General features: G+C 38.2%; 7 protein-coding genes and 4 long non-coding RNA genes across 12 annotated transcripts; 6 read left to right on the top strand and 5 right to left on the bottom strand.

Annotated features, from left to right (window-relative positions):
* Positions 1–27012: 27012 nt before the first annotated feature.
* smad2 (SMAD family member 2) lies at positions 27013–46488 on the bottom strand. Its single transcript, XM_043250492.1, is given in 14 exon segments — positions 27013–29223; positions 30410–30421; positions 30423–30552; positions 30642–30779; positions 30971–31183; positions 31331–31384; positions 32591–32651; positions 32653–32666; positions 32938–33072; positions 33189–33382; positions 34801–34890; positions 43641–44078; positions 46007–46085; positions 46328–46488. Coding segments are annotated over 12 exon segments (1404 nt in total). The 5' UTR covers positions 43880–44078; positions 46007–46085; positions 46328–46488; the 3' UTR covers positions 27013–29099.
* A 2431-nt stretch (positions 46489–48919) lies between these two features.
* si:dkey-88l16.3 (low-density lipoprotein receptor-related protein 2) lies at positions 48920–78927 on the top strand. Its single transcript, XM_043250223.1, is given in 59 exon segments — positions 48920–48988; positions 49876–49995; positions 50127–50357; positions 50905–51018; positions 51183–51302; positions 51935–52060; positions 52143–52346; positions 52432–52600; positions 52671–52839; positions 52913–53141; positions 53223–53342; positions 53429–53647; positions 53877–54194; positions 54267–54485; positions 54568–54735; positions 55065–55316; positions 55392–55607; positions 55853–56065; positions 56150–56413; positions 56655–56870; positions 58449–58658; positions 58764–59015; positions 59091–59306; positions 59571–59783; positions 59872–60135; positions 60399–60614; positions 61702–61914; positions 62000–62263; positions 62357–62572; positions 63288–63443; positions 63692–63958; positions 64511–64726; positions 65002–65154; positions 65259–65525; positions 65686–65901; positions 65987–66139; positions 66871–67122; positions 67198–67413; positions 67746–67913; positions 67996–68199; positions 68277–68444; positions 68521–68736; positions 68872–69101; positions 69287–69416; positions 69502–69695; positions 69822–70013; positions 70327–70540; positions 70941–71124; positions 71198–71399; positions 71710–71874; positions 72305–72511; positions 73312–73829; positions 73831–73859; positions 74153–74278; positions 74682–74789; positions 75481–75714; positions 77436–77745; positions 77819–77933; positions 78833–78927. Coding segments are annotated over 59 exon segments (11655 nt in total). The 5' UTR covers positions 48920–48936; the 3' UTR covers positions 78875–78927.
* A 1553-nt stretch (positions 78928–80480) lies between these two features.
* LOC122352692 lies at positions 80481–83825 on the top strand. Its single transcript, XR_006251908.1, has 4 exons — positions 80481–80813; positions 81879–82156; positions 83139–83218; positions 83314–83825. It is a non-coding gene; the product is annotated as an uncharacterized LOC122352692 (long non-coding RNA).
* A 792-nt stretch (positions 83826–84617) lies between these two features.
* Positions 84618–86793, bottom strand: cldn23.1 (claudin 23.1). The gene has a single exon (XM_043250217.1). The coding sequence runs from the start codon at positions 86741–86743 to the stop codon at positions 85934–85936; it is 810 nt and encodes a 269-aa protein (XP_043106152.1). The 5' UTR covers positions 86744–86793; the 3' UTR covers positions 84618–85933.
* Positions 86794–87720: 927 nt separating this feature from the next.
* Positions 87721–91318, bottom strand: cldn23.2 (claudin 23.2). Its single transcript, XM_043250220.1, has one exon. The coding sequence runs from the start codon at positions 89996–89998 to the stop codon at positions 89252–89254; it is 747 nt and encodes a 248-aa protein (XP_043106155.1). The 5' UTR covers positions 89999–91318; the 3' UTR covers positions 87721–89251.
* A 548-nt stretch (positions 91319–91866) lies between these two features.
* Positions 91867–96115, top strand: parm1 (prostate androgen-regulated mucin-like protein 1). Of its 2 annotated transcripts, XM_043250218.1 has the most exons (4): positions 91867–92020; positions 92563–93132; positions 94453–94531; positions 95086–96115. In XM_043250218.1, the coding sequence occupies exons 1-4, from the start codon at positions 91990–91992 to the stop codon at positions 95165–95167; spliced, it is 762 nt and encodes a 253-aa protein (XP_043106153.1). In that variant the 5' UTR covers positions 91867–91989; the 3' UTR covers positions 95168–96115. The 2 variants fall into 2 exon arrangements, with proteins under 2 accessions (XP_043106153.1, XP_043106154.1); XM_043250219.1 differs by lacking the exon at positions 94453–94531.
* A 2667-nt stretch (positions 96116–98782) lies between these two features.
* wu:fk95d07 lies at positions 98783–100297 on the bottom strand. The gene is made up of 4 exons (XM_043250222.1): positions 100193–100297; positions 99318–99385; positions 99183–99227; positions 98783–99110 (listed from the first exon to the last, which is right to left on the bottom strand). The coding sequence occupies exons 2-4, from the start codon at positions 99369–99371 to the stop codon at positions 98895–98897; spliced, it is 315 nt and encodes a 104-aa protein (XP_043106157.1). The 5' UTR covers positions 99372–99385; positions 100193–100297; the 3' UTR covers positions 98783–98894.
* Positions 100298–107681: 7384 nt separating this feature from the next.
* LOC122352691 lies at positions 107682–108428 on the top strand. Its single transcript, XR_006251907.1, has 3 exons — positions 107682–107835; positions 107945–108031; positions 108167–108428. It is a non-coding gene; the product is annotated as an uncharacterized LOC122352691 (long non-coding RNA).
* Positions 108429–110562: 2134 nt separating this feature from the next.
* On the top strand, positions 110563–111519 carry LOC122352693. Its single transcript, XR_006251909.1, has 3 exons — positions 110563–110715; positions 110905–110965; positions 111052–111519. It is a non-coding gene; the product is annotated as an uncharacterized LOC122352693 (long non-coding RNA).
* A 3686-nt stretch (positions 111520–115205) lies between these two features.
* Positions 115206–115766, top strand: LOC122352694. The gene is made up of 3 exons (XR_006251910.1): positions 115206–115295; positions 115462–115522; positions 115602–115766. It is a non-coding gene; the product is annotated as an uncharacterized LOC122352694 (long non-coding RNA).
* Positions 115767–117704: 1938 nt separating this feature from the next.
* On the bottom strand, positions 117705–122512 carry spp1 (secreted phosphoprotein 1). The gene is made up of 8 exons (XM_043250216.1): positions 122386–122512; positions 121262–121333; positions 121098–121154; positions 120953–121009; positions 120306–120356; positions 120106–120150; positions 119303–119611; positions 117705–118364 (listed from the first exon to the last, which is right to left on the bottom strand). Exons 2-8 carry the CDS (start codon positions 121313–121315, stop codon positions 117996–117998), a joined length of 942 nt encoding a protein of 313 aa, XP_043106151.1. The 5' UTR covers positions 121316–121333; positions 122386–122512; the 3' UTR covers positions 117705–117995.
* Positions 122513–144179: the final 21667 nt, after the last annotated feature.

Genomic DNA, 144179 nt, shown 5'->3' with positions numbered 1-144179 from the left:
TTGCATTTAGCTGTAATCATATCAGCGCTGATATGTATTATTTTGTAGAAGTGTACCCAAAAATGCAAATTCGTGGATTTGATTTCCTTCGCTCCGTGTTATGAGTGCATATCAATGAAATGAAAAGGATTTCATATTCCCTTGCATCATCAAGAGTCAACAACCAAAGCTCACACTCCCTATTATCAGGACAGATATGATTATGCTGTACAATAAAATGCTTTCTCCGTTCGAAAATAAGCAATAATTTACGTTTTAAAATGCAGAAGGAGTGCAAATTATACTGGTGTAGTTAGATTCGCTGTCACTTCGCGGGGCCAAATTTGCTAACTTACTACCTTTGATTACTCATTTTGCATCGCCGAGAAGAAGCTTAACTCGAGAGACTTGCTACCTGTTTGGTCATTTACAAAATATACAACAATTCTCATGCTGCGGCTTGTTTTAAATGGAATTTTTTTGATGTGCTCGTGGCTGGCTTTATTGATTTTTACATTTCTCTGAACTGCAAGTTGGCCAGTAGGTTTATGGAGACGTGTAAAAATGTCCCCTGAACAGAGAAGCTCAGCTCCTGCTGGTTATGAATAAACTATCTTTATAAGATGTCATTTGGCCGGCAATAGACAGTAAATAAAAGCCAATGGCTAGTTGCAGTTAAATCAAACTTGGTAGGGATTTTCCAGAGATTTACAAATGACCGCAGGGATTGGACTGCAACAAATGCGAGGTGCATGAGAACATATGGATGAAGCATTACAATCTACTTTCATTCATTATATGTATGTAATGTCCTCTGCATTTCTGCAGTTTCGCATTTGGCGTAACATTTGAGGGATGTTGAATATTAACAACCAGATGCCCACTGTCAAGCGATTAAGTGTTAAATTGAAATAAAGTCATGAAAGAATCCAATATTTTTTAAATGGATTCAGAACATCACAAGGCATGGAAATATTGTTCAAGAAAAAAATTAAATCTTGTTTGCCCAAAACATGAAAGTTATTCAATCAAAACAGTACCAATTGTGTCCGCACCATTTTGCACTAAAGACAAAAAATCTGATTCAAATTAAGGAGTTTTACGATAATTTCAAAAGAAATGATAAACAAATAAAAATGCTTTATTCGTTTATTTATTTGCAATTAACTTTTAAAACGATGAAATGCATCTGTTAATTAGTACGCAAATTATATTTAACAATAATCCAGGAGCACCACTCTGTAAGATTTGTTTTAAAGGAGGCGATATTTGATCAAAAACACAACAGTAAAACAGTAATATTGCGAAATATTATTATACTTTAAAATATTGCTTTTCTATTTTAATATACTTTAAAATGAAATTTACTTTTGTGATGCAAAGCTGAATTTTTAGTATCATTTCTCTAGTCTTAATGTCATGTGATGCTTCAGAAATCATTCTAATATGCTGATTAATTATCAATGTAAAGGTATTCTTTGTCTGAATGCTTAAATTCTTACCTCAAAAACGAAACAGAACAGGCCTCGACTGACATGAATATTGAAAGTCCTGTCAATGAAGCTCATTTCCATATGCCATGCTTTGCTTAATACTCACCTTAAACCAAGATCATGCATCAACGGCAATTAGATTTATTATGCTGTATTTGACTGATATAATAAGTCTAAAATAATCAATAACTCACTGAGATTGCTTATAGATCGGCCAGCTTTGCACCTCCCTGGCTTCAGCTGCCCAAAAGCGAGGTGCTCTAGAAATCATTTCAGACTGAATCAAAAGTATTGGCAGCTTTCACATTACAGCTCTTCAAATGCATTGTTGTTGGAGCGGGTGGGGTTTGCTTTTGCGTCTACAAACCAATCAATCTAGGTGAGAATCACATTGGCCTTCTAAGCAAAAGCGCTTGGAGAGATTTCTAGGCCATGGTGTCACCAATCCGATTTCCACCAGTGACCTCTGATCTGCGATTGTCATGGGCCCAGCTGACACGCCGGAGTCAACAGGAATCAATAGCCACTGCTGGGGTCACTTCACCTTGTATAAAAAAAAAGATATTATATATTTATTTGTATTAAAGCTTGACACCATCAACTTCCACTCGGAATGCACTCTCTCCGTGCTAATGAAATGTCAGTCTAAAGGAAAATATGAAGAGGGGGCGGAAAGAGGAGGAGTTTTTGGATGAAAGAAACGAAGATGAGGGGTTAAATGTAAAAGTTTGAATTGAGCAATGAGCGATGGTCAATGTAAGTCTATAGCAATATTTATAAATGATAGAAATGTCATACAAAGTGGAAATTTGAGCAAAATAAACCAATAACACGTTTTAGTTGCAATGCAGCTTATCATTTCATTTAAAGATTTTTACAGAATTTACAAAATCATAAACTAGATCGCTTTTTTAGGGTGACACTTGCAACACTTTCAAGCCAGTGATGCTTTAGGTGGTTGCCAGGTGTTGCTATGCAGTCAGCAAGGTAGAGCCAGTGCCTGTTGTGAGTAGCTTCTAGGGCATTGCTGCGTGGTTGTTATGGTGTTTTGAATGTTTGTTTGTAAATTGCTATGGTGTCTGGGTGGTTGCCAAGATGTTGCTTATGAAGAGTGTTATGTATCATTAGGCTGTTCTGTTGCTGTCCTGTTGTTGGGTGTTCTAGGTTGTTTCTAGAGTGTTGATATGTAGTTGCTATGTGTTTGTGGTTGTTGCTTGTGCATGTTGTTAAAGGTGTTCTGGGTGGTTAAGCATCGTTGCTTGGTGTTTATAAATGTGCTTTGGGTGGTTGTCAGTTGTGTTGCTATGCAGTTTCTAAGGTCTTCACTGGGCATTGCTACTTTCTAGGTAGTTTATAGGGTGTTTCTATGAGGTTGCTAGGGTGTTGCTATGCGGTTTTGGTAAGTGTTCAGAGTTGTTAAAGGTGTTCTGGGTGGCTATGAAAGTTTTAGTAGTATTGTTACTTGGGTGTTTGTAGTGCGAGGTGTTTGGGGTTTCTAAAGGTCTTCTCTGCTTGATTGCTAGGGCATTTGCTCGTTCTGGGTAGTCTCTAGGAGTTGCTATGTGTTCAGGTTGTTGAAGGTGTTCTGAGTGTTTGCTTTGGTGTTCTAGGTTATGTCACTGATATGTAGATGCACTATGTTTGTGGTTGTTGCTTGTGCCCTGGATTGTTCAGGTGTTCTGGGTTGTTAATAGGTGATTGCTGTAGCTCTTGGTGTTGTTGCTTAGATGTTACAAGATTTTTCTGGTTGGTAGTGGTGTTTAGGGCTATTTGCTACTCTGTTGTTTGCTGTTGTTAAGCATTCTAGGTGGTTGCCAGGGCATTGTGTAGTATTCTAAATGGTGTTTTTAAAATGAGTTTTTAAAACTCATGATTACATCTTGTCCAGTTATTGATATTAGTGGATGTAGCGGCTCATATTCATGATAGCTGACTAATGTGGAACATATTGTCTCATCATTTCTGTTATTACCACAGATTTGCATCCACCTTAATTAAATCCCACACTAATGTCACACTCGCTTCAGGCCGCCATGATCTGTCCCTAAGCGCTACGTTTCTGGCGTTCTGTGTCTGCTGTATGGTATCTCAGTGGACTCTGGGGAGTTGGACCCGCAGTGTGTTGTTTATTACTATCGGGAGCGTTGTTTTGGTAAATGGGAGTTAAACAGATATATCAAGCGTAAAATCTGAAAGTGTCACGGTGGGAGCCGAAGGGCTGGTGTTTGAAATCAACTACATATCAATTGGCCCGGTGTAAGAGCAGATCGTATGATAAATTCTATTCCCCTCAGGCAGCTTATAAATTACTTTTCTCACACTACATCTCCTTCCTTTTCCCGCACAGGCTCCAAATCCTCTTTTTCCTAAGTATCTCTCTGCAAACTACGCTAATAAGCGTCCCAGGAGCTACAAGTACAATTGCGTGAGATGTTCAGATGGATATTTTCATAGCGTAGGTAGCAATAATAACAAACGTATGCGTGTGTGTGTGTGTGTCAGTGCCATCTATTCTCAATGGATATTTCCCAAATTCTTGGCCTCTCATCCCAGTTCCCAGTCGTGGTGTGTTATCTGGCAGTTCATTATCTCAGTGTTTTTCTGTAAATAAGTAAGCTTAGATTAGTTACTAGAACTCTATTGTCCTATTTAGATTCTCCTTCGTATCGCCCTGCTAATGAATGGGCAATTTGCATCTTTGTGAGGCTGCTTGTGTGTGTTTCAGTCCCTTAGAGTACTCTCAGACTGTTGGCGGAGCTTTTATTGTGATACAGGGCAGTAAAGGCTCAGGACGATCAAACAGAGGTCGGAGAACACAAAGGCTAATTCTCAGCGGACAGCGAGGCTAGTGGGCGCATACAGCAATGCTGAAGACAGCTAGTCTTCATACAAAGTTTAAGTTTGGGAAGTAGGAAATAGGAGCCTGAATTCAAAGAAACTCAATGTAAAACTCTTCTATGTAGCTTTAAAGCAGATCAATGTATCAGTTTTTAAACTATGATTGTATCAGATGAAATTCAGAGGCAATGTTTCCATTGAACTGAGTGCGTACTAGCATGGATATGAGTATTTATTTGTGTTTAAAAAGAATATTAACATAGAAATAAAAACTAATTTAATTGTAATAAATGAAAAAAACTAAGTATTTGATAAATGTTATATTAGTTCATTTGTTGTAATTAATATACATTATATATTCAAACAGAAGCCATAGAAACCTATTCATTCTAGAAAATAATTTTGCATGGTTATAATGTGATCTTTAAAAACAAATAAATATGGATAGTTTAAAGAAAAAGTACATATATTAATCCATCTTATATGCATAAACAATAGCAAAAACCATTTAGCTTACATTTATTATTATTATTTGTTTTATATATTTCCTATTTATTATTTAATTAATTATTTCTGTTGTTGTGCAATAATATTAACAATAATAAACCTCTACATCAAAATATTTTAGATTTCCAAAACATACCAAAAATTTAATTAACATAGATTAACTTAAAAGCATTTTTAATTCAAAATTGCAAATTGCAATCAAGTACAAAATTACTAAAAACACTGCATCTACTTGCTTGACTGCCAAAAGTAATGTACAATTATTCTCCTAGACGTTTTTGCTTGAGATTCGTCCTTAAGTAATTTTTAAGCCTGTAAAATCAACAATTTAATAAGAATCTCTCTCTCATTTGGTAGTACACAAGACCCCAGTGGAAATGATTGGGGGCTGTGTTCCAGGACTATCTGGATAGAGTCTTGAATCACATTTGGATCATATGGAAGTTTTTCAGTTAACCTGCCAGATTTCCAAATCCCTGGCTGCAGGAGCACAGAGGGGAGGAAGCAGGCCCGTGTCCGCTCCTCATTCAGGTTCAGCCGCTGGAGCTGGGGGCAGCTCTGAGGGGTTGGTGGCAGGTGGCCGGCTCCTCCCACCCCGTCTGGGCCGTCCCGCTGGAAGCCCATCAGATAACAGCGCTCTAGCAGGTACCTAAATGGGAACTGAGTGGCATTGTCTCTGCCGAGGAGGACAGGCTCGTGAACCAGCTGGCTTGCTTAGATTAGCATTTGTCTCATTGCTGTCTTTGCTTTGCGCACTTTCCAGTCTGGGTCGCGCTCTTTCCTGACATTGATGGCGTCATCAGAGGTGCAAAGAAAAAAGCGATCAATGAAATGAATCCAATAGCTAATTAAAACCGCATTAGGTAAATTCCACGGTAGTGCTCCGGTCCGCAATTCTTGGTTGAAGCCTCAGAAAATATCAATGGCACCTTCTTTGTTTGCTTGTTTTAAATAAAACAATAAAAATAAAATGCAAATCTTAAAACATTGTTTAATTAAAACCATAGTGTTATTATTTTATTTAATTCATTAATTTATTAATTTTTCATTGAATTGCTGTAAACAGGTTTTTAACTTCTTTCTCTTTTCTTTAGTTTTATTTTCCTTGAGTAAAGAGGGCACAGAGACAAGCAAATCTTTAAAAAAACACTGCATTTAAAATAAAATACAATAAAATACAAATAAATTAAATTAAATCAAATTTTAAAAAAATTAATAAAATTAAATTAGAATTAAATTAAACAAAATTTTATAAATACATTTTATGAAATGTGACTATTCATTTCTGTAACAAAATATCTGATGATTACATTAATTCCCTTAAATACCATAGTTGGTATATATCACTACAGTTAAATTTGGTATTAACTGCAGCAAATCCTCAATACAAGAAATTAAAATTAGAAAAATCATGAATGAAATCCCATATTATGTATTTTTGTACCGTAACTTTCCAAATACTACCAGCAACAAACTGCTACTCTGGTCATTTTAGCTAGCTTTGACCAAAACAAGTCGAACCAGTTTTAACTTTGCTTCTTAAAAGCTTCGTTTATGATGTACCTGCAATTTCCCCGGTATCTTGGTATCAGTAAACACTGAGTGAGCGTTTCGCGGGCGTAGTGATTCAGCTAAACCACCTGCTAAGTAACCGCGCAATTAGTGAGCTTTAAATGCGGTTTGGCGATCGCCGGTTCCACTGCGCGGAGATTAGCGTGACAGCTAGCTTGTACTACAGATGGTATTTGACGGCTTTAGGAACAAAGAGCAGCATAATGACATCCAGAAACAGACAAACATCCGAATACATAATGCTGTGTAGAGTTATAGGTCTAAGTAGAGGCCCTGCACTTTATATGAGAAGAAAAAGCTGATTTTGAGGCCAAGTACAAAATTTGTTCATAAGGGCATGTTCTTACATGGATTGAATTAAGACAAGGTGCTTCAAGGTTTGCGCTAAAATCGGAAAATTAACTTTTTAGCCTTTGATTATAAATAAACAGCAAAGATGCAGGAATATACAAGTCGGAATTAAAAAGCGGTCAACAGGAAGTTAGCGTCTCACACCTTTCAACCGCCACCAACTCTCAGGTATACTCGCCCCTCAGCCCGTGTCAAACAAGAAGCCAAGCCAGTTTCAAAATAAAAAAGACATGAGAGTTCCTACATCTTCCTTGAGTCATTAGGAAAATAAGGCATTATCACGCCAAATCATGAAGCATTTTTCTCATAACAATGTAAAGAAGTGTGAGAGTAAAAGGCACAAGATGCTTGAATATTGAGATAATATAATAATAATAAAAATAATAGTATGCATATTATAGTTTTATGAACAATCAAATTTCAAATAAATTCCAAATATAATTCAAATAAATGAGCTTAAGCCTAAATGTATGTACATTTTATTTATATTGTTATTGTTAGAACTACAGTCAATAGCATACTTTAACTTTGTATTTAATATTAATTGCTCATGTATAATTTATTCAAAGTGCATGGTATTATATTTATCTGATAAAGTTAATTTACGCATGCACTTAAAATTTTAATATGGGCCTGCGTGGCTGAGCATTGGAAATGAGATGCTATTATTATTAATAATAACGCAGCATATTTTTATTATCTAAAACACAATCTCAAGTGCCAGCGTTCATTGTTTAACTTATAAATAAATGGAATTACATATAATTAAAATAAAAAAAAGATCATTAAGTTCAAGCTTTATTTATAGTGTTAAGTGAATTTTAACATTCAGAATTTATTAATAAATGCTGTATTATTATTCAAAACAGGCCAGTACGGGCGCATAATTTATGTGTACAATTGCATTTTTTGGGAGTTTTGTGTGACCTTTTACAGAAAAAGAATGATTTTAGAAGGAAAAATATTATAATGTAACAATGAAAATAATATGTAGTACCAGTATTAAATGTCTGACATAAGTAATAATAACAAAATAACAGCATATAGTTTTATGATCCAACCAAAGGTAGTGAGTGTCTCACGATTCTCATATTATTATATTTTAATCAAGAAAATCAACAAATTAAATGCCATATCATTTGTGTTAGTCCACATACAGTAAGACATACACTAACAACTTTTAATAAAACCACGGCGTCTCCATTATAATTGCTACACTCTTCCGCTCTAAGCGGCTTCTATAGGAATAGCCACATTTTCACCCTAAAAAGTCATTATTGCGGCTCATAATAAATGTCTCGATCGACGTCTCTGGTAATTTCCGTCCAGGTTGGAGTCGTAGAGGTTGTCCTCGTGCCACATGTTTTAAAATGGGTGATTTGGGGGTAAATTGTAAGTTGGCAGGACTCATCATCCTGTAAAAGCATGGCTCCTCGGGACGTGTGTGGCGTTCGTGTGCCTCCTGGATTCCCTACAAAGCAGGCGTGGCCCTTAAAGCCAGCCTGAGACTCAGCAGATTGTCTAAGCCAAGCTGCCAATTAACCCGCTGTCCCTCACGCCGGGCAGGCTGCGGGTTAATTGTGCCAGCTGGGCTGCTCCGGAGGCGTGAGTCGGGGGACTCCGCCCAGACCTGCACCTCGAATGCAGGGCCTGGTGTTTGTGTGCCTTAATTGCAACAAAACATGCACCAGCGTAAATGTAATGAGCGACAAACTCGGGCGATACCGAGGCCGATAGCGACCGCGCTGCTTTCGTTTATTGTGCGTTACGAGACTAAAACCTGCATTCTTTTTAGAGCGACGTTTGGAAGCGTCACGAACTGGCTCTTTTGAGCAAGTGTTATCTAAAAATGCATAATTAAATGCACGATTAAATATTAATGATAATAAAAAAAGTTGTATAATACACAAAATAATTTATTTCATGTAAGCGTCGTGAGGGTGTAATAATGCCCATGCGTATAATTAAAATCGAGAAAAAAATAGTTCACGCTTAATGCGTGGTGTGTGAAATTAAAGTTAATGTTGTGTAATATTATAATTTATTTATATATTAGTTTTTCAAAGCTAAAATCACAGGAGCATGATACCTTGTATTCGTTGTGAGTGAAAAACATTAAGTTAATGATTTGTAACAATATTAGTTTTTACTAATTAAAGAAATATTGATGATTATAAAGGGTGAGTGTTTGTATATATATATATATATATATATATATATATATATATATATATACCATGTATATATAATGTATATATATGTATATACACACACACACACACACACACACACACACACATATATATATATATATATACATATATATATACAATGCTATATATACATATATACATCGTCATGGCCTACATTATTATTAGTATTACTATTATTATTATTATTATTATATTCATATAATATTGATTTGTATGTCAGATGTGTTTTAGGACAGAACTATCCAAGATGGTAAAAGTGTGTGTTTTATTGTTTTTGTTTGTTTTGCACGATCCCAGATTTGTTTATGGAGTGCGGGCGTCTAAAAGGGTAGCACTTACGTTAAGTGTTTGAAAGCCCAGTAGCGTCTTTATCTCTAAGCTCTTTATCTTGAGGCGTTCTTACTGTGATCAGGCGCTGTCTTCTCACTGACTCCTTCCGTGTGTTTGAGACTGATCTGCAGCTAATTCCTTGTACTTGAAAGTGATATTTAGGAAAGAGGTGTTGTAATTACCTCCCAGCTAAACTCCTTCTAGTACAGACACATGACTAAACACAATCACACAGACTCTATAGTAAAAATAATAATAATTGTGATCATCATCTTCATAAAAAGTATGAAAATATATTAAAGGAATTAATGTTGTTTTTATGTAGTCCTAACAATATACGTTTTTTTGTTTTCTAAAATATTATTCTAGAAGTTTTAGTAGAGTATAGCAAACATATATATATATATATATATATATATATATATATATATATATATATATATATATACACACACATATAAATATATACATTTTGTAACTCAATTTTATTTTTACATTTTTATTTTTTATTTTTAACTTTTATCTCAATTTTATTTTATTTTTTTTGACTATACACACAATTTAACTTCTCATTATTTTATTTACATTACTTTTACCTTGATTTACTTTTACCGTCCCATAGTAAGCGTTTCCATTCTGACTCTAATACGCAACTAAACAAATAAAAACACAAATGCTAACCTTAGCATGAATTACTGTACATTTATTTCACTATTAAACTTTGCTCAACCTTCAAGAAATGTCGCCGTTAAATTTAGAATCATGTGACCAAGGCAGCCACCCACAACCACACAAGCTGTCTGCTTGTATTCAGTGGCTTTGTAGTGAAGCACAGACTGATGCAGACTTGCCTGTAGCATAGACACCAAACCTGATGTCTGGCGTGCGTAAAGTAAAGATGGGATCTCTCAGGTTCCACATCTAACCAGACAACATTAATAACCATAGCTTGCTATATGCTAACCTGCACACACTATATAAGTACCTTTAACAAATAAGTACATTTTTTCATTTATATATATATATATATATATATATATATATATATATATATATATATATATATTTATATTTTTAATATCAATATATATCAGCCCAGCATTTAAATGCAATGCCAATTATAGTTAAGTGGCGTAAAAAGCGGTATGCAGTGCGTGTGTGTGTGTGTGTGTGTGTGTGCATCACTGTCCAGTAACTTAGCATCTACGGCAAGTCTTACTCAAGGTCACAATCATGAGTCAATTTTCCCGTTTCGAGCACAGGGTGCAAGCATCATGCATTGAAACCTCCGTCTGTTTTAGCCAACACTTTCATCGGCGCCCGTGTTTAAAAGCTGCTAAACGACCCATAAGCTGGTTTGATTTAAAAAGAAACTGATAGAGTGTAACGTGAAATAGTGTAAGTAAGATTTGTAATAATTAGATCATTTTAGACCAATGGAAAAAGCAAAGCAATATTTAACCACATATACGAGAAATTGATTTACAGCATATTAAAAAATAAAATAGCATTTTATGTACAGTGCGTCATTCACGAAAAAACCTAAGAAACATTTAGTGTAGAAACAAGTGATGACCTTTGAAGCTCCTCTCACTAGTTAATCACTCACTCACTAAATAACTGAGCCTAACTAACTAACTAACTAACTAAATGAATAAATCTGCATATAGATAGTGACATAAAATGAAGTTGTTTTAACTAAAATCAGAATATATGTTATAAAACCAAAACTATATATATATATATATATATATATATATATATATATATATATATATATATATATATATATATATATATACTATATATCTATATATGTATGTATGTGTATATATATATATATATATATATATATATATATATATATATATATGTATATATGACTAATACCTGGAGAAGAAAGACAGAAAACCCATTATTATGAATTAATTTGTCTAATGAACATAAAAGAAGATATTCTGAAGAATGTTGCTTGACTTGCACAGTATGGTAAAAGTCAATGGTTATGTCAATAATTTGGTTACAACATTCTTCAAAATATCTTCATATATTTAAAAAAGAAAACACAAAAATTACCCAAAGCGACAGAATTGCCTTAATTTTTTTAGGTGAACTATTCAAATTCAGTTTGTGATAGAAACGCATTGTTTTAAAACCCTCTGGGCCTCTCTGGTCACTTTTTGAATAAGAAAAGTTTTAAAATAGTTTATCACGAAATAAAGCATACCGCATAAAATACGAAATCAAGAGCGAATACCTTGTACAAAAATCGTATGGCTGAAAAGCGAAATAATGAAAACACCGTAGTTTAATGACTTTTTAGTCCCCTTTTGACGCTGAAGGAGTACAAGTGCGGCCGAAGCGCTGGCGGAGTTAGTGTAAAGCAATGAATCCTCCCTTCGTGAGCGGATGACGCGAACATCGCCGCGTGTGTCGGGGGTCACAAATAAATATTAGACCATGCATCCTCATTTACCAGAATTTGCTTACTGATCCAGGGGCCAGATCAGAATGTCGGCGAGTAAATTAGTCAGAGAGGCGGCCTTGGCATCAGACCTTCGGCGAACAGCCTCTCTCTGACAGTCACGAGGGCGGAGTCGGGGCGTGAAGCGGACAGGGAGTGGCCCAATAAATTTGCACCCTGTAAAGCTGTGTCTTCTTCATTAAAACCCCAGTGAATCTCCATTTGCTATTCATTAACATACCGCCGGACTAGACAAGATGTTTAATCTAGGGAGGGCGGGGTGATCGGGGCATACCAGCGCCCTCTGAAAAAGAAGATTACCCAATATTTGTCGCGAGGTGACAGGTACTGAATAAGTTGTTATTTATTCCCCATTCCGGCTGCAGCTGCTCTTCTCGACACAAATTGCAGGGTTTGCTTATGAAGGCCTCAATTTGGGAGAATTAATCAAAATCTAAAAGCGGGCGACCAGCGCTATTTAGGTCAAGTCAGCTGTCCGTAAACATTAGCGCTGCGACTTAAAAACCGCGTTTTTTTACCGCGTGAAGCGGACTGGAAATCATGCCTGGCGCCCGGCGTGTACATTCCAGCCACGATTTTCTGGTGTCGGCAAAAAGTAGGAATCACATGAAATTGTTGTAAAATACAGATTTTGGCATATGACAACAAATTATAGAGGTTTATAAAAAAAAAAAAAAAAAAAATATATATATATATATATATATATATATATATATATACATATAATATATTCATTATTTTTGATGTAGTTGTGGCCACAGTTTTCATAACTGGCAGATACCAAATAATCAAGATACCTTAAAAATTATATTTCTTATATTTCTACAACCAGAAACGCATTTTACATTTTGAGAAAAAGAAGTAAAAAAAATATATATATTTTTGAACATTTCAAAATGCTTAAAGTGACTAAAATCACATATATTGAAGCAATCATTATATTTGCAACCAAGCTATAATTATTTTTAATTAGTGTATTAATTATTATTATTTTTAATTTGTATTTTTTGCTAGTCAAACAAACACAGAGTTCACATAAAAACATTTTCAGAAATACAGATTTAGTCATGTTTTTATTAATTTAATAATAATTTATTTATCCACAGTAAGTAAAAACAGCGTATTATATACTTATACATCATAAAATATCCATACAGGTTTCACAACCAGATATTTTGCAGTAACATTTTAAGATAACTTCATATATAATTTTCTTTCTATCACATATTGTTTGATACATATTTTGATTTTTACCGTTTTCAGCATAAAGTATAAGTCCCTTTTAATGTAAAATAAATTTAATCAAATAAAATATATAGCGATTTTTATTTCCACAAAATAAATAATAATAAATAATAAATATATATATATATATATATATATATATATATATATATATATATATATATATATATATAAAAATACCTATAATAATGAATTACAAAAATCATCATCATCTTATTACATTGTATAAGCACAGTAATAGTAACGTTTTAAATTTTACCCAATAATACAGGCAACATATTCACTAGCATGGCCTTTCTCCTCAAAAAAAATCTTGTCAAATCCAGTCATGTAGAACCATTCCTGAAAGAGGACATGAAAGTAATAATATACATATAATATTTCTGTAGCGTATAGACCACAGTAGTGCACGCAGTGTCATTTATCATATAATTCCCATAATTATATATTTGTTCTCTATTAAAGAACTTAGATAAAACGCAGCAAATATTACATATCGTCTAATTAAATACAGAGCACCTCAATTTATCAAGTGATATGAATATGCCCAGAGGGGATATAACGCTGCGTAGAGCAGCGCGAAGAATCAGATCAAACACGCTCTCTGCTTAACACGCGGCAAAAAACTTGGCAAATGTCACAAGCAGAGAAAAGAGACATGATATGAAAGGGAAAAAGGGTTTGAAAGAGAAAAAAAACATATCAAGAGCAATTTGTGAAGGCATTAATCCCGTTGTGTGTGGTCTCCAGGCTGATCAGAAAATCGACTCGATTCCCTGGGCCTGGACTCCATCCATTTCTGCCTCCAATCAATGTTATATGAATCCCGAGTTGTAGAGATAAAGCACATAAACAATCAGGCGTGTGCGGCTGAAGAAGCCAACCATGCGTTCAGGCAGAAGGCCTCCATTAGGAGCAGGCGCGGCGCCACGCGCAAGGCATTAATAGGAGAGAACAAGCCTGTATGCGCGTCTGCATACGCAGATGAAATTCATCTTTTTGTAACTGAAAGAGATTAATGGCGAGAAGAGTCTCCAGAGAAGATCTTTGGGATTTGTATTACTTAAGCTCCACATGCAGCGCTTTTGTAATGCTCTTTAAAAATAATGGAACACTTAGACTATAGTGAAAATACTCATTCAAATGAAATGCTGTTTTTATTAAATTTGAAGTCTCTTATTGGTGTAATAATTGAAACCACGTGCATTATTTGATCTTTTCCAGTGCATCTGGCGCGAGATTTGTACATTTCATTTGCAGAGTTAAGAATAGAAATCGATTCAGAAAAATCTATTTAAAATAAAATCATTTTAATTTGAATTAAATATTCATTTTTTATTTAATATCAAATGAGAATAAAATTGTAGTTTTAATGATAAAAAAACTATTTTATTTTTCATTTTATATTAAATAAAGAAATATTAATTCACATTAAAAATGATTTAACTCTACACATATATTTAATCATATAAAAGTTATATTTAGGATCTTTTCTTTGAAATTCACTTGTATTGATTTCATTTGATCATTTGTTTGCTAGCTGAAATATAAAATACATAAATAAAACATTTTATTTCAATCGAATATTTATTATTAATAGAAAATAAAATATAGGAAAAAATAAGTATTTTAATAATTTTTCCAGTTTAATTGAGATTATAACTTGTACAAATTTAATATACCTATAGAGTTTTTACTTTTATTTATTTATTTGTACATTTATTTAAATTGTATTTAATTAATTCAAGTTAAACTAAATGAATGTGAAGAAAAGATGCCTTAGCATTATTCAAACGCTATTAAATTGTGGATAAATAAAATGATATATAATAATAAATTATGAAGATTATTTAAAGTTGCCATTTCTTATAAGTAACTGAACAGTTCGATGGTTGACTGATCCTCCGGTGTGACAGATCCCCCACAATTAATTGATTAATTAACAATTAATTGTTTTTATCTCAAAACTGATATTTGTCTGGCAGCGTCTCTTTTTGTTTTAGAATTGCACCTATCAGTTGTGCAGAGTGCAAACATAATATAATTAACATGTCATAATCAAAATGACTGAGTTGTACAGTGTAATCACTGCATGGAAGTGCCTGTGAGACATCATGCAGCCTGTTTAATATCATTGCATAATGAGAAGCCAGCGCCAGTAGCCAGCTTTGCTTTCTCTTATTATCATAATTTCACCTGGGCAGAGAAGACTGCCACCACGTCTCCTCATTACCTCGGACAAACTAAGAGACAAAGTCAAATGTAGCTGTCTGCTCCGTCACACAGGAACAAGTCACCTTCAGATACAGGGAACAAACCCACTTGCTTATTTAGAAATCCGACACAAAAACACTATTCGTGTATGGTCATGTACAGTACGTGCAGAGAAGTTAGCACTTTTTCATTTTCGTATTTGTTTTATCCAGCGATGAGTGTTTGACATCGAAGACACTCTAAAAATCTCTTGATGTTGTGTGCTTATTATGTCTTAAATAATTAATGCACTTTAGTATTTCATAGCTTGTTACAAAAGGAAATATTTGAAATAGAGATCTTTAAACGTAGGAACATATTTTATTATTTTATTATTTTAATTTAAATCATGTCATTTTTAAGTAAAATAAATTGTAACAAAAAATCTAATATATAAATATATATATATATATATATATATATATATATATATATATATATATATATATATATATATATATATATATATATATAAATAATATTTATTTATTTATTATTTTCTTATAAAAAGTCTCAAAATTATTTGTAATTTTCATATATTTTTTTATGCAATTCAGGTTTCTCCTGACATTTACTGTATGGACAAAGTATCTTGCAGCAAAAAAAAAATCATTCTTATTTTTATATATAAAATGATACTGCCAAAAACGTATTTTGTTTTGCAACAATTTCATATGGAAAAATAAAAAAAAAGTATGATATTTTAAAACAAATATAGATTAGGATATATAAAATATATAAAGGCACTGGGACATTCAAATGTTAGTGGATTTTTATTTTATAGTGTCGTTAATTGTATATTTTTAATTAAAATATTTGAAATATTTTGGAATTAAAAAACAACATCATTATAACTGTGCATTGAAAAGTCATTTTTTACAGTGTAATGAAATGTGAACCACTTGGGTCATTCAGCCCCAAAACACCTCGATGGTTAAATCATTTCAAAATTAATTTAAAGAAGAATGCAGAATTATACGAGAATAAAGTCACAGCTCCAGTTTTACCTTTCAGAAATTCCTCTAGTGAAAGCGGAGATAGAGGCGTTTATGATACGGAGACTCAAACGGTGATAATTGCACAGCAACACGATCATCAACTATATTAAAACAATCAACACCAGCTGTGTTATATATTGCTCTAATCTTTTGCTTCATAGCACTAAGCGAGACAAAAAAAACCATAAAGGAAAAAAAAAGTCTAAATATATTGTAAATCAAAATATATAATATTGGCTGGAAATATTTCAATGCATGAGTGAAAAATTAAATAAGAAAATTTAGTAAAGTGCAACTTAAAGATATATTAGGCTGCTTTTATATTCTATAAAGTATCCCATATATATTTATTATATCCCATATTAATATCTGGAATTAAAAACAGAATGGTCTTGTTTAAATAATTCTAAAGCAAAAGCTAGACACTTAGAATGATAGCTGGAGAAATGTGAAGCGATAAGCGGCAAATTTACTGACCGTCCTGGTGTCTGAAGCTAAACGCACAGAAAGCTGCTGGGACGCCCCACACAGGCCTGATCTGGACGCTGACGCCGTCACATCGGCAAACAGCTGATTTATGGACAGGGAAGACACTGATCTGCAATCAGTATCAGGCAACATGAAGCTTTACATAATAACCTGACAGAGCCCAGTCCATACAGCTGCAGCGGTTGCATGCTTTGGTTGCCAGATATATTTACTGAAAACCAACTGACGGTATTTTTTTGGATTTTATCATCACGATAAATGATAATACGCCGAGCCAGACCTAGAAATACATTCTGTGTATATAAAAGTTCCCGCCGAGAATGATTAGTACATGATTTTAATCAGATTAAGTAATATGGAATGTTTAATGTTAATCTAATTTTGAAATAGAAATATTGATGATGACATTTTATGGTAACAGCGTAATACATTTGACATACTTTCATAATAGAATGAAACTGGAACGATGCTGAAAAAGTCATTTAACAAAAATACAGTCAAATAAAAATAAAATAAAACACATTTTAATACACCCTAATGTTCGCGTCTGTTTACAAACATTAAGAATCGTTACATATTGTGTGTGTTTTAATATGTACAAGCTTATGCATATGCTTTGCGTATTATTTGGTATATAAAATGCATTACATATTTAATAGTTTATTTGATATTTTATTTATATACCATTCAGAGTTTCTCCGCCACGCACCTTTTCCGTTTAAATCACTAATATGTTTTTCAGAAAAACTCTTGACTCGAAGCGTCTTTGACGAATTTGCCGCTCGAAAACGGCCCCTGCTGAATATGCCATCTTTTCAAGACAGAGACCGAGTGTGTGAAGGAAAACGTGTGAAGAAAGACTTGAGCGGACATAAAGCGAGAAGATGAAAAGAAGAGAGCGGGCGATTGTTAAAACTAATCCGGTGTTAAATAGACCGCATTCACGAAGTCTGATCTAACACCTGAGGCTGCTGGGAGCGTAGCGGGCCATATCTGATTTAACAACAGAAGAAAGACGTCTGCTCATTAAAATCAACTCTACAAGACGACGCTAATCATCGCGGCAAACCTCCAGATACTGCCCCAGACAAAAACACTGAGGTCTAAAGATCTCTTTACCGTCTCGTAGATTAATTTCTCCATTGTAGACGGATCGCCAGAAATCAAATTAATGCGGCAGTCCGTCTCTGGATCGCATTGATTCCCAACTAAAATGAACTATCAGCAAACGCTGGCCTATAAAAAGCAGGATCGTGTTTTTCGCGCTGATGTAATTCATCGTAACCGGTCTGGTCCCACGTCTATGAAGTCATAAAGCCCTGATCCAGGCTTGCAGGGTGGAGGGCCGGGCAGAGCGGGGTAGGGTGGGCACCCGAAGCCAAGCGTATTGACGAAGGCATGCATTTGCTAAAATGATGATGAATATTTCATGTGGACAAGGGTTTCAGAGCTCCTCGAGCGGATGTAAATAAGTCAAGAGCATATGATATTTACCCCAGGATGAAACATTGATGAGCGCTCTGGCTATTTAAGAGGGCTAAACATGACATGGTGTTTACACTAGGGTCAGACAGCAGGGTCAGCCAAAGGCGTATGCTTCCAGCTTTAAAGAGACGGATAACGTTACAGGGCAAAAAGGCACACATTGCCCCAGAAGCAGTAGTGACAGCCGTCAGGATAATATACCTCTTTAGAGGCTCGTAAGACTTCATGTGTCACACCGTGTTACGTCGTTTCTCGTCCTTCGCTTAAAGAGATAGCTCACACAAAAAGGAGATTTCTGCGATCGTTTACTCAGCCTCGCGCAGCTCCAAAGATGTTTGTCTTCTTCGGAAGGCTCAAGGAAATATTTTAAAGAACAGTTCCAATTTGTCCAACGTTCTGTCGAGGCTGGCCCAGTCGAGAATGGAATGGCATGAGGTGACTCTTTAAAGGGAAAGTTTACCCAAAAGGAAGATATTTTGAAGAATGTCGCAAGTGACTTTGACTGCTTAAAATTTAATTTCAGTCAATACTGGCAATTGTTTGGTTACCGCCATTCTTTGAAATATCTTTGTTTGTGTTCAACGGAAGAAAGGAACATAGGATTGCACATACTGTCGTGAAGGTGTATTCAAATCTGACACGAAAAAGAAGAAAACATTAAATACGTGCTGTAGCTTCAATACATCGCGATGATTGAACCACTCATGTCACATGGACTATTTAAAAAATGTCCTTACTACCTTTCTGGGTCTTGAGCGTGGCGGTTGTGTTGCTGTGTGTGCAGGGTTTATTCGTGAGGGTGAGTAGCAGAACCGGACTTTACCAAGTGCGACATGTCCCCGGATCAACAAAATCAGATTTGAAGAAGTTTAGGCTTATAGTCAGTGTTTGGTGCTTGTACATCAGTGTCATTCATATATCATTTCCTCTGATTTTTGGGATTAATCACGTTTTTAGGTTAGGTGGAGAGATGTGGTCGAGGCTAACTGTTTAGATTAAAATGTCATTCCAGGATCAACAAAATTTGCTGACCTATATAACGCGGCAAAATCAGAACGTTCAGGGTAAATATTTAATGACAGAATTATCATTTCATTTTCAATGACAGAATCAGCATGTTTTGGTTGAACTATCCCTTTAATTAGAAATCAAAAATTATTTTTGAGATAATAACACAACTATATTTTTACATTTTTATAAGAAAGGTCACCTCAAGGAAGTTGTCAGATTTCTGAGGTTTCTGAGTGGTTGTTTACCGTGTAGCTACTGTAAGATGTTCTTGGTGATTCCTTACTGGCCCGAGTCAAAAGAGCATCTGGTCCCTAGATACGACTCATAATTACGCTTATGCAGACATAATTAGAGCTTTATGTTTATGTTTTTCATAATATTCACTAAGCTCATTCATTAATGGCAGTTTAATCACTGCCTCTTCCTCATAGACACTAATGCATTGCTATCACTAGATTTAATGATGTTACACAAGAAGTTCAGTTCATTCTGTTCTCAAGGACTGGTTCTTAGCCCTGTTCCTGGAGCCCTGCGCATTTGAAGGTTTTCTTTGTCTGAAACAACCATTTCAGGTCTTTGAGTTACTAATGAACTGATATATATATATATATATATATACACATATATATGTATATACACAAACACTGAGGCATTATGTTCTGTGTTTTATAGCATTTTACCAGATTTGACAGTAAAAAGTACTTTTATTTTTACTGTGCACACAAAAAACAATTTCCGTGGCAAAATGCACTTCCGATTTTTTTCCGAACTTCCAGAATGACAATACACACCACCACTGGGAGAGCTTCTATGACAGATAATGGCAGTTTAAGAGTGATCAACTTTCCTCAAAAAGTGACGATAATGTTCTTGCAAGATGCATTCGGCTGTTAGGCTACATCTGTCCTGTTGTTTAACTGCAATCCTCAGCCCATGTTTACTCAGGATACTTAAGTCAGAGAGAGCTTCTTAATGTAATGTGAATGGAGAAGCGTAAATACTTTGGCGTGGTCAAAACTGCTGCATTATGTATTTTGCGGAACTAAACAGAGGCGCTGCGGTCAGGCCACAGAATAGCCCGAGCACTTCGCTCTGATCCGACGTGATTATCTATTCACCACAGTGAGACTCTCTGTTCGTGTGCATTAGGTCTTCAGTAGCCACAGTTATATGATATTAGATGAAGTGGTTGCCGTAGAGTGTGTGTGTGTGTGTGTGTGTTTGTGTGCCTGACTTCACTACCGCCCCCACTACAACAACAACAACAACAACAAGTCATCAAACTAAAGACAAACAAAAGAAAGGACTCATGCGTAAAAGCGATATAGTGGCGACGTCAGACTTGATCAACAGATGACTGATCATATTGAGTGCCGCCATCCTTCACAAGCCTATTGTTTGATGACAGAACGGTGAGCTGCCCCTGTGCATCCATTTCCCACAAGCCCCTTTCAATCCCCCTTCCCACCCTCCTCCTTTCCTCCCCCAGGGCAGGAGCATCAATAACACACACGCCCGGCCGGTCGAGGGTAGAGAGCAGGGCCGCCGTGAGCCCCCGAGGCCTCTACCACGCGCCCCCAACATTACAGCCCCGCCATCCGTCATCACCCCGACCCGCCTGAGGTCAACGCCACCCTCTGACCAGCAAGAGGATGGGACCGTCCAGAAGTCTAGCTACTGGTTCATATCACTCATATATCATGAGATTTGTTGTATTCAGTATGTCTATATGATGCATGTCAGATATGGAGCAAATGACATGTTGGTGGAAAGGCTGAGCTATGAATAGCAAAATCAAATGTTAAAAAATTTGTCAGGATGACAGAGCCAGGGAGGTAACGTTGATTCACTTGCAAGCACCACCAATAAAGCCGAGCTAAATGCAAAGGAACGTTAATGTGCCCTTCGTGCCACAGTTCTTCATTATGATCTGGGTGTCGATGTCAGGCTTGACAAGCTCGCCGAGTGCCGCACTGCTAATTGAACGTAATGACCTTTGGTTGCTTGCCAAAGGCTGCCAACTCCTGTTGGGGGGGGGAAGACAGGTCCTTACCTCGGTTCAGAGGACGGATTTTAGAGGATGCATGATAAAGAAAGGCGTTTGCGTGTGAAGTTGCAGAATCTCCTGCAGTTTCAGTATCGTGTTGATACGTTGACATTGAAATCTTCCTCTACAAGCGAGTCCAGAGTAATCAATACGTTTCTAATTTGTTTGTTCGCGGTGTCCCAAAATTTCCCAACCAGGCCTCTGCCAATTTTAATCAAGATCACCATTACTGATGTTCACCTTAACAAAATGAGACCACTCACTTATTTTGCACATGCAATTGTTTATTTGCTCACTAAAGGATGCCATTTTACCCAAGGCTCACCGCATGCAAACGTAACACCTATAGAGAGTGGACCGTGTCAAGAATGTTTGCAATTAACAAGAACATATTGTTCTAAATGAAAGTGTTTTAGGCTTTAATGAACTTGAACAAAAACCCTTGATGGTGATTCTATTAGCATGCATTACTGCGGTCTTCTCGAAGAAAATTACCTTGGTACGTGTATTTGTCAAGTGTATCTTCTTTATTATGAATAAAGGACGGAGAATGCAATTGATTAGCAGAACGCAGAAGAGTCCACTCAAGACAAAAGTACAAGGGCCAGTGCTATGTCGCCCAGCGCGCGGCTGTTGTTCAAAACGGATAATAAGCCGTTCGTACAAAAGGGCCATTTCCACAGACGCGGTAGAGCGGGCGTCCGGCTGACAGCAGACCCTGCCTCTAACTGCTCCGAGTGTAATGGGAGGCTCCTTCAACACCTGAGACCGTCGCGCATTCTCAAGGCCCCCATTCCTGCCACCAAACCTCTCTCCGCACTTTTCTTTCATCTTTGACAAAGCCCTCCCTTTGCCTCCTTTTTGCTATTCGGTGAGGATACATCTCTGCAAACCGACAGAGAGAGCAGCACACAGAATTAAACAAACAAACACAAAGCTCTGTGAAGCAATGCTTAATAGAGTCGCACATGGCTCCCTTTTCATCTTCTCAATAGCTGTTCAGGAAGGATCAACACTCGAGAGCAAGTCCTCTCCCGCTTCCTCTCTCAGGGGCCTTGTATCAGTCACCACTTCACAAGGGAACTTTCTTTCTTGTTCTGACACACTTTTTAATTAGATTGTCCACTGCGCGATCATTTCCACCAGCCCTTGCGAGGTTAGGTGCCTGAGCTGAGCTCTACATGAAGGTTCTACATAGAAACGCATGCTATAAATAAGACTATTAAACAACTGGCAATTCGAAGGAGCAGCCAGTAATGAGAACTCAGGCTGGTGGATATCATTAAAAATCATATTTTATGAATTGCATATTTAATGTAACTGATGCTTTGTATAAATAAAAGGGACCAAAAAAAAAAAATCATTCACCATTGCATTTCACTGCACGTGTACGTTTTCAGGTGACACTGACCGCTGGAGAAAACTTCTCGTTGTCCATGTTGCTCACTGACTAAATGGCACTTTGACCTTGAAATATTCAAAAGGAAATCAATTTTAAGTCGATGCTAGAGCAAAAACAGGCCTAAAGATTTAGTCAAGCTGACTTTTTGCCTGAGTCACGCATGGATTTTGGAGGGAGGAGGTGCCTCTGTATATTTAAGGACTAGCAACTCCCCCTTCCCTTAACTGAGCTCCTTAGTTATTAATTTTACTGTTAAATACCCAAAGAAAAGCACTTTTAAGCAGCTCTCATTAATACGCCTCTCCTCCGTATAGCCCAGCTAGGTGAGAACCGTTGCTGTGGCTAATTATTACCTTCATATGCAAATGCCGTTAGTCATGCTTAAAGTGTACTTTTTCTTATTTAATTAATTAAAACAATCATCTATGAACTTTAAATTAGTCTGGTGTAAAATAATCTCTTTTTCGTTTAATAATTAGCAGGCAGTAAAGCGGCTGTATTAATTGCATTTAGGCTTCCGCCCCAGGAGACGCACGGAGAGGAACGGATCTCTGCTTCCTGAAATAGCGAATTCCCATGAACTGAGCTGCTAGGAAGAAAAAGAGAGTGAGAAAGAGGATGAGAGAGAAGAAAGAATGAGAATAAACTCTATTCTGCGTTCTTTCTTTAAATTACCCCTGGGAATCAGAGACAACCCTTAATTAGCCTAGCGCCGTGGTAAAATTGATTGAAATGCAGCACATCAATTATTAAGCGTAACAGTTTTTTATAACTCTCCCTGCTTCTCTTTGGGTGGGAGCGGGGTACGGTAAATCGCTTGGGTGTTACCTCCGAAAACAGACTGCAAATGAGAGGACTTTGTTCAGATCTTCACAACCTCTCAGTATCTCTTACATGCAGCACCGGGCAATCCAAGCAAAGTATCACTGATACTCCTCGTGGCTCTCGTCTCCTTTGTTCTGCTGCGATGTTTACATGGTAGGTTAGGAAACTATGACGCATACTTTTAACGCAGCCTTTCATGCGCGGAAATAACCGAGGGTTCAGCAAGGCTATATATTAGGCCCTTTTCGAAACTAGTGTTTTTTTATCAGCACTTACAAAGTGAACGGTGCAGTCGCAATCATCTGCATCAGTTTTGAAAGAGGCTTTTACGTCAAAATCATCCTCACTCAAGACTCCATTTGCTCATATGCAGTTTGACCCCTAAGGTCAAACCTTCACTGTCAGTTAAATAACCTTCCCTCCTATCTAAAGCGTCACCTCGTTCAGGTCAAAAGAAGGTCATGTAATTTGCGATCTCTTTTTTTTTTTACATTAACACAGGTTTATTTGTCTCCACTCAAAGCCACCCAAAAGCAAGTACTCTGGTAATAAGCAGCTGGCACTTCAAATGACTCCTGTGATTACCAAAACAGAGCTGTTAGTTAAAGCCATCTCACTGGCAAATAAAAGTGTTCATTACTGAAACCGTATTAATCGGTTAAAACAGCAATAATCTGTATAATTGCTTTAATTACCCTGCCAATAAAGAGCAACACAAATTCACAGCTCATTTTTTGGCTGTTGGCCCACCAAGTGATTTTCTTTATGACTGCTGCCAGCTGCTGGTAACATCGTGCATGACAGCGTTCATTGCACAAGAGGTACGGGGTAGGTGATTTCCAGCAAGTTAAAGTGATGCTAAATGTCCTTTTGGATTTATTTGTATGTTCCAACAAACATCCGCCACCAAATATTGCTTGTGAATTGAGAATGAAATGAGTTGCCAGTCATTGAAATGTTATTTTTTGGACTATCACAAGACGTGAAATGGCACTCTTAAGTAAAGTCGGTCAAGACACAACTGTCATTCCTGGGCGAACTACTCCTGCCTACGAAGGTCTCTTGGGGGTCACCGGCTGGAAGACTACATGACCCCTCTGATGTCCTGTATATCCTGGTCATTGTCAGTGCTTACCATGGTTGGAAAAACTCATTTGAGCCTAATTAATTCTTTGCAGGGCCCTTGTGCTCCAGTTACCGCTGCAGACCTTTGCCAAAGTACCAGGAAAAAGACTTCCGAAGACATCCAACACTTCACACTGGACAAGTCAGAGGGCAGTGCACAAAAGAATCCGTAGAGCCCATTGTAAAGGAGTCTAGGTCAAGTATAGGTTAGGATGATGTTTTAATTAGTTGGCCATAACTTATACATGATTGCTCTTTCCCTATGGCCAAAATTCAACAATAGAGCTACTCCTGAATGATCCAAGAAGAATAACAAGACGGAGGCATTGTGAAGGTCAGTAAAGGTATTCTATGTAAAGAAATCTCACAGTTAACCAATCATGTGAATGAGGAGACCCAAGAAAGCAAGCTCAGAATGGAAAACGGTATCATACTTACATTACGGATAGTCGGACATAACAGTTTGACCCCGAATACTTACCAGTGGACCACAACAGTACTGAGAAGAGCGTCCTCTGATTGTACGCCCATTCAAGCTGCAAACCCAATAGGCCTATTTAGAATACATTTCCAGTAAGTCAGTTTGTAAGTAAATATACATTTTTGGGAAATGTTTTCTGGCGCACATTAACGAGCCACTGGGGTTTACATTGTGAAACGCTGCCAAACCAGATGTAACTTTGAGACTAAATGCCACATAAATTATAAACTATTACTGTGTAACTTAGAGAAACCACTTAGTGCCTATCCCGACCACAGAGAAGGGTTTTAACGGGAGAGGAATGATTAACGAATGCTGCATTACGCCTCCAAGCTTTTAGCGACCGATCTGTGTGGTCTTGCCTAACATCAATACCCCAACGGACATAACCAACGGTGAGGCCTTGATTTAGAGCGATGTGGCCTAAACACTTCTTCTGATAACAGTGACATCGACGAATAAACAAACGAGGGGAATGGCACATACATTGGTTTTTGTAAAAAGTCTCTGGTGCACAGTCACCAAACGTTAGGCGACTCAAGGGCTTTGTAAAAAGAAAACGGCAAGATTTCAGCTTGCCGATTATTATAGCACAAATTAAATCTTAAACTTATCTCCAGGAATTAATTTAACCACACTATCAGACAGGCGTTTGACGGGCAGCTGAACGGATCTCAGAAATGATTGTTACTGAAGCTCTTGCTCCCCTTTGTGGTCAAAAAAGGAAGCACGGCAGTACAGTTATGCCTTCTGTTAATAAAATTGAGGTTTTACCACCTAGTTCTAAACCAGTTACAAAAGATTAGACTGTCGGGGTTCCAGTGGTCAAAAGAGCCCACTTTTATATATTGGTGGTAGTGGTGTTTTTGCAATTGTTAACATTTACGTTCAGATTCCACATTAGTTCAGAGGTTAGGTGTCCTTTTAAAGGATCGTTTAGTTTTGAGAATGTACCAATTCATTACATCGGTCCTTTATTTGTTTGATTTTGGTTCTGTTTTTGTGATGGTTTCCTTTCATTTACCTTGGACACGTCCACTTGGGTCAAACATCCAAAAGAAAGTGAGTGTAGCTGACATCCAGAGGCTACGCATTGATTGGCTCCATCTTGGTGTTGACCCAGCACTTGGGTTAAATGTGTAGCCCAACCTTCTGAAAAGTAACCGATTTGCTGGGTTTGTCCATATTTAACCCAGTAAGTGTATGCATCTATGTATATGAGCGATAGTTATCACACCCGTAAATGCAAGATATGGCTGTTATCAGCACGGCAGTGATTCGGCCAGGGGCAGTGTCCTAAGTAACCACAGTGTGCCAATACACAGCCATCTTTCTCATCTACGAGCATGATTTTTGGCTCAACCAATTCATTTAAATATCACACCGGAGGTGTTTAGCTAGCATTAGGCCTTCGCTTTCTGTAGACCAGTCCAATGCTTTCACACCAACTGAATCAATCACGTATTTTTGAACCTTGCCTTGTCCAAACCGTTGCTATAAAATCAGAAGCACACAATTCCCTAAGATTTCTTTAGATGCATAAACATGCCTCTCGTGATTGAGGGCTACCAAGTTGTTGTAGGGTACTCAATGACACTTCTGCTTATTGATCTTTAGTGGCAAATTTGAAACTAGAGGCATTAGGCATGCGTGTCCAGGACAATATTATAGACAAGAATCTCAAAAATGCACTTTTTTACTGCATAACTTACACTGCAGCCAGCAAGCTCATCTCTATTCAAATCTCTTTAAAAATGTTGGTATACTTATTTATCCAGCGCAGTCGGCAGAGAGCTCGAAATAATACACAAGTGGCATCGACTGACAATATCGATGACAGCAGCTCAACATGACCAACGGAAGAAAAAGACTCCAGACATGAGTTAACATGAGAATTAAAACTTTTTATTAGTGTATTTATGAAGTCTGCATATGCAACACGCCTGAAAAGCTTATCGCCTGAAGTTCACGTCCTACCAATACATCTCTCTAATGGTAAAACAAGCTCACCAACTGTTAAATGCTTTGCAAAACAGGAGAAAAAAAAAATTACAGGAGAAAAAAAAATAAAATAAAAAAGGTAAAATAAAATTATATATACACATTTATATGCATATATGTCTGGTCCACTTTCAGTTCTATTTGGTTTTCTTTCCACACCCAGTCAAAAATGGCAAACAGAATGTTCCCAGTGTCTCAACGGCCGCTCGTCGGCTTTAAAAACGGGCCACAACATCTTCGTCAGCTTTTTACTAGATGCACTTAAAGTACAATCGCAAGAGTAGTTAAGTTCAATGAAGGAAAATATGGAGACAGAGGTGGGAAAGAGGGGAATGGATATTTGTAACGCCTGGTCACTGCCACAACAAGTAAAGAATAACAGACAGCTATATCACAGTCATTAGTAAAAGTTGTACAACGAGCACGCACACTAAAGTTGCACAGTTCTCCCTGTAAAAGCAACCGGTTTCGTTTTTTTATTCTTTTAATTTTTTTTAATTCCCCAATTGCAAACAAATAGAACACCGCCATGATTTCGGGTAGCCGTACTTGGAGGGGCGGCGGGTTATACAGCATCGTGTGATGAACATGGGAGGAAAGCAACTGAAAAGAAAATTCGAGTCGGATGTACTTCAGGGGGTTCGAGATCAGGGCGAAACGTTAACCGGGACAACACCTTGAATTAGAAAGCGGAGAAAGAGGAGAAAAGATATTTGCGTTTATAAAAGTTCATGCTAAATAACGTTTTTGTATGATAGGACATTTCGTTATGAAGCCATGTTCCTTTAAAAAGAGGGCATGATCTAAAAAAATATTCAATTCTAATAAAAAGGAAGAGAGCTTTAAAGATCTTAAATATATTTATATATAAAAATACATGAAAATACAAAAAGTAGCTAAAAGAAAGATAAAGGGAAAAAATCTTGTAATTGTGAAGGATAACCTAGTTTATTAACACTTAAAGCTTAAATACTTGGATTTGTTTTTTATTCTTTTGTCATTTTTATTTTAAAGATCTGGACTGCACAAGGAGACGCTTTAATAACCTTCGAAAGTCCCTAAAAGAAGCCACTTTCTGAAGAAACCAGACTCCAAAACCACTCCACAGCTAACTAGTGAATATTTCACCCAGTGAATAAAAAGTTAATTCTGAGGGGCAGCGTAAGTTTCCAATTGAACGTGGGGTCTTTTTTTGTTTTTTTTTTTGCGTTAAACATTCTATAAGTTTAAAGAAAAGAAGCATGACTTACAGCAGCATACCTCAAATCAAAGGCAACATTCTTATATAGTGGTTTGGGGAAGAAATGGTAAAAAAAATAATAATAATATAATAATAATAATAATAAAAACAAAATAAAAGTCTTTTGGCATTACTGAAGAAAATCAAACACAATGATTAAGTCTTACCGTGTCAATCTACACAATAATAACGTGTATAAAAACAAAGAATGTGACTTTTTGCCAGAAAAAGTAACCTCCTTGAACAACCGGATTGGGATCGGCATCCAGGAAAATTAATCGCTAAAAGAGTATCAGAGTATTTACTTCATCAGGGGGGAAAAGCCTTGCTGCTACAAGTGTGTGAAGTTATTTACTGCCTTCTTGAACTTCCACACAACATACGCACCTTCCCTCCTTCTCGAAAACCATAAAAATAAAATAAAAAAACCCAATATACATTTCAAATTCTACTACTAATACATTTAATATTGAGGGTTTATGAAAGAAAACAAGAGAGAATTAAAGGTGCATGAAGCTGATGAGACAGCAAGTGCTGCGTTCAGGTCCGAACGGAGAGAACATCAGTGTCGGGAGGAGAGAAGAAGATAGAGAAAGGCTCACGATTACTATGAAAGAGAAAGAGGGGCGGGGGTTCGAGTAAGTCTGTTGTTCTTCGAGTTGTCGCTTGATGTGATTGTAGAATCAGTCGTTTGGGGGAGGGGGGGGACAGAGAGCTTGGTCGTGGCGATTAGGACATACTGGAACAGCGTACGGAGGGCGAGCCCATCTGGGTCAGGACCTTGTCCAGCCACTGCAGGGGGCCGTTCAGGTGAAGCTCGATCCAGCAGGGGGTGCTCGTCACCGTCTGCCGTCTACACAACAAATCAACGGATTTCAATACAACCGATTTCGACGGCAACAACACAGTCATGTTCAAGTTACTGCGGCGACGGCTTGAATACTGCTTTTGGAACGTGAGAAACAGCGCGTGATTTAATTCGTACTACGGCGAAGGTTTGACTCATGAATATTAATCAGCCTCCGAAAGTTGCATAGCAACAACTTCATTGGTGTTCATGAGCTATGTCTTTGCCTGACAGGACCAGTAGTATTTTGTACTATCAATACTGTATATATAAATAAAAAAAAAAAAGCTGCTGCTACTACTACATAATTAGCACATGCCAAGTACGGAGTAAGTATCTAGTTTTAGATTTTTGACTAGCTCTGTCACAGCATGAAAATTTATGACGGAGTTAATTAAAAGTGGATATCAATAGCAGAACAAAAAAAAAAAATATATAAATCTCATTTCTGCAATAAAAAAATAAATTAAAAAAAACTCAAAAGGGATACAAGAGACGTTTAATTTGTGGCAAAACGGTCACAGCAAAGAAAATGGTAAATAAAGTGAAGTAAAGTGTCTACACTTATACTACAAATATATATTTGGAATATTTGAGTAACGTACATTGTTCGGATTCTTGCACGCATTAAATAATTGAGAAATAATGAATCATATATTACACTTTCAGTGACATAAGTGTGTAAAGGTTTACACAGTTTCACTGAAACTTTACCATAAACTTTAAAGGAACTGAAGGTTTATTAAAAATAAATAAAAAATAATTATATTTATATATATATATATATATATATATATATATATATATATATATATATATATATATATATATATATATATATATATATATATATATATATATATATAAAACATCTGAATAATTAAAACTCTTTTGGGAGCCAACCACAAGGTCTTAATTTTAGTAAATCAGAAGGTGCATTCACTTTTTTTTTTTTTATAGTTGTAAAGACAACTCAAATACTTATTTACTTCAATAAATTTAATTTTAAATATGTTTTTCTTGGACCCAATCTTTGGTTTAAAAAAAAAAAAAAAAAAATTAAAAATAAAGAAAGAAAAATAACAAAAAGTTTTACAAAATGTACTTTTACAACCTCCTGTAGTTTACAGATGCACATTTTAAGACTGTGCTATTGGCATAATTGTCAGTGTGGTGGTTTGATTGTCCATACCTGTACTCGCTCCCAGCCTTTGACAAAACTCATACGAATGGTGCACATCCTGGTCAACTGATATACAGCCTCAAAGCCCTGGTTCACCGACTGAGCCAGCAGTGCCGCAAACTCCTGGTTATTGAAAATCTTCAGGTTACAGCCTAAGGAAGAGAGTATCGTTACATCATAATGGTTGAGAGATTTCTGGACAGTGCAGAAGACAATAAAAAAAAGTGAGTGATTCTCTTACCTGGAGGGATTTTACAGACTGTTGCAGGGTGCCAGCCATACCTCTGATTACAGTTAGGGCTTTGAACAAAGATGGCGCTATCGCTAAGACATTCGGCAAACACTTCCCCACCAATATAATACAGCCTGACCCCTCGTCCTAATCAAAAAACACAAAAATGTCGTTTTTGGAACACATTGATTTTCACTGTACAAAGACATTCTGCAAAATACTTTCTGTAGAGGAAAGCAAGTCATACAGGTTTAGAAATGCCAGTTGTAATTGGTGAACCATTTCGTGAAGATGAACTAAAACATTCGACAGTAGCACATCTGAAGATGTCCCGATACCTATGTGTCTTCGGGTCATCTCCACGGTGGCGTTGCGGTTGACGTTGGACAGCAGGCCCAGGCAGAAGCGCTCTGAGTTGGAGGGGTCTGTAAAGCCGTCCACGGTGAGGGAAGGCTGAGAGGCGTGGAATGTTTCTCCGACCCGCTGGTTTAGTTCATAGTACGCTATGGAGCACCAAAACGCGGGCTCTGAGTAAGTCACTGGCTGAAGGTCTGAAAGAAAGATGAGAACCACCAAAAGTAAGAACAACTTGACAAGCTCAAATGTACTGTGGGTATGACTATCATTTTTTAAGATCGTAAGGAGCTAAAAAGGATTTAGATATTCAGAATGAGTATAAGCAGTTAGCAAGGTCTTACCCATGCCATGATTGACAGGCGAGAGTGTGCTTGGGGACAGTTCTGCAGGAGAACCTGGGGGAGAGAGGAACAACACACAACAAAAACAATTCTTTAATTCTAAGTATAAATGACAGAAAAAGTAGTACAATGGAAATTCTTGATAGAAACAATTGTTTCTCAAATTATTTATATATTAAGCAAATTTAGTAAATTTCGCCAGTTATTACAAAGTCTACATTTAAAGTGTAATAAAAAGGTTCAGGTTGTACGACTATCATAACGTAGCCTCACAATCACAGCCTGAAGCATAAATTAAATATAAAGAATGGTAATAATAAAACAGTTTCTAAAAGCTTATCACATTTTCACAAGTTCTTTCCAGAGAGATTGGAGAAGTTCATTATCTTTTTCACTCTAAAATGAAAATCCTAGCATTAATTACTGTCTATGTCATTCCAAACCTGTAAGACCACCATTCATCCTTGGACCACGACTTTTTTTTTAAATCCTCAGACAGCGACACGACAGACAATTACAGTAAGTACATCGTTAAAATAGTCTGTGTGGCATCAGTGGTTCAACGGTAATGTTATGAAGCAACAAAACAGAAACAAAGACTTTAACGGTTCTTCGATGAGCGTTCACATGAATACCACGATGCACGCGTGTGTTGCTGCTGATGTAGGAGCCGGCGTTGAATGATGGCGTTACAGGTTTGTAACAACAAAAGGGCGAAAAAAAAAAAAAAAAAATCAAATTTTTGGGTGAACTAACCCTTTAAAGTATTTAAATCACAGAAGACAGTTTAGGGCAGTGGTTCCCAACCACGTTCCTGGAGGCCCCCCAACACTACACATTTTCATCTCTCCTTTGTCTAACACACCCATTTCAGGTCTTAACTGATTATCTGAACCAGGTGTGTTTAAATACGGAGACACAGAAAACATGCAGTGTTGGGAACGCGGCTGGGAACCACTGGTTTAGGGAAAGCCTGAAAACAAACTACTGCAGTAAAAGCAGGGGCCAGTTGCATAAACTTAATAGAAATGGGTCTTAACAATTAATTAGGCCAACTAGCAGTAGCAAAGGAGTAAACAGTCATACTTTTTTTAAAATACACAAGACAAGTTTGAACTTAAACTGTGACCAGCCTTGAATATATATATAACTTTAAGACAAAACTGTTTATGCAACCGTCCCCAGATCATGCTTTACTGTCTAGGGTGCAAACACACGTGGCCATCATTCCCATGTTGTGTTGTCACTGTGGGAATGTACCTGTGTCCATACTTTGATTCATCTGCTGGTCGCTGGCCTCCCCATCCTCACTAATGTATCCAAGGCGGAGGAGTTTCTGAACACACAGAAATCAAACAGCTTGTTATAACTCATGAACTACACAATAATCAGTGTTGCCAACTTATCTAGTCTCAAAAGGGGTGGGGAAAATATAGCGGACAAACCTTATCCGAGTCATCTTACCCACTGATCTAGATTAATCTTCATATAAATCAGTGAATATGATGTCAACTAGTGACATTTAAGCTCCCAATTTTTAATTTGAAAGCATTGGCAACGCTGACAATAACTAATACTTACATTTCTAGACAAATGTGTGGTTCTACCTGGTATATAATTGTTAGGAGGTTCGATCCCTGTTGGGAAGTTGGTGTTTTCAGGTATAGAGTTGGTGTAGTCGTCCAGAGGAGGCAGCTCAGTCAGGATCTCTGTGTGTCTTGGCACGAGGACAGGAGGAAGAACTACAGAAGCGAATGTTTAGACGATTGAATGAACACTCAATAGGAAGAGCAAAGCTGCGTTCGTCCACATGACATGCTGCAGAAACTTTTTTTTTTTGGCAATTCGGTTTGCTTACCTGGCGTCTCCACCCGCTGGTAGTGGTAGGGGTTGACGCAGACTTCATCCTTCTTGAGGTTGAAGGCGTACTCGCAGGTCTCGATGGCGCGCAGCTCGTGATGGCTGTGCAGGTCGGGCCATCGCCACAGGCGGCAGTAGATGACATGAGGCAGACCTTTGCGGTGAGACACTTGCAGACGCCCGTCCAGAGATCTGGCCCGAGCGTCCACAGAGAGAGGGCAAGAGAAATGGAAGAGAGGGAGCGTGCCAAATGACCAGAGAAAGACATGCATGGATGGAGGGAAGAGGGAAGATGGTGAGATTAGACGGCAAGTCATCACCAACAACAGAGATGCAAAATTCATCTATTACGATTAAAACGTCTGAAAGGTATGATAACAGAATACTGATATAATTTAAAATCACTGGTTCTCAACTAATAGTTGGTGACCCAAAAAAATGGAAAATAATCAATCATTCTAAATGCAACTGAACACTTAATGATAAGCTCTAAAATGTGGAAAATGTGTCATGTTTATTTTAATATGCATACAAACCAAAAGCTTTAACTATATAAAAGATGTCAGCCAAACGTTTTGAGTAATTTTTTTTAAATTAAAGTTTATGCTTACCAATTCTGCATTTATTTTATCAAAATATGCTAAATTAAATTATTAAATTTTTATAAATTATACTTTTAGTTGATTCTCCTTTCTTATTTATTTTTTAGACTTTTAACACTTGCATATACTAGCTTTCTTGTTTGCTTCCATTGTCCTTATTTGTAAGCATCTTTAGATAAAAGAGTCCACTAAATGACTAAAATGTAAAAAAATTATTTGTGCTAGGCAACGATTAATTGCACTTTAAATCACATCCCAAAATAAGTTTGTCTATATAATGTGTGTACAGTGCATATTTATTATGTATACACAAACATGCATGTAAATATTTAAGAAAAATGTTTATACTAACATATAAAATGAATATACACATGCATGTAAATTAATAAAATCTAAATATATACTGTATGTCTCTATTGTGTTTGCACGTGTGTGTGTTTTTGTTGGATACAATAAGTTAATCGTTGCTCTACACTACTTTTAATAATATACATATTAATTTTAAAAAACAATTAAGAATTAATTCAAAAGAACAGCATTTATCAGAAACAGGCATCCTTTTTTAGCACTTAAATGTCTTTACTATAACTTACGATCAATTTTTGCTAAACATTAAATAGCTCACAAAATTTGGCTCAGCACACACACACTAATATACATATACATACACACACACAAAGTGCAAATCGTCATAAATTGGGTCACCAAATATAAAATAAATTCAATAAAACCAGTTGAGAACCACCGTTTTAAACGTCTCGCTTTAGTGAAGTGAATGTATGGAATTATGAAAACGTGTCCATCTGCTTTAAATCTATTGTAACATTTAGAATTAAAACTCTACAACAAAACAAGTGCTTCCATCTTCAAGATGTTAATTCTACATCAACTATAATGAAAGGCGTTTATGAAGTGTTTATTCACGGCCCCTGGAGCCCCCTGTGCTCGTTCAGCCCCACCTGTGTCTCGTGGGGTGAGTGTGGCACAATGTCAGGAGAGGATATTCACCTGGTTTGGTCAGGGTAGCTGTAAAGGCCTGAGGTATCCCACTGTTCTATCGTATTTGGTGTACTCAGTCCCCAAATTTCAGAGCAATTGCTGTGCACAGAAAGTAAAAAAAAAAAAAAAAAAAAACAAAAAAAAAAACAAAAACACAAAGAAACAAAAAATGATAAACATGGGGCATGATTCATTCAAAAATACCAAGATGAAGTACCATGGCGGGATAATCGAAGGGCATCGTTTCTTTTATTTGAGATGTTTTGCGGAGGTCGTCTGAAGCTGCCGAACAACGCAGCCCACCTCGAATAAAAGAAGCCACTCTAATGGAAAATTCACATATAACAGTGAGATGAGAAAACCGAAGAGGAACTGACAAATGTATTTAAAGTTACAAATAGGGCTGGGCGATATATTGAACATTCACAATATATTCGCAATGGAAAAATGTCAGTTTGATTCGTTTCCATGAATCGGCTCAGATCATGCGTGTAAATAAACTGATTCCAAACACAAATAGCTAGTCAAACATTTGCATAATTTACTGAAACGCTGTACTAAAAATTAAGAAATTGTCTTTTTTGTTTTGTTTTTGCAACTATACACAATTTTTTCTTGCTCATTTAGTAAAAAAAAAAGCGATGCCTTGTTTAACTAATATTAAAGTCGCCACACTAAAAAGTTAAATTTCTTATCATTTGTACTCGTTTACGCTAAAAAGAAAAAAAACGCACTGCGGTATCTAATTTTTTCTGCTACATCGCCCAGCTCTAGTTAACAGTGCATAATCTCTTCCCCGGTCATCATGCGGTGTGTTATGAGACGAACAGGGCAATTAACGTTATAAGAGACGTTTCATTCACGGGTTGGATTTCACATCAGATATCAACATTTAAACATGCAGCACAGGACAGGAGCCTATGACCTACTGTCGTTTGACTACATCACACTCAAGATAAAGAACGCTATCAGTCAATCAGACAAGCACACAGACCTTCGGTAGTTCTGAAAAAGAAACACGGGATGAGAAACAGACAAGGTGACGTGACAGGAACAGGACTCGCACAGACTTGATATGTGATGAATGAAGTTTTGGCCCCCTGTGGTTTAACCGTCTCTGAAAAGGGACTCACGAACACGTGCCAGACTGCTGTTCTCATCACAAGTGCACTTGAAATGGATGATTTGGCTTGTTAAATTGTTCATTTACTTTTTTCCTGCAGCGGCGGAACCAGGGCTACAGGTATTTTTCCTGTATACTCAGGCAGTTACTAAATTAATGAGCTCGGCGTTGCTGTACAGTAGCATTGGAGGAAGTCAGCCAGCCTCAGGAATCCGAGGCAAGTCTAAGGGTATTGCCTCAAAAAAAATAATGCATTCATATAAAACTTACTACAACACCAACAAAAATCAAATCCTATAACAATCGAAATTAGGCCCCAAATAATTTAATTTTATTCTTTTAAACACGTTTCAATCATATTGTTGTGTCCATCTCATCTGTTTTAGGTGTAATCACTAATATAATCCATCTTGTAGATGTCCTGGTTCAATAAAAGTGGGGACTGAACTCGAGAATTACACAGTAGCGTAATATCAGTATTTCGATAAATATTGATACTGAAATATCTGAATGGTACCAATGCTAATTTCCCAAAGTATTGATATACCGATACTTCCCGAGCGGTCACTTTCACTTCTCTCCAAAGGCACGTTGACAAACACCACACGTGACCGCAGTGCCCGTCTCATTTGCTCTGGATAAATGGCATAATTAAGGGGCTGTTCACAAGCGGCGTGTTTTGCGCGCTCAGGTTCGATATTTCAAATGTGAACACAATGCACACTAGTCACAATATAAACCTAATTTTGTATTAACTCTCATAATGGAAACGGTGCGATGCGCACGGAAATCCACTGATCCTTTTCTGAAATTTCTGCGTTTCATTAACGGAAACCGCAGACCGTGGTTGCTTGGCGACGGCAGAATGCTTTGGAAAAGGAGGGAAAAAGCGTTTCATGTGACCAAGTCATGTGACATCAACCAATCAGCTTCGTCCTCTCTCGTATCAACTTTAAAAAGCTAAGCCAAAATTCAGCAATAACTGGTCAAAGCTGTACGATTTTAATCCATGTGGCTGAAGATCATGGTTTCTTAGCGTGGATTGGTGATATACGAATCCAAATAAAGTTAATGTATTAACTCGACATTTATATTATGTTATATTAAAAGTAAAATTAAAAAAGACCGCCTTAACGGCAGCAGTTTTCTCAGTGGTATTGAATACCGATACCTTTCAAAAGTATCATAATCGACTTAGAAACGCTGTAATCTAAGCCAATGTCATGGACCATAATGTCACCATCAACTGTCAACTAAGTGTAGTTTGGGTTCCTCAATGTATCCATAAATGTTATGTGTCTTTTACACAACCAGTCTGTTTTTCTTTAGAAACATGCCATTATATAGGTGGTGTTGAATTTTATTTTTAGAGCCTTGCGTTCTCTTATAAAGCGGACGACAGATGAAGTAAAAACATGAACGTCACAAAATTAGCAAAAAACTCCCCTTTATAGCTTACGGAGACAGGATCGTTATTTTGACAATTGTATTCGTTTACAAGCTTTACACGTATTCTGCAGTCTGAAACATTGAGTGAATGATTATTACATAAGATGTTTGTTTCAGTAAGCTGTGCTGTAGCCTCTCCGAAATACCTTTTGATGTTCAATCATGTTTTACACTATAGTAGTAAAGAGAAACAAGTTCACATGCCACTTAAAGGCACTAAAGAGACGTTGATCGTGCTTTATAAAAGGAGCACTAAAACCATATTGTTGTTTGAATTTAGCAATGAATTTTAGTAATCGTTTTTTTTTATTAAAGGGTTAGTTGAACCAAAATTGTGTTGTTTGTGTGTGTGTGTGTGTGTGTGTGTGTGTGTGTGCGTCTTGAAACTTAAAGCAGCAATCCCAACGCTGAGAACAAGCATTTATACAACAAACTAACCAACATTAAAACACTTAAGGAGACAAAAGGAGTAAGAAAGACAACCCTTGAAGATCACATTAACTTTGGAGCAGGTTATGTGAGCGTTGTGTGTATCGCTAACCCTCGACCTGTACACTCGCTGCTACCTGATGTCAAAAGTTAATGAGACCGACCCTGATGTAACGAAGTCACCCGAGATATTTTGCGATGCTTGCTCAGAGTATAACGTGTCCTTTAAGATTTCATGATGCCCAGAGAACTTGATCAATAGACATTTTAGTCAGCGACAAAAGGCAAGGAGTTGAATTTGTAGAGCACTTAAAGCAAATTCAAGAAAAAAGGGAATTTCTTATGAAATGCCACATGTGGACATTAAATCTGAATAGAAAAGTAAACTCATAATAATTTATAGAATGAGTTTTCATTTTCATTACGGCTTTATTAAATGCAGTGCTTTAAAGATACTTCAAGTAGTATGAACAAATTAAATCTACAATATCAAAAGAAAAAGCCACTAATGGATATATTTTCTTTTAAGTCTCAGTTTGAGCTTTACTAAAAGGAAAATGTCAGGCGCTGTTAAGAGGAAATAAAGAAAAAAAGTGAATGTATATGAGAAACCATTAAAAGAAGTGAAACCACAGTGAGTTTACATAAACTCACATGACCCATTTTAGGGGGATGGGAACTTCAGTTTCAACACTAGTAGATGAACAGTTGCCCAATACTCTTAAAACACACACACACACACACACACACACACACACACACGAAACCCAATTCAGTATTAACCCTCAAATTAACAATAGAGCAGATGGCAGATCACTGTGTGATATTAACAGACATGCAATCAAGCATGATAACGATAATTCAAAAACCAATTATGAACCATAAGCAGGAATCCAATCAATGCAAGACAGCTTTAGTCAAAACATGCATTTTTGGTGCAAATGTTGTATTTTGTTATATTATTCGATTAATTTATTGATGGTGGCATTACAACTACTTCCATCGGTTTATCATATGCACCAGACGGAGGCTCATATCATCAATTTAAGATACCCAAAATCTAGTTGAAAGACCTGGATCTCACAACAGCATGACTGGGCACCCACATCCCAGACAGATGACACACATTTGGAGGGTATTAACCCTTGTATCCTGGTGTGCGAAGACCCCATCCCCACTAAACCACAGAGTCCATCTGCTGGCCACCGTCCTCCCTCACTACGGCTTATACTACACTCGGCTGGAGATGAAAGCAAAAAAGCAGCGCCGTCTTTGTGCACCAGGTGACTAGCTAATGAAGACAATGATTTGGCCTTAAAATAAAATGAAAAGGTTTAGCAGCCGCACGGTTCTAAGTTTCAAAACTGACCAGAGGCCAGATTTAAAGAAGAAGAAGAAAAACAAAAGGCCTCACAAAGGAAACCATATGTCTCTGTCAAATCTCAGGATGATTCCTGCAAACGAACAGTCAATGAGTGTCCCCTTTCAGACTGCCATTTGAACACGAGCCAAATGACCAACATCTTAATTCAATCAAAGATGTCTGAACAAGCAATTTAAGAGGATCTTTTAAAGATGCTTCATAAATTCACGTTCTAAAATGATTCGCCTACTCATAACACTGGTATGTTTTTATTTAAATGGCTAACCTGATAGCGTCTTCCTCTTAATTTCAGTAGTATTGATTTGCAGTTTTGTTATTTCCCATAATACGGTGACTAATGCGTAGCACTTTACGGAAAAAAGCATTTCAAATAAACTCTGGTCTGAGCGCTTTAATCAAGAAAACACCGGTAGGAGGACATTTTTACCTCGACTCTAACATTTATGAACCCAAAATGAAAGCTGGGTCTTAATTATAGTATGAAAAGCCAGACAGACAATAGAGTCCTCGGGTTACAATCAATAGACCTGAAAAAACCCACAGCGCCGGTCGACTCTGTCCTCACGAGAAACCCTCTTCACATTCTTGCACTCACTAAAGGCATCTTGCAGATACACTATCAGCACTTCTACACAAAAGACCCGAGTTGATAATACGGCCTGCTGAGATCTTCAACAGGAAGTCAGGTCGAGACAGATACGGGTTTGTTTTCCCTTTAAACAAGACAAATGTAACAAGTAATGAAAAGGTCTAGACATCAGCTAAAATTTAATGCTTGCTCGTGTTGTTTGGTTCTGGACGTGCATGTATGCGGGAATCTTCTGCTCGTTTTGAGCAAATGAGACGCACGGCATACAGATGGATAGGTTTGGAGACCGATTTCCCAAACCCGTGAACAATGCACCTCCTGATTTTCATTCAAGATTATACACAACTGATTGAGCCGGCAATGTACTATTACTGGATAAATATCCCTCAGGGAGGGCAACGGGGCGGTTTAATCATGACTCTGGCATAAAAACTGGCCTAAAAGTCTGGCATTGCAAAAGGACATGATGAATTGTTCAATTCTGTTTGCGCAATTGTCAAAACTCTAGTCGCTAGTTATACAGAGACATGCTGCTTATCGTAAAAAAAAAAATTAATTTTAGTTGAGGTTCTGGGCAAGTTCATATTTATTTCTGATTCACTTCCTGACAGGAATCCATTTATCTCTAGTACAACAAAATGAAAAATTGCTAGCCAAGTAATTGCAGCAAGCTTTGGGCAAACAGACTAAACTGCAGGGATGTACAAAAACAATTCAGAATGCACTTGACCAAAAACCTACATTGAAGCTGCTTTAATAATAATAATAAACAACAACAACATTGTGAATAAATATAAATGTAACTGATTATAAATTGAGGTAAATTAAATCATTATATTAATTAAAATAACATTAGCATGTAATTTTTGCCAATTTCTTTCGGACAAAAACAAAGACGCCATTTTTGGCCAATCATTTCTGGTGGCTAAGATATTAATGCTTACCAACGAAATGTATAAAAAAAAAAAAAAAAAAAAAAAAAAAAAAAGTGTCAATGTTAAAAGATTCTATGCCCAAATACGAACATTTATATTACATAGGTTTTGACAAATATTGGTAACCAAGTAACACCGGAGCCCATCCTTCTACTGTATGTAAAAAAATGAAATAAAAAAAAAAAAAATATATATATATATATATATATATATATATATATATATATATAAAACGTTAATTAATTTCTACAAGACTTCCATGGTGCTCAATGCACTCAAGACTGAGAAGAAAAAAAAAAAAAAAAAGCTGTACAAACATGATTTACAGCTGTGATGTTTTAAAAAACATCTGAAATCATTCTTAAGTTATTATGCCCTTTCATAAACAACTACCAGTCGAACTGAAAAAACGCCCAAGTCTAGCTGAGCTGTTTAGTTCACAGGTATTTGAGGGAGGCTGGAGAGGACAGTCAGGGAGGCTTTTGACGTTGTCATGACCAAACATGACAAGCGACGAACACAATGAAGGATCCAGCCGTTCCCACAAGCCTCCAAGGTTAAAGAATAGATTAGCAGCAGAAAACACATGGTGGAAGCAAAGTTTCCCACCCTTTGAATCCACTCTCAAGGGAAGACAAAGCACTCTGGATGACTTGGAAACATTTCTGAAGGTCTGACCGGAGCTCTGCATCTAAGTCTGTAGTTGGCAGAGTAAAGTCATCATTTTAATGTTCGCTTGTACACGTTTCAACTGGAGGGAGGAATTTTAACCTGTATTTATTGTAGGCTTTTACAGTCTAAGAAGTTTTGGTAAGTGAACCTGATCGAGCATTAAGGCACGGTGCCAAGTCGCACTGCATTTTCACAATAACGATTGCTCAATTTTTTTTAAATAGCGGAGAGAGATGCAGATTCAGACAGAGGTTTGTTAAATTACATGCTTATAATGATTCAGAAGATCCGAGATGTTAAAACCAATTCAAAAATAACTCAATAGGAGGAAAAAAATTGTCTAGGACAAAGTATAACGGCCGTTTGCCAATACAACAAGCTTGCATTATGCATTTAAACAACACATTTTAAATGAATTATCCCAAAAAAAGGCGCTTATACAAATCACACCCCTTTTTAAATTTGATTAGAAACTCACATCAAAATAAAGCTGCATTTTAGATGGCAAATAATAACCTGCTTGACTTCTATGTTACTGCTAGATGATTATCTATAATAGGAAAAAATAATTTACAAGGAACCAAAATGCTCAAATGAGAGTTACATATTTATACATACTTTGCTTATTTTTAATGGACTTTCATTGTTTTTCATTGTCATTTAATATTGTATGTGCATTTAATGTCTATTCGGGCCAAACTTTAAAAAAAAAAAAAAAAAAAAAAAAATATATAAATGTTTGATCAAAAAAAAAAAAAAAAAAAAAAATATATATATATATATATATATATATATATATATATATATATATATATATATATATATATATATATATATATATATATATATATATATATATATATATATATATATTTAAAAAAAAAAAAAAAAATATATATATATATATATATATATATATATATATAATTTTTTTTTTTTTTTTTTTAAATATATCGTTTCTTAAAAGTACTTTAAAACTATTTCACAGCAAATGAATATATTTCTCTCAAGTATCATCAAACGGCCGAAAAACAGATTGAACGTATTAGACATATCACCCAACCCTTGTGTATCTGTACCCTATTGGTTTCAAACTATTGATATGTTGTGGCTCGGGCACACGACCCTTCCTCCATCATCCTCTCCTCTTAGCATTTCCCTAAAATAGCAGCACTGATATTCCACCATTTGTCATGAGGAATGGAACAAAAGCAGCCTGATGGTTGATATCGCAGACATTCATACAGCATGAGAAGCCTACGTGAGCTCAGAATGGAGGTGATGTGGAGCTGTACAGAATGACCTTAACTCAAGTCGAGACAGATGAAGCAGAAATCACTTAAAGAAACAAAGGGGAGTAATGCTGATATTTCGCACCGTTAGACGCAACTTAGCGTCATGCCTTTACCTTCACTCACGCAATGATACGGCTAAGGTCACTTCCAAAATTAAATAAAAGCTTTCCTGATTCATTAGAGAACTTGCTTCATAATCAGATGAAGATTTCAATTGACAAAAAGTCCATTGGATTGCATTTTCGCCTCTCTTAACGGGAGTCGATACTTACTCATCCTCATGTGGTTCCAAAAGTAAAAACCAAGTAATAAACAAAAAATAGTACGTATTCTTGTGGAAATTTAATTTACTTACGTTACATACTACTTACCCGTGTTGAAGGTAACGCAATGCAAGTAATGCAAATTACATAATTAGATTACATTTTTCAAGTAACTAGTAAGGTAACAGTACTTTTATATTTCCAAGTTACTTTTTTTAAATAAGTTACTTTGTTTTGTCAATTTATTCACCAGTGCAAAGGCACTTCCTTTGGCCTAAAGCTTATTCATTTCACAAAAAATTGCCAAAAATATCACTTTTTTTTTTTTTTTACACGTCCAGCCCACTTGATTAAAAAGTAAAAGGTAACAATGCATTACTTTGCGATATTGCATTAAAAAGTAACTAGATGTTACTTTACGTAATGCATTACTTTTAAGAGTAACTTTTCGCCAATAATGTTACTAATTGTATAAAGTAAAAATGAAAATATTGGCCTATGCCGTTTTTTTAAATAAATTGGTTAATCACTAAATCTTATGCAAACTAACTATTTATTTCTTTGCTCATTTCTTGAACAACGAGAGGATGAGTAAACAGCGATTTTCATTCTTTCCCTTAAGTTTCCGAATTCGATGTGTTAGAGTGACAAGCTGAAGACAACACGGATCTAAAAGCAGGAAAGCGGTGAACTTTTTCGCGTCGGCGTACCTGGGGATGGTGACACACTTGGTGTTGCAGTTCTGTGTGGTGATGGCTTTCTCCAGCTCGTCCAGCTGGCCCGTCTTCTTCAACTTCTTCACCAGGCTCTTGACGGCCTTCTCGCACCATTTCTCCTCCTGGCCGTTCTGCTCTCCGCCCCCTCCCGCTCCGCTCGAACCGCTGGCCGACTTCTTCCAGCCCAGCAGACGCTTCACCACGGGCGGAGTGAAAGGCAAGATGGAGGACATGTTTTTGGGGTGTCCAATAAGCGGTCAGCCCCCTACTGGGCAGGTGGAGTTAGAGAGACAGATGGAGGCTGGGAGAATGGGGAGGAACAGACCCAACGTTCCTAACTGGCCTTTAGGAAGAGGGTCTCTGGGCTGATTTTGAGGGGCAGGGGACAGAGAAGCTTAGGAAACAGGAGAGGAAAGGGGGGCGAGGAGTTACCTGAGTGGAGAGAAGAGCCGACAAGAGACTAAGTACAATACAACCTTCAAACCTCCATCCTGTTGACTTGTTTTAATTCATCTTTGTATTATTTTTTAATGAACTCTACAGCCAGGCTCGCAAGTTCTTTTCATTATTATTAGAAGCAGTAATATCTTATTTGTTTTTGTATATTTGGATGCTTTATTAAATAATAATTGAGTGAACATTCTGAACAATTGTTTTATTTTTTTTTATTAAATTTTTTATTTGTTTTTTTAATATATACAGTTTGGGATTGGAATAAAATATATATATATATATATATATATATATATATATATATATATATATATATATATATATATATATATATATATATATATATATAAATATATATATAATTTAATTTTTTTAGTAATTATTTATTCCTGTGATAAAAGCTGATTATTTATTCCTGTGATAAAAGCAGCATCAGTACTCCAGTCTTCAGTGTCCCATGATCCTTCAGAAATAATTATCAAAAAACTCAGCATGAATTGCTTTTCTTATTTTACCAAGAACTGCTTCTCTGGCGTCGTCTCAGTCGCTCAGCTTTTGAAAGTGACTCAAGCCCATTTACCAAACGAGGGATTTCTTTGAAACTACAATTTGATACAGAATAATAAAAAAAAAGGTAATTCCACAGAAGGCCACCTTTCATTTAAAAGGATTTATCGTTTAATTTAGAAAGAGGTTCCACGTAACAACAAAATCTATGCAGAGAAACCAGGCGAATACTGCCATGTTGTGAACACAGAAAAGTGGAAGTAAAACATCGTGATCACTTTGGTTAGGCTTACAACATACAGTGCCATTTCTTACAAATGAATCGATAGTCAACAAAATTTTTTTAATTTTTTTTAATTTAAATTTGTTTTAAAGGACTGTTGTAAAAACCCTAGAAATATTACTAAGTAATTCACTAAAATTAGGATAAAATTAAGATGTCTGACGGCATGATCATGGCAATAACTTTATCTCAAAGCAGGCCAAAAGATGCTTTGCTGATGGATGACAAAAGGGAAGAGTTATTAGTCTCAGTTTTCTGAAGCTTTAAGCTGTGAGAGTTTCTTGCAAGCCTAATAATGAAAAAAAAAAAGTATTTTATATGCTGAACTTTCTGAAGTTGTTTTTGTGTAGCTATGATATAAAAAAATTGCAGATCTGCAAAAACAAACAAAAAAAAAAACTCAGTGAACTGTCAAACTTGACAGCAATTTGGACATCAAGCGCAAGTTTGAACCATTTTAACAACGTATGAATATTTATTTTTGCATATTAAAAATATTTCTGCTTTAATATTAGCAGATTTAAAGAGCATTGCACGCGCTTCAAAACTGCTTTTCAAAGCATTACAGCAAAAGGAACACCTGAATCGTTCAGGGCAAAAATATGCGTGCCCCGAGCGGTTTACTTCAAATCAATTTGGGTGGATGCACGGGGGGTGTATTGGAACGTTTAAAGTTTCGCGGCATCGTAAACCCTAATAAAACGTTCGAATCAAGACACGGGCGGATCCATTAAAGCGTTCGCGCAATTCGCGTGCGTTTTTGAAATGTTTAAAGTGAACCATAATTGCCGTGTTGGAATGTTCGATCGTGGAAGCGTTTATTAACGCGACTTTGATGTCCAAGAATGCTGTCTAGGTGGGCAGCTCGAAGTTTTTACACACAGCCAAAGACCGAGATGAGAAATACACGGATGCCGATGAGGCAGGTGCCCAGTATTCTCGTATTCGGTATTCTCTCACCAAAACAATTTGATATTTAGCAAAACAAACATCGCCATGTTTAACTGCTGGTATCCTTCTAATCGTGCGTATAAAATCAACCGTGCTTACCCTAGCCATCATTATCTCATCTGTAAGCTTAAAGCGACTGGTAGATGATTAATAAACGCTTTTTTACCTTCTCCAGCGGTCTGATGGTGTATCACGGGCTCGTTATGGCTGCATGGGCCGCTAATCGACTCACCGTCCCGGTCTGCCTACAATACAACAAACCCCAGGTTCAATATACACACTTAATCGCCGCGTTACAAACTATTTCATCTCTGCACGAGCGAAAAGCCGATATCCGGCCGCTTATGCTCGACGTGCGAGTTTGCGTGACCATTGATTTTGTGTAAACCGCTACGTTAGCAGCCTGCGCTACTTTCTTTGACAGAAAAATAAACAGCTTTCAAACGGGTTTGCGAGCCGTTATCTTTTCGTTCGCCCGTCAACTCACCCTTTCGGCGAGCCGCTTTCTCTGTAAGGAAGGAGCAGCGTAAAATCCGAGCGAAACGGATTATTCGCGAGTGGGTAAAAGTCGATTTTAAACAATATTTTCCTTCCCACTGTAGCCGAATTACAGCAGCAGACGACGGCCTCCAGCGCGCGCAACCTAACCTTAATGCAAGCAACGCGATACGCGCTCCGGATAAGCCCCGCCTTCTAGCGTTCTATTAGACGAACGAGAAGCTCGTCATGGATGCTCTTCGCGTCGATTGGCTTACATAACCGTCGATCTTGATCAAAATTGAATATGCATTCTATCGTCGATTTTTATTGGCTAATCAGACCGCGTCTTCTAATCAGTGATGTTTAGGTTCTGGAAGGAGGCAGTGGTTTGTCAATGTTGCTGTCCATCTATTGACTTCATAATAGACTGGAACTGAACGGGGTGGGAAATAGCGAGCGAGTTACTGCCTCTAAATAACATTACTATGAGATTGTGATGTTTGTGTGTGTTCATCCGCCATTCAGCGCGAAAAAATAAGACTATTCCATGAGCCTTTATTGTTAACCAGATGTGCTTATCTGCAGTGATAAAACGGCTATAAAAATAGTAAGCGTGCACACAGAAATATGTTACAAATAAGTGTTTTTATGCTTGCGTCGACGGTAAAATGATGTTCGCTTTTGCGACAAGAACTAGGCAAAAGAGTAAGAAGTGTGCATGGTTATGGAAATCAGCATAGCTGTAAATTACGACAAGGTCTGTGCTAAATAAACCTTTCCGCGATGGTGAATTAATGTGATATGTTATGTATTTGAGGATGAAACAAAGCCCTAGTCATATTATTCCAGCGAAGCAGTACCAACTCTTATCACCAGATGGCGCTATTTAATCGACTCAGAAACGCTTAACCAATGCATGGAATTTCTGTTTTGCTATTTATTTAATAAAAGGTGTTATGCACGATGTTGTTATGACATGTATACGCTACTCATATAAAAATGTATAGGAGAACGAGGGAAAAATCAGGTAATATTCTTCACAACGTTAAAAAAATAGCCTTTACTACTATAATTAGCAATTTTATATTAGGAATGCGTTTAAAAACGTGAACTATTCGTGCAACAGTTACAGCAGTTAATCTTTGTGTCAGTGAAATCTGGTTTGCATCTGATTTATAATAATGCTCAGATATGTTGGTGTGTCAGCAAAAATTGCATGAACATGTACTTATTTTTATTAGGAAAAAAATAAAAAAAAAAAAAAAAAAAAAATATATATATATATATATATATATATATATATATATATATATATATATATATATACACACACACACAAATTTTTATTCATCGAAGTTTATCAGTAGAATTAAGCACACTGTAAATTCTAACCAGCTTACTTAAAAGAGTTTGGAAAGCGATTGCCTTATTTAGTAAAGTCAAGATAAAACTAAAACTAAGTTAATTTAGCAATCAGTTTAAAGTAAAGAAAGCAAACTCTTCCGAAACTTTATTGTGATTTCTAGTTAATCTATTTATTGCATAATAAAAGTCAAGCATGAAAGAACAGGACTAAAGCAATGTTTTAACATATTAAACAGAAAAGAGCTGTAATTGAGAATAAACCCTGCCTTTTTATTTCCGTGCATGTTTTGTATCCTCAAATCCATCTAAATGAACAAATAATGGCGTTAATGTGATTAAAAGATGTCAGCGACATGTTTAGCTTTGAAATGGTTTTCTTATACACTTATTTCCAGGCTTTACGCATTAACATGACCCTTTGTAGATATGAACAAAGAAGCCTGTGAAAATAAATAAATCTGCACTGCTAATCATTTGAATCTTTTATTAAAAAACAAATAACTTAAGCAGACATTAAACTTTCTCTGAAGTAAAAAGGAAGGGAAATCCCATTATAAAACAACTGGCCACAATAACAGCACCCTTTTATTAAATGTTTGCAATGGATGAAATGTAAATGTGAATATGAATACATGAATTCTAAACAGTACAGTACAATAAACAATGTAGACATAATTCTGACCATGACCCTCTCTAAAACAGCTAGTTTATGTGTAATATAATAAATAATAATAATAATAATAATGTTACAAAACCACAGCTGATTGCAATATTTTATGCAAGAATTCATTACTAAATTACCTGACGTGTGTGGCTTTTTCTCTGCTCGCTTTAAAAAAGCTTTTTCTTATTCAGTAAGAATCCATGTCCATGATATCAGTGATCTCCTCAGCATTGTAATAACCTTGAAAGCTCCTATATTCTATAAAGCAGCATGATTATATCTGTTGTTTTCTACTGAAAAACTACAGGTTGTGAATCGTCGTTTATAGGTGACCCGGATTCTCATAACAGTATATATTTGATCGCGCTCATTTTCCAAAATTATTTAAAAGTGACGAAAGCCAACAGCTGCGTGACCAATGGCAGAATTACATCGAGTGTAGTTGGATGGTTTTAAATAAATATACATATATATATATATAAATGATTGCATGACGTCACGATTGAGCAGGTCTCGCGCAGCGGGATCTTATAAAGGACTGTGATTGGTCCGCCGTCGCGCGTGGCTCGAACAGGTGTGTGAGTGTGATGGACCTGCGGCATTTAGTCTGCTGCGCGGCGGTGTTTGCCTTACTTTCAGGTAATTATTTTTCTAACATTTTGTCGGACAGTAATAGTGTTTATGCTCCTTATATATCCCTCCGGTTCTTAAAAAATATATATATAATAAGATAATCGTAATAGTACTTATAAATAAATGAGAAAGCGGGGCTAGCCGTCGTAAAGGTACGTCTCCGTTTCGCAAATATGTGTGTTTATGTTGATTGGTGACGTTGGTTTGAAAAACCCTCTTAAACTAGAGCACTCTTATGAGTTCTTCACTTTTGGCTGAAATTGCGATGTCACATTTTTGGTTAGGCTTATTAATATCAAGCCATAAAACCATGTGGGCTGTACGCTATCGTTCAGAAATGTGTTAGGATATGTGTTATGTTTCTGTAGCAATGATACTTTGCTTCATTCTTGAAAAGTAGTGTGGATTAGGCCTGTTATGAATCCTATATCCGTCTTATTCAGCGTTAGTCAAAAGTGATGTATAGGCATTTAGGATAACGCGTTGATCAGCATTAATCACAGGAGTAAATAATTATTTACAAATATTAGTTTTTACTGTGTATTAAAACTGTTAGGCCTACATGTTTACATCTTTATTATTAACCTGATGTATTTGTGCTTGTTGAAACTATAATTTTTTATTAATTTATTTTTGATGAAAGGTTTGTCATTTGTTTTACTGCTTAGGACAGCAAGTGTTCGGTTTTCATACTTTCATAGAGACGTTAAATTTCAATGCTTTGGAAACGGCTCTTCTATCTTCACTTTTAGAATTCAGCAATGAATCATTAAATATTATAAAGCATGTATGTCTTTCAAAACAGCTTATATAGAAAACTATATAAGCTGCCACAAATAATTGAAATCTGAGATGCGGATGATTTTATTTGGTCATTTAATTTTGTGTTTCAGGTGTTCACGGAGGCTGCGGCAGAAATCAGTGGCAGTGTGATGATGGAGTGTGTGTGTCACACAGATGGCGCTGTGACGGTGTCAGTGACTGCCAGGATGGATCTGATGAGATGGACTGCGGTGTGTATAAGGCACCGCCTGCCCTTGACAAGTTGTCTGCCTTCATGCTTGCTTGATGCCTTGACCAGACTGCATCTGGTTGTTTCTGTGAAAGCAGAACGTGAATAAACGGACGTGTTTTATGTCATTAGTGTGTCAGCTTGGAGATTCGGAGTGTGCGGATGGCTCCAGGTGCGTGATGGGGTCAAGGGTTTGTGACGGCCAGCCCCAGTGTCCCGACGCTTCAGATGAGTGGGACTGTGGAAGGCGTTTAGGGTGTCTGTCAGGTGACTGGAAGTGCAAAAACGGCATTTGCATCCCACGAGAACTTCTCTGCAATGACGTCAACGACTGCGGTGACAACTCCGATGAAGAAACCTGTGGTGAGACTACATAGGAAATGGGGCAACCTGTTAAAAAGATGCAGATAAATGAGTTAAATGTAGTACAATTGCATCATGATTGTGCACGTAAATGCTTTTATTGTCCTGGTTTCATGTATGGCAAACTCTAGGAAGTCTCTTAGTTGATTTGTAGAATCTTTAAATTGTGTAAATGACTTGGTGTTTAAAAAAGAGAATTTGTGGTTGAAACATGTATCCTGTTGCGCTGTTGATTTACACAAAACATCCATCATATATATATATATATATATATATATATATATATATATATATATATATATATATATATATATATATATATATATATATATGTATATATATATATATATATATATATATATATATATATATATATATATATATATATATATATATATATATATATATATATATATATATATATATATATGTGTGTATATATACACACACACACACACAGTGTTTGTTGATATTTAGAATATCATATATAGCCTTTATCGATGATGTCTGAGTCATGTTATATATGTGCCTGATCGTGTTTTATTAGATTCTTGTGGGAAGATGGGCATCCGCTGTCCTGATGGCACATGTTTAACCCCGAGACAGAGGTGTGATGGAGTTGCTCAGTGCTCAGATAAGAGAGATGAACCTCTTACATGTGGTACATAGACCCTCATTTTCCTTTTCTTTCTTTGCTGTAATTAGGTTTGAAGTACATTTCACTGGTCATGTAGCATATCTCAGTCAACATGTTAGATTTTATATATTTATTATGCTTATTTAAGTTTTTGTTCATTCTCTCTCTCCATGCCTTGTGTGGCTTAGGTAAAAGTTGTCATAATGGGAATGGTGGCTGTAGTCATACTTGCGTTGACCAGTTTTGGGGAGCTTTGTGCTCTTGTCCCGCTGGGATGACCCTTTCTGCAAATGGACTTGATTGTGAAGGTACAATAGCTGCACTATTGCCTTCAAGCAGACTATATTTGGAACTGTGCTCTACCATACTAGTTATTAGTTATTAATTTCTGCAATATGCAGCATATACAGCTATCTAGATGTGCACAATACTGGGTAATACTGCTTAGAATACTGTATCCCACAATGTGTTTGAATCTTTCTTGACATGTGTTTGAGCCAGAGCCTGAGACACTCAGTTTATATATATATATATATATATATATATATATATATATATATATATATATATATATATATATATATATATATATATATATATATATATATATATATATATATATATATATATATATATATATATATATATATATCTTTAAAGGAATAGTTCACCCAAACATGAAACGCATGTTTAGCATGACTAACACATGTAATGTTTTGTTTTAAAAATGTAAAAAATGGTTGGCATATTGCTACATAATAATAAAAAAATAAGTGTATTTTAATGTTAAGGAAGAATACACTGTATATAATGTGTAGTGTACTATTAGTTCCAAATATACCCTTAATATTAACACTTGGTATCAGTAGTAATATAAATATTAAAGTTCAGTTCAGGTTTCTGCTTGATTTAAGTATTGTTGCTCCTCTTATCATTCTAGATTTCAATGAATGTTCCCAGTCTTTGGGTCCTTGCATGCACTTGTGCACAAATACACCCGGGTCTTTTCGTTGTCGGTGCCAGAGTGGTTTTAAACCTCTCGGCAACGGCTCCTGTGAGGCTCAAGGTAACTCATGGCATGTATGTTCAGATTTTACTAATAATATCAAGTATGCACAAAAAAAGTAACACACAACTGTTTTTACCAGGAGCCGTGACAAAGATATTGACCCTCAGGAAGGGACAGATTGGGTTCGTAAATGTGAAGACGAGAGTCTATGAGCCGCTTTTTGTAAGTGAGAGCGACCCTATATCCATGACCTACGATATCCAAAGAAACCTAATTTACTGGGCTGATAAAGATGGGAATATCTACAAGGCTCTGAACCGGAAGAGCATGATTCTTTATTCAGGTCAGTTGAGTGCCACATCCATGCAAAACCTAAATATCTTGCCCTGCATTAAAATAATATGCGTTTTTATTTCTCCACTTATTAGGGCAGTCTGGTTTGCACAGTCTAGCCATTGACTGGCTTACAGGGCAACTGTACTGGACAAGTTTTACCCAGAAAGCCATCTACACTGGTGCAGCTGACGGCAGTGCTGTAGGCAAGGTCATGTCCAAAGAAATCGACCCGAGAGATATGGTCCTCAACCCAATTGAGAGGTACCAACTTATTTTTACTGTATTATCACAAATTGAGGTGCAGAGTTACATCTGTTTTTGTTCCCTGTAGTTTCATATTTTGGATTAATAAAGGAACGAATGACGAGCTAACCATTGAGAGGATGGAAATGGACGGTTTGAATCGGACTACACTGGTTTTCATAAGTGCACAGCTGCCGAGGAGTCTTACATTTGATGTGGCAGCTCGTCGGCTGTATTGGATCAGTGTTTACAAAGCGGTGTGTTACGGTAGTTAAGAAGCTGAATTGTATTGTCAAGTTTATTGATTGTGTGTTTAAACTGATGTTCCAGTCAATTGAGAGCATCAGGACAGACGGCACTGGACGGCATACCTTCTGGGATTTCTTTCAAGGTCGTCCTGCTCAGACCCTGGCCGTGTTTAATGGCTGGTTTTATTTGGCGGATGAGAAAAAACTCTGGCAGGCACCTCAAAATATGCCTTCCGCCACACTAAATGGCTTCATCTTAAAAGCCTCGCTTCCATTCTTGAACATCTACCATGTGCTCCAGCAACCCCAAGGTGAATACATTTTTGGAGGTTTTATCATAGTGGTTACACCACCTCATTGGCTCAGAGTTTTATTGTGTTTTTGTGATGTAGGTTTTGCACCATGTAAGGACTCGGGCTGCCAGCTGTGTTTGCCCTCCAAGAAAAGCTCTGTTGGGTTCACCTGTCTGTGTCCTGAGGGAGCGTTGGCCATGTCTTGGGGATCCTGTGAAAGTGTGTTGTTTAGCATACAGTATTAGCAATTTAGTGGAAGAGGAGTTGGATTGTGATTTTATATTTTCATCTGTTCTCATTGTCAGTTTTTAAGGTCGCCTATGCAACAGCCACAGCCATATACAGTTTGGAGTTTGCAGGAAAGACTCCTGTGAAAACTGAACTCTTTACTTCAGATGAAGACATCCAGTCCTTTGACATGTACTGGCGGAGAGGATGTGTGGTTTGGTCTAACGGCACGGGCCATGTGAAGACTACCGTACAGGCTCGGGATTTGTCTGAGTACATCCTGACTTTAAAACCTGGTATGTTATTACTGTTTAAACTAAAACCTTGACACATATACTTAACAGAAATGACTCTGGGATTGGCTAATCTTTGGTGTTTGTGTATACATTTTGATTCGGTGCATTGTGAATAGATTTTTCGAATACTAAAAGAACGACTTGTCTGTGCTAATATTTAGACATCTCTGCTATATTTATTCCAGCTCAGAGTAAATAATTCTGACTCTTCTTGTGTCCCATCCTTCAGCCTGCATTGTCAGAGTTGACCAGAGGACTGGGAATCTGTATTGGCTGGCCTGTGATGAGCTTTCCATTGGCGTTTCTACCATTGGCCGCCTTGACCAGAGTATCTCCAGACAGCTGTATCAAGCCAGAACTGCAATCCAAGACCTTTTTGTGGACTGGCAGAGAGGAAAGCTCTACTGGCTGGAGGGAGGTCAGGTCATGAGAATGAAGCTGGGTCTGATTGGTGGTAATGCCGAAGCTATCTACAGCTTTGAGGATGGAGTCGACCATATTGTGTTTGATCATAAAGCAAATGGCTTTCTTTGGAATGTGGAGTTTTGTGAGTGGCTTTTCCTTCTGAATTAACTTAGTCTGCATGTTACAGGTTTTGAATGTGATTTAATTTCTTCAGACTTGCAAGTTATGAGTCTACTGAAGATGAGGAAGTATTCTGCTGGTAAAGACTGGGTGGTTCCTGGTTCCATCATGGCTGCTTATGAACCCTACATGGTGACCTTGTTCAATAACATCTTGACAGTGTGGAATCGTAAAGATGGAGCTCGCGTCTCTGGCGTGGCGGTAGAGAATGGAGTTGTTAGCTTATCTGTTGCCCTCAGGGAAGTCCAACAAGGTTTGTAATGTTCTTCAGGGTTTAATTTATTTATTTTTTTGTCATTTTATGATGCATTAATTTTAGTTTGTATGCTTTTTAGATAAAGCAGCCGAAGAGGTACGTCCCACTGGGGTGACTTGCAAAAGTCCTCTAGTCATTTGTCAAGGATCAACCGTGTGTATCAGTCGATCTCAGCGGTGTGATGGGAAGAGAGACTGTCCGGATGGATCTGATGAAACATCATGTTTGCACATGTGTGCAAAGCCAGGTATTCTTTATAACAAGCATAGTTCACTCAAAAGTCCTTTAATAACATTACATGGTTGAATCCTGTATGACTTTACTTTTTACATTGTTAAATGCTTGAGTTTTGCACTGTAAAAAGCAAGGAAAAATTATATTAAAATGCAAAACAAAAAGCTATGATGCTCACTTAAATTTTTACCTTTTAACTTTTACTTACCATGCAAGTATGGCAAGTAAACTTGACTTGAAGTATAGACTTGTTTTAATTTTGGTTGGATATTTTTAGTTTGTGTTTAGCTTGGTTTGTTGTTACAAAAATGTAGACTGAAATGCAACGCTCTATTCCTTCAGATGACTTCCTGTGTAGGGATGGAAGCAAGTGTGTGGAGAGGGATCTGGTGTGTGACGGCCGCTCTCACTGCATTGATGGGTCAGATGAGATGGGATGTCCCACCGAGGCTCCAGCACCATTCAGGTGTCGTATTGGCTCTAAACCCTGTAAGGACGGACTCGAGTGTGTGCTGCACAGTCATGTGTGTGATGGAGAGATGGACTGTAAAGATGGATCTGATGAACACGACTGTGAATATCAGTGTAAAGCAGGTAGAGCTCATGTAACTGATCCCTGACTGTCTTATGTAGCTCAATACGTGGGTCACTGACAGTGTTTCCTCATAGATCAGTTCCAGTGCGCTCACGGCAGGATGTGTATCGACAGAAAGCAGGTGTGTGACGGCACACCTCAGTGTCAGGATCGCTCTGATGAACTGGACTGTTTCGGTCACTCACACGAATGCAGGCATCAGTGTGATAATAAAACTCGCTGCATCCCGGAGAGCTTCCTTTGTGACGGAGAGAAAGACTGTGTGGACGCCACTGATGAAGCCAACTGCTGTGAGCTGATATTTAATTTTTTAAAGTGTCATTACTTTATAAAATTATCCCAGAAATGCCTTACATTTTTGTTTTCTATGGTATTGTTGAAAGTAAAATGTTACTATATGCACAAGAGGCAATTTCTAATTTAATGACTGTTACAGGTCTCAAAATACTTGAGATGGGGCATGTTTAACATGGTGCAGCATCTTTTTTTTTTTCCAGAATTCGGGTTGTAAAATATTACTGATCTTTGTTCACAGCTGAGATCAAAAGAGGCGATTTAAATTTGGTGACGCTGACCAAAGGTAACAAGAAAGAAGACTTGCAACCTCCGCCTCCAGTCTGTAGAAGTCCATCCATGATGTGTCCAGGAACATCTTTGTGCGTTTCCCAGAATCGATTGTGTGACGGCAAGATAGATTGTCCAGATGGTTCTGATGAAGTTTCGTGTGTACATGCTTGTTCAAAACCTAGTATGTCTTTGCTTCACCTTCAATGCAAATGATTTTATTCCAAAAAAAAAAAGCAATGCACTGACGTCTGTAATGTTATGCCAGGTGACTTCCTGTGTAAGGACAGAAGGAAGTGTATTGATGGGAATCTGGTGTGTGACGGCCGCTCTCACTGCCTTGACAACTCTGATGAGATGGCTTGTTACATGACGGCTAGAAATTCAAAACCAGGACCATTAAAGTGTCGTATTGGCTCTAAACCCTGTAAAGATGGACGTGAGTGTGTGCTGCAGAGTCATGTGTGTGATGGAGAGAAGGATTGTAAAGATGGATCTGATGAACGCAACTGTCAATATAAGTGTAAAGCAGGTAAAACTCTTGAAATGTATACATGTTACACTTTTTCAATAGTCAACTTTACACATTCTAAGTAACTCTGCAACTGCATGTCATCTAGCAGTCATTAGAGTATTAGTAGACGCGTGTAACACTTTATTTTGATGTGTATGCAACATTTACAGTTACAAAGTTACTAATAGTTATAGTAATAGTTACACACAACTGTTTTATGTAGCTCAATTCATGTGTAACAGACCGTGTTTCCTCGTAGATCAGTTCCAGTGCGCTCACGGCAGGATGTGTATAGACAGAAAGCAGGTGTGTGACGGCACACCTCAGTGTCAGGATCGCTCTGATGAACTGGACTGTTTCAGTCGCTCACATGAATGCAGGCATCAGTGTGATAATAAAACTCGCTGCATCCCAGAGAGCTTCCTTTGTGACGGAGAGAAAGACTGTGTGGACGCCACTGATGAAGCTAACTGCTGTGAGTTTTGAACATATGAAGTATTTTATATATATATATATATATATATATATATATATATATATATATATATATATATATATATATATATATATATATATATATATATATATATATATATATATATATATATATATATATATATATATATAGGGTTGGAGATCAACTCTGCAGGACAAATGTTGCTAATTGGTCACTAATTTATATAGGGCTTTTGGCAACACAGATTGTATTAAATCACTGGACAGTATAAAATAGGATAATACAATGATAGGGATGTGCCATTCTTTTTAGAACATAAATGTGTACATTGTGTTATGGGAAGTGTTCTCTGTTCCGGCTGGTCAAATTAATGCAATCCTTTAACAGATTTGAATAATAGAAGGGTATTAGTGTGTTGGGAATGCTAGGTTAAAAATGTCTTTAATCTAGATTTAAACTGACAGTGTGTCTGCTGCTTCCCGAACAGTGTTAGGGAGATTGTTCCAGAGTTTGGGTACTATCAAATTTTGAGAATGCAGTGGACGTACAGGTCTATAATGTAATAAGTGCTTGCTCAAGTATTGAGGAGCTAAACCATTCAGGGCTTTAGAAGTAATTAACAAGACTTTAAATTCTCTGATGTTTGATGGGGAGTCAGTGCAGTGTTGACAGAACCGGGCTAATATGGTCATTCTCCCTAGTTCTACTAAGGACTCTAGCTACTGTGTTTTGGACCAGTTGAAGTTCGTTTATCAAGTGTACAGAACAAGCACCCAATGAAGTATTACAATAATCTAACTTCAAAGTCATAAACGCTTGCGTTAACATTTCAGCATTTGAAACTGAGAGCATAGGTCATCATTTGGCTATATTTTTGAGATATAAAAAGTTTTACAGATGCTAGAAACAAGTAAAGATTGCTGTCAAACGGCACACCTAGATTCGTAACTGATGAAGAAGAATTAAGAGCAGCCATCAAGTGTTAGACAGTGTTCTAGATTATTACATAGGTCCAATATTAAGCACCTTTTTTTGCAAATGTAATATTGTTACTCATCTAGTTTTTCATCGACACTGCATTCTGTTAGTTTCTCAATTTGGCGCGCATCACTGGGCTGTGACAAAATATAGAGCCGAGTATCATCAGTATAGCATTGAAAAGTAACATCATGTCTCCTGATAATATCTCCCAGAGGTAACATGTAAAGTAATGGCCCTAGTACTGAGCCTTGTGGTACTCCGTATTTCTTATCTACAGATCTGTAGACCATATAACCCTAACCCTACAGTTTAATCACATTTGAATGTTCATGGTTCTAATGTGTGAGACATGACATCCAGGTAAAGGAAATGCAGTTTGTGCGTTTTGCTTTATTGCATTTTTAAATTTTGCATTTATTAAACTATTTTTATAGACCAGTTTCCAGGTTTTCCTTAAGCAGTGAATGCTGGTTCTCTGCTGAATTCTCTGACTCTTGTGCTTAAACATAACTAGGAATTTTATGCACAGTATTTTGGACTGTCTGATAGACGCTGTATTTATTTCTCATTACGTCATTTAATGACCACTGCTCTATTTGTACTTTCTCTGCACAGTGAATATTAACAAAGGGGAAGTGAACATGGTGCCGGTGAAAAAACCAAGCTCTGGTTTTGCACCGTCTCAGCCTCCGGTCTGTAGAAGTCCATCCACGATGTGTCCAGGAGCATCATTGTGCATTTCTCAGACTCAGCTTTGTGACGGCAGGAGAGATTGTCCTGATGGTTCTGATGAGGCCTCATGCATTGACGCTTGTGCAAAACCTGGTAAAGTACTTTAACATAAATTACCTTGATTTGTTTTTGCTGTTGTGAACACAAAATACAGGTAAATGGCTGACATCTTGAACATCTAAACCTGTGCTTTGCTAGGTGACTTCCTGTGTAAGGACAGGAGGAAGTGTGTGGAGAGGGATCTGGTGTGTGACGGCCGCTCTCACTGCATTGATGGGTCGGATGAGATGGGATGTCCCACCGAGGCTCCAGCACCATTCAGGTGTCGTATTGGCTCTAAACCCTGTAAGGACGGACTCGAGTGTGTGCTGCACAGTCATGTGTGTGATGGAGAGATGGACTGTAAAGACGGATCTGATGAACACGACTGTGAATATCAGTGTAAAGCAGGTAGAGCTCATGTAACTGATCCCTGACTGTCTTATGTAGCTCAATACGTGGGTCACTGACAGTGTTTCCTCATAGATCAGTTCCAGTGCGCTCACGGCAGGATGTGTATAGACAGAAAGCAGGTGTGTGACGGCACACCTCAGTGTCAGGATCGCTCTGATGAACTGGACTGTTTCGGTCACTCACACGAATGCAGGCATCAGTGTGATAATAAAACTCGCTGCATCCCGGAGAGCTTCCTTTGTGACGGAGAGAGAGACTGTGTGGACGCCACTGATGAAGCCAACTGCTGTGAGCTGTTATTTATTTTTTTAAAGTGTCATTACTTTATAAAATTATCCCAGAAATGCCTTACATTTTTGTTTTCTATGGTATAGTTGAAAGTGAAATGTTACTATATGCACGAAGCAATTTCTAATTTAATGACTGTTACAGGTCTCAAAATACTTGAGATGGGGCATGTTTAACATGGTGCAGCATCTTTTTTTTTTTTTTTTTTTTTTTTTTTTTTTTCCAGAATTCGGGTTGTAAAATATTACTGATATATGTTCACAGCTGAGATCAAAAGAGGCGATTTAAATTTGGTGACGCTGACCAAAGGTAACAAGAAAGAAGACTTGCAACCTCCGCCTCCAGTCTGTAGAAGTCCATCCATGATGTGTCCAGGAACATCTTTGTGCGTTTCCCAGAATCGATTGTGTGACGGCAAGATAGATTGTCCAGATGGTTCTGATGAAGTTTCGTGTGTACATGCTTGTTCAAAACCTAGTATGTCTTTGCTTCACCTTCAATGCAAATGATTTTATTCCAAAACAAAATAAAAAGCAATACACTGACGTCTGTAATGTTATGCCAGGTGACTTCCTGTGTAAGGACAGAAGGAAGTGTATTGATGGGAATCTGGTGTGTGACGGCCGCTCTCACTGCCTTGACAACTCTGATGAGATGGCTTGTTACATGACGGCTAGAAATTCAAAACCAGGACCATTAAAGTGTCGTATTGGCTCTAAACCCTGTAAAGATGGAACTGAGTGTGTGCTGCAGAGTCATGTGTGTGATGGAGAGAAGGATTGTAAAGATGGATCTGATGAACGCAACTGTCAATATAAGTGTAAAGCAGGTAAAACTCTTGAAATTCATACGTTACACTTTTTCAATAGTCAACTTTACACATTCTAAGTAACTCTGCAACTGCATGTCATCTAGCAGTCATTAGAGTATTAGTAGACGCGTGTAACACTTTATTTTGATGTGTATGCAACATTTACAGTTACAAAGTTACTAATAGTTATGAGAATTTTGATAGTCCACTTTAGACAAATTGTAACACACAACTGTTTTATGTAGCTCAATTCATGTGTAACAGACAGTGTTTCCTCGTAGATCAGTTCCAGTGCGCTCACGGCAGGATGTGTATCGACAGAAAGCAGGTGTGTGACGGCACACCTCAGTGTCAGGATCGCTCTGATGAACTGGACTGTTTCAGTCGCTCACATGAATGCAGGCATCAGTGTGATAATAAAACTCGCTGCATCCCAGAGAGCTTCCTTTGTGACGGAGAGAAAGACTGTGTGGACGCCACTGATGAAGCTAACTGCTGTGAGCTGATATTTAATTTATTTATTTTTTAACCGTTCACAAAAAGTGCATTTTTAAAATTTTTCTCAGTCGGTGAATGTTTTAAAGGTAAAATCACTAGCATCACAAAGTGGAACTGCAAACGTGTTACCCAAGACTACATCCCAATAGGTTTTCCAAAAATTCCACATTTCACGGGTTTGACTCCAACCCAAACTCATATCGCTGGCTCTAAGGCTCATTACTTTTGTCACTATTGGATTTAATCCCAACATGGAATTTGGGTACATGCCCTGCGAGCTAAAGTCTCTTAACAAGCACTTGCATCTTGACTCTGCGACATGCAATCAGTGCTGTTCACTTGTAATTAACGAGGGAAGCGATTGATGCCATCACTCGTCTAGAAGGACTTGTCCGTGTAACTAGATTCGAACACTAAGAACTAAACTGCCTTGAATGTAGCCTGCTCATCCTATATCTCCAGCATCATTAACAAAGTTTAAAAACAAGCTTAAAAGGCTATTTAGCATTCTAAAACTAACTAACCCAGGCACCAAGTCATATCAGCCAACGTGAATCTGATGTCTGAATCTGTTTGTGCTGTACTTTCCTTCAAAACTTTCGGTGAATGTTGGATGTTCTATGTGGACCTTTTGAGGAACCAACTATTTTTAACTGAGCAAACTCAGTCTATCCAATCATTGACATTTTGTTAACGTTACCTTATTTAATCCATCTCAACTTACTGATTTATTACAGAAATCAAATTCCCTCAAGTCATCTTGACCCTGCATATAGTTTTCTCCTAAATCACTGTACCCGTTATTTTGGTTGCAATTTCACACTTCATTAACATTTAATCATATCCATGGATCCTGTCTTATTTAAAACTGCTCCTTGTTACCCATATTCTCAAAAAAAAAAAAAAAAAGTGAAAAGACTGCTTTTTATGCTTTAAACCATTTTATTATATAGAGGTACTGAAATGAACACATTTGTTTGTTTGGCACTGTACATAACGAGAGAACAGTTGCCCATGGATTGAGTTATAGTTTCATTTGTTGTTCTGAGTTTAACCTTTAAGCATGTCTGAACTATTTGTTCACAGCTGAGATTAAAAAAGGGGATATAAATTTTGTGACGCTGAACAAAGGCAACAAGAAAGAAGACTTGCAACCTCCGCCTCCAGTCTGTAGAAGTCCATCCATGATGTGTCCAGGAACATCTTTGTGCATTTCCCAGAATCGATTGTGTGACGGCAAGATAGATTGTCCAGATGGTTCTGATGAAGTTTCATGTGTAGATACTTGTTCAAAACCTGGTAAATTTTTAATCTTAATCTTTTAATGTAAATCATTTTTCCCTAAAGAAAATGCTAAGCACTGACATCTGTAATGTTATGCCAGGTGACTTCCTGTGTAAGGACAGAAGGAAGTGTATTGATGGGAATCTGGTGTGTGACGGCCGCTCTCACTGCCTTGACAACTCTGATGAGATGGCTTGTTACATGACGGCTAGAAATTCAAAACCAGGACCATTAAAGTGTCGTATTGGCTCTAAACCCTGTAAAGATGGAACTGAGTGTGTGCTGCAGAGTCATGTGTGTGATGGAGAGATGGATTGTAAAGATGGATCTGATGAACACGACTGTGATAGTCAGTGCCAAACTGGTTAGACAAATCCCAGTACTCTAAACTTCATATCAACATTTTGGCTATTATATCCAAGCATTGACCTCGCCATGTTCTTTTTCTCCACCACAGGGCAGTTCCAGTGTACTTCTGGTGGGAGATGTATTGACATGAATCAGGTATGCGATGGCACTCCACAGTGCCTGGATAAGTCTGATGAAGCAGAATGCTGGAAACCCTCAAGGAGCTGCAGCATGCGCTGTGACTTTGGCGCTCACTGTATTCCTGAAGTCTTCATCTGCAATGGGATTAGGGACTGTCTAGATGGCACTGATGAAGCTAGCTGTGGTGAGCCAACAGTTCTCCTTGTATGCATTTAACTGATTTTTCTCATATGTCCAGTGATGTTCCTGAAATCTCTAGGTGTTTCAGGTCAACGTCATACACCTTACTCAAGTTGACCCCAGTTTGTGTCTAGATCATTGGTCTCCAACTCATTTGCTGGAGGGCCACAGCTCTGCACAGTTTTGATCCAACCCTTTTGGTCTTCAGGATTATTAGAGACTTCCATTCAGGTGATTTGGAGCAGGCTGGAAATAAGCTCTCCAGAGCTGTGGACCTCCAGGAATTGAGTTTGAGGCCACTGGTCTAGATGTAGAGCAACATAGCCATCCTAATGCTCTCAATGCTATTTCATTAGTATTACAGATGGCTTTCCTCCGCCCCTCTCTTGTGAAACCCAAATTTCCGAAGGCTTCGGCTAACAAATGAGCTGCAAATCCTCTGTCCCACTTCCACTAGGAGACTCTTAGTTCTCCATTCAGCCTGCTGACAATCGCTGTCCAGCCCTATGTGTTTGGAGAAGTTTCTCCAAACAATCTTCCCTCAGAACTGTCTTTAGCAACACAACCTGCTTGGTGGATTTAGACATGCATCAAAAAATGTGGCTTTACTAGTGAATCACTTGCTTGTTCCTTTCCAACATGAACCCAAATATTTAATTCTTCCACCAGACACTGTAAATAACCTGTTAAGATTCCATCTGCTCTGGGTTTTTTGACAGCTCTTTCCAAACCAGCTCAGACGAGCTGCAAGAGTCCCTCTGTACGGTGTCCGGGAACCTCAGTATGTGTGTCTCAGGCTCAGATGTGTGATGGCAGAAGAGACTGTCCAGATGGATCTGATGAAGCTTCTTGTATAGATGCATGTGCTGCACCAGGTAAAATAACTGAACGTCTCTCAGCTCTAACGCTCCTCCATCTCCTCTTTTTCTTCCTTGTTGTTTTTGTTGCTCCTTTTACCATTCTTTGTCCTTCTGCTTGTTCTCCTGTTCTTCCTTTACCTATTTCCCTTGTCTCCTCATGGTCCTTGTTGTTGTTGCTTTTGTTGTTTTAATGAACTGACGGAGAAGAACAAGAACTAAATGTCGTCATGACATATGGCCAATATGCCGTTTTGTTCATACAGGTGACTTTCTGTGTGAGGACAGGAGGAAGTGTATTGAGAAAGCTCTAGTCTGTGATGGGCGCTCCCACTGCCTTGATGGTTCTGATGAGGTGGGATGTTCAACCGTAGCAGCTAGAACCACAACCACTGCACCCTTCAAATGTCGTGTGGGCACTAAACCCTGTAAGGATGGACGTGAGTGTGTGCTGTACAGTCATATTTGTGATGGAGAGATGGACTGTAAGGACGGATCTGATGAAGAACAATGTGAACTTCAATGCAATCCAGGTAAGATGCTATCACAACTTCACAACACAAGCCCTGACCCATTTTGAAAAATAAGGTCAAGGCTGGAATACAGTAACTTAAAACCTTTGCCCAGATTTTTGCACGTGTGTGTGTGTGTGTGTGTGTGTGTGTGTGTGTGTGTGTGTCACACACCAAAAATGAGGGGAGGAGCAGGAGCCGTTCCTGCCTAGAATATGTATATCAGACATTGAAAGACAAATAAAACTTGTCCCATCAACACGTACTGGTATTCTTTTAGTAATTTATAATGTTAGGGGTGAGATCACTCTCGGTGGCTCCATTGCATCATCAAACCACCCTTTTAACCCCCGTAATGAGCTTATAAACAATTCTATGAATTATTTTATTCAGACTTTAAACGTAAAAGATTTCATTCAGTTACAAAAAAATTTAGATCAGATTTCAGGATGCCCTTTAGAATGTCACAGCATTTCAGGAATATCGCTGTTAATATACATGTATAAAATGCACAGTATGATGTTTAAAGATTCATCTGTTCCCTGTATGTGGACTTGTTTATTTTTGTTACAGGGATGTTTCAGTGTATTCAGGGGAAGAAGTGTATTGACTTCCGGCAGGTGTGTGATGGGACTCCTCAGTGTCCAGATCACTCAGATGAAGCAGGCTGCTGGAAGCCCACCAAGAGCTGCAGCATCCGCTGCGACGGGAACAGCCGCTGTATCCCAGAGGTGTTCGTCTGTAATGGTATGAGGGACTGCTGGGATGGCTCGGATGAGGCAGACTGTGGTGAGTTTGCTGTGGAAACGATACGTTTGAGATTATACAATTGGGATCTAAAAAGTTTTGCACCACTTTTTACACAAAGATTTAAAAATGATTTTTTTTTTTTTGTGATGAGCACTCCAGATAATTATTTTAAATCCTTTTTTACTTGACTGCATAATAACTGAGTTTCTGAGTACGTGCAACTCATTAAGCACATCACAAATCACTTCAATAAATGATAGTGAATAGAATTTATCATTTAAAGTGATAATTATTATTTTTTTTTTTTTTTAAAGCTATGCCCACTCCACCATCTCCTTGTAAAAGCCCTTACGTGGCTTGTCAAGGGACGTCGCTATGCATCCTGCAGCAATACCTCTGCGACGGGAGAAGAGACTGTCCTGATGGCTCTGATGAGAGACCGTGTCTTCGTAACTGCCCATATCGCAGTAATGAACATACTATTTGTTTTTGTTTTACTGGTGACATGCCTTGCCTTGCTTGGGATAAAGTTCCTTCTGTCTTACAGTTTCACAATTACCTTTTCTGCCAGGTGATTTCATGTGTAAAGACAGGACAAAGTGTATTAAGAGGGATCTGGTGTGTGATGGTCGTTCTCAATGTCTTGACCGCTCGGATGAGATGGGATGTCCCACTGCAGCACCCAAAACCTCAACCACACTGCTGCTAAAGTGCCGCGTGGGCTCTAAACCCTGCAAGGACGGCTTCGAGTGCGTGCTGTATAGTCATGTTTGTGACGGAGAGATGGACTGTAAAGATGGATCTGACGAAGCTGACTGCGCTTTTAACTGTAAAGCAGGTAGTTCAGCAAAAACAGATCACTATACAGACAAAACATAATCAAAAGTGTCATTTTTATAATAGCGATGTTTGTTTGTCTTTTTCTTTATTTACAATTGATTCTTATGAGTGGAACAGAATTTTTGGAACAAATAATTGACTTAATTTTTGTTCGTCAGGGGAATTTCAGTGTGCCCATGGGAGAAAATGCATAGACTTGAAACTAGTGTGCGATGGCAAACCACAATGTCAGGATTTTTCTGATGAGCGAGACTGCTTCGTTCGCAGCAAGAGCTGCAGCCATCGCTGTGACAACAAAACCCGCTGCATACCTGAGAACTTCCTGTGCGATGGAGAGAAAGACTGCGTGGACGGCACCGATGAGTCTGACTGCGGTGGGAAGACTTCCTTCTGGGCTATGTATGATTTTTGACTTAATGAAAATTATCTTCTTGTTAAATTTTTAGTTTTTGCCTTCAGGTTACCCCACAAAGGTGGTGAAGTGCGAGAGCCCTGCTGTGTTGTGTCGTGACGGCTCTCTGTGCATCCCTCACACCAAGCTCTGTGATGGCAAGAGAGACTGTCCTGATGGATATGATGAAACGTTTTGCTTTGACAGATGTCCAAATATAGGTACATACTAAAAAAAAATAAATGTAGTAGGATTTACTACAAAAAAGCAATTTCCAAGTAAAAGCCTATCCATAAGTAAAGTTTACTTGGGAATTCAAAATTTTGACTCTTTGTGAATTTTATTTAATTTTGGTGAATCGGTTTTAATTTTCATGGTAAGCATGAAGTATACTTAAGTACCTTTTACTCAGTTTCTAAATGTAGCACTGGAGAAAAGCATGCTATTAAAGCTTTGTTCTTAAGATAACATGTCTATGCAATGTAATTTATTATCCGGTTGAACACAGAAACCTCAATACTTTTGTACATCATACACAGACTTTAGGAATCAGTGGATAGTGTTTGAGTATTATGGGTCATTTTGAGTAATGTCACTAAATCTAACAAAAGTAACCATAAAACAATGTAAATACAACTCAAAAACGGTGTCAAATTAGACCTTTTTAATTATCCATGCTACAGTGCATGATGGGGAAATATGGTATTATAACTTTGATATTTACGTAATTTCAAGTAAATTATACTTCTGTTCAAACTTTAGTTTATACAAGCTTAAATTGAGTGCTACTATAGTTTAATTCTTGCCTGAACTAAACCATTTAATGTAGAACTTGCGCTATGTAGTATTTACCTCACCATAAAATCACGTTGTACAGTGCCATTTGCTACTTTTTGTACAAAATATTGCTATAAAGCATGTGCAATTTATTTATTTTTTTCTCTTCTTATAGGTGACTTCCTGTGTAAGGACAGGAGGAAGTGTGTGGAGAGGGATCTGGTGTGTGACGGCCGCTCTCACTGCATTGATGGGTCGGATGAGATGGGATGTCCCACCGAGGCTCCAGCACCATTCAGGTGTCGTATTGGCTCTAAACCCTGTAAGGATGGACTCGAGTGTGTGCTGCACAGTCATGTGTGTGATGGAGAGATGGACTGTAAAGATGGATCTGATGAACACGACTGTGAATATCAGTGTAAAGCAGGTAGAGCTCATGTAACTGATCCCTGACTGTCTTATGTAGCTCAATACGTGGGTCACTGACAGTGTTTCCTCATAGATCAGTTCCAGTGCGCTCACGGCAGGATGTGTATCGACAGAAAGCAGGTGTGTGACGGCACACCTCAGTGTCAGGATCGCTCTGATGAACTGGACTGTTTCGGTCACTCACACGAATGCAGGCATCAGTGTGATAATAAAACTCGCTGCATCCCAGAGAGCTTCCTTTGTGACGGAGAGAGAGACTGTGTGGACGCCACTGATGAAGCCAACTGCTGTAAGTGTTTTAACTTTAAAGGTTTTTTTTTTTTTTTTTGTAAAATACAGAGATCACCACTATTTACTTTTTCTAAATTATCACATTATTTTTTGTCACCATTTATTTTTTTATCACTGTTTTCTCTTTGCATGAAGAGGTGAAACTTGTCCTTTTATTTATAAAAATAAAAATTCCTCATGTATGTGTATTCTTTATTTTGTGTGTATGTGCATGTACACAATAGTCAACAACTGAAGTGAATCAAAACCTTACAAAGTTGTCCTGAAAACAAAAATGATTTTTAAAAAATAGGCTAAGATGTTAACTGTACTCACTGATTTGTTTTGTAGCTCCTATTGCTATCCCGTCCACCACAGACCAGCCCGTCTGCTTTACCCCTTCTGTATATTGTCATGAAACCTCGAAATGCATCTCACAGTCCCAGGTGTGTGATGGAAAGACGGACTGTCCCAGTGGAGCCGATGAGCAGTTTTGCATAGATTCATGTCCAGATCCAGGTAACGGGTCGATTTTTTTGTCCTTTTCTTAAATGTCATAATGCAATCCAGGACTGATGAAATGACTCTGTACTTCAATCAGGCCAGTTTCTGTGCAAGGACAGACGGATGTGCATTAGGAGATCCCTGGTGTGTGATGGTCAGCCACACTGTGCTGACGGCTCTGATGAGAAACAGTGCCCCACCTGTGCTTTATTTTGTGACCAGAAGAGGGTGTGCCTGACTAGCCAGCAGCTCTGTGATGGGAAACCAGACTGCAGAGACGCTTCGGATGAGAAAAACTGCTGTAAGTCTGTCAGCATATTTTATTAGTGAGCAAAGGTTGCGTATTTATCTAATTTCAACTTTTCCTGATGACTTCAGACACCGGTCGAGTGGTTTCAAGTACTTCATTGCCTTTGAAATGTCCCTTGGCATCCAAACCTTGTAGAGATGGGAAAGAGTGTGTCCTGTACAGCCATGTGTGCGATGGGGAGAAAGATTGCAAAGATGGGTCTGATGAGAGGAACTGTGAACGTAAATGTAGAAAAGGTATAGTGAAAATACAATTTCTTTTATTTTGGAGTTAAACTGGACAAACCTTTTATACTTTAATTCAACCTTCTAGACCAGTTCCAGTGCGCTCACGGCAGGAAGTGTATAGACATGAAGCTTGTGTGTGACGGCACACCTCAGTGTCAGGACCGATCAGATGAAATCAACTGCATGAAGCTCTCAGCGGAGTGCAGGCACCAGTGTGACAACAAAACCCGCTGCATTCCCGAGACTTTCCTCTGTGACGGAGAGAGAGACTGCGCGGATGGCACTGATGAAGCCAACTGTGGTAGGTCAACGGCACCTGTGTTTTAAGGTCGCAAGTTGAGGGATAAGGATCTTCATTACTTTTTCTAAACTAACCAAAGTAGTACGTCTAAGTTTGCATCATATTTCTTGCACGTGGACTTTGTTCATTCTGCAGTTGCAGAGGCCTGTTCCAGCGAGCGCTTCCGGTGCAGTAACGGTCAGTGTGTGGCGCTGGCCCTCCGCTGTGATGGGTTCGCTGACTGCCGTGATCACTCGGATGAGAAGGGCTGTCCTCAGCCTCCACACTGTCCCGTGGAGCAGCGCTGCCCTCACACCCACGAGTGTCTGCTGAAAGAGTGGCTCTGTGACGGAGACCAGGACTGCAAGGATGGGTCTGATGAGAGGGTGAGGAACCACACCGATTCACTGAGAGCCTTCTGCTTTTTTGGTTGGCATTTTGTGTTTGTGTGTGCCATTTTGTCTTTGTAGTATTTTGTTTAGTTTGGTTTTGAAGAGCGCAGACAAAGTAGACATGCAAGACATGTATCCAGGAGATTCGACAAACAACCTCTGCTTCTGTTCCCGTGTAGAACTGCAAGTTGATCCCGCTGAGGTGTGGGAAGTTTCAATGGCCGTGTGCATCTAAAACTCAGTGCATCGCAGTGACGTGGAGGTGTGACGGCGTAAAGGACTGCAAAGATGAGAGCGACGAATCTGGATGCGAGTGGACATTTTAAACCATTTCTATACTCCAAAGCAGAATCTTTTCGGCGCTACTAAAGTTTAAACATTGCTTGTTTTGTAGGTGGTCAAGTGAAATGCCCGACACACTTGTTCCAGTGTGGAAGCGGGGAGTGCGTGGACCCAGGTCTGGTGTGTAACAGGGCGTCTGAGTGTGCCGACGGTTCTGACGAGGGTCAGGGGTGTCTGAAGAACAACTGCTCCAGTCGCAGTCGCCCTTCATGCCAGCACTACTGCATCAACACTCCACACGGACCGGTTAAACATTCATTTATTGCCAAGTTTATTATGCATCAATTATGAATCAAACTATTATATTTTCGATTTTAGCGAGATTTAGTGTAACACGAACGGCTGTTTTCAAACGCTCTCTCGTGTTTCCAGAGATGCGGCTGTCAGATTGGATTCAGGCTTCAGTCTGACGGTTTAACCTGTAACGACATAGATGAATGTAAAGAGATTCAGCCCGCTGCATGCAGTCATAAATGCCTCAACACGCTGGGCTCTTACCTGTGTCAGTGCCACCCTGAATTTATACTGGAACCAGACGGCGCAGCTGCAAGACAGCAGGTATCGGTCTATATTGGCTGCAGGAGGCTTTGTAAAGTGGTTCACTTATTGCTAATGTTTCTAGTGAAGTACTACCAGGAAGCAACCAACCACAATTTACACTTTTACATGCTTTTATGGGATGGTCTCTTCTGAAATGGTTTGTTTTAAATAATTGCATGGGAAATGCTAAAAGTAGTGGAAATGTACGTGGACGTACTGTATGTACATGCAGTCCAATAGTATTTTTAATTTTTTTTACTGTCTATTCTTCTCTAATTGTATTGTATTGTATTGTATTGTATTGTTCTTTTATTTTTGTTTGTTTGTGTGCACAGAGGAACCTAGTCTTTTGATCTCCGAACAGTATGAGCTGTTTAATTTGGGTCTGCGAAGCTCCAGTATTCAAGCTCTCATCACACCAGGACGGAAGGCCATCTTCTCTCTGGACTATGACCGAAGAGAGCAGAGGGTGTACTGGGTCAGTCTGGAGGAGGAGAGTATCAAATATGCCTTCCACGGAATAAAGGACAACATTGAAACTATCGTCAAAGGTAAAAATTATTTTATGCATGTACTGTTTGCATTTTTTCGTTTGTTTGTTTGTTTGGTGGTGTTGATGCTTGCGAGTCTTGTTCATGTTGGGTTTTTTTGTGCCGTTTTGTTTTTGATGTGTTTTGTGGCGGTTTTTTTGGAGGGTGTGGGTTTTAAAAAAAAAAAAAAATTAGTGTTTTACTTTTTAATTTAAAAAAATAAATAAATAAATAAATTGATTGAATTTAAATGATAAATGAATTAAAGTTGATACTGGTGTACTAGAAAATTATTTTTATTTAAAACTCAAGCTAACTTTATTAAATATAGTTTGTAAGTTGTTTTGGAATATAACATTTGTTTTGGAATGGTTTCTTGAGAATCCCTGCTCCTCTAACCGAATTATTTTTGCACATTCAGGTGTGAAGTCTGACTCCATTGCTGTTGACTGGATGGGAAGGAACCTTTACTGGGTGGATGGTGTTGCCGGGCAGATTCTAGCTGTGAGATTGACCAGCAGTATTGTTAAGGCTCAAAACTACATAATAGTCGTGGATAAGGATTTACATCAGCCTCGTTCGCTTGTGCTGCTGCCTCAGAAGGGGTGAGAAGCTCCTCCACGAGTTTTCAGTCTCCGTGTATGGATGCTGATGAATGTTTCCTGATACTGTCTGCAGGATAATGTTCTGGTCTGAGATCGGAGGTCAGGCACAGATCAAGCGCTCTGGCATGGACGGCTCAGACAGGAAGGTGGTGGTCAGCCGCGGTCTCGAGCAGCCTGTCAGTGTGACTGTGGACATTCTGACCGACAGACTATACTGGACTGACCAGAAGCTCAGGTGTATAGGCTCAGCCACGCTGGATGGAGAGAACATAAGGGTACTGTGAAATGCTTCAAGAGAATCCAAATGATAAATGGCTCATACTTTATTTTGATAGTTCACTTTAGACTTTGTACTAGGAAATTTTGTAACTGCATGTCAACTACACATTTGCTTATTCTCATTAATTTGTAACTACATGTCTACTAGCTCCGAGTAGACTGTTAGGATAGTTTTAGGGTGTTTCATGTGAACCCATCAAAAGTGTTAGGTTAAGCAGACTGCTAGTTAATTTAGTTGCAAAGTTACTTACTGATAGTGTCAAAGTTGCCAAAAAATGTCAATGTTTGCTTTTTGTTGTTTGACAGTTCCTACAGCTGTCCGAGATGCCCAGTGTCTTCTCTGTGGCTGTGTTTAATGACGTGGTCTACTGGTCCGACACTCACAGAAGAGCCGTTCAAGGTGCCAATAAACTGACTGGAAAGAACCGCAAAGTACTTCTGAAGAGACCCGGACAACCATTCGACCTCAAAGTGAGAACCATATATACCGTACACATCACTAAGGGCCAGTTTTGCTACCAGCTCGCACCAGCTCAAATCGTCTTTTGGTGTTGATTTTGGGCCTGTCAGAATAGCTCTGAAAAGGCATGGGCAGTTATTTATTGAATGTGCGTTTGTAGTAGTTTCCCTATCAAATGCAAAATTTATGAGTGGAGAGTATTCAAATAAATCACGCAACTCGTCACACTCGAATTAATTGCAGCTTTAGTTACACTATTTCTTCCATGTTGTAATTTTAATGGTAAACCCCCTTGTATTTACCAAAAGATAAAACGTGAGTTAGTTAGATTTCGGTGAAGCTTGTTAACTTTCTATGCCCATCGGTGCTGGCTTTTAGTAAAACTGGCCCTAATTGTCATTTCAGTAGTCTTATACGTCAATATATCTTGTTTTGTTTTAGGTTGCCCACCCTCTCTTGCAGCCCAACATGTCTGGTCCATGCGAGGATCTCAGGTGCTCTCACGTGTGTTTGCTGGCTCCGGGGCCCAAAGCGGTCTGTCGCTGCCCGGCAGGTCTTCTCTTAGCTGTGGACGGGTTCACCTGCACCGGGTCCATGGATGATTCATCCTCTTTCCTCATGCTGCTGTCTCCTACCAGGATTACACAGGTGCTCTGCTCCAGAAGAGTGTTTGTGGAGTAAAATCTTTGGAATTACACTGTAGTTTTTACATCAGAATTGACCTTAAAAAGAATTGACCTTGCTTGCTTTCTGACATTGCCTAGTTAACAGCCAAATTATTTTATTAGTTACCAATTTATAAATAAACCTTATTTTATAGATTTTACATAATTACAATTTACAATGTAATTACGTTTATAAGTGCATTTAATTGCACAATAATAATAAAAATAATAATAAAATAATAAAATAATAATAAAAAAATACTATATATATATATATATATATATATATATATATATATATATATATATAATTTTTTTTTTTTTTTTTTTTTTTTTATTCATGGTTTAAATTTAATTTGTAAAAAAATCTGTATAAATAGTATTTATTGTATTCCTAATTTTAAAGTTATAGTTCTGTTATATACTTGAACATTACATTTTGAAGTAATAATTGTATATGCATAATATATTTTGTTGTTGTTATTTATTATTATTATTATTATTATAATAGTCATTAAACAAAATACCCACAAAAAAATCATGTTTGCTCCAAAGAGGATTTGTCATTTTAATTTATCATCATCATTATAAATTAAGGAAACCCTTTTTCCTAAAATGTCATGGATTTGGATGTTTATATGTATGTCTGTGGTTTTATTAAATAAAAGAAAATTATTACAAAAGTAATTGCCCAAACAAAACCAGGAATTTTAAATTACTTTTATTTTTAAATCAATTATTTAAAAAGTTTTAATCTTCGCTCTTCCTGATCGCCCTGCTCAGATCTTAGTGAAGACTCTTCAGGCAGAGGTCGGTCTGAAGAGGTGGCCTGAGCACCATGCTTTGGCTCTGCCTGCCGTGAACGAAGCTTCAGACTTCGATCTGCTCCTGAAGGACCGCACCATCTCCGTAGCTGACGCCGGACGCGGGTCTGTAGCTCAGCTCAAACTGGGCAGTTCTGGTTTCACGCCCCTCGGTCACGTGCTTCAGCTCAAAGGGGACCTGGTGACCGCTCTGGCTCTGGACTGGGTCACACACAACCTGTACTGGAGCAGCGCTAAGAGCCCCCAGCTGTACGTCACGTCCCCCGGAGGGAAGTACACCAGTCTGGTGCTGCAGGCCGAGCTGGAGGGAACCATCTCCATCGCCCTGCACCCTCCCTCGGGCCGGCTGTGCTTCACCGCGGTGGGACGGAGAGCGGCCCAGTCTCTTCCTCAGGTGGACTGTGCTCACATGGACGGAAACAACCGCACGCTGCTGTGGAGCAAAACAAAGATGCCTGCTTCTCTTGCCTTCTCTAAAAGGAACAGCACTGTATTGGGCAGATATTGGTGTGTTAAAAACTGAAATTAAATTACACCGTACACATCAGGGTACAGATTGACTACATAAACATTCTCAAACAGATAGTTCAGTACATAGTTTTTTAATTGTAAATTATTACATAATTACATGAACAAAATAATTTTAAATTAGTTTGTCTGCAACCCTGTTACACACTTACTTGTAAACTATTCGTATGCTTTTTGTTCAAGTTTGTGACTGAAATCGAATGTCTTCATTCTGTGGAAATTGTCTTCCGAATCAATCAATAATGCTGATTTGTTTTTGTTCTTTATCCAAGGGAATGGTGTGATTAGCTCCATTAATATCGATGGCTCTAATTATAAGGAGTACAGCACCGGAGCTGCCTTCATTGTGTCTTTTGCTCGTGTTGAGAACATCTACTTCTGGATCACTCTGGACAACGGTAATAATCCAAGACCTCTAGAAATCTAGTATCCACTGAATTCAGTTCTGTGTAGAACCACTAGATGGCCAAATGACGATCAAATTCAATCTGGACAGTAGTTTACCCATTTAGTAACCAGGGCCTGTATTCACAAACCATCTTAAGGCTAAAAGTAGCTCCTAACTTGCTGTTTCAGGACAGAATCTTAAAAATAGTGGATGTCAGTCCTAAATGATCCTCTTCGCTATTTCTAATGTTTCACAGATTTAGCTTCAAGTTACTGAGACCAACTCACAACTGTCCTAAAATCACAGCTGTTCTAGATTGCATGTCATATTAGCCACTATTATTCTACTTTTTAATTAAAATGGTTTTTATATGCATTTTGTTTTTATTATATAATTTTTTTTGTTTTAAATAGGTACAACTAATTTATGGTATTCGGATGGTTTCCAGCCCAAACTGAAGTGGTTTGAGGTAAAGGCAAACGTCATAGAGCTGAAGGCTTACAGCAGCTCCAGCCAGAAAGGTGTGTGTGTGTGTGTGTGTGGAGGACCTTGGCCACACAAAAGACACATTTGGAGTTCTCCTTTTACGTTCCCACACTCACTATAGCTTTCACAGAAGAACCGTGCAGCACAGACTCACTAAGCTTGACTCTACAAAACATTCTACATACTGTGGAGAAAAAAAAAAAAAAAAACAGTAGTAGTGAAATGCATGAAAGTCCTGTAAACTTGAAGTGTCTATATCACCTAATACACTTGCCTAAATGCTTCCTTTTCAACAAAGTATGCTGTGCTTGGTACTATATCCCACAATGTGTTCCATTTGGTCTTATATTTTCAAGTCTGATGAATAAATCATATGGTGAAAATAGAAATAATAATAATAGTTGCATTTATTTTTTTATTTTCATTTTTGTAGCCATTTTCTGTATATTTAACTTTTTACTTATAAAAATATATATATATATATACAAAATAGAATGTTATAAATGCACTTTTAAAAGATAAAGCCATCTTTTATATACTTTCTAAATATTAAAATAATGTAAACTAAATGGATGCTTATTTATCTGTCTATTGTTTTAGGTTTGTGTGTAATCCAGTATGTTAGTCTGAACACGGGTTGCATCTCTGAGCCAGAGTGAACTGAAAAAGGTAGAATAACACGTGCGTGTAAAATCTGGGTTTGTATGCTTGTCTGTTCCTGTCTAGGCACCAACGTCTGTTCAGAAAACAATGGGGGCTGCAGTCACCTGTGTCTGCCGTATCCAGGTGGACGCTCGTGTCGCTGTGCGCAGGACTACCTCTCTGTGAACAAAACCAAATGCGTTTCCAACGTCGATTGTCCCCGGGGCAGTAAAGCGTGCAGAGATGGCCTCAAGTGCATCCCTGCAGCCAAGTTCTGCGACCAGATCCCAGACTGCCCGGACGGCTCGGATGAGGAATGTGAGTGATTTTCTTCATTACGTGATTTCTAGGGCTTTGCTAGGAGGCTTTTTTTTTTTTTTTTTTTTTTTTTTTTTTTATCCCAGTTTAACTGATACAAAACATTAAAATCTACTGAAAATTTATTTCGGGTCATCCAAAAGGTAGATGAGTTTCTTTATCAAATTCTGAGAAATGTAGCATTCCATCACTTTCTCAGCGATGTTCTGCCGTGAATGGGTGCCGTCAGAAAGAGTCCAAACAACATTTACAAACAATGTTTCAAGAGAGTTGTGCTGTTACAGCAAAATTAACTAAAAGCCAAGCAAAAATGTTTCTGCTGTAAAGTTGGGTCTATGGGACCCTTTTGGAGCCAGCCAATGAATTGCATCTTTTCAGTCACTTCCGTGTTGGCTTCATGAGAAAAGAGTGTGAAGTTGCTGCTTGGTGGTGATTTGTAACTTCCACTGAAACAGGAAGACCAGGCGGGACATGAGCAGCCCCTCCTCCTTTTTTGAAATGGGACAATAGCGTGTTTTTATATCTGCTTGGGACAGAGCTCTGTTAAACTGCATTTAACAGCCACAGTCTAATAGATTACCCCTAGGTTACTAAAATAGATTAGTGATCATAATCAAGTGTTTAATATCTGCTCATTGATCGTGCATCTGAACTGTGCAAACTGCTGCAGTTTGTGACATAACACAAAACCAGACTTCAAAAGCACGTCTACACTGCCTGAATCATAATTACACTAAATGAACATTAACATCACAGCAAACATGAGCACTGTGGAGTGATCCCCCGTTTCAGCATCTATTTATAGTCTAAGGGCAAGCACTTCGGAATATAGAGAGCATTTGATTGGTCCGACTGAAGAAGAGACGATGTCAAAAACAATGGAGGAAATTAAGAACTTGAATTTGAGCGCACTGCCTTTTTTAGATAACCTGAAGACTGATATATTGATGCTAACACCCCAAAAAACATTTTAATTTCGTTGGGACTATATTAGTTCTTTTTAAATTATTTCATGTCTTTTGTACTGTCAAAAAACGAAAGTTGCAAAAAAACGCAGTTGGCTTTGCCTGGGAAGGTAAACGGTTGGCGAAGAAATCAGTTTTACATTTAGATCGGTGTATAGACCTGTTCAGTCTACGCTGTTAATATGAACCAGACAATGAATTAAAAGCAGAAACTCGCCCACGTCTCTGGACTGATAAACCTCTATAGGTTTGAGACCTTTCTCTCTTGAACTCTTTTAAGTACCGTAGTGTGAAGATCATCATGGTGAGTTGTGTAACTCGGGCAGGTCTCTGCTAATATAACAGTCGGGCGGGCCTCGTTTTATTTATTAATTCTTTTTACGGTTTGTGTGATTGGCTTAAGCAGTGTCTCAGAATATGATTTATCAGGAGGTTTTTTATTATAGGGTGGTTGTGTACACGCTGCCAACACGCATGTAAAACTGAATTTTGCTTCAAACTATAGCTTCGAGTCCATAATCAATAACATTTCCTTCAATGGAAAACTGCACATTTCTCACCAGATGACCAACACTTCCACTGGAGAAATATAGAATTGAAGTCTGTCTTGTATTTGTTTCTTACAAACACTCACCTTTTCACCTCACAAGATGTTTATTGACGTAGTGGGGTGGATTGTGATGGGTTTTTCTTTTTTTTTCTTTTTTTTTTCTATCAGCTATTTGAACTCCTAAATAACGTTGTGCTTGTCGACAGGTGGAAGTGTGAAGATCAAACCAGGTGTCAAATCCCAATCCGCCCAGTCGTCGTCAGACCGCCTGCCTGCTCTGGGCTCCGCCGTCGACAGCGAGTCGTGTGAGACGAAGCGCTGCGGCGTTCACGGGACGTGTGTGAGCGTGGAGGCTGAGCCGGTGTGTGTGTGCGAGGAAGGATACAGCGGGGATCTCTGTGAGAACTCCTCCTCCAGCAGCACCGCGCTCGCCCTCACGCTCACCTTTCTCTTCGGAGGTGCTCTGATGGCCGCCGTCATCCTCAAGAGAAGGTTCATCATTTCTGAAATACACAAGTATGTGTCCTCAATGAAATCAGCATCTATTGTGTCATACTAATACTAATATAAATCCAATTTGTATTTGCAGAAGGGCACAAGCAGCGAGGGAAGAGGCCACCGAAAAAGAAATACTCGTGACTGATGTGGAAGAACACACAACCTTCTCTCAAAACTTTGCTAATGAGTTGTACGATCCTGAAGAGGTATTATGAGCTTTCTCTAATTCTTATATACTAGTTATTCATCTATGTGTGTGTGTGTGGTATGGGTATGTGTGTGGGTATGGGTATGTGTGTGGGTATGGGTATGTGTGTGTGTGGGTATGGGTGTGTGTGTGGGTATGGGTATGTGTGTGGGTATGGGTGTGTGTGTGGGTATGGGTGTGTGTGTGGGTATGGGTGTGTGTGTGGGTATGGGTGTGTGTGTGGGTATGGGTGTGTGTGTGGGTATGGGTGTGTGGGTGGGTGTATGTGTGTGGGTGGGTGGGTGTGTGTGTGTGGGGTATGTGTGTGTGTGTGGGGTATGTGTGTGTGTGTGTGGGTGTGTGTGTGTGTGTGTGTGTGTGTGTGTGTGTGTGTGTGGGTGTGTGTGTGTGTGTGTGGGTGTGTGTGTGTGTGTGTGTGTGTGGGTGTGTGTGTGTGTGTGTGTGTGTGTGTGTGTGTGTGTGTGTGTGTGTGTGTGTGTGTGTGTGTGTGTGTGTGTGTGTGTGTGGGTGGGTGGGTGTGTGTGTGTGTGTGTGTATTAGACTTTGTATATTTTAATGACGAACATTTCTTTTAGACCGAAAGAACGTTTACGCTGATGTTTTGCATACAGTACAGCAACAGTAAATTAATTTCAATTGGATAAGTACATTATGATCCACAAATAAATTATGAATTTCCAAAATGTAAACATTCACAAATAAATAGGTTAGGATTTGCAAGTCAAATGTGCAGATATTGTAAATATTGTTAATCTAATTAGACCTTAAGTTTCTATACAAATATTTTTTTTTCATTATGCAAAAGAGCATCCTGTACATTGTTAAATATCCTCTGTGTTCCACATATTGTGTTCTCTTAGATTTTAATTCAGAATTTAAACTTTCTCTTTCCTGTAGGTTCAGATCACGCCAGCCGTTACCACCCCTGTTGACAGCTAATGTTTTTTTTTGTTTGTGTTTTTATCTAATAATAAATATATATTTGCAAGAAATGTTGTTCACTTCTCATTTCAATAAAAAATAAATAACATTGGGTCGTTTGAACATAGCAAGTCCGGTGTCAGGAAAAGGTCTTGCATAAAAAGTTGCCACCAATGTCGAAACGGCAGGTACCTGGAACTCTCAATCAATATTTACGCAGTATTTCACAAAGGAAACCGCAGGGGTTATGCCAGAACAGAAACCTAATGAGGTTGTGAAACCAAAGAGCATCTAGATTTTCATGGGAAGTCTTAATTAAAAGTAATTATAATGAAATGGTACCTGAAACATGTTCTTTTATACGCAAGACGCAGATTCGCAGTCCTGTTGGATTTTATTTTTAATTGTTGTGCAAGGCTCTACATAATTACAAATAATTCCAGTCTTTCTCATTTTATAGTCATTTCCTCTAACTCGAGTTCAAAGCTTCAAGGTCTTTATTGCTTGGTGATTTGAGTTGCTTCTTTAAATAACCTGCTGTTCCTCCTTTAGGCTTTTATTCATTTATGCACAGTCTTGTTTGGTTATGCAAACCCAGGCTTACTTTCAATACTTTCTCTTTTTCCCTGCCCATCCCCCATGTGAAACGTGAACCAGTGCTTAAACAAGAGGAAGAGGTTCGCTTGTGTGAATCGGTCTCTGTGCCATCACTGTTTGTGTAACGATTCAAATGAGTTCAATTTAAATATTCATATAGGGTAAAATCAGGTTCCTCTCATAATGACTTCATGATCTGCCTTCCCCTTTTGCCTTCTCCAACAGTGAATTAAAGAGATCACGACACGAGAAATCAAAATTTGTCTTGATCTTTTGCCATCAAGAGGTATTTGTACCATTAATTGCCAAGTTTTATTACAATCCCTGCTGCAATACAGTTTCAGTACATAGACATGCATTTACTAGTGCATAAAGCAGAAAATAATCAATATAAAGTAAAATAAATGTTAAAATGCCAAAAGAACCTCTCCACTCAAAAGTGAGGACTTTTCTTAATGAGCAAAAAGATTCTTTTTACATAAAATGAATCAGTGAATCGGTTCAACGGACTGAATCGTTCACGAATCGGACGTTACTTGGCAATAAGAACCGTTAGCCTACTTGTATAGCCACATTTTACATTACTCCTTTAAAAGATGTACTATATTATTTTAAACACGTTTTGAGATGGTTATAGTATAGCAGTAGATTCAGCGAACGAAGCTCCGAGTAGTCGAGTACGGATTCCGTTGAACCATTGTCGATCTGTCACGTGTTTACCCTTCTATTCTACCTCATTTTATCAGTAAATATAACCACGTCTGTACTTTGAGACGATTAATGCAGCAGTATAATAGATTCGGCTTAAAAACTGAGTTTACGTTCTTTTAAAGATGTGAGCTGTCGCTGACGAACGTTGACTGAATGACTCACGAGCGAACGAGTCAGTCAGTCGCATTTATTGCAACATTTATCTTTTTCAAATCATGTTTTAATTTTATTCAACTGTCTTTTTTATGTCGTTCAAATACAAACGTTTTAAGGAGCGTACACGTCATTTTCGCCAGCCGTGCTCGTGACGCGCCAGGCGTCGCGCGAGGGCGGAGGACGCGAACGCTCGCGGAACCGTGTGATCGTTCTGAGGGTGTAACGACACCCGTATGTCAAATCCTACACTGATTTAAATGCCGCCAAACTGTTACTCCGGCGCTATCTTCACCTGGCCCTTATTTGTCCCGTGAGCTGAAAGTTCGCTCCTCCTTGACCACGCGTTACCTGACAGGAGTTGAGTTTCACCGAGTATTGTGGTGAAGGGAGTGTCTCTTTTCAGCTTGGGAACACCGCTTAATTCTTTCAGCCTCAATACGTTCATCTGTTCTAAAGCCATCTCTGTCAGTATCTTTTCCTCATTCGTACACAGGTAAACCCTACGTTTTTGCATTCCAGTCGTAGTTTTGAGTGTTTGTCAGTTGTTGTTTTTTTTCTTGGAAAATGGTGAGTTCGTCGAAACGCGTTGTTTCGCCTCAGGGAGACATTTTCTCTGAATGTTTTAAGGGTGCACCTTGAGGCCGTAACCTGGCATCAAACTCACAGGCTGTCTGAACGCTTTTATTGCCAGTTAACTGTTTAATTAGGGCTTGTGTGTTTCAGATGTGGCTTTGTTTTGTTTATTGCTTTATTATTTTCTCAGAACTTGCTTAAAAGTAACTGTACCTTTGCTTGTTAGGCTACGTGATGACGTTTTATGTTTGTTTAGTATGTCTAAAGAATTGGTTTGTATTTCAGAGTTTGTTTTTCTAAAGAATTTGTTCGCATTTCATTCAATCAGAAATTAATTTACATTTGGTAAACTGTGCTGTCCATTGAAAACATATTATATTTAGGGTCCCTGACATGTAACCGTGTGAATGTGACATACCTGTGACAAAAGCAACACGTTTTAATGCTAAAAACGTTTTGTAGAATTTATTATATTTATTGTTTGTATATTTGTCTGAAATTGTGTGAACTAGAGAAATAATTTATGCATGTACTTTTAGGGTCAGAAAGTTTTTTTTGTTTTTTTTTTTTTTTTTTTTTAAGGAAATATGTTTATAAAAATAAATATTTAAAATTGAAATATAAAAATGTTTGTCAAATAAACGCTTGAATATTTTCATCCAGCAAGGATGCATTAAATTCATCAAGAAAAAAAATTCCAAATATTTTATTTCAGTCGTTTTACATGGCTTTCCTTTCCTTTCCTTTCCTGGCTTTTTTTTTTTTTTTTTTTTTTTTAGATATATTTTTAGATTCGATTTTTGTAGACAGATTTGCAATATTTCTGTTTTCTTCTAATTACATTAAAACGCCTATATCCAGAAAAACAGCCATATTTAACCTCCCAGAGCCCAGCGCGTGTAAACGCGGCTCATCTTACCCCACTCTCCACAACCTTGTTTTCTCAGAGTCTGCTGTTTGTGTGTGTTTTCTTGTTGTCCTCCAGAGCTCCAGCATGTCCGTTCCTGCCGGTGACGATGGCGGTGCATCTCGCCATCTGATTGCGTGCGTCGAAAAGATATGCAGATATGGAAGATGTGTGCTGATGGACGGGAAGCCCACCTGCGAGTGTCAGCTGGGCTACGTTGGAGAGTCCTGTAGCGAAACGGTAAATGACGCTCTGTCTGTACCTCTCACCCTCGGCGTCATTGCGTTCATCGTTGGCGTTATCATCATGTTCTTTGGCGTGGCTTTTATCCGGCAAAGGCTAAAGGCGAAGAAGAGGTGAGACTGAGGGATTTAAAAAAAATAATAATAATTTATTGTTTAGTTCAGGATGCAATTCATGCATACAGTGATGTTTTTTAATTTGGTCAGTGTGAATAAATGAAAGAAAAACATAAAAGTAAAGTACGGTGATGAGGAGTGTGTCATCTAGATGGATATCATATAGATCCTCGTGACACTTACTTCACTTTAGTTTCGGTTTAAAGTGTCATGTGGTCCCCAAAATGCATTATATTTATGAATGAATAATTCATATTTAAATAATGATGCTTGTAAATACTACTTTTTACCTTAATAACTTAATAGTTAAAGAAATAGTACTCGCCCTCAGGCCATCTGAGATGTAGATGAGTTTTTCTTCAGCGGATTTGGAGAAATTTCGTGACTTGCTGTAAGCAGCGGATGCTCTGCAGTGAATGGGTGCCGTCAGAACGAGAGTCTGATTAGAAACATCACAAGTGAAAAGTTTTTCTAAAAAAACCAAATCCACCGTTAAAGCATTTTTAAATTCAAACCATTGCTTCTGGCTTCCTCCAGGGGAAAAAAAAAGCACTTTTTTTCCGAATCGGGTGAGAAATATGCCCAAGATGAACAAAAACAGTCCAAAACAGCTCTAAGCAAATATGACAGGAGATGGGCTTTTCTACTGGAGGGATTGTTATTATGGATCATGAACTCATATTTTGGCCGGAAGCAGTGGTTTAAATGTGAAAATGTTGAAACGGTGGATTTGTGGCCTGAGGATGAGTACATTTTCAACGGCTTTTCGCTTTTGACTGAACTAATCCTTTAAAGGGTGTGCGCTCACATACTTTCTCGTCATTTTTACAGGGTTTACATTTACTGTATAATTACATTAAAATGTTATAACGTTTATTCCCAGCTATAACTAGAAATGTACAACAAGTACACTTGTGTCATTGCATATCAGACTTTTGCATTTGAACTTGATTTCAGCATCACATCATTTTGTTAACAGACAAAAGGCAGCCGAGGAAGCCCTGTTGAGAAATGGAGCGCACCCTTAGCATGCTTTTAATGCAGCGTGCCATAAAATAGGTTTGTTGTTCTACATCACAATGACTCTCTGTTATCTCTATTATGACCACGATATACAAGTCACTCACTCTCTCTTTGTTTCCCTCTTCAAACAGTACCGTCAACACTTTCCACCGTGACACTTAACTCACACTTCGCGTGATGTTAGGCTTCTTTATATATGTAGGACTGAACGCATTCGACGTTAACCGAAAGCTGTTGTTTATGAAATCCGTGAAGTCTGCAGCACGTCTGAATGATTGTAGAACATGGAGAGGAGATACGTGTAAATCACGTTAGACGAGCATGGACTGGTTCCTCAAACATGCCAGGTATTTCAGTGCTGCTTCTTCTGCTGTTATTTTTAGCTCGGTCCTGACTGGCGAGTTTCAATAACTGAAAGCCGAATAGTTTCACGGACTGATAAGACACAGACTGGTATCTTTTTCAAGCATTTATGGAAAACATGCGTGCCATTTTTTTTATGGGTTGGGTTGAGTTTATTTTTGCTTTTGTAGTTTCACGACAGCTTTGAATTCAACCTTTTTAGCTTTTTAGCCTTATTCAGCTGTTAACATGACTGTCTGTACAGTATTTTTCAATAAAGATATTTTTTCATTTGCTTCTATTAGTCGTATTTCAGACTGAAAATATGTTTTCACTTTTCCTAATAAAGGCATCTTTATCCATGTTAATCGATTTCACATTTAGTTTGCTATATGCTTTTGTTTTAATGCCCCTAGTTTCTGTCATCAATATCTATATAATTTAATAATGTCAATTAACATCAAATTTATGTTGAAATATTCCATTAGAAATGACATAGTTATTATATAGGTTGTACACTACCAGTCAAAAGTTTGATCAGTAATGCTCAATATTTTTATTCTATTTTAATGTACTTTTAAAATGTAATTTCCATGCAATGCTGCATTTGGGACATGAGTGGGAACTAATTATGACAAACGAGGACAGGAACAACCAAATAAGGACAAACAGGAACTAAACTGGAAACTGGAGAAGGAAACTATGACAAAAAGTTTGTATTTTTAGTAAATGCTGTTCTTTTTTTAACTGTTTAATCATCAAAGAATCCTGAAAGTTTTGTGGTTTCCAAATAAATTATTTGCCATCGCAACCTTGCCAACATTGATCATTTCTAATAATAAATCAGATTTCTGAAGGATCATGTGACCCTTTAGACTGGAGTAATGACTGATGAAAATTCAGCTTTGCATTACAGAAATACTTTTTATTTTAATATATATTAAAATGGAAACCCATTATATTTGTTTTATATTTAATTTCTGCCATAGTCATTCCTCTCAAAAGATAAGTGTTTCATTGTATTTCTTTATTCAGGTCTGAATAGGGACTGTTTTTTTTAAACCGTAGTTATCAATGCACATGTACAACAGTGTTTGCTTTTAATAAATAGTACTTTAATACAAAAAAACATTTAAAAACACCATTACAGATGATGTATTGCTTTTTAGAAACCACACAAACCTTGACCCCAATGGGAAATGACAGTAAAATCAAGTTATTATAATCTTATTTACCCCCTTCTTCCTTGATCTGGATGGTGTAAGAATATTTAAGCTCATTTGCACTGTTTTAAAGTTAATAATTAACTTTATTAATTTATTGTTGTAATACATTTGTTGTGAAACAGGCAACTTTGTTTTGTACTTCCAGACTGAAGATATGCTCACTGTCCTACAAGAAGCAGCTGAACATTTATTACACAACGGCGGAAAGTATATGCGATATCAATATATAAATGCAAAAACAAAAATCTAGGTATTTACCACAGCAAACTTGATTTGATTTGATTTTTTTGGAGGAATATACTTCGTGTCTATCGCTTCATTGTTCACATGACTCATGAATCAGCTGACAATTCAAACATGCTGCCCAGCGTGCAATGAAGATAAAACTGAAACAACCAGTATTACTAGTTACACAGCATTGCAGACCTCTTTTGACTGACTTCAGATTGTTTTTCCACAGCAAAAGAAAATATTGCACCATTCGTTGTTCAGATGAGCTCATTTTTATCTTGCTTTATTATAGTGATATATCAACAGCTTATATCTTCCATTAAGATGCATGAGTTGATTTTAACCTGCATCTGCTACTGGAAGTTACAGTTTTTGTATTTACAACTCTAAAAACCTTCATTTCGCTTAGCTTAAAAGTGCAACAGGCTAGCACAATCAGTAACTGCTGTAAACACGTAAAATACTTGTTAAAGTAAGAAAAAGACTGGTGCATCGAGTCATCTGCACTCTTAGAAATAAAGTTTTTGTTGTGCAGTGATTCCATAGAACAGTGTTTCCCAACCACGTACACTAAATGTTTTCCATGTCTCTTTAATCAAACACACACACACACGGTGTGAGACTCTGAGACTTGAAAAAGTGTTTCAGACGAAGAACAGATTCAAAATGTGCAGTGTAGGTTGGCCTCCAGGAACATGGTTGGGAACCACTGCCATAGAAGAACCTTCTTGGGAACCTATCATTGAAAACAAAACAAAATCTTCTATTGTACCCTATAAATCTACATATAGAGAACTTTGCGATCTCTGCAATCCAAAGGATGTTCTAAATGGAACCACAGGTGACAAGAAAGAACCTTAATTTAGTGCAGTTGTTCAAACGTCCCTCAGGTCTTTAGCAGTTGTTACATCTCACAAAATGTTCACAGCATGTATCGACTAAGTTAGCAGTTTCACAGATCGGCATCGTAAGGTCTTCCGGTGTAGGACGTGTTGACGGATCCTCTGTCTCGGGGCTTGGCTCTTGGGAAGTCCAGGTCGTCGTCCAGGGACTTCTGCGAGTACGGCACGCTGCTTTCGGTGCTCTTGCTGTAGGTTCTGTGCATGTTAACCCTGGGCAGAGGAGTGGGTCTTTCCGTTGCCGGCCGCCATGTTGTGGTGCTTCGAGGCTTTTCTCCGCGATTGCGTCCACCGCAGCAAGAGCAAATCCCGAGGAACATCACGAAACCCCCGAGGACCTCCATGATGCCTCCGATGTAGCCCAAAATGATGCAGTATCCCACTCGAATGTCATCCGGTCTGTTTGGATCTCTTTTGACGGAGGTGGAATTGATGCTGTTGAGGATATTAGTGTACCACGCAATGGGAATGATGGTCAGGACTCCGGAGCAGAAGATAAGGAGTCCACCCAAAGAAGCCAGTATCCATCTGGGTCTTTCCCTCCAGCATCTAACTCCGGGTGTTGCCACCGCAAGGCCAAGCGCCGTCACAATCAACGACGCGACCATCATTCCTTTAGCGATCGGAATGATCTGGCTGTTAAAATAAATCTGGTCGTTGCCTTGATTGTTGCACTGTTGGGTTCTGGACGTTGTGTAGGTCCTGCAGATGTCCCAGATTCCCTGTTCCACCACCAGATCCGAAGCTTCGTTCGCCAGGTTGTTGATGGTGCGCCAGTTGGGCGCGACTGTGCTGGTTAGGTCAAGGATCCATCCACAGGGGGCCAGGACCATGCCGAAAATCAGGATCCCCGGAGTCCGCATGGCTGAGGGTTGAGCTGCTGTCTCTTTCTGAAGCGAGTCGAGAGTGTCTGCTGCTTAAGAAGAAACATACTGAAACTTGGAGGAGGTGGTTCTGTGTGATTAGCATCTGAAGGGCGTGGTGTTGAACGTCTGGTTCAAACACAGACAAAACTTGTTTTCGATGTATGCCTTGTTTCAGCTGAACCTGGAACACCAGTATGCAGAGCTAGGAGATAAATGAACGAGACTAGGGAAAGCTGTCTCAAAGAAAAGTTGTTTATACTGGAGAAGGTTTCAGGTCAAAAGTTTGATTAATAGCAAGTTTTCTCAGCAACCTAGTCCAAAATTATCTTAAAATCAAATTGCACACACTTATGCCTTTTAATTTCATTCATACAGTTCATTCATTTAGTTGATGCTGTCAAATGATTGATTGCGATTAACAAATATTACAACTGTAGATACTCAGTTGTAACATTTCTGTAACTACACGCATGTACAAATGTGTAACAGGACATTGGTAACACTTCACCGAGTACTCGTGTAACAGGAATTATTAACTACATTTTGTAACGGCAGTACGTATAAGAGTAATTGAAACAGTTTGATCCAGGGGGTGGAAACAGGTAGGTTTAGGGTTTGTAAAGTGGGAGGAGTTTGATCTGGAGTTGGTGTACTTACATGGTAACTCCTCAGGAACTGTCCAGTTGATAGAAAGTCAAACATTCTGAAACCAACCACAATTTATATGTAAAGCCTAACTTACCGGCCTCTGCTGTGTAACAACACAGTAATTACTTGGTAAACCATAGGAATTGTCTACTTAATGTAAAGCGTAACACTTTCTTTACAAAAAAGTGGCGTTACCAATGTCCTGTTACGCATTTGTACTTACACATACCATTCAGTGTGTTGTTACATATGTGTACTTACACAAACATAAGAGCTATACGGTTACATATTCTTACATATAATAAATATACACAGTACACAGACAGTACTAAGCAAAAATTTTTATTTTGGATGCTATTTATGGCACTAATACATTTTATCATGCTGGTGAGTTAGTATATCACATATTGTACATTCAAATATTATAAAAAAAAGGTTCATAAATGGCTAAATATATATACAAGGTAAAATCACATTTTCAAAACGACAAAAACAGGTTAACTTTTATTACCGAAATACATACGTTTGTAATTTTAATTTTAAAATGAACAGTTTGTAAACATTTTTTATTATATTAATGCAGGTACACATTGGTCGTCCATCACAAAACGTAGAAAAATAAACGGGCCTTCAACCATTTGCCCTCAAGTTGATGAGCAGACGGCATAACCGTGCGCAAAAAAACGTCCACAGAAATATTTTGCATATCGTAAACTCCAGTGAAAGACATTTCTTCAAAGTCGTCCGAAGCCTGCGAGCAGTGGTTATGCAAAGGTTAGCTTCCTTCAGAAGAATGTATTTGCTTTTTGTACTTGGCATAACTGTACAAACTCAAGAGGTTCCTGATGAAGTTACATATTTACATATCAGTAGGCTACTACAAAAACAGTCGACTACAATCACCAGGGCCTCAAATCTTAAAGTGCGATGTTACAAAACCAAACTAATGGGGTTAGTGCTCTTCAGTAGAACTTCAAAACCTTACAAGGTGCTATATTTATGATGATATCCACAGTTTCAGCTAAAATATTGTATCCACGATAACACAGGTGGTACAACAAAAGGGTCACGTGATGAATTAGAGTTAAATAACCTTTCCATGAACCAATAAAAACATATACAAACAGTCGGCCTACTACATGCACACATTAAAATAATGTTCAACATGAACTAAACATCCGAAGTGTAACTTAAAACACATGACTTGGAATAGAAATGTGTAAACAGATTTGGGCTACTTCCTTATGGTTTTCACTGTAAATTTTACAGCGACTCTATTTGCTTAGAAAAACTTCATTGTAAAATATAAGGCACTTGCGTCGTAAATTTCATTTTAACGTCTTCCTGAATAGATTTTTTCTTTTGCGAAAGAAACGTTACTCAAAAACACAACTCATGAATACGCTTAGCAACTTATTTTGCGTTAACAAATGAAGTTTTACAGTGTACAACGTATACTCCTAAATATTTTACATTATTGTCGCCCCCATCTGTGAAAGTCTATCCAAACCTAAACCGTTACAGTTCATGAACGAATGCATTTTAAAATGATTTTCCTTGATACATCAATGTCAGATTTTCACATTACGACTTTTGATGATTTTTAAGCTTTCACTTGATATTAAGTCAGATGTGTTTTGTGTAGTTTTTCCTTGTCGTTACATTTGCTGCATATTTTGTAACAAAACAAAACCCATAAATATGTATTTAGGAGACTTTTAGGACTGAAATGTAAATCGCCTGTAGTGAAGTCAACTCCGGCTTCCTCTTTGGGGACAGGTGACGGTTAAGTGTCATATAATATGCATTTAAGGGATAGACGCTTTTTCGTAAAGCTTCTCGCGTGCGTTCGTTTTCTCACAAATCGGTGTCGTAAGGTCGCGCTTTGTACGCAGCGCTAGTCTCCAGACTGCTGTCCCGTTGTCTCTTGGCCCGAGCGAAGTCCACCTCGCTTTGTTTGGAGTAGTACGGGACGCTGCTGCTGCCGCTGCTGACGCTGGGCACCGTGTCTCTGCGCGGGGGAGAGACGCCGCGCCTCGGCCGTTCCGCGCGCTTCTGACCGCTGCAGCGCCGGCACAGACCGATGGACATCACCAGCCCGCCGAGGACCTCCAGGATCCCGCCGATGAAGCCCAGCACCAGGCAGTACCCCACACGAACATCGGCGGAGGCGGAGGAGATGGAGCTCATGATGTGCGTGTACCACGCCACCGGGATGATGGTGAGGACCCCGGAGACGAACATGAGGAGACCTCCGACCCCGGCGACCGTCCAGTGAGGTTTCTCGGTCCAGCATCGCACTCCGGCTGACGCCACGCCGATGGCGATGACATTGAGAATGAGCGAAGACAGCATCAGACCCCTGGCGATCGGGATGATCTGGGCGCTGAAGTACTGCGCGTCCTGCTGGTTGCACTGAATATCCCGGGACGACGTGAAAGTCCTGCAGATGTCCCATAATCCCTGCTGGATGACCAGGTCGCTGGATTCTCCCGGGATGGTGTTGATCGTGCGCCAGGCGGGTGCCACGGTGCTGGTCAGCTCCAGGATCCAGCCGCAAGGCGCGAGGACCATCCCAAAAATAAAAATCCCCGGAGTTCGCATGGCGACGGATTCAGATCGCAAAATAAAAATAGCCTTCCCGGGAATGGATGGGTTTGTTTCCGGTTGGGTAAAAAGTAGTTGGGCAGCAGAAACTTCTCGTGGGAGGATCCCGTAAAACCTATTGTTGAACGTCACGTGACTGTCTGCTCGTCAACGTTAAAGCCTCTCCAGGTTTCGATGACCTGTCCTAGGCTCACCTGCGGAGCCCCGCCCACCGAGTCTTACATCACGCGCCGCACGAAAGACCGAGGAGAGACTCCGGTGCTGATTTGTTCAGAAACTAACACAGCTGATCGTTTCATGGAAATATGCTGTCAATTTATATGTTCGTTTTCATTCAACATTTTTTAACTAAACAAGACCCGATGTGTTTTGGAACGCATCTAAAACTGAAACGTGGAGGAAATGATTAATTGATGATTATGCATTTATTTATGTATTTAAGTATGCATTCGGTGACTCAATTATGTATTTAACGATTTATATAGTATTTATAAATTATGTAAATTCCTTTGTTTATTATTATTATATTTTACTGTCTTGAACGTTTTGTGCATTTTTACGAAAAAATGGGAAATAAATGAAAAGCAAAAGGGAACAAATAAAAAGACTTATATAGTATATTAGTTAGGTTTGACCAAGTTGAAAGTTTTTTCTTTTGGAAAAAAATGGAATCAAACAAATAGAATAAGTGAACTTATTTTTAACTTATTGAACCTTACATTTAATTCGATCGTGTTAATGAACAATTAATAAGAACTATATGGACATACCTAAAGCGGGAAACACAGCAGACTAAAACTAATTCAAAACATGAATAATGAGTTACGAATGATGCTAAAACAAAAGGTCCCTCTGAACGTGTCGGCACGTTGTTGCGTCATTTCTGGAGACGGAAACGCGCGCTCGAAACTATGAAAGCGCGTTTTTGACTTCCTGACATACAGTGGGCCTTAACGATCAAACACTGAGCACTCCTCCGAGTCATGAACGAAGCCGTTTCTGTTTCCCTCCGCAGCTTATCTGCAAACGCGATATGTTTCTTTCCCAGAAACCGGTTTAAACCAGTCCAAGTCGGTTTGTTGTTCCTGTCTCGTCTGAGATAGTTTAGCTATCTGTTCACCCAGCGGCCGACCGATTAAGCTGAAGGCCGAGAGCAGCTCATGCTGCTGGTTTCAGCGGGTTACCGTGTTGTTTTCTCGGTCTGACTGACTGGGAGTCTATCGCCATGATGCCTGTGTGAGTTGCAAAACACGGCCTTTGTTCCTACTGTACTCCACCTATATGACTCTCTGCACATATTGTGACATATCTGCACAGATCGTCAAGGAATGCGGTTTGAAATGAAGACAAACCCGACTAAAGTAGTCTCAGCATATGACAAGACCGCCTGTGCCTGATCCTGACAATAAGCAACGATCGAAATGTTACAGTTATACCCAATCACATTAATATCAGACACCTTGCCATGATATATCGCAATGTTAGGCTTTACTAAGAAATAACTTTATTTAAGAACTATAATGATGTCCTGTGAAATTAACTTACTACAAAAATAGGCTGTAGCTAATTTTTCGGCCTCGGTCGCGTTCACTCATTTGATTTGATGTCGCGTTAATAAAATCCGTAGCGTTTAACAGAACGTTTCTCTTAGATGTGGATTTGACCTTAGATTTGCTTCCACCTAGCGGTCACCTTCAGTCACAGCAGCACACTTTACGCGCGGTCTTTTACGTTCACACGTTACGTACTTCATTAATGTTAATATTTAATATTTTAAAAAAATCTGCTTATTTAGATAACACCATCTTCCTAGGAAGCGCGTTCGCCGTGTTTTTATTAGCTCGTCTCGCAGGTCACGGTGGAGCGGGGGCGCGCTCTCGACCCGCGCGCGTGAGACTCTCCTCCTCGTCACTCGCGCGTGTTTCGGCGCGATAGAGAAACTGTTCAACAGTCGCGCGCTACACGCAGAAAGAGGAAGACGGACGAAGATGCACTTTCCAACGCTGGCGGTATTAGCAGGTGTGTCTAAAAATGGTTTTTAATCGCAAATTCAACCGTTCGTTTTTATATTATGGGCTATATATGTTCCGTCACAGCTGCTTATTATATAGAAGTTACAAACGTAGGCTGCTCGTGTTCACGTTCATTATTTAATAAGCCTTTCAATTTAATGTAAGCCGCTTCTGCTGTTGTAGTTGTATTTATATGTGACATGTAATGCACTACACTAATTCATTCAAAAGCGACTAAAATCATTTGACGACACGTGCCAACACGTTTTACTTAATTTTTTTATAAAGCGTAATAAACGTGGTCTGTTTATAATGTGTAACTACTAAATATTAAGGTGGACAACTTTACAAAAGCGTTTCCTGTTCTGAGAAATGGTTTCAGTTTTATGCCGCAGGTGCGTTTTGTTGACACTAGTTGAAAAAAATGCATTCACTATAGCCTGTCAACATATTTTGAGTTGTGTGTGTGTGTGTGTGTGTGTGTGTGTGTGTGTGTGTGTGTGTGTGTGTGTGTGTGTGTGTGTGTGTGTGTGTGCGCGCGCGCGACAGGTTTGGTGATATTTGGAGGAAGCACACAGAGAATTGCATCAACAGCAGCTACTACAGTTGCAGCTACTTTTACTTCATCAGCGCACACAGCATCAGCGGACACCACCGAGACGCATCCAGCGCCTGAATCCGCCTCCACCGTCCACAATAACACCGAACCAACAACCGAGACCCCTCGAAACGTGAGCACGAGCACTGCGCCCGGCTCCGCGTCCAACCAGACAACGAGCTCCGGGTCTAACTCTACCTCAGCGGCCACCGAGCTCACGAGCGCCGCCCCGTCGGCCACGGTGACCGAAGCTCTCCCAACATCCTCCTCAGAGAACCGTAGCTCAGAGAACACGACTCTGGGGAGCACAAAACCGGCTGTTACTACTGCCAGAAGCACAACTACAGCGACCATTTCTACGACTAAAATAGTGCCAACTACTACTAAAGTGTTAGCAACAACAACAACAACAACAACTACAACTACAGCAGCAAAAACAACAACACCCGCAAAACCGGTAACAACCAAACACTCAGTTTCTGCTGATCAAGAAAAGAAGGAGCCAGAGGCCCTAAGCTCAGGTATGAATGCTTTTTTATGATTTATTTATTTATTTTTATTTTTTGGAATTTGTGTAAATATTATATATATATATATATATATATATATATATATATATATATATATATATATATATATTATTATTATTTATTTTTATTTTTTTATTTATTTTTAATAGTGCTGTCAAACATTAATGGCATCTTTACATGTTTATTTACATGAAATTTTATATATAATAAATTATGTGAATATAAATATATACATACAATACATGCACATATATTATGTAAACAAAAACGATTATTTTGGATGCAATTAATCACGGATAATCGTTTGACATGACACATATTTTATTACGGGGTGTTTCACTGATTGTTGTTTGACCTTCTGCTCCATATTTTAAGTGGTTTGATCCTCATGAGGCTTTATCTTTTGTCGCCTACATGGTTATATGAACAGGGTCAGGTAAATTCGGCCACTTTATACAACCTGTTTTATTGAGGTTAACCATTTCAATATTTTAAAGCAAAGCTTTAAGCTGAATGTAACCAAGCGTCGCTAAAATAGGTTTAAAAAATGGCAAGCCTGTTATTTGTAAAGCCTGTGATGAAGCTATATTGTCAAATGCGTAGTCTTTTGGTATCAATCAAGGTCAGAGATGGGTTATGACAGGTTATTGTACAAAATATTTAAAGCACGGATTCCCGAACACCTTAGGAGTGTCTGAAGTTAATGTTTAATACAGTAACCGAGTGATTGAACCATTAACAGCTCGCTAGCCTTTTCCTGTAAAGGTTAAATAGTTCCTCACCCTTTTTCATAAGCGTCTATGATGTTTGCACTTTGTACGCCGTTGATGACAGCTAAGTGTCGCTGTCTGGGATGTGTTGGAAATGGAACGAGAAGCTACTGGAAAAGCTGTGGCCGTCATTGCTCAAAACCGACTGAATGTCTAGCAAACCATGTGCTAGAGCTCTTCTCAGAAGTCGCTTTCGCTCAGTGAAAAACCACGAAGCGGATTACTAATTTAGTCTCAATTTTGAACACATTTATTATTTCGAATCCGACAGATTTCTTTTTACGAATCAAAATCACAATTTGTGTTCGCTTTTCTACTAAATTAATTACGCTTAGTTTGATATTCTGTTAATGCGGTGATATTAAGCATGTCTTATATACATTTCTGGGTCGCTGTAAGTGAAAAGAAAAGCTTTGATGTGCCTCTTTGGCATGCTGTATATATGATATTTTATATATGATCATTTTATTAGACGTATACTGTGCTGACTGACTGTAATGCATGATTCATCGAACTAAATCTTTTCCTTCTTCTTTTCCAGGAAGTGTTGCTGCCATCGTAATTAGCTTTATCGCCATTGTACTAATTTTACTGGTTAGTGCGTACTACTTTAAAATGCGGTGAGTCACAACAAAGTTATTAGTAGTTTTCTTCCTTTTTTTTCTTACGGTGCTGTTGATGAATCTCGCAAAGTTGATCGGATTAATAAGTCTGTTTTTGGGACTGTGGCATTTTTTTAAACATTTCTAAAAATGTATGACTTTAATGTTGTTTAATTGCATCCAAAATAAAAGTTATAAAAGATATATATATATATATATATATATATATATATATATATATATATATATATATATATATATATATATATCTTCTAATTAATATCATATATAAATATATTTAATAAATTAATTTTTTTTTTTATACCTATACATGCATATGTGTGAATTTATATATTTATATATAGCTACATAATAACCACACGCTTTTATTTTGGATGTGATTAATCATTTCACAGCACTATTTAAAATAGATATTTGTCTTTAACTTTTAGGTGCAAGTTCTAATGAGTTTGTGACCCTTTAACATTAAAATAAATACTAGGGAGAGTGTTGGTTTTTGTAATTATTACTGAATGTCAGTGGCCTGACGGGGTTTTTTTTGTTTGCTGCAGACGCTCTTCTTACGGACGTCTTTTGGACGATAGCGATCACAGCTCTATGGGGAATTTTCTGAACCCGATGTTTGATGGCTGAACGGGAAAGCGTTGATGAAGGAATATCTGTTTCTAAAGAAAACAAGCTGCACGTCTTTAGAAATGAACATCAGATTCAGTATTTCGGACCCAAAATAAGATGCACTGAGCAGAATCATCAAGAGGTTTTAGTGTGTAGGCAGGGTTTCCTGTGAGTATTAGTATATGAAGGCAGGCTGTGGGGCATTTTGGTTCCTTTCAAAGGAAATCTGAAGAAAATTTTAAGCCATGTCCTAGAAATTTCTTGTTTGTTTGTGCAACGTATTGTCTCGGGTATATTTTTCATGTTGCTTGCTTTGTTTCTTTGTTTACTGAAATGAACTGTGATTCTTCCAGATCGAAGACTCACGTCTCAAACAGGCCACATGCAATCATCACTGGTCTCTGAGAGTGACCTTATCGTATATCATAATTACAGCTCTTGCCTCCCGCTATTCATCCAAAGACGGTCTCTTTTTTTAAACGCGAGGACCGTTTAACATTTCTGTAGCCTCAACAATAACAGATTTTTTCGCCTTGTCATTGTAATGGCAGGGATCCACCAGCAGCGTGCAATTAAGCATTTAAACAGTCAAGACTGTTATTAGAGACTTAAAAATAAGCCACAGAGCAAACGGAGGCGCATTAACAAAACATCTGGTGTTCTGCCCTGCTTGAGATCGGGTTTAGTTAGTTGTGCAACGGCAGTTTAATACATTCAGAAATGCATTTTTGAATGTTTAAAAAAAAAAAAAAAGTAGTTTCCTCTTCTAGTTCTTTTGTTACCTGTTTAACAGCAACCGCTGTTTCCTGTTTTTGCAAGTGCTCTAGTTTCAAGAATGGCGTAAACCACAGGAGCACTATTTAAAACATCGGTCTAATGCAGCAGTAAAATGTCTATGTAATAAAAATTGTCAGTGTAAATTGTCTATGTCTATATAATATTGTATTAAAAATCACTAATATATTATATCACATATTTTCCTTATTTCTTGAGTAGTTTATTGGACAGAACATTTGTTTAAGAGTTCCTCTGCTTTATGCTTTTTCCCGTGTGATTAATATTTTATGCCACTTCCTTGAAGATGCTGTAAACGAACTATATTTAGACAGTGTCCCAAATTTTAGTTTCAAAAATGGCGAAACTCAAATGAATAAATAAATGGAGAATAAAACGGCTCGCATAAAATGTGCTTTGACCTTCTGAGGTTGGCAGTTATTTTTTTTAACGATTTTCAGTTTGTCACCAAAAATGAAAATGTACTTTCTCAGGCCGTTTACGATGTAGATTAAGGTCTTCATCGGATCTGGAAAAATGTAACATTACATCAGTTGCTTACTGATGGATCCTGAGCAGCGAATGGGTGCCGTCAGAATGAGAGTCCAAACAACTGATAAAAACATCCCAATAATCCACAAGTGACCCACACCGCTCCGGTCCATCAGTCAGCATCTTGTCAAACACAAAGCTGTGTGAGTTTATATGAAACAAAATTAATCTGGAAATAAATTTGTACAGTATTTTGTCCTCAAACACCTTAACGCTGAATTTATTTCTTGCAAACATGCGGTTTTTCGATGCAGAATGAATGAGTTGTGTGGATTACTTGTGAATTATTATATTTTTTATCAGCTGTTTGTGCTCCCATTCTGACGGCACCCATTCGCTGCAGATGATCTATTGGTGAGCAAGCGATCGAATGCTTAAAAAAATATAATAAAGAATAAAGAAACAAACTCATCTACATCGTGGAGGGCCTGAGACTAAGTATATTTTCAGCAAACGTATTTTTTGTTGTTGTTGTTTGTGAACTTTTCCTCCAAATTGAACATTTTATGCAAAGACTGCAATTTGTACCCTCTTAAATATAGCTGTGACCTTGATTTTCAAAAACCTGACCTGAAGGACAAACAATCATTGTCTACTGAATTCAAATGAACATAATAAACGTTCTACATTCACATAACAATCTAAATACAAAGAAACTAAGTTAAAATATGACAGACCTATAAGCTGTTTGTTCTTACATATGCTGCGTAAAATAGTGATCCCAGCAGATTAATAGAAGTGTAATTGAATACCTCCCATCAATGCTCTAGCATTTGCAAGCTATATTATAAACTAAGTCTAATTTATACCTCATTTCAGCTCCATTTCAGTAGGTTTATTATGTGGTTATCTTTTGCAGGTTGTGCCCATGCTGTTCTCTTTCAGCTGAGATGGTGTTGTCGCGAGCGCTGAGTGTTTTTAGTGTGCTCTTGTAATAGGCTGATAATGAGAGGGCCTGTCATTAACACACAGCTGAGAGCTAATTGCTGTCATGATCCAGCATCAAACTGTGCTAGCAAAGCCCCGGCATTCACTCCACTTCAACGCCTCAGTTCATTTTAGCCTTTATAATGACTCTAATTTATTAATTTAATAATCAGTTATAAATAAGGGTTAAATGTTTTTACCATCCATGTTCACAATTAGAGGCATTCGAAATATAGTAGTTATATCTCTATGGTATGAACTGTATGCACTTTTGTGTATTTTTTACTTGGGAGCCCTCTGCAGTTGAGTGTAATTCACTGTCGTAAATATGCCAGTCTCGGAATTATATCCGATAGCTGGACATAAACTTGCAATTCTGAGAAGAAAAGTCAGAATTGTGAAATTATATATATATATATATATATATATATATATATATATATATATATATATATATATATATATATATATATATATATATATATATATATATATATATATATAAAAGTCGCAATTCCTTCCATCGATAAATGCGCGTGCTCGTTTGCATTTGTTGCTGCCGTAAAGCAATCCTATGTTTTCGGGAAATTTCGTACCCGCTCACCAAACTCCCAGAGCAACGTCGGTGTATTATCAAAATTTACATTTTTAAGATATATAGATAAAAATCTATAGCATTCCAAGTAGGAGAGAACCGGGCCGTAAGCTACAAACCAATTTTCTCAGAGCCCTGACTATATTTACGACCATTAACGGAGCTGCCGGATGTCACGTGATTTCGTCCGTTTCCCGCAATTACGTCAGAAAACGTGTTTTCCAGCGCTGTAAGTAAATCACTGAAGCGGTCATTTTGTTGTAATTACTTTGTGTTTCTCGGTTCATGTGTCATAGTAATGAGCAATAGACGTGCTATTTATGCTCTAACAATTCCTGAGGTTTTTAAACAAGTAAATAGACAGACATTGGCAATATAAATATATATTTGTACTGTGATAACATTTTAAATGTTATTTTAAAATGACATTTCAAATGAAAATTGTATTTTTTTTGCAACGATAAAGAACAAAAATGTTTGCCGTTACATATTAACATGGTCATATATGCATTTAATTAATCAGGAGTAACTAAAAACGTCTAGCTTGTATGGTTGTGCTGAAAGTAACAATGTACAACTCACGTTCAAAGTGAAATTATACCGTTCCACATTTGTCCAGAATACCACCTGGTGCCGATTGACCACACTTGTGAGTTACTGACAACAGCAAAAAATGACCCCTGTCCAAAACATTATCTTTTAAAATGAAGTTTTTCTAAAAAATGTTACCATCTATCGCTTCACACACTATACGGATACATTAGATTAAAAATAGGCCACAATAATAGACACCAAAGTGTTTTTTTATTTCTTAATGGAAAGCGGGACACTAATTGTCGAGAGTCAGTCTGAGATATGCATAATGTAAAACTTTCAGGCTGTTGAAGTTATGATGAATCAGGGATTTCTCTGAGGCAGGCTGATAATAACGGGGGGCAGCGAGTAGACAGGGTAGTATGGGTACTGGGGGTAGTACGGGTAGGATGAGTAGTATGGGTATTGGTAGTTAAAGTAAGGGTTTGGGAGGAAGTTTTCAGGTTTGGGAACAGGGATGAAGATATTCCTGGTGATGGAGTCTGTCTGAGCCAGTGGAAAACCAACAAGCCGCTGTTCCTAGATCAGTAAAAGAAAGAGAGATGTACACAGAGTTGTTTTGGGATGTTACTGTACAAGTATTTCTTTTACCTCATTTATCACTGGCTCATTATCACTGCCTGTGTCTTGCTCCACCTGAACGAAGACAGAGAACATGTTCAGAATTATGAAAGTTTCATATATTTTTAATACATTTACCATATGGTTGTTATTACTGAAACTTACTGGAGCACTGAGACAAAGACCAAGGATCGAAAACACTACAATGACTGGCTTCATCTTCAGGTTTTACCCTGAAATGCACAGAGGAATTGATATTTGTAAAAAATTAAAAATAAATAAAAGTAATGGTCCCAGTACCGAGCCCTGAGGAATGCCAAATGATTAACGAAGCTTAAGAAACTTGATATTGTCCATATCTGTCGATAATAAATGAGTAATAAATTGTGTCAAAAAACATAATCAGTGACCAGTAGCCACATCATAAACTTTGTAATATTACTATAATTAACATGAATAAAATATGATACATTTGAAAAATACCTTGCTGATCATACATAAAATAACTTTGAAAACCACGGTAACCGTAAGCCCTGGACTTACTTCTACTTCTAGACCTAATAATAATGACATGTTTAGATTTCAGAGTGGGCAAACACTCTCATTAGGATTTTCTCAAGCTTCTGTAAGAAGTGGAAAAACTTTGTCAAGTGACAAACTTAAACCAAAAAGAGTCCACATTAGTTCAACAGTCTTTAATTCTTTAGATCTTTATAGAACCACCTATATAACTGGTATACTCATACTACGATATAAAACAAAGAGCGTATTTCAATTTTTTTAAAGCTAATGAAAATCATTCTTCATAACTTCTCATGTTTCTTTGCTCAACCAAAGATAATACAACAAACCATTCCATAAGCTGTAGCTATGTATATATGCCCTTTGCCGCTCAAATTGAGGTTAACTGTACAATATATCATGCATGCCTGATAACGCAGTCAGATTTAAAATCGTAGATAACGTGCAGTTCTTATCTGAATGTCAGTCATAATAATTCATGCTGTTGAAGAGGAATAATTGCAATGTTGTAAACCTACCATCAAGTGAGAACCATCCAGCTCTGTTTTAGTGTTGCACTTGGTACATTTAAACGCCTCACGAGCAGCACGTCCACAAGCTATCCAATCAGATCACACCACACATCTGACCACAATGAAGCAATCACAGAGCTAATTCAGTTTCAACATCAGTTTATTGGGTCTTGAATGTTGTACAATCAAAACCGACGTCGTTCAGATGATATCGTTTATAGTCAGATGAGTAAAGAAACGTTGCATCAATTCTATTCGAAGGTTTAAAGTAAAGCAAATGGACATTTTAAGATTACTTAGAATGTAAAATTTGTCGAGTCTAGACATCATTACTGTCTTGTTTATGTCTCTAAGAAACTGCAGGTGTATTTGTCAAGACTTTCCCTGCTAATTTTAGAAAACACTGTCGTCCTGTACCTACAGCATCTTTGTATTCCACAGCTCTTATGTAACATGTTTAATTCACTTGATGAATTAACATTGACATTCTATACTTCAGTCTATGCTTACAATATTACATATGCTTATACACACACACACACACACACACACACTGTGTTTCCATGTTTTAAGGGGACATTCCATAGGCGTAATGGGTTTTATACTGTACAGACTGTATGTCTTATTGTCCTACACCTAAACCTACCCTTTACAGGAAACTATTGTCAATTTCTGATTTTCAAAAAATGTATTCCTGTATGTTTTATAAGCTTGTTTCCTCGTAGGGACCTAAAAAATGTCCCCACAAGGTCAAAATTTACTGCTATTCTTATCCTTCTGGGGGACATTTGGTCACCATAGCACACACACACACACTCGCTCACACACACACACACACAGTGTTTTTAAGTCATTTATATATTTTATGTATACATTGTAATTCATGTTGCAACATTAGATAGAAATAGTTTTTTTATTTCTGGTGAATACAGCAATTTTTGAAAGAAAAAAACAGTGACAGATTTGAACCAGAAGAGGTCAGCATCTCTCTGAGAGTTTTTACATCTAACACCATTAATCACACATAGATCTATCTATCTATCTATCTATCTATCTATCTATCTATCTATCTATCTATCTATCTATCTATCTATCTATCTATCTATCTATCTATCTATCTATCTATCTATCTATCTCTATCTATCTATCTATCTATCTATCTATCTATCTATCTATCTATCTATCTATCTATCTATCTATCTATCTATCTATCTATCTATCTATCTATCTATCTATCTATCTATCTATCTATCTATCTATCTATCTATCTATCTATCTATCTATCTATCTATCTATCTATCTATCTATCTATCTATCTATCTATCTATCTATCTATCTATCTGTCTGTCTGTCTATCTATCTATCTATCTATCTATCTATCTATCTGTCTGTCTATCTATCTATCTATCTATCTATCTATCTATCTATCTATCTATCTATCTATCTATCTATCTATCTATCTATCTATCTATCTATCTATCTATCTATCTATCTATCGGCCTGTTTGTCTGTTCATTCTAAAACAAGAAAGACACTTTAGGCTGACAAGACTTCTTGCATGTGGAAACCTCATCAAAGACTGGGTATTTTATATGAAGAAACAGATCTTTAGTCAGAATTATTGCCGAAGTGAACCTACTGTAATAATTTTGGTGGCTCTTACAGGTGCAGTAATTGCAGAAAATGTTGTGAATTTACCTTCAAGCAATAAATAATGAGTTCTTGTGTAATAAAGCAATATGCACATGTCTTTACACGGAGAAGCATACGGTTCATTAACCAGACTGTCATACATGCGACCACGTTTTGCGTAATAATCGTACAACTATTTAGATTGCAACATCAGCTCATTAGGACTTCCCAGTAAAAACTGAGGAATAAACCTCAGAATAAATGTTTTGGTGAACCCAGATATGCCTGGTACAACCAACAAAATATGACAGAGAGGTTTACCTACGTCTTCAAGCTCTGTTTGCTTTATAATGTGGTACAAGCATCGACAGAAGTAACTGCTATTTTGTCCTTAATAATGTTATTGAAGAACGGTGAAGATCGAATGCAACCACGTGTGATCTGGTTTAGACACATCGTCTCATTTACAGCTCCATAAACTGCAGGTGTATATTTCATAACTTTCCCAACAGTGACACGAAACCACTCCTATAACCAGAACTAAAAGTAATCATTGCATTCCTGAGGCACTTTTAATTAAAGCATAATGATTGTGTTTTGTTCAAAACATCATAACGCAGGCCTGTTCTGATTGGCTGGACAAACGAGTTACATGCATTCAAAAAGATGGTCGCTTGTCATTTAGCAGATGCTTTTATCCAAAGAAACTAGCACATGGTTTTTCAGTTTCGTTAAAAGGTGAGTTCTTTTATTCAAGTTAACTGATACGCGTATGTTTTGCATGCAACGTTTATAGATAGAATAGAAATGATTGTATATTTGCTCCTTCTGATCCTCTTTGTGTTTTAAAGCAGGTTTGTGATCATGAGGTCTGTGATTCTGGTGGTGTGGCTTATATTCTGCGGACTCTGTTTGTCTGTAGGTCATAATAATGCTTGTTTTGAGTAGTGGAATATGATGTTTGAGCCGTTTTTTGGTTACTGATCTTTTTTTTTTATTATTATTTGATATTTAGCATGGACTGCGTATGCGACCAGGCGACGTCCCTGTTAATGTTGGTGTGAGTATAGCAAGGCAAATTTGTATTTATGTTTAAAAAGTTGTATTTTTTCACTAGTGCTGCGGTTAATGACAGCTCAAAATGATGCTCGATGAAGTGAAAATGTGCTTTTTGTAGCTAAATACCTCAAGACGAATCTAACGTGAAGGTGATTTCTGTACATGACAGAGTCTGAGATTCATCCGGCGTCCTTTGGCTCAGCGGTCCATCAACACCATGACCAGTACGTACTTCTATCCCTCTCCGAGACTGGAGTACTTCAGTCCCTTCAGCCAGACTCCTCTGGGCAGCTCCTGGTACGCTTCAAACCTCCCTATGTACTATAACCCATCTCTCTATAACCCCCGGGTGTACACACACTACCCTCACATGAGCGGAGGTTACATGAACCCTCTGATCATCAGCGTGAGAGCCTCCTAAAGTGTGTCATGTTTTTATAAAATGTAATAAATGTATTCCAAAATCGGCTATTCCTCCTGTTTAGCCGTGATTTGGATAATTTGAAATTATTAGTCTATGATTTTTTATTATTATTATAGTAATGAAAAAAATAAATTATATATATATATATATATATATATATATATATATATATATATATATATATATATATAATTATATAAATAAATTATATATAATATATAAATATATATATTTAACCTCTTAAGACCCAATAAAAATATTAGGAAAATTTTTTGAATGTCTTTACATTGTTTAGAGCATTAATATAATGTGAAAAAAAAGACATGTATAAACATGCATAAGCAAAACTTTGTCTAAAGATGATTCTCAACTACGTTATAACTGAATTATTCGATATACCATTTTTCTCTCATCAAAATGCGTGTAAATGGTCATAAATGGGTTTTCTCTTTATATACAATGTATCTATAAGCTAAAAATAATTTGCATATTAATGTGCTTTTGGGGCAAGTGTGAAAATGTGAGTAATAATTGACCAGATTTTCATAATATATAATATTTCATACAATACTGAAACATCATTTCTTTCCTTGTTCGTTTGTTGTGTCTCCTAAAATGTAAAATAAACATGCTTATAGTCCTGCTTCTGAGGACATGCATGAAATCAACATGCTGTTTAGTAACAGAAAGTCATATTTTGATTTGAAACCCCCGTAACATTTACCTGAGATGTTGATTTATGACACACAGTTTAAATGATTATTACAAAACATTATCAATAAATACATTCTTGAAGATAGATGAGGGAGTGGTCATGATGAAGCATCATTTGGTATCTCAGAATTTTTATTTTTTAAGCATAAATATCTTTACTGCCTCCCACTGTTCATTCTAGTAACTGCACACTTAGACTTGTGGGTAATAATGGGTGCTGGTGCTGTAACTAAGCAGGCGTTTCCTCACGAAACGTGCTCATTTTTAGCATCTAGATTTCACTTTGCCCAGAAACTTGAATGTACATGTTACTCAATCAATAAATTGAGATAATCTCCACCTATAATCAAATCTCACGTAAAACTCGGTATGCGCGCATAAAAATACTTACGTAACGTGCTACAGATTTCACTCATCGTGACTTCCCAAGATCATCTGAAATAAATGGCGCTAAGCACTCGCATTTTTTTAATGCGGCCTGAAGTTAAACCGCAGGCATTTCAGCTTTTTTATGATACCTTTTATGTAACGATATATGCTTGTTAAAATGCCTGGGTGATCTAGATATGAACTGCTGCAGGCCACATACTGCCAACCAAAGAATTACTGAACGCTTTAAACGTCGTTAAAGCTAGGATCTGAAACCTTTAGACAAACGAACAGAACAAATGGTGTTCACGGCTATTTTGCATAAAATATTCACAAAGCCTAGTAATTAAATATACGCGCGCTTATATGTGTATAGCAGATTTGTTTCCGTTCTTTGATTCGTTTAACCGCTTAATTGTATAAAGTGTGCACGTCTTACTAGAGGATGTCTGTGTGGTTGCTGAATATTTTACGTTAGGTAACAAAAACCTAAGTTCCTAAGCTTAGATGCTGCTAGGTTAGCTTTTCTCAACCAAGCAGTTACGTCTAACCGGCAGGTGTCTAGGTGATTTTATTCTAGTGGATGTTTAAAGTTCTCACAATACATTTGTCTAGCATTTCTATCGTTTCATGACCTAACAAACTAGTTACGGTGAAATATGTAGCTATTTTTTGTCTTTCGAACAAATGGCGATTGGTCGTTATATAATACAACGACATTCACAGTTTTAGGTGTGTCTTTAGTTTCCAAATACTTTCTGGTCACGCTGTATAAAAATAAAATAATGAGATGGTACCTTGTGCAATCTGATCTTCTTTAAAGTATTGTGTAACATCGAGTTCATTAACTGTTTGTAAAGAAGTTTAGTTTTTAAAACAGACGAGGAAATATATCACTTTTTTAAAGGAACGCATCGGAAAATGACCGCATTACTGTGTGATTTTACATTAAGTAATATAATAGCATTGCAAAGACTGAAATAATAATAATTATTATTATTTTTCTATTGTGAAATAAACATTGAGGCTGTTTTGTGAAGTTAATCAAATGATTAAAATAAATAGATTTTTATTTTTATTAATATTTGCTCACCACTTTCAAGAATTTGTCTTTTAAGGAGACGGCAAGTTTAAGGTTAAGGTGAGGGATTACTAGCATATTGGCTGTTTATTACATATAAAGCACATATGAGTGGCTTATTCTGCATGAAAAAATTAGGAATTTACTGAGGCAAAAGTTTATAGTTAATAGTTGTCCTTAAAATAAAGTGTGACCAATTACTTTTAATATAGGCTACCTTTTGGTCCTTTAAAATAAAAAAAAATTAAAGCATCAATCCTTAGAGAAGAGAGACTTTGCCATTTTTGAAAACCAAAAAAAAAATCCTTTTGTGTTGCATGGAGATTTAAGGTCAAACTGTATTTATTATTATTATTTTGGGTTAACTTTTTTTCTCTAAGACAAGGCTGAAAATGAGAGTAGTTTGAAGAAACTCTGCTTAAAGGAACACTGCACTTTTCTGACAATAGGCTCATTCTCCAAGCTGAGTTTTTGTGGAGTGTTCCTTTAAACTTTACATTGTTTATGTGTGTTTCACATGAGTGACAAACAGAGCTGGTGAAACAGTCCACTGTAATCACATGAATGAAGTTACACAACACTGATTTATTCACTTCAGGTGTATCTGGGTCGCGTCGTTTTTATCCTCTTGAAGTGATTCTTCTTGACTTGATCCTCGGCTTTTTGTAGATGGTTTGTCATGATGTAAGAAAGCTCAGAGCTGGAAACCAGAGAGTTGCTGCTTTCTATCTTCACGGTCAATATTCAATATACTCCTACAGATGCAAACGTTAATACATTTTTTACGAATAGTCATCTGAATGACGTACAGTTCACCGGATAAAGATGTTCTGCTCACGTGAAAGTGTCATAGAGCCACTGTGTGTTTTTTCACAAGCCATTTGTGTGTTTATGTAACCAAATCTGCCATGATCAAACTTTCACAGAGTTTTAATGAAGCAATTTAATAGCGATACTGAAAACGTGGCATGGCACTAGTATTTAGTTTGTATTAAATGTAATCTGAGCGGATTGTCTCTCTTGCCAACAGATCATTTTGTACTATCGTAAATGGTTAAATGAAGTCAGTGGAGGTTGGTTAAAGGTGAAGTGAAATTGAAAACTGAGGATGCAGTGAATCTTCAATGCATCGTAATCGTGATCGAACCGAACCAGGAGACCAGTGTAGGTTCACTCTCCTAATGCTGAACTGCTAGAGTATGCTCGAGTACAGAATAGTGGAGATTTCAGAGGGCATGTGGCATCCTCAGCCACGCTTATGCAGAGAATCCGCTCTTTGACTATTGTGGTTCCCTAACCGAAGCCCCCTCGGCGTAGATACACTGCACACAGCTGGCCCAAAAATTTTTGGAACAACTCTCGTTTTGGCCGCATTTGGCCACAAGTGGAAGTGCAAGTCTTCACCAAGTACAAAATGTTCCTAAATCGAGATTCTTGTTGCTCCTGGAACAACGTTTCAATCAACCAATCAAATTACGAGAGAAAATTTTTCAGTAAAATCTGAAAATGTTCTCATGATCAGGGTTAGTGGCTTCTAGACCCTTGTAAATCTTTTCCCACTGTTTTAGGAATACATTTTTTGGACAGTAATGTTGATACAGGATCAGCAAAATCTGTAATATTTACTTTGGGGTTGGTGAAGTGTCTGCCCTGAGCAGTTAAACTTGTTTGTCCTGGGCATTTGAGGAAAATCTCACAGAAAAATCGACATATCCATCATCAAGCAGCCAGAATGTAAAACAATGAACAATGAAATTCTGTTCACAGTTGTTTCCATTTAAGAGAATGTTACAGGAAATACGTCATGTAGGTTTAAGTTGGTTTTGCTGCGAAACCAGAAATGTCTTTCATTTTGGTAAATTATGTAATAGACCCTTGTGGCTTCGCGACGTGTCACACGTATGTTCTATGTTTTTCCAATGTATTTAAGTCGTAAGATGTTTAGGTATTAGAATTAGGGATGTAGAATATAGTCATGCATGTTAATAAGCAGCTTGTTAGTAGTGAGAACTGGTCCTCATACCAAAGTGTTTCCAAACCCAGTCATTTTGTTCTGTTTCCACTTTCCTTGTGTCAATAAAACAATACTGCCACATTTAGATCCGATCTCTCATCTTAAGTGCAAACAGACTGTGCCCAACATTACATTTTGGAGCCATTAAATAAAATATTTTCTGGTAAATATTTTCTATTTCGCAAGGTCTGGTAGAGACCCGGACGTTGCATGAATGTTTTCTCGTCACAGCATCGTCATGGAAATTGCACCAAGCCCTGGTTTACTCACATCCATCCAGTATTTAAGACACAGTACCACAGATACCAAAGGAAATACAGACTGGGACAATAACTGAGCAGGAACATCTGTGCAAGGTAAGCTATTTATCTATTGCATATGTCTTTATTATTGCAACTGACTATTACATGAATTTAATCTGTGCTAAACACCGTTTTATTTAACTAGAGAATATTTTCACATTAGGTTCTTTTGAAGCTTTTGATTTGCAGGATGAAGACTTTACATGCAATGCTACTGATGCTGTTCGTCGCATCAGTTTTTTCAATGCCAGTAAGTATTCAGTGATGTTTACTTTTTCATTTTTTATTTTTACTATGATTTTTTTAAAATAAAGTGTTACTGTTATACTTCATCAACTTTCAAGAGCATATATACAGTACTATATACGACTGTTTCAATCCTCAGGGTTATCGGCGCAGAAGATCTGATTCATCAGAAGAATCGGAGGGTTCGGATGAAAATGATTCAATGGGAGCGTTCAGTGAGGAGTCAGAGTCAGTTGAGAATTCAGATGAGTCTAATGAATCTTCTGAGGAAATCATCAGAGTTGTTACAGCTCCTCCAACCATCACGACATGAGGCTCATAAGACATCACAAGCTGTGTCACTGGGGATCTGACAACTAAAATAATGGGCAAGAATAATAAAATCGTTAAAATATCTTGTATTTCTACTGTTTAATCATCTTTTAATGCAAAAAAAACACATTAAATGAGTAATGGTTCATAATAACATATATATATATTACTTTTAAATTGCATTTTCCTATTATGATTTTAAGTGCTCATTCAAAATAAAAAAAAAATCCTTCGTGCAACCAATTGTCATAATCATCATTTCAAGGTTTTTGTTAAATCAATATAAGCATCATCCTATGGAATTTTAAGCTCAAAACATCACTTTTAGGACTTTCCCCTCATTATTGTGCTAATTTGCTGCTTATTAATAGTTAATAGAATAGTTAGTTGTTAAGTTTAGGTGTTGAGTTATGTTAGGGATTAGGGATGTGGAATATGGTCATGCAGAATATGTGCAGTATGTTTAATTTGACCTGTATTAATTTAATGACACATCTACGACAATACTTTTTAATATAACAATTAATATTTTACAAGAAAAGAACATGTTCTTAATTATGTCTTCGTGCTCCATTTTTATAGTTGTATGGAAAACAACTGTACAGTTGTAATGTGATACAGTTACAGTATATATGCTTGTTAAAATGCCTTAAGAAAACTATATATATATGCTTCCAACCCAAAAGTCATTAGAATATGTCCCAGAAACCTTCCAACTGGCTGTTAAACTCTCATTAAAAAACAACATCATGACCCCAAATAATTAATTCATTACGGACCAATCTTGAATCTCCCTTTTCTGTCACAGATACTAGAAAGGTAGAGAAAAATGGTATCTGTGAGGATCTCCAGTCAGGATTTAGACCGTATCAGAGTATCGAGACTGCTTTAATTAGTTAGGAATGACCTGATTGTATCTCTCTATTAGTGCTGCTAGATCTTAGTGCAGCATTTTACACTAATATTTTGAAAAGACTAGATAATTACGGTAAGGTATCATGCCAGTCACAAGTGCAGTATGGAATACCCCAAGGCTCAGTACTAGGACTTTTCATGCTTTACATGCTACCCTTTGGAGATATCATGTGGAGACACGTCGTTAGCTTATACTGTTTGTTGATGATGCTCAGCTCTATATTTCTTCACGGACTTAAGCTTCTCCCTTAGAATGGTGCTAATCCTGCCATGTAGCGCTGGTATATTGGATGATGTCAGATTATATCATTCATTTGGAAAATTACAATTCTGACATCCCCGGTCATCGCTGACGTCTTCGGGGGTTGTTGAAATATCTGTCTGAGCAGCTAGACGTCTTTGTTCTAGGCATATGAGCTGTTACATGACATCAAAAACAGGAAATCTCACAGAAAAGCATATACATCATCATAATAAACAATGAGATTCTGTTTACAGCTGTTTCAATTTAAATATGCGATGCATGTCAGTGGTCATGTAGGCCGGTGGTTTAGGCTTAAAGGGGAAAATGTTTTTTTTTTGTGTAAAATCCATGAGCTTGTCTTTAAATTTGGTAAATTATGTCAATTGGTAAATTGTTACGTTATGGCCCTTGTGACTTTGCATACAAATATGTAAAAATAAATAAAATAAAACTCTGATAATTGCATCCATTTTGCAAGATTCGGGTTGTAAAATGCTGCGGTGCGACTTCTCAAAAATGCAATGAATATTGCAATTCTTTGTATCTGGGGGCATTCCATAGACATATTTTTACACTATACAATCTGTTCTTTCTGTCCCCTTACTCTTTCCCTAAACCTGGAAATTGTAATCTTTGTGGGGACATTTTGTTCCTAAAATGCAGAACCACACACGCATTCATGATACTTATTACCCCTGATTATTAAATAATTTGACACGTATGCATTTTAATTGTGAGTATGCAGCATACTATTCAGTTTAAAACCAGTGGTCCATCGAGTTTCCTCAATCTGTGTTTAGAGCGCTGGAACAAAATATAAAAATATAGCCCCAAATCTATCATGTACATTGCAGTAAATCCTGTACATAAGTATACATGGATTATGTTGAAGTTCTGAGCCTTTTCACCAAACTAAACAAACAGGAGTGTGTGGTTTGTCTAAACAATGCCGTGAGACAGTGGCGTTGCGTGATTTAAACTCTTGTTTGGATAACTACACACTGAATGTAGAAAGGATTTTGCAAGGCGTTGTGCAAGGTTTGGTAGAGACCTGGAAGTTGCATAAATATTTGCTTGTGACATTCTTGTCATGGTAATTCAGTGAACCAGTTCCTGGTTTACTCACATCCATCCAGTATTTAAGACACAGTACCACAGATACCAGAGGAAATACAACCTGTGACATTACAATAACTGGACAAGAACATCTGTGCAAGGTAAATTATTCATATCTCTATGTTATGGTTTGTTGTGTTACATTTATGGCTTTAAATAATCATCAAGCAAGCGGAACTTTATATATATATATATATATATATATATATATATATATATATATATATATATATATAAAACCAGAGAATAATTTTTTCACATTAGGTTCTTTTTATGCTTTTATACTGCAGGATGAAGACATTACACGCAATGCTACTCATGCTGTTTGTCGCATCAGTCTTTTCAAAACCAGTAAGTATTTTTTTATACTGTCACTGTTAATAACAAACAGCGCACAGATTATTGTTAATGAAATGATCGACTTTTTAAATCCTTAGTTTCATTCACGCAGAAGATTTGGTTCGTCACACTCTGAGCGGTCTAGATTCAGTTCAGAGGAAAGTGATTCACGCAGAGAAGACAGGGAGGATTCTGAATCCAACGAGTCTAAATCAAGTGAATCTGAATCTTCGGAGGAAGATATCAGAGTTGTCTCGAGCGCATTCCCTCCAGCTAGCACAAGAAGTCCATCGACAGCAGCATCGACTATCACGACACCAGACTTCACAAACTGCGTTGCTGGAACAAGGGGTGATGGTGTTGTGATATCTTGCACTTAATCATCAGTTAAATGTTAAAAGGCGTACAGTTCAAGTCATTTTTATGTGCTGATAACGAAGGTCTCGAAACTGAATGATTTGAACTTTTAAAATGATTTACTTTTAAACTGCATGTCACTATATTAATAAGTGCTTATTTAGAATAAATACATGATAATAATAATAATAAAAACATGTTTAAATACACTTTATGTTTTGGGATTAAACACCCTTTAACAAGATTTTCTAACAAGATTTATTATTGGTAGTACTTTGTTTGCAGCATTAAAATATCTACAAAATGAAATAAGAGTTCAGTATATTTTTGCAACTTTTTCATTGTACATTACCCCATTATATTGGTCAGATATTATCTCATGACATCTTTATGTGAGAAGGGGTCTGGTTATCATATTAGTGTCTAATTATCATTGTTACATAGGAAGGTCATGTTTAGCGCATTGCATTTTGGGGCACAGTAATTTGGCAGTCAGCGCATTCCTGTTTTGTTTGACTTATGTATTAGTCGGACATGAATTTTACCTTAAACGTTTTTTAACTTTCTTAAGAATTGTTTTGGACGTGACCAACTTCGCAAGATCTTACGACACCACATCTGTGTTTGTCAGAAAGGTCGACCTAAAGCAGGCCTGTATCAGTCGACTCCTTCCGGTGGGAGACTGCAGCAAGCTCTCTCCGCACATCCTGACTTTGCTGTTCATTTCTGATCGCAACATCAGGATTGTGCCGACTGACGTCCTTTAGAACAGTAGTTCAGAATAGAACTAATTTAGAATGGTATCCATGTCAAAGCATGCTAGTCTAATATTCGTATAGCACACTACATTTCAGTAGTAGGTGACATCGAGTCAACCTAAGTGTAGTGCATTGCATTTCGTGGATTGCACGTTTTAGAGTATCATTACGACACCCCGTACTGGTTTCTTGTATTATAAGACATGCACAAAAAGCTCTGAATGTCATCTGTACACAAGTGAATGAGCAAAAATGTGTTCGTTTTTAAAACAGCGCGCAGTCATCTCATGAAGATATGGTATAAGAGTCAAACTGGCAACAAGACTAATTCTCTAACCTCTGTGAGAGTCGTCATAGAAGCAGTATTCAGCTGAGAGGGCTGCACACCATTACACAAGTTCATCAGAAGCTAACAGGCGAAACACACGTGCGGAGCTCGTCACGCTTTGAGAATAGCACAAACAGAGAAAAAAAACAAAACCATTGACCAAACCATTTTCCAGACTTACCGTTCCAGAAGTTTGAATAAATCTTGACATACTTTCTTTGGACTGTATATAAACTAGTGGACTTTTAGACTTTAACACGCAAAGATTTTTTAGGACTGTTTTAGGGTGCGAAGTTAATCTAGTTATTCTAGTTTTATTGTGTTGTTCTATGCTCCTTGTGCAATATGCAAACACATATTCTACTTTTGTCATTTTAAAAATAACACTTGGGCGGATGATACACTGAAAAGCAACGCTTTGAGCAATGTTGCCCTCAACTGGCAACCAGGCGAGACACAGGGCCCACAACTGATCCAAAATATTTAAATAGATATTTGTTACCCATTGTCAACTGGAAAGTGCCCAAGCTAAATTCCTCAAAAAAAGTTGACCCGTGCATCAAGAGTTTTATTTTACCGCACACAATATAATCCGATCCCTTTTAATCATTGTAACGTCTTCCTTACAACTTGAAGGCAACACTGCAGCTACTAAAAGAGTATGGTCTTTGGGTAAAGAAAGACAAATGTGAATTCTTTCAAACCAGTCTTGACAGCGCTGGTCTCCACAAAGCGCCATCAAAGGTCAAAGCTGTTGTGGATGCACCATTTCCAAAGAATGTAAGCCATTCCTAAGAATAATAACACACTTTTAAAAGTTTATGCCGAACCTGGCCAGCGGGCTTCGTCCCCTACATGAACTGCTAAACAATTTCAGGCAGCGGAAATGGTCAGACAGATGTGAGAAGCTCTCACTTAGACATCTTGTAAAGTGCACCTGTCCCTGTGGCCCAAGTGAAATGATTCACAAGAACTCACCAAGTTTTGTTGCAGGCTTTGGCCTGGATCTCGAATGGCGGGTAGACAAACTCGGACCTTATTTGGTTTGACTAAATGAGTTAGTCAGTATAGTCTGACTGCTTACTACGGGGCTATGCATTTTTTGTTATACCCTCATCACTGAGAAACCTTCTTACATACATGCAGAGATCAAAGAAGAAGCAATGGGTGGTTCAAATCTCCCAGAATGCAATAAACATGCTGTGGTAAGGAATACATATCGACCAGGACCAGTGGAGAGCGACGCGTTTCTGGTGAATGTTGACCTTTACGGTAGGAAAAGTTTGCCGCCTGCTAAGCCTATAGCGTGACAGTTCCTGATTGCTATACCTGCTTGCATGAAGGACATGTCCCGCTATTGGTCTAGTCCCTACCAAGGCCAAGGGGTTTTGGAGATTCAAAGGATGGGAGAGTTGGCGTTCAATAGAGTGAGCCAAAATTAGTATTTTGCAGGGGTTGTCAACTACCTAATGGTTTGCCACATACTTGTGGTTTTGTAGACCGGATGTGTCTAAGCCACCTTTAGTGCAGTCTGGCAGGTCTGAACCCATTTAATAGCAGCAATACTGGTGCAATCTAGGAGCGGTTAACATCGCCCAAAATGAAACACAAAACAAAGCATGAATCAAAGAAAATCATTCAATAGTCCTAGAGTTGTGAATTTGAATAATTTTTTGCCTTAAAGGTGCATTCAGGAGAAACGTTTTAGAGATTAGGAAATAAATTGTGTTTTTATCAATGGCCATTCAAATTCATCTGATGAATACTGTACTCCTAACAGCCACGATGCAACACACACAAGGTGGGAAGATTTTGTGATGGAGAAAATGCTAAGCAGTGATGCCTTATTTGCTCTTCTGTTGGAGAATTAATTATTGTGTACTAATCTCTAAAACTCATTGATATCAGAGTAATTTACATAAAACTCAGAGACGACAGTGAATTTAACCACCACTATATTGTTATTAAAGTAATGACAAAAATGCTAAAGCTAGCTCAACAACTAGCATTTAATCTGCTGTAGTTAGCATCCGTAACACATTGCATACATGATTTTATAGTTCGTCGTTTTGCATTTATAACTTTTGCCATTCATGTAGAGGCTGGTATCGGATGATGTCAGATTATATCATCCGTTTGCAAAATTACAATTTCACATCCTCAGTCATCATTGACGTCTTCAGTAGGGTGAAGTAGGGTAATACCTGAACTACACACACACACACACACACACACAGGTTTGTGACGGTTACAACCCATGACATTTTTAAATATCGTCGTTACATATTTATTAAAAGTATTTGGCACCAATGTTTTGAACTTACTTATGTGTCATTGACTGACATGTTAATTATTAATTGCCTTATTTACATCAGATTGTATATTTCTATTCGACAAGTATGCATTTCAGTTGTGAGTATGCAGCATTCTGAATAAAACCAGTGGGCCATCGAGCTCCCTCAAACTGTGTTTAAAGTACTGAAGTGTGTCCAAAATATAAAAATACAGTCACAGGTCATAATTTCAAATGTGTGCATCTGACAGTTCTGTACAGTAAATCTTGTACATAAGTATACATAGATTATGTTTTTGTTCGGAGCCTTTCACTTTTAACAAACTAAACAAGTGGCGGACGGTGTGGTTTGTCTAAACAATGAAGTAAAGCAGTGGCGATGCATGATTTAAACTCTTGTTTGGATAACTTCACGATGAATGTAGAATGGATTTTGCAAGGCATTGTGCAAGGTTTGGTAGAGACCTGGAAGTTGTACTTACTTGTCATGGCGTTATTATGGTATTCAGTGGACCAAGCCCTGGTTTACTCACATCCATCCAGTATTTAAGACACAGTACCACAGATACCAGTAATTACAGACTGGGACAAGAACATCTGTGCAAGGTAAATTATTAATCTCTAATGATATGTTTATGTTTTATTAGTAGTAACTAAGTAATCAAGGAATACAAGCAAGCAGAACTCATTTGTAACACGTGGTAAACACTATTTGAATGTACAAGAGAATAATAGTTTCATTTGTAATTTTTTTTATGCTTTTATATTGCAGGATGAAGACATTACACGCAATGCTACTCATGCTGTTTGTCGCATCAGTCTTTTCAAAACCAGTAAGTATTTTTTTTTAGGATTTTTTTATACTGTCACTTTAAATAACAAACCGAAATGATCGACTTTTTAAATCCTTAGTTTCATTCACGCAGAAGATTTGGTTCGTCACACTCTGAGCGGTCTAGATTCAGTTCAGAGGAAAGTGATTCACGCAGAGAAGACAGGGAGGATTCTGAATCCAACGAGTCTAAATCAAGTGAATCTGAATCTTCGGAGGAAGACATCAGAGTGGTCTCGAGCGCATTCCCTCCAGCTAGCACAAGAAGTCCATCGACTACCGCGAAACAAGACTTCACAAACTGTGTTACTATGGATCTGTCACCTTCAAGAAGAGGTGATAATGATGATGATAATGTCAATATAATACCTTGTAGTAATACTGTTTAATCATATTTTCACGCAAAACAATGGTGTGCAGTATGTGCTGTTAACGAAGGTGTTATTACTGAATGATTACTTTTAAATTGCATGTCTCTATTAGGTTTTTAAGTGTTTAAAATACAACTGTCATAACAACTGATGAATGATTTCACACCTTACAAAATTAGGTTTTGTCTCAAGTTTATTATTATTATATTTTCTAATTCAATGGTGCAAATCACATTTGTTTAGCATGATTCGCATGTACGGTATGTGCTGAATATTTAACCCTTTTTATATACTTTTGTTTGTTTTTAAAATGGGAAATTTTTGTAGACTTCTTTATTTCACATTTCTGCCGCACGCTCAGATCAAAATATGTGTTTTTGTAATTATATACGAAAAGCGTCTGCAAAACACACCAGACGGTGGAGAAACACAGTAGTTTGGTTTGATAGCTCTGTGATTACCAGACATAATTAAACCTACTGTAAGCTGAGATGGGCATAACATTAGTAAAGAAGAAGAAATGTGTACCGTGCTTTTACTTTGTCAGCAGCAATGTCATTGTGGTAAAGAATCGGACGTTTTATTTAGTGTAGTATTTGTTTTTGTAAGAAATGGCCCAGACTATCTGCACACCCAGACCAGGCTAATTACAGAGCGCTAGACTCCTCTAAACTTCAAAGTTTGGCAAATATTTGTCTGGAGCCCGCACATCAAGACACTGGCAAAAGAAAAGCATTACTGTGCAGCTGTGTGATACACAGGAATGTTCACTTTTAGACATCAAAAGTGTTTTTGACACATATCTAAAGGTAATTTAGAAACTCGTATTGCTCCAACTAGTGGAAAAATTCTGTGTGAGATATAAAATATATCAAAGTAAATTTTACAGTGGTAAGTGGTTATAGTTTATATATATATATATATATATATATATATATATATATATATATATATATATATATATATATATATATGCACACACACACACACACACACACACTCCTCTGTTTAGTTTCACTGGTGCCCTTATTTGGTTCTTCCTGCCCCTGTCCTCATTGTGTTAATTTGATTCCAGATGTTTTGTCATCTCGTTTGCATTCCTAAATTAAATTCTATTGCACTTAATTGAACTAAGGGAATGCAGTGCCCAATCAGAAGCGGTCATATTAAACATCGCTGAATTTTGATCAGACTAAAACTTGCAAATTCCCATAACCATAAGCAACAAAAGTGCGTATGTACATAAAAATAAGATTTGTTTATCAAATGAGTGCTTAAACGGCTAGACTTTGATTCAGTATAATAAAAGTCTGAATGCTCTCAAGGCAGAAAATATGTATATTTTTATAATTTCATATATCATATATCATATATTCATAACAAACGTGATATTGTTTTTATACAACAGTTCAGTAAACAAGAAATTAAAATCGACTAATCAACATGTGTAATGTTCCTAAATGAATCAACTTTTTAAATGATTCAGTTCAATCGCAACGACTCACTTAAAAACAGCGACTACCGGCAGTTTTAATTTCACATTTAAATTGAAATAATATATATTCGACGTATTCAAAGCTTTAGGATTCAAATATGAAAACATCTATGCGTGTGTAACTGCACTCATGTCTTGTGACTAAATCTAAATATCCCTTCAGATGCAAAAAGCTTTATAAAGGTAAAAATGAGCATGAAGGGTATAAATCACTTTGCACTTAGGAGTCAGGACCTCCAAAGAGCTTTGAGACAATTCAAACACTGCCGACTAACTATTTTATATTTTCTGTGCATGAAGAAACACTGCATACCCGATAAAGGTCAAATTTTATTCATAAGTGATCAGTCATTACATACATAAAGCAGTATAAAATTACATTTACATTAAGATTGTAAATAATTGTGCAATGAACAGGAAGACATCGTTGAGATGAAACTGCACCTCACGGCAACGGTTCAAGAACTTGCGTGAACCGTATCTTTGTGCTCTGCCGTTTGTCGAACCCACACTAACATCAGGTGGAGTGAGTCACCAAGCACCATACAATTAATACGTTTGCATTCGTTTCTGTCGACAGCCCGATGAGGGTTTGTGCTCGGATGCGTTTATTTTGCTATGATAACGGTAGCGTCGGTGGTCTGGATGGTCTCCTCTGAAGAATCGCTTTCCTGGCTCTGTGAGGAGTCGTCCTCGCTGTCTGCTGCTCCAGGTGTGGCCGTGGTCTCCTCGCTGCTCAGGCTGCTGTCTGACTCCTCTTCGTTTTGCTCCTGGCTGGCGCTGGCGCTGGCGCTGCCGTTGGTGGTGTCTCCAGCACTTGCTCCCTCGCTGTCTGACTCTGCTGTGGCGTCCTGGTTCCCGGTGGGAACGATCTCTTGGCTTCCCAGAGGAGCCTGGCGGTCGTTTGGCTCAATGTTCTCCACCTCTGGAGTGCTGGTGTCGTCCTCCTCCAGAGGAATATCATGCACCTGCAGAGCCTGAGGAAGAAAAGGACATCTTAGCTACAGAAGCTATATGTTACCATCCATAGTTACGAATTAAATGCAAAATTTAAAAAACCTTTAGCAAATATATATATATTTTAGAGCCATATTTTTGCTTACTCTACAATAGCCATTTTTAAATAAGCAAATTTAACAAAGCTAGCCTAATAAATTCAACAACAAAACAATTATTTACATCACAGAGTCAGAAACTGTATACAGTACTTTAGAACTCAAACTGGTGGTTGTGAACGTGTTCGTTTAAGTGAATCTTTCGATAGAATCGAATTCACTGGAATGAATCAGATTTTTCCCAATACTACATAGCAGAGGGGACCGTTTAGGCTTAATCGAATTCCTTGAACAAATCAGACTTCCCGATACTAAATACAGCAACAAAAAACTAATACATACTGCAGAAAAGGGAGTCGAATCAGTGAATCATTTTGTGAGCATGTTCAATCGATTCATTGGAATGAATCAAATTTCCCAGTACTACATGGCAGAGAGGACCGTTTGGGATGAATCGAATCCCTAAGACAAATCGGACTTCCAAATTATATACAGTACGAGAGCGACCCATCTAAGATGAATCGATTCAATAAATAATTCACACATACCTACGCTATATGACAGAGAAGGAGTTTGATCGAAAGAGGACCGTTCAAGTGAGTGCGTTTGATTGTATCCTCAAGTACAGCGTCACGACACGGTCGCAACACACGATAGTCGCTAAATAAAGTTTGTTACTATAAAATACGATAATATTATTAGTTGAACTGTACCCAAATAAAGTTACTTGGTCACACAACCGACCACTCAACCCCATTATATAATACTATTTGACAACATGTCCTTCCACAGTACTAGTTTTCCTATGCATTTCTATTGCTAGTCAAACTTTACAAACATAAAGTAGCCTATGCATGTACCTTGTACAGTTTAATCTCCTTCTCCACATCGTTGATGCTCTGGTCATCATAGGCAGAGGACTTCTTGCTCACGAACGTCAAGCCGCCCAACTTGTCACTGCTGTAGGACTTGTATGGGGAAGGTATTTTTTCTAAGTCGTTTGAGTCCACGTAGACAATGGCTTTTTTGTAGTCGCTAGGGTAGCCCATGCTGTCTCCCCGGCCTGTGTTGATGATGGGGTCCAGTGAAGGTTCCACTGTAGGTTCCACTGTGGATGGGAAAACGGTGCTCATGGCTTCCCCAGACTCACTCTCACTGGAGTCAGTCTCCTAAGTGGACAATATACGGTCAATGCGGTCAGTAACATTCAGAAGCTTTACTGCTAGCATGGTGGATACGATGTAGCGATGTACGGGTAGCACAATTGCGAAACTTCACTGTTTTAAAATAATGTTGTAATTGTATGTTAGACATCAAATATGTTTTCATTCACTGTGACTGCTTCCCGTCCTGCAGCAGATGTGCAGTGTGCAAGTGTTTGGTAATGGAAACTTTTTTTGTGCTAAATACAGCGTCAACAGATGAGTTAATACATTTTTACTGTTATTTTTAGTACATTTTTGTTTACCGATGAGCAATTTTGGTGCTGTTTTTGCTTTTGCATGTATGCATCTGGCAGATGCTTAGATACGAAGCAAATTTAAGTGATGTTTTATTTATGGAAATTTTTTTTGTCACCCATTATCAATTTTAGGTTTTGAAACAAAACAACCGGTTTAGTCTGTTTTGGTTCAAACTGGTTGTACAAGACAAAGTGACTCACATTCTCCTGTTCGTTTTCATCTGTTTCAGATTCCTCATCTGCATCCTGCAAAAGAAAGAAACAGTACTGAGACTCACAGCGGGGTCACTTACAGTGCGTCTAGACCGGCGGAAGGGTATTTTTAGAACCCGTTGTCTTTTACTGGCTATAGTGGGAGTGCATTGACGTGTGATGTGGTTATAGGATGAGTTTTCATTTACCTCACTGTCATCTGCACTGTCTGTGCTTTCATTGGATTCTGCTGCCGTGGTCTGAAACACAACCAAATGCTTCAACATAAATATAACAATGCTCACTGTATTTCTCGTGAACGTGCCAATTAGCACGTCCTTGAATTTAAAAAGATCATAGCTGCAAGATTGTATGGATTTTTTAAGATTAAAGTAAAGGTTAGCACAATTTACAATTTCAAAAATTAATTTTTTCAGTGGAATACAGAATGTTTAAATATGTACTGGTCAATCTTTTCCATGCAATGATATTAGAAAGCCAAAACTAAAATAATAACCAGATTTATGAACGAAATCATTTAGACAGTTTGTTACTTCTATCCTAAAATCCCATTCATATGAAAGTGAATTTGGGAATATCTCAAGATTTATTATTAAATAATGACTAACACTTCTGTTTGTTCTTCACACAAATCTATTGCATGGTTTCAAATACGCAGACTTTTTTCTAGCGTTTGGTAAAATTTTGCAGCTTAACATCACCAGTCCTTATTTTAAAAAATAGTAAGCACTGTTCCACTAAAGAAAAAAAAGGTGAATAAATCCTGGCAGAATTGTCTTGTCTGGGGTGAACTATTCATTCATGGATAAAATATAGTCTAGTGGACATGTTTTACCTGTGTAGGCTCTTCCTTGAACATAACAGCAGCAGCTTTTCGTAGAATAGGAGGTGGCTGTACGAGACACATGTTTAGTTAAAATCGCAATATTCTTTTCTGCACTGTATTCATTTCAAAGCGTTGTCCATGTCAAGATACTTGCCCGTTGAGCAACCACAAGTTCTTCTGAGCTCTCTGAACTGCTAGCTGAGCGCTTCACCTGAGAAATAAAGAAAAATATATGTGTGAGTGTACAAAAAGATTAAAAAATGGGAGCGTACAACTTTAAAGCCCAGGTTCTAACAGTTAAAATTACAGTGAACTCACAGGTAGACAGAAAACAGTTGCAACGAGGAGCGTTAAAACGATAACCGTCTTCATTTTTTTGTGCAAAATACCCTGAAAAAGAAGAAAAACAAAAAGTTATAGAGAGCATCAGTTTTGACCTTATAAATATAAGTGATGCAGCCTACGCCAGCTACAAGAAATGTTTTACAGAGAGGATTGCCTGTGCTGTTTTACTTTTATGTTCTATCTATAAAATGCCTCAAGTGGGTATTTTTGGTATTTACGCAGTTACCGACTCGGAAGGAAACGTGCCTTTTAAGGGCGCTCTGAAACATGTTGGCAAATGTCAAAAGACGTCCCGCCAGTCCTCGCCATGAAACATCTCGTTTGTTTTCAGCTACAACTACATTGCATAAAGTATAAGTTGAGGTAGTGCGTGTTTAGCTATACCTATAATGATCTCCTCTGGTGTATAATTCCAGAAGTTATATGTAGACTATGTAGCAGCCACAATCCCAAGAAATAGCACGCCTCTGGCTCCAGACTTAGTTTCTCATTAGAATCTTGGATGTTGCGAGCCAAGGCCTGAAATTTGTGGCGTCAAAGGAAACGTGAAGTGCAGCGCAAAACACTAAGGCTGCAGGCAGAAGTAACGGCGGCATCTGTCAGTCAGCCAGTATTATTATTCTTTTGTATGGAACTTTAATTTAGTGGTTGTGTCGCTGGAATAAATGAGTCAGTTGACAAATTAGTAAGGCCTTTATGTGCCATAGCCGCAACTTCCTCTTTCTTCTGTCAAGTTCTTGTTAATCATCTCTGCCTATAATAAACTGTGGTCGGAATCATTAAGAGCCTTCATAACATCAGTCTTGTACTTACGTTGACTGCATTTTCTTATTCTGCAAGAACTGCATTTGATGTATGAATTATTTGTCATGATTAAAGGTTGAAAATAGGCTGTAGCTGCATGGTTTCAAGCCACTAATACTCCTACATGCGCCGATGAACGCCTGCCGAACCTAAAAAAGCTACAGACTACAATCGAGTAAATACATTCCATGAGTTACTCAAAGCTTCTCCCAACATCTACGTACTTAACACAAATAATGTTTTTACCGTCAATCTGAAAAATACAAACAAATGAATTGAGAGTTGTGGCTCACCTCTTTCCCTTTGAGAAATCTGAAGTTCTTCGACTAAGTCGGAGGATAGACTGAGGTCTGTTTATCAGATGAGATCTTGCTATGTTTTGATGCTAGTGAGAAATGGCTGCTGGTTGGCTTTTTAAACCCTGTTCCCTCTGGGAATGTCCAATGACAGCGGAGCTTGTGATGTCATGAGGTTTACCGCTGCTGTCCCACCTTTTTGCTCCCACTCTTCCTGTGGTTTATATGGCCCGGGCAATGCAAACATTCACCACCAGGCATGACAAGAAGAAAAAATAAAACATATCCTGTGTTGAGCTTAGGGTCCTAGATATAATGTTGTCATGCTTATTATTATTAAAATATTATGCATTTACAATGGAAAGACTCGATGTACTCTTTAATTGTTATTATATCGTAAAATGCGCCAAATAAATATTTAATGGTTTTAATACAGGGGTTTAATGCCTCTGGCTGTAAAATAGAATGAAGTGTTAAGTGTGTAATCAGCTCAGACTGTGTCACAAAATCACAAAAAGGCCAGTTTATGTTACAAATATTAAAATATAGTCCATGGTAGTGTTTGCTGGACATTTTCACTTTTAGTTTTGTGCACACTTATGGTTAGGGATTCACATTCCCTTCGTGCTAAAAACATGATTTATCAATCTCAAATTCGATCCTATGTCTTGTTAAAGAAATAAGTGGAATTTTGAAATGAATAAAAAAAGATAGGCTTATGAATCAATAACCAAATTGATCATATATCTGCATTGAGTGACAGCATGTAAATAAACATGTTCTCATAGAATGCACTGTACTGAATCGTTTTTCAATGTGTGTTATCAATAGCATGTTACATGTGTGTGTGTGTGTGTGTGTGTGAGAGAGTTTGTGGCTTGGTAATTGAGAGGCAGATCAAATAAATACAAATAAAATCTGTGCAAAGCACCACTCAGATTTTCAACTAGGGTCTTATTTTTGTATTTCCAATTTCAGTATAATAAACCCTAGGTGTAATCACACTGCTATTTCAGTAGGATTTATATATGTTCCATATGCGTTTTTTCACAGGAAAAAGTAGAAGAATCTATTTAAGTACGATGATGGTTCGTCATACCAAAATCACATGAACTTCCCCTCAGTCTGTATCATTCCAATGATTCACAGTCTGTTTGTAGCAATGCAGTCAGATGCTCAGAATTGGCAATCAAGAGTATTTTAAAAGCGTGTGCCTCTCGGGTGGCCTTTCGTGTTTTTCTGTGCATTTACAGTGTTCGACTACATTGTATATTGTACGGGGGGAAACTAGACAATTTTACATTCCCAAAGTTCTACTATACAATTATTCGCCATTAACTAGCAGCACATGAACATAAATAAACCTCTGAAAATGATAGTTAATGTTCATGATTCATGATTTGCCGTACTATTGTGAGATGTGCCTCAGGCCAGCAATTAAAAAGACTGAATATCAGTGCTATTGATTGACTTGAAACACTATACATCACTTACAGTAGTTGGTAGATTGATTCTTATATAGAGAGTGAAGACAAAAAACATCATAAACATAAAACTACATCAGACGGGCTAATCTTAGGTTGTCATCTAGAAAGCTTGAGAACACATGTTAAGACGCGCAGCAACGAACCACCATTCATATAAGAAGTGAGATGTTTTTCATTTCTTCACTCAGGCTAATGTCGTAAGGGGGGAACGTCTATAGTTTGTGTCTGGAATTTTCTTTAATGTAAAAATAAGTGCCTTGCTGTCATGTATGGCGGCCAAACCGCCTGTGGCTCATGGATGGATTGACAAAAAAATTCAGAGACACCACCACAACACCACAAGTTTACAGATACTTTCTCATTTTCTGTAAGAAATAATCACGCTGACTGTGTTTTCACACTAAAAACGTAATAATTCACTGACAGGGTTGCGTTTTGATTTTGTGATAAATGTTCTTTGTTAACTAGGTATTTTTTTCTGTTGTAAAGTGACAACTGGGTTTGATACATTTTATAGCAAGACTTTAATGCTGCAGGTGTAAAATTAAATACTGAACAGAAAAATACATAACACATTTGTACATTCTGCATAACACATAAAACAGCCAATCAGAGTTCTCCTCCTCATACCTTATGCTGTGACACAGTATGGAGACAGTATCAAGATGCACGTTCTCACAATCTCTCCATAGTGATGAGGAGGAGTAGAATTATTGAATAAAGTTATTATTGAATCGTTATTTTTGTTCTCGTAGCTTTGTCAAAGACATGGATTATTTTACTGAAGTCCTTGCTATTTTTTTGCACTTTGATCATGGTAGTAACCTTGTAGTCTGTGGGGAGGATCAGAGAGCTCTCACAGATATCTTAATTTGTGCTTTAAAGATGAACAAAGACCATTCAGGTTTGGAATGACATGAGGGTGAGTAATTAATTAATCATTTTTCATTCCTTTAAAGGTTCATGGAACAACCAATGCCCATAAAGAACCCCTATGTGTGAGGGTTCACTGCAGTATTTAAGAGATGACAAATCTAGTTGTGAAGTTAAAAGTATCGTCAAGCACTTCTGGTTTCTGGGCTTTCCTGGATGCTCTTATCGTTGACAAACCTAGCTAAGCCTAGCTAGCATAGTTTTCAGAGAACACAGACTAAAATGGAAAAGGTGAGTATATTTGATGAAAATGTTTATTTACTACAAGGTGAATGTATTGTGGAAAATGTAGCAAAGGTGATAGGCAGTGACCGCCGCTCACTGTTGGGTGGAAATGCAAGGAGATCTGTCTTAGCTTGGTTTAGGGAGTGGGTGTGTTCTGGCAATCTTCTGCCTGAAATAAGATTTTGGGCCTCTTATATGCTTATATAACAGCGGTGAGGAGTTCATGTCCCAGGATAATGGGTTGTGTTGTGTACATTGAATGAATGAAGGTACAAGGACAGAACCCTGAGGTACTTTTTCAAGACTTTGTGACCTGTTGGGTGTGGTCGATATCCCTCCACGTATGGCGGCCATGAATGCTTTCTACAGTGTCTGGGGGCTCAGCAAGCTGAATACACGTTCGGGAAGGGAACATCTCCTCATTGCAAGACCATGCCCCTGACAGTACTGCAATCTTGCATTTCTATTCTTCGGGACGGATTGGCACCTTCTGTCTTCACCCAACCTGGTCTCTCTGCGGCTAGCAGAGGATCAATGCCTGACACATTGGGGGTTCCAACCCCCGTGGACCACTCATTCCTCTCACAGTTTGTGTCCCATCCGGTGGCTGAGCTGATGCAGGTGGGCCATCTCTCGGCTGTCCTCTCATTTAGTTTGGCGCACCGAGGGAGGCCCAGATGTCGACTGTAGCATCGGGGGATGGAGGAGCTACGGCTTCCTCCGAGTCAGATCCGGAGCTGCAAGCCATGCTTGTCCAGGCTGCCGTGAATATCGAGCTGGAGGTCTCCACACTGCCCAGCCCTGAGCTCTCATAGTTGAATGATTGGTTCCTGGGTACTGCCCGTGATAGTAAATCACGGCCTGTTCCGTTGCCTTTCTTCCCAAGAGTGCATGAGGAGTTGACGAAGTCGTGGATGGCTCCTTTTTCAGCCAGAAGCCACTCACTCGTCTTCCTCCTCCATCCTCACCACCCTCGATGGCGGTTATGTGGATATTCCCCAGGTGGAGAGAGCCGTTGTGGTGCAGTTTTGTGCCTGCAAAACATCACCACCTGGCAGAATTATCCCATCCAAAGCCTGTAGGACCACGGCAGCTCTCGCTGCTGAGGCCAACAGCGCTGCGGGCCAAGCCACCTCTGTCCTGCATGCCATGGGGATCCTGCAAGTCCACCAGTCCAAGGCACTAAAAGAGCTGCACGAGGCCAGGTGGAGATCCTTAGGAGATCTGCAGGGTCACTCTCTCCCACAGCTCCCACAGAGATGACGGTTAGGGGATGTTGCACTTCCCCATGCATCTAACCAGCACAGTAAGGCATTCAGACAGTCTGTGGCAAACGTGCTGTCTCTTCCCACTGCTCCCCACTGCACAACCCTTTGTACCCACTCACGAGGAGTTTGGATGTGTAGATGGCACTATCCAATCCTTCACGCTGCCTTATCTGAACGGGTCCTTCTGCTTGCGCCATACTTGCCCACCTGGACTTGGTTTTCACAACTCACTTTCCGAACCAAGAAACTATGCCATTTTATTTTGTTATTGTTTTGTATACATTTTGAATTTGCATGACTCTTAAATGTACATCAATTTTTACATTAATTCTACTAAACTTGAATCCCAGTAAGTCACTGGTATGGCTAACGTTAGAAATGTCTACATAGTGTACCAATCTTACTGCTGCTTTAACTGATGAATCCATTCCTGATACAAGACAGAAATTGTGACTGTCCAGTGACATTTCCATGTTACCACAAAATCTGTGTGTGGTGATCTTCTTTCCACAAAGTCTGTGTTTTATGCAGGTTGGACTTTATGAACTCAGTGAAGCATGCTTCAGGACTGCATTCTAATCAGCCCAGTCTTTGCCTCTGTACTGTGGTTTGGTGGCTTTGGAAATTAAGTAAAAAAAGGGCACATGGCTTCAATTCAGCCCTGATCCACAACATTAGTTTATGAAGTTGATGTCACCCTTTACAAGACTTAAACCAATGGAGTTCCAAGTTGTGTGCCATTAAATAGGCCTCAAACCATTAATCTTTGAGGTCAGTTTGTTTGGAAATATTCTGCAGGAACACATTACCTATATGGATTATACATACCCAGGCATGCTTTTAAAGGACCGTTGAATTAAACTATCAGCTTCTGAACTGTTAAAACTATATTAGGCCATTAATATCAGATGTGGTCTAGATTACACTGTTTTACAGCTGAGGAATAACATGATCAAGACCTACAAACTATTGAGACTTTTTTTTATGGTTATGGCAATGGAATATCCATATGAGCCAGTCAATATCGGAAAATCTGGCCTGCACTTCATAGTCATAAGCTATACGCAATGTATCCATATGTGAAAAAATTGCCAGGGTATGTTAACCAGCAAGCGTGTGGGTTTAAGTGGTAGGTTCTTAACCCCAGAGATTCAGCAGACAAGTCAAATGCATGCGACTTCTGTTAAATTCCGGATCAATTTAGGCATGAAGCATTTTGGGAATTCTTGGAATTGTTGGGAGAAGGTGATGTCAAAACACAAACAGGAAGTTATACAACATCTTTCTGAAACCAAGTAGCATACTGTGGAGCAGCCTTCTGTCTCAAAATATAATTATGAGGCTAATTTGTCGGACATTGAACCACATATAACTGGTATAAAACAACAGTGTTGTCACATATTCTGCAAAAAGATATAGATGGACTCTAATATATACAAAGTTTTGAAAAGAGCCTTTCAATTGGTTCTGTATATTATGTAATGTTATTTGGGGCCTGGGAAAGGAAAATAATTTATATCCTTGCTTTTCCCACTTTGGATGCAGTTTGAAAAAACACCCAAAAGTTTTTACTGTCTAGATCCAACAGTAACACAATAAGAATAATAAAATTAATCTTGTGGAAACCTCTTAAAACAAGGAACTTCTTCCATCAACAAAACAGTTTTGCTCTGTTTGATGACAAAAACTGGGGCAAGGAAAACAACAATGCATTATATATATATATATAATTTTTTTTTAACATTAAACAAGAATAAACTGCAGTAGAGTAATATTCTTAGATCTAATGATTATTGTGTTTTTTGGTTTACCTTAACTACTTACAGTATTAGGACTAATATGTTGACCAGGACTCCCTGGTAGATGAGATATTGTTTCAGAATGGGACCTTCCTGGTGAAATAAATAGATAAAAATGTCCACATTAAATGCATTGTTTCTCTATATTTGATTCCACAAATTGTGCCAGGAGAATAGCATGGGAACTTCATTATGACGTATCTCTCAGGATCATCTCAGTGAACGTTTATGCCGCAAGCTGACTTAAGATGTGTTCAGATGTGTCAGTGTGGATAAGCAACTTTTAAAATGCTAATGTGGAAGGAGATTGTTTTAAAAATGAAATGTTTGAACATTTTCAAATATATCAGAATTAGATGGAATGTAGCCTTAATTCTTGTTTTGTATATCTTAATTTACATTGGAAATTGATGCAAATAAGTCATGGCAACGTAACACTTTTAGTATATTAATATATTTACGTCATTAAAACACCATTATGGGAAAAATTTTGCAGCTCTGATTCAAATTAAAACACATTTAAACCAAGATAATTAAGGTCCAAAGGATAGAAATGTCCAGGACAAGTTGGAGTAAAACTCTGCGGCAGGATATTGACCCTCCAGAAGCAGTAATGGAGGTCTGAGCCAGTACATTAAAAAAACATACCTGTTTAAACTGATATACTTGCCTTAACCTGATTTTCTATGTGGTGCTATATTTATTATTTGGAGCTGTCAGGTCAGATTTCATGGGAAAATCCTGTACCAGGCTTACGTGATTTGTTCTTGAATGTTTACGTCATGTCTGGAAATAAAGAAAACAAGGTCTGGCTCATGTGTGGAGTTTGAACTACTAAGCTAGCTAGAATTTATTGTAGCATTGACAGTAAATGGCGACTCTGGTTGACCTTTGAGAGCAGCAGTGACTCAAAATGGATAAGAGTCTGAAATACGGTGTCATGCATCTAAGCTTCTAAAATCATTAATTAGTAGTTTATGCTTTTGTTGAAGCCATCAGCATGCATTTTTATAACTTATTAAAAAAAATGTTCAACTGCAGAATTGAACAAACATCATTTAGCAAAATCTCCAGTGATCTAAAAATCTCACCAAACAAAATCATTGCACCTGGTTACTTCTTCCTTTTTTGGTAATGTTCAAATCAAAGCTTTTATCGCTCATCATAACTGGTTGGTTTGGTTTTTGACGCATAACTTTTTAACCAAAGATGCTTTAAAAGTCCCTATGGGAAATACTGCGCTGCTGTGTTCTATGATGATTACAGGTGAGCAGTGATCTCTGAAGAATCGCAAAACACAACTGAAGCACATCTCACATAAAAGCGAGTAGCGTTAATTTCATCGGTTTTATAGTGCACTTTTTAGTTGACCAAAAAAAACCCTTGCTATTATTTTTGCTTTCTTTTTCTTTTCTATTTATTTGTCAACATTTGAAAAACTTCATATTAAATATATATATTAAAATAAAATATGCAGTAGCAAATATGGAAATATTCTGTAAGTTTATTTTACAGATGTGTCGGCAGTTACTGCAATTCGAGCCACAGCTTTTCAAAACCAAACGATTTACAGTAAATCGTTGTGTTTTGGTCAAAGCGACGTGACACGGCACATGTCTTTCGTGAAGCCTTTGTTTTTTCTCATCCCACACGTCTCTACTCAGGTCGTGTATGCACGGATGTTATACCATCTGCTGTATTTTGATTTCCACCCCCATTTTCCACCATGACTAGAGAAGCATACTTCCTGTTTGAACGAACTGCTCTGACTTCAGGCTGAAGATCCCCATGTCACCGCTCTGTTTATCTACAACGAATCGGAACAAGAGCGGAAACAGAACTCGAGAACTGTTCCAATAATACATAATCAACAATTAGAAACACTGGGCATGTAGAGCACCTTTAAACTTATTATGTGTCTGGCAGTTAGTAATAGTGACATAAGCATCGCCTACACAGTCTGTACCATTTCATACCCAGGATGGAAATAAGCTATAATAGAAGGTACATTTCCTGTCTGGTAAGATGGTTTTGGATAGTGTCTTGCTCAAGTGTTTACTTTATAATTAGACACCATGAGTAACCACGAATAAGATGTTGTAAGGGAGTAGTTTTTGCACATCCCAAATGCTTTTTAGTGAAAACAATTCATGCATCATTCTTAAAAGTACCTAATCCTAAAAAACTGGAAAACGTAATATTACATAATGGATGTGTAATAAGAAGCACATGTTCTAAATGATGAAAAACAGAGATCATAATCATGTGGTTAACTGTGGTTAAATGGTTATCATACAGTAAAAGACAAAACGCTGTACTAGTTTGCACAAGAGCCAATCTGCAATGTCACCTGCAACTGAACCTTTCGCTAAAAACAAGCCAGAGCTCAGCAAATAGTACTGCAAGCATAATTGGATTCAGTTGTGTTTAATGTTGCAGCTCAAAATGCATAAACTGTTTCCTGCAGACTTGTCCCTGTTGTTATTAGTTTGTGTTTTCCGTAAAGGAGCGAACAAGGGTGTGACTAGACCCTGGTTTTCGGGATACAGCTCCACGTGTTTCTCCTACAGCCCCTGATCTTATTTTCTGCTTTTTTTAAAGCTTCAGACAAAATTTTAACTTTATTATGTTTATATGCACACTGCAGCGATTTAATTGAAGGAAACTAAATAAATGAAAAAGACAAAGCAAATAAAAACTAAACAAAACAATCCCCCTTCGCTTGAGATTCAAGTCCAGATTCGAGGCGCCTCCACACAGTAGAGACCAGACATGTTGGAACAATTTACACATCCTGTCAGTACAAAAGAATGTGTGTTAATGAGTCCATTGAAGAAGATTTCTTACAAACCTTGCTCCTCGGGCACCTCAAAATTGAAGTATATTACTGTACTATACTAGCATAATAAGATATCTAAATATAAGTAACGGCATAATATCTGCTGGATATTTGTCTGGTATATAAGGAAGACCCACAGCTATGGAGAAATGAAAATGATAAGTATTATTTTTTCATATAAGTATGTGTTTTCCATAAGTAAAGTGGTTTTAAGATTTTTTTTTCTTTAATTAATGTGACCCACTACATACAGCGCAAAGAAAGTGCTCAAAGAGCTCTTCCATCACTGAAAAGGTATCACTCATTTTATATCACTTCTGAAGAAAAAACACATCTATACATCCGAATTTCAGTTGAAATGAACACTAGAGGCAGTAAAACTGACAACTTTTATTCCTTTTCCCACAAAAGTATGACTTTCAGGTACGTTTTTTTCACACAACTACTTGCAGAACATTCTTTTATTACTTTAAAACAAGATTAGCAATCTATTTAACATCTTCATATGTATGAGGTTTTTAATTCAGTAGGTTTACTAAGTAGCACGGTGTTGTAGAGGCACGTATTTCCAACGAGCCTGGGTTGTTAGGTCCAGGATCTTGAGAAGATTCGAAAGAACAGAAAGATTTAACAAAAACTGTGGTTTCTGGCTATCTACAATTCCTCTGATTGGCCATTGCGTTACAGAAATCATAGGTTATATCTGTGATTGGTTACAATGTAAAATTACAGCTCATTTTGTTGATTTTATCTATCTAATTACTAAAGTTACATTTGCAGGTTTCCCACTTCTTGTGCCTCTGCAACATATGTGCTCCTCATCACTCTTATACTAATTAGTTTAGAATAAGGCTCCCGTTTTTAGTTGAATGCTGATCACCACAACGACGACTTCATGTGTAACACAATTTTATTACATTATATTCTGTTGGTGGAGCTCGGTCAACAATTGAGAAATAACATGTTATGGCTTAACTCCACCTTTATGAGACGTTTTATTGGTATGTAGATTTGTTGCCCAGTATAAAAACATAATCATCAATGCAAACATCTAAAGAGCTTAAGTGTTGATGAAGAAGGGAATGAGGTAAATGGGTGGGATATAGAGAGGCTCTACAAAACATTTAATTGTATTTTTGAAAGCCTTTAGGTTTTCCTGATCACTTTACATTTGCAGGACTTGTCTTGTACTTTGTTTCGTACTGTATTTAGATGCAACCCCAATTGAACACACCTGATCCAGTTAATCAAGTCATTAAGGCTTATAAAGCTTCATTTTCTGACACAGTCTATACACATTTAAGTCTGTCATTAGGAAAACTGGAGTGCAAGAACATTCTCTTTGACACGTTTGGTTAAAAAACTCACTTTTTTGTACAGATATCAGAAGGACCCCAATGTAAAGTGGTTATTCTATTTTTAAAGGCAGTGTTAAAAGATTGATCGCACCATTTTGTTCTGCGCCACAAGCCATTAAGTAAAATGATTCCCTAATGCTTTGTCTGAAAATGACCATTTTATTTTGCTCACGTTGTCAGAACAATCACATGCAGGAGTGAGGGGGTGCTGACGCTGTTCCAGTCACAACTGGCTGATTTCTGAGAAGTCTTAAAGGAAAGTAATCTTGAAGCAAGTAGTTTTAGAGAGAAGGTTGACAATTATTCACTTATCTGTTGGACATTATAAGCAAGCTTCGAGGAACATATTAAAATAGTGTCATGGCCCCTTTAACTTCAGGAGGTGTTCATGAATCTATATTTGGTGAAATAACCATGATTTTCTGTTACGCATCTTGGCATGTTCTCCACTTGACGTTCACGTTGCTACTGGAGGATTGGGTAATTTTATGCCACTCCTGGCACAAAGATTCAAGCAGGTCAGCTTTGTTTGATGGCTTGTCCATCCATCTTACTCTTGGTCACATTTTTAATGGGGTTCAGGTCTGGAGATTGAGCTGGTCATGAGAGGGTCTTGATCTGGTGATCCTCCACAGCTTGATTGACCTGGCTCTGAGGCATGGAGTATTATCCTGCTGAACCAATCCACGGAGTTGGGAAACAATGTCAGCACAAAAGGAAGTAAGCTTTCTTCCGGGGCAGCCTTATTTTGAACCGTCATCGTCATGCATTTCACTCCAGCTGACATTTGCAATTCTTTTTGTAGGTCATCCTACAGTTGTTGAGTGGCTATGCGTTGGCGGTGTCTGTAGATTGAGCTTGTTCTTGTGAAATTTTAAGGATGGAAGCCAGAATTTAACCCTTCTTTTCCTTGTCTTTTCAACTCTTTTGGCTTGGTCTGTTTTGCCATCCAACTGATCCTACTGAAAGAGAATTTTGAAAAGTATTTATACTTTTCCTCATTAAATAAGATTTGGTTGAGGTTATGACCTAATCTTTACTTCATTATGTAGATTGAGGTGTGCCTTTGTTGGAATTCAACAGGCATTGGAATGGAATGGCTGCCATACATGTAGAGATGCTGATTTAAGAAAAAATTGGGGTGGTTTCTTAATTTCTTTGCATACTGCTCAATCAATCCCATCATTCCTCCATATAGCATTGTCATAAGGACACTTTTGTGTTTTATTTACCAATCATATGAAGCTGTTTTTCTTTAAGTGGCACTAATGGAATAAGGTTAGTAGTATCCTTTTAAACATTGCTTTTTGTTTGTTACAATCATTTTCACGGGTGTTACTACCACAAAATATAAACAGATGTGTTAACAAATGGAACTGAACCTTGTAAACTAACATTTTTAAATTGAACTTGAAGCAACATTTTACAAGATGTTTAAAGTTCATTATTTAAGACCTTGGGCATCGGTTTCCAAGTGCCCTCTAAAAAGATTAGTGTCAGTATTTAGACAGTGTTTTGAGCTAGAGGCATTTAGACATAGGATATCAGGCATCTTTGCTTAAAACGTTCGGACTATTTTGATTGAAGTGTTGGACTCATCTTTGAGGTGCCATTGCTGTGGTCATCTGAAAGTAATGGTTCAGTTTAATGACTTGTGAAATGTGAGTTTGTCCAGCCAGGCCGACGTTTAATTCCATTCATGCCAACATTAAGTCAACACTATCATTAAAAACAAGCTCATTAGCTTCACCGCAAAAGGACCTTAAATGTACTTGTTAAAAAAGCTATTTAATGCTGCATTGATTAATAGGTGTAATACGAAGAATTTTTATACTGTTATAGAAAATATCGAAGAACACTGTAATTAGCTTACATAATAACAGACATTATATTATAATTGATTTAATTTATGACAAACAATGGCCACAAAAAATAAAGCAGTGAATGATTGTTATTGATATTGTATGATGCATTTCAAAAGCATACAAATTTTATTTATTTATTTTGTAGTTCCATATTCTTGATTTGTTGACAAGGAAATATTATCCAGCCTGCACAGGGCCAGGTTAATTCTATACCGTAAAAATATTGTAAATTCTACATTGTAGAAGTCTATTTTTTCGCTTGCTTGTATTGCTGTTGCTGTTTTTGCCACTTTAAGTTGCTTCTTATTTTTTATCTAAAATTTTTGACTGCAAAATACACAAACTAACTTCATTTATCACAATAATATTGCAAACACATTTCCGTAAATTATTTATAAAAAGATTATATTCTTTATAGAGCAAATAAACATTTAGTGTACTATATTGCAACTAAAATTAAGTCTTATTTTTGTATGTGCTTCTGCAACATATGTGCTCCGTATCACTAATGCAGAGTAAATTCGTTTAAAATTTGTTTAAGTTGAACGCTGATCACCATAACGACGACTTCATGTGAAACACAATTTTATTGCATTGTTGGTGGAGCTCGGCCAACAGTTAAGAAATAACATGTTATGGCTTACTTCCAGTTTTATGAGACACTTTATTGGTATGTAGATCTGTTGCCCAGTATAAAGATATAAACATCAATACAAACATCTAAAGGAAAAACAGTTCTGTAAATGGGTGGGATATGGAGGGGCTCTACAAAACACTTAAACGTATATTTAAAAGCCTCTAAAGATTTCCTGATCATTTTCACTTATGTAAGAACAGAGTTTATTGGTGGTATTAAAACCATTTTTGCTTGACTCACAAACAAAAACATCTTTGCTCGTTACGTAACACTGTCTGTCCCTGTCCCCGTCCATGTCTGGGTTTTCAAAACCAGTTGCACTAAACGTTATTCATTCAAAGACAGCTTTAATTTTGCATTGCTCCCTAAAGGTCATTTAGACCACATATGTAGAACCAGAATCAGGATCCAGCTTGCCAGGCTAAGTATGTATGCAATTTAATCATATACATGTCAACACATACATCAAACACACATACGTATGCCATTAAAACTCTGCCAAAGGCAACACATCGTGTGACATAATGCTAAATGCACCGAAGGCATCCAGTGGCTGTCTAGTTTAGTTTAGTTTTTGGTAAATTTCAGGATTCGTATATAATAATACATTTCTTTTAAAAAACATTTCGCGCAACATTCAAACTTAAGACTTGTGGTAGACTTATCCAGAGTGCAGAAACGATCAATCTTGAATCAATCTTGAATTTGTTGATTTTAAGATCAGTGGCAAGAATATTATACAAAGTGACATGCATGCTCTATGAATACCTAACATCTTCATGAGCGTTTACGTTGCGCAAACATAAAATGCAAATGTTTTTCAGGTTAAAATTGAATTGTATGTTTAACATAACTATGTTAGGATGAGTCATTCTTTTTCCACTAAATATATAACTCCCTTCATTTTTCTTAGCATTTCAAGTGTTTTTTTTCAGGCACAAGAAGTCTCAATATTTAATGGCGCTATAACAAAGTGTAATAACAAAGTGTGCTGCCATATTTTAGCCACAACTTGACAAATCCATTCATATATTTAAAACCGTGAGTATTCTTAGTAGTATAAAAATGTCTCATAGACATTGCTTGGAATGAATGAGAGGGTGACTGGTAGTGACAGCAAAGTATATATTCCTATATTTTTCCAGGTAGGGAAATGTGAAGCTTGTCATAAGACGTGTTTTTGAGTTTCTGTTTTGAACATGTCAAGTTCTCAGCTTGTCTATTTTTAATGTAGCAGTCAATTGTTCTATAGCAGAATGGACAAATGTTTTAATAGATGCGGTCATACCAGTACACGCAATAAAAGTCCAATTAAACGAAATTGTAAACTTTCATTTTTTCATAGGAGGAAAATGATTATCAGTAAAAGCCATAGTTAATGCATGCGCCACCAGATAGACAACATATTCAGAATAGAAGTCATAAATTTCATATCGGAATGCCAATGGAACAACTGAGATAAATGGAAATTCTCAGTAGAACGAGACCTCAGAGATCTTTAAAAAGTTATGATCTCTTGTTAAACACATACACAAATGTCCACTGTTACTTCATAGCTTCATAATTTTATGACTTATTATATAGCACGCTGACCTCCAGTTCAGATGGTTTATAGACTATGATTATGTATTAAAGCTCAAATAGCTCTTGCAGAACTGCATGCTTGTTTTGAACAAGAAAGTATCGTGCAGAGTGCTATTTTACTGCAGGAAAACTCTGCATGTTGTCCTTTATCATTTTTTTAAATGAATGAATAAATCGCGTTTCAAGCAATTCATTTCGCATCGTTTCTTGTAAATCCTGCATGAAACAAATACCGCCACACGTGCCGGCCTCTGGCAAATCTAAAAAATGTTTGTCATTTATTATTCGCGGAGCCCATGCATATTTTACGTAACACCCTGCCTGCGCACAATTACCAAGGAATAGGATTTAAATGATCTCTGGATGTACCGGGGAAACGTTCAAATAAGCAAATACCAGCAAAGGGAACATTAAAAAAATCTGGCCTTATAAAATATGTTTTTCAAACCGTGTTTGTCACTGCGAGAGCCTCGTGGCCTTGACAAAACAAATGAGCAAATATATAAAAACGTCTTCATGACCATTGTGTGGAAATATTTCCCCGTTATTTGGAGGAATTCAGAAGAAGATGTAAACAAACTTAAAGTCCTCCCACATCAAGCATGTTTTACGGTGACTAACAGGGAAGGTCAGACATGCACAAACTAATTGTGACCATTCATTAGTGGGATTTACCAAATCAAGCATCACTGTTACAGTTGCTCACATTTACGGTTAGGGAACGGATCAAACGGCTAAAAATAAGCATTGAACTGTTGGCTTGTAGCTTGTCCCTAGTTTGTATTAAAGACACGTGATTCTTAAAATCATGCAGATTGTTGAGAAATAGAGGGTATTGCTTATTTAAACTTACTGCTGTATGGTAAAATCATTCTGACATGCATTGAAAGGCCTCGAAACCACTTTGTGTACGAGCGTGTTGTGTCTGTATTCAGGAATAAAATGGGGAAAAGGCCAGCAAAAAAGCTTTTTTGCCTGGGCAGTGTGTGGGAGAAGGGTGTTCATCGAGAGAAGTCTGTTGCGGTCGACAGTAAACCCTCCACAACTAGCTGCTGGAGCCCCACACCACACAAATCAGCTCCCTAAACCTCTGGCACAGCTGTCTGTTTACTTTGGGAGCCCTTTTCTGTCTGAGAGAGTACTTGTTTCACAACGCTGCAACTTTAAAGACGACTGGCACGCTGCAGGGAATTTGTGCATGCGCGACATATATTTTAGCTTGCGTAACTGTAGATGTGTAGCTGTTTTGTGCTGCTTAAATTGCGTTGCCTACTGTCAGGACAGACGAGCAGACCCAATTGCAGAAAGAAATTAACTTTATTTGAACAAAAAGGTCTTTGTGTAATAATCCCACAAAGGGGTGAAACAGATGGCAGTCTACTCCAGCCACGATCCCAGCTGCAGAGGAGGTGAAGGATGGATCATCTAACTGACACAGTTCGATGGGGCAAAAGGTGAACCAGGCCCAACCGGTGGAGCAGGACAAGGGTGGCCGGCCAAAGCGGTCGCCGCGAAGCTTCCCACTGTAGCCACGTCCAGCATCCGCCCACTAGAAGACCGAGACAGGCACTGGCACCCAAAGGTCGTCGGTGAGGGGAGAGTCCTGAGCTGGGCAAAAAAGCGAACTGGAGAGATGGGGGGCAGAAGACGGGGAAAAAACGAAACTAATAAAAAAGATAGAAAAAACACAAAAAGCAGAAGGCATTAACTAGACCGAGAACAGGACTAAGACTGGACAAATGCAAACAGAACAGACTGGTCAACAGAGGTTCAGAGTCAGAACAAACTAACATTAGACGACGGACTGACAAAGGACAGAAAACACAAGGAGACTAAGTAGAGAGGGTAATTAACGGAAATGGGGTGCAGGAGTGTGAAACAATTAGGGTTAACAAGAGGGGAGGAGTTAACAGCAAAGCACATGGCGAGCTGTCAAAACAAAGACCATGTGCTTCAGGACAACAAAACACAAGACAAACACAACAGGCCGCTGCCAACCCCTGACAGTACCCCCCCCCTCAGGGACGCCCCCAGGCGTATCAAGGAGGATAATCCCTGCGCCGGCGGAAATCCTCGATGAGTGATGGATCCAGGACGTCCCGAGCCGGAATCCATGACCTCTCCTCAGGTCCGTGAACCCTCCCAGTCCACCAGGTATTGAAAACCTCTTCCCCTACGATTTAACGTCAAGCAATCTCCGGACGGTGTAGACCGGAGAACCATCCACTAGACGAGGGGGAATGGGGAAGAGGCATTAGTGTTAAGATGGGAGCGAATGACAGGCTTAACCCTGGATACATGAAAAACAGGGTGTACCCGACCAAGGGAGGAAGGTAACTTGAGCCTAACAACCACCGGACTGAGAACCTTGGTGATCTGGTATGGACCAATGAACCTGGGCGCCAGCTTGCGGAAGTCGCCCTGAGAGGCAGGTCCTTAGTGGAGAGCCATACCTTCTGACCACAAATGTAGCGCGGGGCTGGAGTCCGATGACGGTCAGCTGCTGCCTTGGTGCGCCTAGCGGTCTGGGCCAAGACCCTCCTGGCCTTATTCCAGGTGTTACGACACCTCCGGACAAAGGCTAGGCAGACGGCACCGCAGCGCCGGGTTCCTGAATGGGAAACAAGGGGGTTGATAACCAACAGAACATTCAAAAGGTGACATACCTGTGGATGCCACTGGTAGAGTATTGTGGGCGATTTCTACCCAGGAAAGCTGCTGACTCCAGGAGGCAGGATTACGGCGCGCCAGGCAGCGGAGTGCTCTTTCAAGATCCTGGTTGGCTCGCTCACATTGACCATTCGACTGAGGGTGATAACCTGAAGACAGACTCAGAGGCCCCGATCTGTCGACAGAATTCTTGCCAAAACCGGGAGACAAACTGGGGACCCGATCAGAAACCACGTCCGTAGGCATCCCGTGGAGCCGAAAAACGTGGTCGATAACCAGTAACGCGGTCTCCTTGGCTGAGGGGTTTGGGAGGGCAATGAAATGGACCGATTTCGAGAAACGATCCACCACCGTAAGGATAGCGGTGTTGCCCTTAGAGGGGGGAAGACCAGTAACAAAGTCCAAGGCAATATGAGACCAAGGACGGGTGGGAATGGGAGGGGACATAACAGACCTGACGGAGGCTGGTTAGAGGTCTTCGTCTGGGCGCAGACTGAGCAAGCCAACACAAACTGCCTGACATCCTGGCCTATAGATGGCCACCAAAATCGTTGACGGATGGCTGCCAACGATCTCCTGACTCCCGGGTGACAGGTTAGCTTGGAGTCGTGACCCCACTGGAGAACTTCAGAGCGAAGGGACTCAGGAACGAACAACCGACCCGCTGGACACCCCACAGGAATAACCACTCCTTGACCGGCCTCGCTGACAAGTCTCTCAATCTGCCAAGTAAGAGCCCCCACAACCACCCCATGAGGGAGGATCGGGTCGGTAGAAGCCGCTTCTCCCGGGGGCTCAAAAAGGCGAGACAAGGCGTCAGGCTTGACATTCTTGGATCCGGGCCGGTACGAAAGGGTGAACCTGAAGCGGTTAAAGAAAAGTGCCCAGCGAGCCTGCCGAGAACTCAGCCTCTTGGCTGAACGGATATATTCTAGATTCTTGTGATCCGTCCAGACCAAAAAAGGCTGAGTGGCCCCCTCCAACCAGTGACGCCACTCCCCCAAGGCCAGCCTGACTGCCAACAGCTCCCTGTTGCCGATGTCATAATTCCGCTCGCAGGGTTCAGACGGTGCGGTAAAAGAAAGCACAAGGATGTACTTTCCCATCCTGGGAGGAGCGTTGGGACAAGACAGCGCCGACTCCCGACATCAGATGCGCTAACCTCAACAATGAATTGTCTCTTAGGATCTGGAACAGAGAGAACAGGAGCAGAGATAAACCGGGACTTGAGATTATCAAAGGCCTCCTGAGCCCGAGAATTCCATACAAAAGGTGACTTGGTAGAGGTGAGCGCGGTTAAGGGTGCAGCCACCTGGCCATAATTCCTGACAAACCGCCGATAAAAATTGGCGAATCCCAGGAATCGCTGCAGAGCCTTTCTAGAGTCGGGTACTGGCCATTCGGCGACTGCCTTCACCTTGACAGGGTCCGGTTTAACCTCCCCTTCCGAAACAATGAACCCAAGGAATGAGACCGACCTGGCGTGGAACTCGCACTTCTCCGCTTTGACAAAGAGCTGATTTTCTAGCAAACGTTGGAGAACAAGGTGAACGTGGTGGGTGTGTACCTGGAGAGAGGGGGAGAAGATGAGAATATCATCAAGGTACACAAAGACAAAACGGTTAATCATGTCTCCCAACACACTGTTAACCATGTTCTGAAGAGACAGCAGGAGCGTCGTGAGACCGAACGGAAGGACCTGATATTCGTAGTGTCCCGAGGGAGTGTTGAATGCTGTCTTCCACTCATCACCCTCCCGGATCCTGACTAAGTGGTAGGCATTGCGGAGGTCTAACTTGGTGAAGACCTTAGCTCCTGCAAGAGCTCAAAAGCAGAAGACATCAAGGGTAAGGGGTACCTATTCTTAACAGTGATGTCATTGAGTCCCCTGTAATCAATACAGGGACGCAGAGAACCATCCTTCTTTTTAACAAAGAAGAAACCAGCACCAGCAGGAGATGAGGAGTGGCGAATGAGTCCATTACGCAGCGATTCCTGGATATAAGTGTCCATAGCCTCTCGCTCAGGAGCAGACAGGAGAATAAACGTCCCCTGGGCGGAGAAGTGCCTGGGAGGAGGTCAATAGCACAGTCGTAGGGGGCCGGTGGGAGGAAGGGATAGAGCTCGGGACTTGCTGAACACCCGACGCAGATCGAGGTACTCCACCGAACGCCAGAGACATCCACCTCCTGATCCTGAGGAAAGGAAGACACAGAGACAGGAGAAGCAGCACCCAAACAAGACACATAACACGACTTGTTCCAAGACAAAATTAAGTTATGGGACCAATCAATGTGAGGACCATGCCGCCTCAACCATGGATGCCCCAAAACAAGACAAGCCTGTTGGGAGTCCAGGAGAAGCAGCACAATGTCCTCACAGTGATTGCCCGACACGACCAGACTTACACTGGGAGTGGAATGCGTGATGGTGGAAAGTTTTTGGCCAGACAGACCCCATACAGGAACAGGAGAGGAGTGAGTGGGATGGCAGGGATACCCCAATCTTTAGCAGTCTGGACATCGAGGAAGTTGGCCTCGGCCCCAGAATCAATCAGAGCCTCACAGCTGTGAGAGGTCCCTTGACAGGTGACTACTGCTGGAAGGAGGGTACGGGAATGGGAAGAGGGCATAGGAGATGAACCCACTAGGACGCCCTGGTACTCTAGTGGGCCTTGGCTTTTAAAGGGCACGAGAGACCCGATGTCCAGAGTTGCCACAGTACAAGCACAATCCCGAGTCAGACGATGTTGTTTCTCCTGAGCCGTGAGGTGGAGACGACCTAATTGCATGGGCTCAGGATCGCTGGAAGACAGGGATGGTGGGCCCTCGACGCTCTGGGAGTCCTTGGTGAAGACCCACGCTGACCGTGGGGAAAGACGCTTTCTGCGGTTGATCCGTGCCTCGATGCGTAACGCCAGGCTGATGAGATTCTCCAGATCTGCCGGGTCTCCTGGGCCGCGATCTCATCCTGGATCTGAGGATCCAACCCCTCCCGAAACAAGGCACGCAAGGCCCCCTCATCCCACTTGCACTCGGCGGACAGTGTCTTGAACTGGACGAGGTAGTCAGTGACGGTTTGACCCTTCTGACGGAGTCGAACAAGCTTAGCAGCCGCCTCATCTCCCCTGACGGATCGGTCAAACAACCTTTTCATCTCCGTGCTGAACTCTGCAAAGCTGGAGCATATAGGTGACCGAGCGTCCCACACGGCTGTCCCCCACGCTCGAGCCTTGCCGGTGAGAAGTGTGATGACGTAAGCCACCTTCGTTTGTTCGGAGGCATAACGGCCAGGCTGAAGGGCAAACACCAGAGAGCATTGGGACAAAAAGGCCTTGCAAGAGTTCGGGTCCCCGTCATAGGGAGGTGGATTGTTGGCATGTGGCTCAAGGTGGGAATGAATGCTGGATGATACTCGGATCTCCCGCTGCAGATCTTGAACCTGGTCGTTTAAATTAGCCAGTTGAGAGGTGTGGGAATCAACCTCCTGAGAGGTAGTAGACAGCTGATTGGCATGATGACCAATCATAGCCCCCTGGTGGGCCAGGGCGGTACGGACGTAGTCTTCTTCCGCTGGGTCCATTTTGGTCAGTCCGTACTGTCAGGACAGACGAGCAGACCCAATTGCAGAAAGAAATTAACTTTATTTGAACAAAAAGGTCTTTGTGTAATAATCCCACAAAGGGGTGAAACAGATGGCAGTCTACTCCAGCCACGATCCCAGCTGCAGAGGAGGTGAAGGATGGATCATCTAACTGACACAGTTCGATGGGGCAAAAGGTGAACCAGGCCCAACCGGTGGAGCAGGACAAGGGTGGCCGGCCAAAGCGGTCGCCGCGAAGCTTCCCACTGTAGCCACGTCCAGCATCCGCCCACTAGAAGACCGAGACAGGCACTGGCACCCAAAGGTCGCCGGTGAGGGGAGAGTCCTGAGCTGGGCAAAAAAGCGAACTGGAGAGATGGGGGGCAGAAGACGGGGAAAAAACGAGAAACTAATAAAAATAGAAAAAAACACAAAAAGCAGAAGGCATTAACTAGACCGAGAACAGGACTAAGACTGGACAAATGCAAACAGAACAGACTGGTCAACAGAGGTTCAGAGTCAGAACAAACTAACATTAGACGCATTTGGACTGACAAAGGACAGAAAACACAAGGAGACTAAGTAGAGAGGGTAATTAACGGAAATGGGGTGCAGGAGTGTGAAACAATTAGGGTTAACAAGAGGGGAGGAGTTAACAGCAAAGCACATGGCGAGCTGTCAAAACAAAGACCATGTGCTTCAGGACAACAAAACACAAGACAAACACAACAGGCCGCTGCCAACCCCTGACACCTATGGCGAGAGATTATGTAAAATTTTTATGACGCTTAAAGTATAGATGGTATATACGCTGAGCTCATTCTTTACTATGGAAGAGAGGTTTATGAGCTTTATATCTTTATGTATGTATGTATATATATATATATATATATATATATATATATATATATATATGTATATATATGTATATGTATGTTGCATGCATCATTTACAAATAATATAAAATGAATTTTCTGAAATAAAAAAATTTTTTGCTTCTGTACCTAGCATTTTGCAATTAAATGACATTTTCGTTTGGATGATTTCACAAAATTATAGCTCAATTGGAAATGACACAGAATAAAATCTTCACTCTTCAGATGTTTGCTTTTTCCCATTTCTTATTTATACACTGTTGTGTCATTGGAAAAAATGTAAAATGACTTGGGAAAGTTGCTTGTGTTGGAAATAATGGAACTAGGAAAATGAAAGTTTATTATGATTTATATTATGTGTATTCATTTATATCTGTTCGCACTGTTAGATAAAAATCGTTATTCGGCTCCCCATTTTGCTTTAAAAAAAAAACTTTGTTACTCAGCATGAATTGTGTTTCACGTTAACATGTCACAAATCGGAACAGGATATCAAACAGGAACGATCATAATGCATAGTCGCTGAAACTGTTGCTTTTACCATATCTGCTTTTATATTCGTGTTTAAAAGTCCGATCGTGTATAGGCGTATACCCAGAAATCCATAAATACATTTAAAAAATCCTTACTTCTGTTAAACGTGCTTCAAAAAACGTAGCCTGTCCTCTG

The sequence above is a fragment of the Puntigrus tetrazona genome, chromosome 10 (assembly GCF_018831695.1).
Source record: "Puntigrus tetrazona isolate hp1 chromosome 10, ASM1883169v1, whole genome shotgun sequence".
In the NCBI taxonomy this organism is placed as follows: domain Eukaryota; kingdom Metazoa; phylum Chordata; class Actinopteri; order Cypriniformes; family Cyprinidae; genus Puntigrus; species Puntigrus tetrazona.
Note: the sequence above shows the minus strand (reverse complement) of the source record. Positions and strands in the feature narration are given on the sequence as shown.

What these genes read in the sequence shown, in the direction of transcription:
- cldn23.1 (XM_043250217.1), bottom strand. Translation starts at nt 86,743, where the DNA reads ATGCGGACTCCGGGGATCCTGATTTTCGGCATGGTCCTGGCCCCCTGT.
- cldn23.2 (XM_043250220.1), bottom strand. Translation starts at nt 89,998, where the DNA reads ATGCGAACTCCGGGGATTTTTATTTTTGGGATGGTCCTCGCGCCTTGC.
- parm1 (XM_043250218.1), top strand. Translation starts at nt 91,990, where the DNA reads ATGCACTTTCCAACGCTGGCGGTATTAGCAG. An exon ending in AACGCTGGCGGTATTAGCAG is followed by an intron (nt 92,021 to 92,562) that starts GTGTGTCTAAAA and finishes CGCGCGCGACAG; the next exon opens with GTTTGGTGATATTTGGAGGA. An exon ending in GCGTACTACTTTAAAATGCG is followed by an intron (nt 94,532 to 95,085) that starts GTGAGTCACAAC and finishes TGTTTGCTGCAG; the next exon opens with ACGCTCTTCTTACGGACGTC.
- wu:fk95d07 (XM_043250222.1), bottom strand. Translation starts at nt 99,371, where the DNA reads ATGAAGCCAGTCATTGTAGTGTTTTCGATCCTTGGTCTTTGTCTCAGT. An exon ending in GTCTTTGTCTCAGTGCTCCA is followed by an intron (nt 99,228 to 99,317) that starts GTAAGTTTCAGT and finishes GTCTTCGTTCAG; the next exon opens with GTGGAGCAAGACACAGGCAG. An exon ending in ATGAGCCAGTGATAAATGAG is followed by an intron (nt 99,111 to 99,182) that starts GTAAAAGAAATA and finishes TTACTGATCTAG; the next exon opens with GAACAGCGGCTTGTTGGTTT.
- spp1 (XM_043250216.1), bottom strand. Translation starts at nt 121,315, where the DNA reads ATGAAGACGGTTATCGTTTTAACGCTCCTCGTTGCAACTGTTTTCTGT. An exon ending in ATGAAAACGAACAGGAGAAT is followed by an intron (nt 119,612 to 120,105) that starts GTGAGTCACTTT and finishes TTGTCCACTTAG; the next exon opens with GAGACTGACTCCAGTGAGAG. An exon ending in AGGAGATTAAACTGTACAAG is followed by an intron (nt 118,365 to 119,302) that starts GTACATGCATAG and finishes TTTCTTCCTCAG; the next exon opens with GCTCTGCAGGTGCATGATAT.